The sequence below is a fragment of the Nuphar pumila genome, chromosome 13 (genome assembly GCF_984573655.1).
Source record: "Nuphar pumila chromosome 13, dmNupPumi1.hap1.1, whole genome shotgun sequence".
Classification (NCBI taxonomy): Eukaryota; Viridiplantae; Streptophyta; class Magnoliopsida; order Nymphaeales; family Nymphaeaceae; genus Nuphar; species Nuphar pumila.
In genome coordinates this window covers 48,603,393-48,711,003 of record NC_143261.1, presented here as the reverse complement: position 1 = coordinate 48,711,003, position 107,611 = coordinate 48,603,393, and the positions used below count along the sequence as shown (strand labels likewise).

At 39.3% G+C, this 107,611-nt stretch overlaps 2 protein-coding genes across 2 annotated transcripts; both read right to left on the bottom strand.

The window, feature by feature from the left end:
• Positions 1–17,701: 17,701 nt before the first annotated feature.
• Positions 17,702–21,674, bottom strand: LOC149818300 (uncharacterized). The gene has a single exon (XM_089985509.1). The coding sequence runs from the start codon at positions 20,738–20,740 to the stop codon at positions 17,702–17,704; it is 3,039 nt and encodes a 1,012-aa protein (XP_089841635.1). The 5' UTR covers positions 20,741–21,674.
• Positions 21,675–30,316: 8,642 nt separating this feature from the next.
• On the bottom strand, positions 30,317–100,441 carry LOC149818299 (RNA-binding CRS1 / YhbY (CRM) domain protein). Its single transcript, XM_089984539.1, has 6 exons — positions 100,332–100,441; positions 99,783–99,884; positions 97,942–98,365; positions 96,405–96,806; positions 33,229–33,377; positions 30,317–30,769 (listed from the first exon to the last, which is right to left on the bottom strand). Exons 2-5 carry the CDS (start codon positions 99,860–99,862, stop codon positions 33,231–33,233), a joined length of 1,053 nt encoding a protein of 350 aa, XP_089840665.1. The 5' UTR covers positions 99,863–99,884; positions 100,332–100,441; the 3' UTR covers positions 30,317–30,769; positions 33,229–33,230.
• Between the last annotated feature and the right edge of the window lie 7,170 nt (positions 100,442–107,611).

Below are 107,611 nucleotides of genomic sequence, written 5' to 3'. Positions count from 1 at the left end.
CCTGGTAGCATACTCATATAGATGTGCAACATGCTATACAATGATCATAAAAAGAAATATAAATAACATTAGCATATCAAATCTTACAAATACCCATAGATTTTACATGTTTAACATAAGAATCCCTATTTATTGGCTTAGTAAAAGGATCTGCCACCATATCTTGGGTATTAACATATGCCAAGGCAACATTGCCTTTAGATACAATATCACGCATATACTTGCATCTCATATCAATATGTTTGGTTCTATTATGAAACTTGGGATCCTTAGCAAACGCAATTGCCTCTTGATTATCACATAATAAAGTCACTGGTAGTTTTGCTTCAGAAGAGAGTCTCAAATGTTTGATAAATCTTCTTAACCAAACATATTCTTGCACTGCGAACGAGCCTGCAACAAATTCAGCTTTCATTGTGGACAAGGCTACACATGTCTGCTTCTTGCTACACCAAGATATAGCATCATTGTTCATCAAAAACACATAGCCAGACGTAGACTTACGCTCATTAGGGTCTCCGCCCTAATCTGTGTCAATATAGCCTACCGCACACATGTTACCACTATGGTAACAAAGAACTGAATCTGATGTGCCTTTAAGATATCTCATAATCCTCTTGACAACCTTCCAATGGGCTTGTCCTGGATTAGCTTGATATCTACTCATCAACCCTACTGCATAACATATGTCAGGTCGGGTGCACATTATAAGGTACATAAGGCTGTCTACTGCACTAGAGTAAGGGACTTTGGACATAGTTTCTATTTCTTTAGATTCCTTTGGACACATCTTAAGACTTAAATCATTCTCTTTTGTAACAGGAGTATCTATGGGTTTACAATCTTGCATATGAAATTGTTCTCAGTCCTTCTTTATATATGACTCTTGTGAAAGAGAAAGAAGTATTTTTGAACGATCTCTTTTAATCTCTATGCCCAGCATAAAGCATGCTTCACCCATGTCTTTCATTTCAAAATGAATAAACAATCATTCTTTAATGGTTTTTAGAAACTCTAAATGATTACTAGCCAATAAAATATCATTCACATATAGAGTTAGAATCATAAATTTTGGACCTTGACGCTTAAGATAAATACAGTGGTCCTCATCAATCATAGCAAAGTTATTGCTCATGATGGTCTCATGAAACCATAAATACCACTCTCTGGATGACTGCTTTAATCCATAAATAGATCGTTTGAGCTTGCACACTTTGCGCTCAAAGCCAGCAGTAACAAACCCCTCGGGTTGTTCCATATATATTTCTTCAACCAGTTTTTCATTAAAGAATGCAATATTAACGTCCATCTGATGTAATTCCAAATCCATATGTGACATTATGGCTAACAAAAGGCAAATAGAGATCAATTTGACCATAGGTGAGAATGTTTCATCATAGTTTATCTCTGTCATCTGTGTATATCCTTTAGCAACCAAACGAGCTTTATATCGCTCGATAGATCCATCGGCATTCCTCTTAATATTGAGAACCCATTTGCTCCCAATAGGTTTTCTTCCTTTTGGAAGATTAACAAGATCCCACACCTTGTTGAATGCCATGGATTTCATTTTCTCTTCCATTGCATTGCGTCATTCATCCCTTTTAGAACAAGATAGAGCATCTCTAACACTCTTAGGTATCTTATCATCTTGGGAGAAAACCACAAAGGCTTCTCCTTCGATTTGGAATCTCCGACGAGGAATTCTCTTCCTCAAACTCTTTCGAGTTGTCAGATCTTCATCAAAATCAATATCCACTTGAGTGTTACTCCCACTATCCAATAGTGGTATAGACACATCCTCTTGTGTCTCTAAAATATGATGATCAATCTCTTTAGATTGTTCTTCATTATCCAAATCATAGAACTAGAAGTGACGCTCTATCTCTCTTCTTTTAGGAAAGTCACTTTCAATAAACGTGGCATCTCTAGAATCTATCTCAGAAATACTCTCATCTGTATTCTCTCCTAAGAACATATATCATTTTGAATGTTCACAGTATCTTATAAAGATACACTTCTTTCCCCTCACACCCAATTTTCCATATTGATGGGAAAGATTATGGACATATGCAGCAAACCACCAGGGTCTGAGATAAGCCAAATTTGGCTTTCTGCCTTTCTACAATTCATAGGGAGTTGAAAAAATAGATTTAAATGGTACACGATTTAATACATGAGCAAAAATCAACAAGCAATCACCCCAAAAGGAAATGGGTAAATTTGCTTGCGCCATCATGAACCTGACCATCTCTAAGAGGGTCCTATTCGTCCTTTCTGCAACATCATTTTGTTGCGAAGTTCAAGGAGTAGTTAATTGTCTATCTATCCCTTTATCATCACAGAATTCCTTGAATTGTTCGGATAGATATTCACGTCCACAATTTGTTCTCAAGGCCTTGATCCTACGATCAAGTTGATTCTCCACCATGTTCATAAAGGATCTAAAGCAATCAAATGCTTCAGATTTATGTGAAATTAAATACGCATGGCTAAATCGTGTATAATCATCAATAAAAGTAATGAAATAAGAAGCTTCATGCCTCGTTGCCACATTCATTAGCCCACATATATCTTAATTAATTAATTAAAGAGGATAGGTTGCTCTAATTGCCTTTTCAAAAGGCAATCGAGTTGCCTTTTCAGCAAGGCAATGCTCACATATAGGCATTTCAATCTTTGCAAGGGATCCCAAAAGACCCTCTCGTGCGAGCCTATCCATTCTCTTTTGCCCTATATGTCCAAGTCGAGCATGCCATACAGATACATCCACATTCATATTATTAGCAGTTGAAACAAGTGAAAAACATTCATCATTAACATTCAAACTTATAAGTTCTGTGTCCAACACATAGAAAATAGAAGCAACTAAAGTTTGTCCATAAATGATGTCAACATTGACATCCCCAAACACAAGTTTATAGTTTAACATAGACAAAGTAGAAACTGAAATCAAATTTCATCGAATCTCTGGAACATGCAGAACATCCTATAATAATAAAGATTGTCCTCCTCTCAAATCCAATTTGCAAGTCCTGATCCCTTTGACTTCTATTCTAGTGTTGTTCCCCAGGAACAACCACTTCGAACCAGATGGCATCTTCCTATATTCGACGAAGTTTGTGCGATCTTTGGTCACATGGTCAGTGGCTCCTGAGTCTATAATCCACATAGGATTAGATTCAATAATTAATGCACAACTACAAACATTTGCACATAAAACCAGAGTCATAAAAAAATATACCTTCTTCTGCTCATGACATTCATGAGCATAGTGACTCAAATTGCCACACTTAAAGCATTTCGCATTTGCCTTATTTTTCTTGCTTCCACGCTTTCCAGAGCGCTGATAAGGCTTCTTTTTTTTCTCTTTATCTTGTCCTTTCTTGTCACCCTTCTTGAACTTCCTTGGTCTATAAAATTTCTTCTTAAAAGAATTTGGCTTTTTAGAGCTTTCTACCATATATGCTCTCATGCTAGATGATTGAGTCACCTCAAGGCGATCATTTTCCAGCTCTACATGACGGACAATATCATCGAAAGTCTTAATACTTTCGTTATGAGTCATATTAATTTTCATATGCTCCCAACTATGTGGTAGAGATCGAATCACAGCCTGGACCTGTTGTTCATCTGTAAGGGTATGCCCTGCACTATTGAGCTCTCTAATCATGTTTGTCATCTCCCTGAAATGTTGGCTCATAGTGTGTTGAGGGGACTTTCTGTATGAATCGAACCTGATGGTCAGCCTCCTTAGCTTTGTGGTTGATATTCTCCTAAACTTATCTTTAAGGGCCATCCACATCTGTTGAGCAATCTTATAATGCTCAAATTGGCACATTATGTCATCCTGCAACATAGCATGGTGACACACGCAACAGCATTCATGCGCTTCCATTCACTACAACAAAGCAGTAGATTAGCGACGACCACATTCCGTCGCTAACAAGCGTAGCGATGGATTAGCGACGACGAGGCGACGGTATGCTTATGTCGCAAATTTTTCGACGCTAACTGGCGACAAATTTATTCTATCGCCAGGTCCGTCGCTAATTGCGATGGACTAACAAGCGTTGTATTCCGTCCCCAATCCACCGGTACTAAACGGCGACCATGACTTGGCGACTGATTTACGTCTGTCGCTAGGCCGTCGCTAGATTTATATGAATAGCGATGGATGGTTCCGTCGCTAATCCGTCGCAAACACGAAAAAAAATTTTAAAAAAATTATTTGAAAATTAAATACCGAGAATGGTACAATTTATATTTCCTGTACAATTTATATTTCCTGTAAATAAAAAACAAACCACACAAAAAATCCATATAAAAAGAATCTACAACAATTAATCGTTCCACCTTAAAATTAACAAGTTTAATTATTTACAATTCAACAATTACAATTAGGAAACATAAAAAAATAGAACTTCTTCAACACAGTTCTCTAATCATCGCCAAGATTTTGTGTGTCTTCTTGTTTATTGCCTTTATCTGTCCCTTCAGCTCCGCTACGCTGATTTTCGCTAGCAACCTACACAAGAAAAGAACAGTCAGTATTGATAAACAAAATATAATGAAATAAATTACACACTATATGTGATTCTATCATGTGCTCATGTGTGTTCTAAGGAAATAAAAAAACTCTATATGTGATTCTATCATGCTCATATGTGCTCTAAGGCAGGCAAAAAGTTATATATGTGATTCTATCATGCTCATATGTGTGCTAAGGCAGTCAAAAAATTAAATATGTGATTATAGCATGTTCATATGTGTTCTAAGGCAGCTAGAAAAACTCTATATGTGATTCTACCATGCTCAGATGTGCTTTAAGGCAGACAAAAAACTATATATGTGATTCGATCATGCTCGTATGTATGCTAAGGCAGTCAAAAAATTGAATATGTGATTATAGCATCCTCATATGTGCTCTAAGGCAGGCAAAGAAAAAAAAATTATATGTGATTCTATCATAAATGATATATGTTCTAAGGCAGTAAAAAAACTCTATATGTGATTTGTGCATGCTCATATGTGTTTTAAGGTAGTAAAAAAAATGAATATGTGATTATAACATGCTCATATGTGTTCTTAGGCAGTCAAAAAGCTGAATATGTGATTATAGCATGCTCATATGTGCTCTAAGGCAGACAAACAAAAATTATATGTGATTATAGCATGCTCATATGTGCTCTAAGGCAATAAAAAAACTCTATATGTTATTATAGCATGCTCATATGTGCTCTAAGGCAGGCAAAAAACTCTATATGTGATTCTATCATGCTCATATGTGCTCTAAGGCAGATAAAAAGTTATATATGTGATTCGATTATGCTCATATGTGTTCTAAGGCAGACAAAAAACTGAATATGTGAATATACCTGAGAGGGACCTGGAATCGAAGATCCCCTATTCGGAACAAGATTGTTGATCTCATTTCGGAGAAAGGGGAAGGCGGTGTCATGGAAGTAGTTATTCAGTGATTCCATAACGATCTGGCGTACATCATCACCGAAAAGAATAGTCTGCTGCTTGGAGCTTATGTCGGCGCAAAAAGTCAGTGAGCCGTAACTGGAAGAAGCAATAACTGGTGAAGTATTCATATTACTCCCAAACCCCAACACGCGACCTTTTTTGGGTTCACCTGCTGCAGTCACCCATGCTGTAGGATCAAATGATGGATGATGAGTAGCGTCATCACCATATCGCTCTACCATTTATTGCTCATATGCCTCCTACAAAATATTGTTTAAAGTATTCATTAATAATTAATGATAACATTATGATAACTTGCATATATATTGCAATGATTATTAATAGAATAAATACATATCGTTGTCATTCTCGCCTTCTCAGATACGAAGACTCCCGTGGTCTTCCGTTTATGTGTTTCAGCAAACACATCCTTATATGGTACACTGCCTCCTTTTCTGCTTCCTGCGAAGTTAAATGACAAAATATTTAGTACACAAGTTTACAACAATACTTATAAAATTAATATTATATATTGATGAGTTACCATTTTCTTCAGGTGGATCCCAAATGTCTTAGATCCACCTGTGTGTAGATGGGCTTCGGACATCTTCAATCAATTTTGTGCAGCCTTCGCAGAGCGATTTCTAAATGCATCTTCTGCCCACTTATCACACATTTCATCCCAGTAATCTCTCCTGATAGTAATAGGGTCATGGCCCTTCCACAGTAATGGATCATCTACTACGCCAGATGCTTTTTTTGCTGCAGTCTTCATAGTGTGCAGCATGTCTGCAAATCGATTGACAGTCACCTTCTGCCACACCTTCCTTACATCATTTTCTTCTACCGTAGTTGCGAAGTGATTCAAAGCCTATAAATATTTTCAGAAAGTTAGTAGACATTACTTAAATAAATTAAATATGAAACACATTAACTATGATAAACAACTGTATACCATGAATGAAGACCACAATCTGTCTAACACCTCCTTTGGGTACTCTTTCCATTGAGCAACCGGTCCTGGTAGATGTTGAAGAAGTGAATTCCTAATCTCCCGTACTACTTCTTGTGGCTCAAACCTCGTGGTGCACATGAATTGTTACACAGTAAATATCAATATAAAATATTTATAAGATATGCAATAATTGAAAACAAAATACTTACGGTCGATTATCGATATACACTATTCGAATGAGTCTTCTTGTGCCAGACTGAGAAAACCCTACTTCCTGTGTTGGCTCCTGACTTGTGTGATCAACTGGTGTAGGTGGGTCGTCTATAGGCGAAACATCATCTATAAAAAAATACGTTAGAAGTTCTCAGAATGCGCATTTGAACTAATCAAGCATCCAATTAGTTAATCAATATACCTATCACAGGAGCCCGTGAAGATGAAGGTTGGGCCTGGCTACTACTGGATGAGCGACCACTGTAACCTCCAGGAACCATATTCTAACAAATAACATATGTCATACAATACATTCAAATAATTCACATCAAGTATTATAATACATTCAAGTCATTCACATCAAGTATTACAATAATTCGAATCATTCATATCAGGTACTGCAATGCATTCAAGTCATTCACATCAAGCATTGCAATGCATTCAAATCATTCGCATCAAGTATTACAATGCATTCAAATAATTCGTATCAAGTATCACAATACATTCAAATAAAATTTTTAATCATTCACATCAAGTGTTGCAATACAACTCATGCATTCGCATCAAGTATTACAATACATTCAAATAATTCAAATCATTCACATCAAGTATTGCAATGCATTCGAATCATTCGTATCAAGTATTACAATACATTCAAATAAATTTTTTAATCATTCACACCAAGTATTGTGATACAACTCATATCAAGTACTGCAATGCATTTAAATAGAGGTTTGTAGTATAAGATTTTGCTCACTAGCTTGAGAATTCTTCCTCGTTACTAGTTTGACTTTCTTCTTCTTCTTCTTCATTGTTTGCCATCCACTTGGTACATCATTTGGATCACATTCCTCTATGAATGTTTCATCGGCCAATGGAGATATGACATGCATATCATGTGCAACATCATGACCATAAGCGAAGTCATAGACATCATCTGATTGATAGTAATTGTTGTCTTCAGCTAACTCATCTTCCTGTAACTGATCATACTCGGGGTATAGTTTGGACTTCACCTTGTAAACTGCTCACCATTCATTTCTATCTGACTTTTTTATACTCGGATATGAAGTATAATAAACTTGTTGAGCTTGCGAGGCTAATATGAATGGTTCATATGTTCCAAACCTGGATTTACGATTCACCTCCACAATGCCTGAAGCTTTGTCGAGTCTTGTTGCAGTTGGATCAAACCAATGACATTTGAATAAAGTTACCCTGTTATTCATGCCTAAGTAAGTCAACTCCATTATTTCCTCTATAACACCATAGTAATCATGTTCATTTTCACCGTAGCTGCTACCTTTGACACACACACCACTATTTATCGTTGATTTGTTTATACCGTAATCTTTTGTATGGAATCGATAACCATTTATGATATACTCGTTGTAGCATTGCACAACTTTGGTCAGACCATTTTCTAAATCACATATTCCTTGATCTTTAACATCACCATGGCGAACCTACGCACAGACATAAACAATGATTGTGATCATGATCAATTAAGTAACTTAGTGTTGTTTATAAGTACAAAATTTATGTTAGCATCTTTACCAACTGTTTCAACCACTCCACAAACTTAGTTTCACGTTCTTTTTGTACTTCTGCATCAGTGAGATGTGAAACTTCACTTTGCAACTCCAAATCAAATCGTCCGCAAACCAAAAATACTTATATTACCGAGCCATGTATCCACATATAGAACATAAAAGGATTTATAATTGAGTTGCATATACATATACTTACTCGATGTATGGGTCGATCGCTGAGCAATTAAAAAGAATATAGATGTGTGATGCATCTTGCTCTCGATCTGTCAATAGCCTTGGTCGTCAACTACCAAATGCATGCCCAAGTGATTGAAATATCGACAGCTTGTCAGCTACAGTTACTTGTTCTCCATCTTCGTTACGGGGCGGGCATGTGTAACGTGTTGGAATATGAGGTTCGAAGTACATAGATGAGAAATTTGAAATCTTTTCTAAAGTGTACGCCTCACAAATAGAACCTTCTACTCTTGCTTTATTACGAACCTTTTTTTTTAGGTCGAGCATGCATCTGACAAGAATATATATTTCAAATTTTAAATATCTGTCATTAAAGAGACAAATATAAAAAAACATATACCTTTCAAATGGGTACATCCATCGATATTGCACAGGGCCACCAACCCTTAGTTCATATGGTAGATGTATGATCAAATGTTCCATAACATCAAAAAATGCTGGCAGAAATATCTTTTCTAGCAGACAAACAATGGTGATGACAGAGTCCTCGAGATTCTTTACATTTGATACTACGACTTCCGATGCGCACAATGTTTTGAAAAATCCGCTTAACTCAGACAATACCCCCCATATAGGTTTGTCTAACATATCATGGAATGCTAGGGGTATCAATCGTTGCATAAAGATATGACAATCATGGCTCTTCAACCCATATAACTGTCCATCGTCAATCTTCACAGCCTGAGCAATGTTAGAGACACATCCATCTGGAAATCTCAGTTGTCTCAACCATTGACATACATGTTTTATTTGATCAAGTCCGAGTATGTACTTTGCCTTTGGTTTCAGTACTTTGCCATTATACTCTTTGAGTTCCAATTTTGGTCTTTTACATATTAATTTTAAATCCATACGGGCCTTCAGATTATCCTTCATTTTTCCTTTAATATTCATTACTGTATTGAACACATTATCAAACACATTTTTCTCTACATGCATCACATCCAAATTATGTCGTATCAATAGGGTAGGCCAATACGGTAGTTCCTAAAAAATAGATTTCTTCGTCCAATTGTGATCCTTCCCAAATCCACGGAAGGGTGTAGGACTGCGGGCATCTGTTAATACATCTGGAAAGTATCGCAATCTTCTTAGAATCTCTATGCCAGACAATCTTGAGGATGGACCTTCTGTTTTAGTTGTGCCTGCTTTAAACGCATTCTTTTGTCGTCGGAACGGATGATCGCTGGGTAGAAATCGACGATGGCACTCAAACCAGCAAAGCTTCCTTCCATGCCTCAATCTAAAAGTTTTGGAATCCTCCATGCAGTATGGACAAGCCAACCTCCCATGTGTGCTCCAACCAGATAGCATACCATATGCAGGGAAGTCACTGATTGTCCATAGAACAACGACCTTCATGTTGAAATTTTGTTTTTTGTGGGCATCATACGTGGTAACATCGTCATCCCACAGTACTTTTAGTTCATCAATCAATGGCCTTAAATATACATCAAGATTTTGGCTAGGTGAGGTCGAACCAGGGATCAACAAAGACAAGAAAAGATTTGGACGTTTCATACACAAGCTTGGTGAAAGGTTGTATGGAGTTACAAATACTAGCCAACATGAGTATGGAGTTGATCTACCCCCAAATGGATTAAATCCATCTGTACATAGACCGAGTCTAACATTTCGCACTTCCATTGGACTTCAAATTCATTAGTTGAAGAACTGCAAACAAGATAGTGTGACTCTCACAACCGTTCCAAAGTGGCTCATCAGCATCTCTAAGTAAATCATAAAATCTACTAGCTGCATCATTTGGTGATTCTTCATCTACGACAGTTCTTACATCACTAGAACTCATAGCAGAATCCAGTTCTGTTCCTGCGGCATCAAATATCAAATTCGTATATGGATTATCGTGCACCACATTCACCCGTGCATCAAAATCGTTTTTAAATTCTTCTCCATAAAACATCCAGTTTTGATAATCACTCACAAAACCCTTCCTGTATAGGTGATGTCTAACGCTATGAGGTTCTACAAATCGATTATTCTTACAAATCTTGCAGGGACACCTAATCTGACCCGTAGGATCCACTGTACTGACACTTGTCATTGCAAATTCAATAAAATTGTCAACACTATCCATATATTCATGCGATAACTCATTGTCCACTATCCTACGGTACATCCATTCACGGTTTGCAGTCATTTTTTAATGAAGTTACGAATAATAGCCTAACGAATTAAAAGAGAACAATCAGAATGCTACGATGAAGAACATATCAAATTTATCATGCAATATATGATGTCATACAATAACAAGAATTTTGATGCATACATTGATAACTTAATATTTTCATGTGCAAACTATTAATGACACGATACAATCATTTGAAGCATGCTTTCATTATGCAATTTCACATGGAAGTCATAATCAAATTGAAAGTAACTACATGCAAGCATGGATACAATTACATCAAACATTGCAATACATTGTAATCATTCATATCAAACAAATGGCAAACATGTACCTACAACAAACACACTTCAATATCTCACTAACTACTACCATGCCTAGCATGGACTCCGTACTCCAAAAATAAGAACACTTCAATATTCATACATTAAAATCATGCTCAACATGATCTCTGAACTCCAACAAAGCAACCCTAAATATTAACAACTAAGTGAGTGTGTGAACAATAAAGTGTTACATCTAATAAATTAAATAACATATGATACGCTTGCATCACTTACTCACCACGGGTATTTACCCGATTTGTATTGTTTTTGTCCCTTACCACAAGTGGCTGAGCACGAGCTGGTTCCGTTGAAAAATCTGCAAAAAAAAAATGCTGTTTTAAAATGAAGTCACCACGAAAAAAAACCCGAAGCAAATAAAAACATCTTGCATAGGGCTTGAGAAGCCTAGTACCTAATGACCTACCGAAACCGCAGGGGGTCGACCCTCTGCCGGAACATAGGGGTTAACCCCCTGTCGGAATAGCAGGGGGTCGACCCCCTGCCGGAAACCCCAGGGGGTCGACCCGCTGTCGAAAACCGTTTCCGACAGTGGGTCGACCCCCTACAGAACACGACAGCGGGTCAACCCTCTGCCGGGGTCGACCCCCTGCCATACACGGTAGGTGGTCGACCCCCTGCCATACACGGCTATAAGGATGGAGTGAGCCCATACAACCTTCAGATGTGAATTCTACCTCATTCCAATGGTCAGGTTGTCATCACCAAATATTATCTTTCATAACACTCTAAAATACAGGTCAGCTGAGGTTGAAAAGAGTTTCAACTAGGGATTCTTTATCCAATAGCGCATGAGGATAACAAATACTTTTCCTATATATATATATATATATATATATATATATATATATATATATATATATATATATATATATATATAAAGAGAGATCCGTGATAATATACCTGACCCATACCCGATGTTTTTTTTTTTTTGAAAATCCAACCTTACGGATGTGTTCTTCATGTTCGATTCACTAGAAATTGACTCGTGGATCATGCATTTTTTATGAAAAAAATGGTTCTTGGAGCTTCAAAAGTTTTAAAAAAAATTTGTAGACCATTGATTTTGGAACCTTATAAAAATCCACCTAGAACACATTTGTAAGGTTAAAATTTTGAAAAAATACCATTTTTTTTGAAAAAACTCCATCTCTTAAGGGTCGGGCATGGATGAAGTCTAGTAGATTCTCATTTTCACACACACACACACACACACACACACACACACACATATATATATATATATATATATATATATATATATATATATATATAGAGAGAGAGAGAGAGAGAGAGAGAGAGAGAGAGAGAGAAAGAAAGAGAGAGAGAGAAGCCCATCAGTGGCTGCCAAAACCGCAGGGGGTCGACCCCTTGCCGGGGTCGACCCCTTGCCGGGGCGTACCGGACACGGCAAGGGGTCGACCCCCTGCCGGAACCGTAAGGGGTCGAGCGCCTGCCGGGGTCGACCCCCTGCCGGACATGACAAGGGGTTGACCCCCGATCGGACACGGCAGAGGGTCGACCCCCTACCGGGGTCGACCGCCTGGTGGAGTCGACCCTTTGCCGGAAAACGCAGCGGGTCGACCCCCAATCCATTTAACGGTGGGGCCCGGAAATACCTGCGCTTCCTTCGGGCGGCAGAAGGTTGACGGAGATCGACTTCCGGCGAACGGTGGGGGCCGGCAGAGAGGTCGACGGGATGGATAGGGCGGCTGAAGGAAGAGGGCGGCAGGAGGGAGAGAGCGGCGGGCGGGAGCGAGAGCAGCGAAAGAAGAAAGGAAAAAGAGGGCTGTGATTAGGGGTAATGCGACATTTCGTGATGGCTTAGCGACAGATTAATTCTGTCGCTAAGCCATCGTAATTCAAAAAATGAAAAAGGCGACAGAATATATTCCGTCGCCTAGGCCTCGCTATTTCGCGACGGAATTTTATCCGTCGCAATTCCATCGCTAACTGCCGTATTTATTGCGACAAAATATTCTCTCGCAAAATCCATCGCTACTTAGCGACGGATTTTGCGAGGAAATATAATATGTCGCTAGTTTCGTAAAATTCTCTAATTATAGCGACGGATGCATTTCTCTCGTTAATCCGTCGCTAAGTAGCGACGACATAATGCCGTCGCTAAATTCCGTCGCTAATCAACTGTTTTTTTGTAGTGATTTCTTATAGGTCTCCATGTCCCTACGAGATTGTGCCCCATTACCAATTTCAGGTCGATCCATAGTATGGTTGAGAGCCTCCAAGGCCTTGGCCTCCAGTGTAAACTGAATCTTTTTATGCCATATCATAGTTATCACCATTCAGTTTTTCAATTCGTGCAAAGTCCATTATTGATTTACTTGGTGCAGCCATGTCCTTATAAAAATAAGAGTAAAGCAATGCGCAAAAATGTTATTCAAGCATGCTATGATCTAATCATTAGCACATCTACATGCAGTCATAATCACACGATTAGATAACATATAATTTTTCACAGGGCGTAGAATCAAAAGATCACTACGTTCACAATCATCTCTCACTTTCCCTAAGATGATTATATTTACCTAAATTATATTATGACAGTTTGAATCAGATATCAACTTATGGAATAAGTACTTAAAAAAATCCATCGTATAATCAATATGATTATATCATATTCATACACATTCATGAATAAAATATATAATAAAACAGATTCATGAATCCCCGACTCATCCGTGGCTCCAACCATTAGCTAAAATGCCTCGACCCACATGGACCCTGGCTCTTCCAGGGTTCAATTTTTTTTCAGCCCGCGTCGCAGTTCCAAGAACTCGGCCTGCGGCCTGTGCCGCAAGGCCGGTCAGACCTGGCTAGGCCTGCGGCCTATGCCGCAGGGCCGGGAGCAAACAAGCCTGCCACTCGAGCCGCAGAACCGGGTCAGGCTGGATGAGAAAGCCTACGGCCTATGCCGCAAGGCTAGAAGCATAAGAGCCTGTGGCTTGTGCTGCAGGCTGGGAGCAAAAAAAAATTTGCGGTCATTGTCGCCGCAGGCCTGCAGCCTGTGCCGTAGGGCCAAGGGTAAGGCTGCCTGCGGCCTGTGCCGCAGGGCCAAGGCATGACCTGCGGCCTGTGCCACAACATTTGGTCCAAAACCAGGCTTGAGTTTTAGCAGCCCTTCTGGCTGCAGGTCAGACCCATCATGCCGGGCTGGCTCATGCCCAGCCCACGCCCTGGCCTAAAAACGTTAGCCCTAACCCGTCCCATGGCAAGCCAAGTAGGCTTGGCCCATCAGGTTGCCCTCGGCACTAGGGATGTAGACAAGCCCCCATAGCATGCGTCCACCATGAACCTCTTTTGTTCCGGCCATGAATCAACAATGGGATATAACCGCAAGCAAAAACAACATCAAAATAAACTTTGCTCTGATACCAATGTAGGATAACAATACATACCTTTTTATCGTTATTGCGGAAGCGGAAATAAAGATCTTTGATGCTTGCTTTGCTCAACGGGTTCATGCTCTCACTTGGAGAGAACGATGATTCCACAAATCCAAATGCCCTCTTATTCTTAAACGTCACCTTCTTTTTCTTCTTTCACACTGTGCATACACTGAGCACACTACTCCTGTTTGATGATGGAGTCTTTCTTTCTTCAAAGAAAAGAACTCCTACGCAGTCCAGTTCTTTCTATTTTTTGTTCTATGTATTTCCCCCTTTTTTTCTTCCTTTTTTTGTGCATCTCTTGGACTCACCTCTTTTTGCCTCTCTTATCTGTACGCATATTAGAGGGAGTCCTCAAAAAATGGGAAGGTGGGCGGTTTCCAAACGGCCCTCTCCTCAAATGGTGGGACGGGTCCGGATCTCGCCCATCATGGGCGGACCCGGTACCCAACCCAACAAGCACCAAACTAGTGCCTGTGAATGAATACAAATACTGTTAATGTTATATGTGATTATGTACGTAGTCAAATTGCTATAGTTGCATATGAGAGCTCAAAGATTAAATTACTTGAAAGCTTTGCCAATAAAGTAAGACCTTAAAAAATAATTAATGATCTCTAAATTCTTTGTGATAATGTTGTTCTGAGAAATTATGTTATTTTCATAAAATCATGAAGACATAACTTTGGTATGAATTTATCAAGTTTCACTATTATATATGAAGCTATTTTAGTTCTTTTAATATTTTGCTTTGACGTTGTGATGTATTGAAATTGCTAAAAATTACCACTGATGGAATGTCAAATATCGTGGTGTGTAGTAACTTAAAAGAGGTTATTTTTTTCCAAATACAGTGTGAGGTTACGGAACTGGCTCATTTTTTGGCAGATTTCCAAAAGGGGTAATCGTGGTTAAGGAAAAACCATATTTAAAAAACAATATATTGTATCCCAATCTTTGGTTAATGTGAGCCACAAGGGTTCCACACACGTGCCTAGGATCCTGGATGTGATTAGCAATCTCACCAGGCATTTACAACCACAACAAACCCCAGTAGCTCAGTACAAATGGGACCCACATAGGGGTGGGTCGGCTTAAAGAATCCAAGTTGAAGGATGCTGCCCATTTGCCGCAAGGTTAAAGCTGACAAATACTCTCGGCCATATGGTTGTTCTCAAGGGTTTTATTAGTGGAGACTTGCACAAACGGTTCTGATATGGGATGGTGATTTTGCAAATTTTGGCTGTCCTGCATGTGAACCAAACCAACTCTCCAGTGTAAATTCTGATCTAAAATCCGAACTATTTGTAATCTGTGCTAGAAGGCTTTCGCATGTCACGGAATGGGGATTCCACTGCCGCGGAAATGAAATCGGATTCCCCACACACATGGAAACCGTTTTCGCGGAAAAGGGGGTTGCGCGTGCTTTTTGGCACGCCCATCGAGGTAAATCCACCCACCCACATTTGTTTCAAAATTTTGGACACTGCAAAAATGCATGCCGGATGCTTTTTTACGAAAAAATGCCCATTTTTTTCGTGATATGCAAACGCCCCCTAGCTGGGTTCACAGCTATCCTGATTGTGGCCAATGAGAATTGGGTTTCCTCTTTACTTAGCCAAAAAAAGAAGATGCTTTGGTTAATGTGGGGGTTAGCTAATCGGTTCGGAATGGTTGTCCATCCGTGGTACTATGGGGCTGATCCACTCTGGTAGTGCATGGTTGTCACTTGTGTTCATGTGCCGTCCTTTTGTTTTGGAGGATGTGCACCTTTGTCTCATGTGACCAATAATCAAAGGTTGAATTCAAATGTTTTGAATGTGGTGGCAGAATAATGGTAAGTGTGCCCCCATTCTTAAGCAAAGGGATCTTGGTTCAAATATTCAAATCATTGCTGCAAATACTATTAAACTTGTGTCCATATCTGCTGTGCAAGATGGTGGTTAACTTGGAACATGAACTCTATTAGGAAGGCCATTATGCTTTAGATAGCATCATAGCAGGAGGAAGAGAAAAATGGCATCTCACTTATTGAAGCAAAGCCAAGTGATTAACTGAGTGCATCAATGTGCAAGATTGAGACACAGAATGTTAGCTTGAGGCTCTGTTGGGGAACCGGTAGTTGGGATGAGATGAGAGTTCATGCATCTGGTAAAAACATCTTGGCGGTGGATGTTTGAAACAGCATGAGAGTTTATGCATTTGGGAAAGGAGCAAGATTATATTGGTTTTTGAAAACCTTGCTATAAAATTGGGAACTTTTCTAAAAACGGCCGATATTTTGTGACTGATAAGTTTTGCATTTGGTAACTACAACTTCCTAGAGGTGGTAGCTGCCGAATCTAAGATTTAGCAGCAGCCACTTTTCCAAATTGCATAAACGCCCTCCAACTACCAGTTTCCAAATAGAGCCTTAGTCCTTGATACAAAGCTCCCCATTGCTGCACTCCAGTGGACCATTCATCTCAACATGGGCATATCTGTGCATCCTGAAGTGGATGGTTCACTGCACTGCAGTCGATGCAGCAATTAGTGTATTAGTAATAGTGTTGACCCGCATAGAGGAGATTTTCCTACGAGAAGAATAAAAGAAATAGTCTCACTAACTTCCTTGCCTTTTATTACTTTGCGGTTCAAATATAAGTGGCAGCTTTAGTTAATACTTTGCTTGCTTTGCTGGTGAATGCAAAAAAACTTGTTTTGCATGTCTTTCGAGGACATTATTATGAAATCAAGTCATAAAAGATTGTTGTTTTCAAGAATATGTTGGCCTTCTCTTATTTTCTAGCTTCCTGTTGATTCTTTGTAGGTAAACCCGTTTGAAACACTTTGCATTAGCAATTTGGAATGGCTTGCTCAAATCTCAGTCTAAAACTTTTGATTTTGGAGAATGACGAACAAACAAGGATTTTTTATTACCATTTTCAGATCCATTCAGTATCAGCCATATTCAATGATCTTTGCTTTCCTAACCATGCCTTTGGTTCATTGAAAAAGTCTTAGTTTGCTGCATTTTCTTTTTGAATTTGAAATCTAAAACCAATTATTATGTGCTCGACCTGGCTTTCTTGTACTCCACAGATGGTTTCATCTTTAATGTGTTATCTTAGGCTGCAGAAAAGAATGACTAGTGATGGTGTTTGTCTCTGAGGAGTGAGACTGCATATTTGTAAACTATTTCTTTTCTCTGAAGTCAAAGGAAATGAAAGGATACAATAGTAATCAAGGAAAGTAAAGGAAAGGGAAAAACATCGACAGAAATAGATTCCCTCTTTGAATTGTAATAAGTTCTACAAGATTTACAGTGTCAAGTATCCTCTTGAAAAGGAAAAATGGAAAGAGGAAAAAAAAAATGGCAGTAAGGTTTCAGATCAAATCTTACTTCTGAACCTGACCAATTTTGCAAGAGTTTCTTGTGCAGCCAAGGTCTGAACATGGTGATGGCCCAGCATCACAGTTCTTATACTGATACAGGTCCTGCATAGCTCCTCACCATGGTCAAACTGCCCCCCTCTCAGTAATAACTTAGCTCTGGTTTCTAACAATGTAGCCTTCACAAGTGTAACATCTTGCCACACATATTCGTCCACTCTATGTTTCGATTGGTTTTTCTTCCTCCAGCACAGTGATCCGTGGCACCAATCCTGAATCTGCGACACAAATGATTTCTCAATGTCTTCAAGCATGTTGGTGCATAATTTTAGAAGCTCCAATGAAGCATTGCACCGAGAAAACAATGTAAATGAACGAAGAGCTAGCGGTATCGCCACTCTTCTAATAAAAACAACCAGATCGATTGCATTAAGCTGGACTAGCACAGGTTCTGATTTAAAACCAAGAACCAGAAAAGCAGCAGTCCAGAGATGATTTGAATTGAGCACTGGGTTTCCTGTTTTCCTCACACCTTGCACCATTGCTTTTGCAGCAGTCAGGCCACCTTTTCTTCTTGCAAACAGTTGGGTGATATCATGGAACTGGATTGAGCATCCCGGTTGTTCGTTGCATCTTCTTGCTAGGCCTAGCTTTGCGATCAAAAGGGCAGACTCAGCTTCACATTTTCGGGTTTGTGGCCCTATTAAGCAATTAGAGCAGGAACAGACGGCCATTTTCAAACATTTCTTCCAATGTTGAAACCTGTTTCTGGTTTCAGGAATGCTCTTTGCAGATGCAGCTAAAAGATTTGCAGAAATTGGCGCAGGAGCAAACCAAGCACCAGCAAGAACCATTCTAGAAGCAAGGTTCCTTCCTCCGTTGAATTGACACAATATGGTAAAACAAAAATACAGGGTTTTCATCAAAAACTGATTGTTTTTGAAGAACTGGTCATCACTAGCAATCGGAGAACAAGCAGAATCTGCAGCAGACTCACCCAAAGGGACTCTGCTGATGGCTTCAAACAGCGAGGATGGAGACATGGCAAGTTCAAACAGCAAACATGCCACAATTCCCAACCCAAAACTTGACTGCCCAAGTCTGTCATAAAATTTCCTTATAATATCCAATTCTTCACTTGGGTAATCCTTCTTCCGCTTCCCTTTCATCAAAACCATGACATCTGCCATCAGTAACGGTGGGACTTGTAGATATTCAAAGCTCAAAACCTTTGAAAGCCTAGTTGTGATTATCACATGGGTAGATCCAGTAGTTCTGGGAATCAAATCCTGCAGATCTTTCCCATCCCACCATTCCTTCTCTGATTCAAGATTATCAATTACCAGCAAGTATGGGATATCCCTAAACAATTCCCTCCTTACCCTTTGAAAGACATCCAGTTCTTGTTCCTCAAAGCTCCTGATCCTTCCTCTCTCATGCTGTGTCTCTGCACTCACATCCAAACCCAATTTTGATGACAGATTCAATATGTTCTGCCTAAAGTACCTTGCATCTCCTCCTACCCAGAGAACCATTTTATACCTCTGAGCGTATCTGCAAGCGAACTCCAATGCAAGCTCAGTCTTACCTGCACCAGTGCCACCTGTTAAACAGACCACATTACCAGTACCACATTGGTGGAATCCAGACTCTAATTTGCCACAGTTCTTGCTTCCATGTCTGGATTTCTTCTGTTTATGCCTCTGCTTCTGTGGGCTTCTACCTCTGTTTGTCAATTCAATGACTGGTTCAATCCATGCCTCTAAAGTTGGTTCCTTGCATTTCCTCATCTCCAAGTTAATAAACCTCCCTCTCGTTTTTATGGTATCGCCTTCCTCATCTGCAAATCCATCAAGTAAACCTTCCGAACCTCCTCTAAATCCCATCCTCACATACTTGCTGTCATCGCACTCTGTGCTTCCGAAGAAGGATAATTCCATCTCCTGCAATTCTTTCTCTCTTCCCACAAAACTCTGATTTCTTGGATATGGGAACTCCAACAAATCAACCTCCTTGTCTGCTACACTCTTCCTACCCAGCTTTGATTTCAAGATCCCCACTGTCCTTGACACGCAATTCCTCCAGGCACTGTCATAAGCTTCGAGCTTGAATTCATGAGACCTCAGCAACCCTTCTATCATTTCCCTCCATTCCTTCTCCTGCACTTTGCACAGTCTTTGCTTCTCATCAAATCGCTGATCAAGAAGACTTGCCACTTCCCCAACTTCAGTTTCGAAGAGCAGTGGGATCAAATTCTTTTTCTGATTGAAAATTCTAATTTCTTCCATGCTAAAAGGATTCAAGAAAGTGCTTCCCGTGACAACCACAACGCCAAAGGTTGCAGAACATATAATTCTGTCAGTGATTTCAAGACTTTGTGTGTCTGAATATCTTGCTCGGTCCGCAATGAAACAAGCAATGCCCTGGAGCTCGAGCTCCGATTTCAACCATTTGCAGAAGCGAACAAGATTGATGTTTTGGCCGTGATAGCCAATATAAACATCGCAGCTCCTGAGTTTTGCGCATTGAGGAGGAGAAACAGAGCCTCTCGTGAACGAAATGCGAGGGACAGGGAAGGAGAATGAAATCCGGGGTGGCATTGGATCTGAAACACATGTTGGAAATTTAGGCTTCTGGTCTGTATCATAAAAATCGGTTCTTTCTGGTGGGGGAGTGTAAGAGGAGCTCGGTACGTCATCCGAATGCGAACCAGAGTGAGATACAGGCGACTGCTGATGATTTTCGGTCGGGGTGTGCGCTCGCGGAGATATGTATGGGGACTGCAATGCAGAGACAAAGGCAGAGGATGGTGGGGAAACGAGGGAAGGAGAGTTCAAGTGAGAGGAATCTGGAGAGATTTTGAGGGATGGGGAGAGCAGTATGGACGGTGAAATTGGAGGAGATTTCTCACTGTAGCCCTCTGGATTCTTCAATCTAATTGTCAAGGGCTTATCGCCTGTGCCAGAAGTAGCTATCGAATTGGTGGGCAAGGTGAGAGCAGGGAGGTCTAGAGGAACTTCAGGTGGTGTTAAGTCCATCTATCAGAAAGGGGAAGAACAACAAAAATTTCAGAGAAGAAGGGCCGATTTGTTAATCAAAGGTCACATATAAACGTTTGAGCTAGAGCAAACTTGGACCAAACTGAAGAAGGTTTTCTAATGAAAAAGGAAACTCCAGCACCAAGAAAACACTGGTTTACCTCTTAAAATTTCGCCAATCGATTCAGTCCACCTGCTCATCAGAACGGCAGTTGAGCTCATGCATCGAACAGGCCGTTCCTGAATATAGGAAAAAAGAACCAAAGTGGGATTTCTCTCATATTTTGGCCTCCTTGTTTGGCAAAAGAGGCGACCTGATCAGATTCTTCTCTTTCCCGCTAGTGTATCTAATGAACAGCTAGGCCACAGTGAGCCACCAATGAAGCAGAACCGCATCTGGACTGAATTGTTTCCCCTATTGTAAATTCCCCCGTCCTTTACAGAGCCTCCTCTGCAGCACGTGCTGCTGTATTCCACGTTAGGAAAAAGAGGAAGTTACTGCACAGCGGTGTATTCATGGTAACGCAGAAGGCTCCTTCACAGACATGGTGGGAAAGGGAAATCAATTGAGAGATGGGATAAAACTCCTTGCATCTCGGTGCCCCTGAAAAACCTCTTCTTCTCCTCCTCCAAAAGGGACCACGGAAGAAGAGCAATTAAGACGAAGATGTCATTTTTTTCTCTCTTCCAGGAGCACCATCAATGCGCTTCTTTCTCTTCTTCTATAAAAGCGAGCACCCACTATCCGAGACCTCAATGAGGAGCAATTAAGACCAAGCTCGCATTTTTTTGACGTGGGCATTCCAAAAAAATCCATTGGTGTGCCTCTTCTTCTTCTTCGGTAATGGAGACCAACGCAGAGGAAATGCGACCCTCGCTACCATGGCCCACGTCGTGAATCTCCAAAAAAGGGAATCTGATGCATGGGTTTGATCTGCAATAGTTGATAGTTTATTCTGTCAATGTTTCAAAAGGTGAACCGGAGTGTAAATGGTATTGAATTTTTTAAAGATTTTTTTCAGTCTTTTTGTATTTACTGGCTTAACATATGTCAAAGCTTGGTCAGATCACAAGGAGAGAGAAACCAGACATTGGGAGGGTAACGAGGCTCGGATCCTTCAGTTTGGAGGTTTCAAATCCCCAGTTGAAAACAGAGTGAAACATTGGAGGTTTCCTCTGCATTTGTACCAAATGTCCGTAGACCAGCTCTGGAAATTGGACCAAGACCAGTCCAAAGATTCACCGTTTTTGAAAGCCTCCATCTCTTATCAATTTTTTTCTTGGTTTTACCCTCCCCCCCTCCATCTTGCCTTTCTGAGATGGTATTTCTAAAGCCATTCCAAGACATTTTGCACCTCATGATGCTACATATCTTTTGTTTGGCTACTGACGGTGAGTCAACTGCAGGGTCGGTACAGGACCCCACATACATAAGTTTGAAGCATATGCCAGATGGATGCTCAGTCAGCTCGGTTTGCCTTGTGATCCTATTCCTGAATCAACTGGTTAATGAAATGACACTTCTTTTGCTGAAGAGACTCAATCAACTGGTCTCTTGAGTGAATCAAATGGCCTGCATTCCATGCTTTACTTTGACAAAAATAAATGTACCATTCTTTTACTTTTGGTTTTTTCTAAAACAAAATCACCAAGAAAAATCAGAACAATGATTGAACGTTTATAAAGCTTTACATGGCCTAATGACCATTTTGAAAGTTTTTTTTTTTATAATCTAGCTGGAGTTAGGCAGACCCTACCAGAACAACAGCCGCCCCACGTGGCAGAGGGGTTCGATCCTAATCATTCAGCTTGACACAGGACCCCGCTTATCACATGAGAATGTTAAGGGCAAGGATTGAACTGCACAAAAGTTGGGGTGCTTTTGTTCTGTTTCCTTTTCTTCCTCTTTTCATATCTCGCTAGGGATTTTGCCTTTCCTTTTCATCTGTTTCCCTTAAAAATCTATGCAATAATTTTACTCTGGTGAAGCTGTCATGATCACATGGGGCAGGACATGGTATACCTTTGGATGGCCCAAGATGCTTGAATTGACTTTTTTAACCTCTTTTTATAACAGTTATACCCTCTGAATTCAATATTATTTAATGAAGTGAATAACGGATTAATATAGCAAGTACTGATTATGATCAAGGTTTGGTGAAACTCTTTTTAAAGTGCTGAGGTTGGTATCTGACCATTAAGCATTTTAGTGCTTAACATGAAATTGAATGTTCTCTTTTGTTTTGACTTATCTAGAAATAGACAATCCTTTCTTATCCTCATTTGTAATGAAAACTTTGATAATTGAAAGTGCAAGAAAGTAAAAGAATAAAGAGAAAAAGAAATCACAATTACAATAATGGTGAACAAAAGAAAACTGTTTGTATTTACATTCATTCACATTTTTGCCTGAAAGCTTGTTAGAGTTCAGATCTATGGGTTGACCCTTCAGGGTATTTTTTCAACCTGAACAAAAAACATGGATAACTAAAAAAAAATTACAGGTGACTCGATAATTTACATCAATACTCAACCAAAGCAAAATAGACTATAGACATAACTCTGCAAAGTAGGTCGCAGGGAAACAGTCTCTCCCTTTCAAGTCATTCGCCGCCCTTGGTGTCATCTGCTTCATGGTAAGTCCTGACTTCGTCCGGATAACGGCTCTTCATTCAGAATGCTAATTCTCACGTTGACTTCGTTATTTTCTCCCATTGCACCAGATACTTCTTCGCTTCGCCTAAGTAATTGACCTTGTGACAAAGGATCTTGTTGAGATGCTTCTCGGCCTGTTGTACTGCAGGGGCCCTCTGTAGGATATAAGCACATTGTGACACGCTACGTTTTGGATCCTCCTCGTCTTCATGAAATGATTTTAAGTTGTATACGTAGAACATTGGTTGCACCTTGAAGTTTGAGGACAGTCCAGCTTGTACGCTAGGTTCCTCCCTTTCTTGGTGATGGTGAATGGTCCCTCAAACTTTTTGATCAGTCCACGGTGTTGTCCATGAAAGATGTATGTGCGACCTGAGTAGAGTTTCACCAACACCTGGTCCCCAACACGGAACCCAAAAAAATGACGGTGATTGTCCGCCCACTTTTTTATCATTTTGGTTGCTTTGTACATACACGCTTTCGCCAGCTCGGTCTGCTCATGTCAATCTTGAACAAACTGATAGGCAAAGCGTGGCCTTTCCTTCTCTTGCGTGGTTAGAGTATGCGGGGTCAGTTACTGCTGTCTCGTAGCTATCTGGAACGGGCTATGGCTTGAAGACTCTCTCTTCTAAAGATTATAGCAGAATTGAGCCACGTCTAGGAGCTTTACCTAGTCTTTCTGATTGACGCTAACAAAGTGCTTGAGGTATTGCTCCAATAATTCGTTGATGTGCTCCGTCTGCCCATCGGTCTGTAGGTGAAAACTTATTGAAAATAACAAATCGGAGTCGAGTAACCAAAATACTTTACGTCAAAATTTGCTCATGAAACGAGCATCGCTATCGCTCATAATGCTTCTTGCTACACCCTAGTGCTTTACCACATGCTTAACAAATAGCTCTGATGTCTTCTCTGCAGGGCATACTTTGAAAGTTGAGATGAAGGTGGTGTATTTAGAGAAACGATCCACCACCACCAGGATGGAGCTGAAGCCATCTACCTTTGGTAAGCTAACAATGAAGTCCATGAAAATGCTTTTTCAACGACATTTTGGGATAGGTAGAGGCTCAAAGAGGTCGACAATCTTCTGGTTGGTCCTCTTATCTTGTTGGCAGATGAGTCACGTTCTCACATATCCCTCTACATCGTCTCTCATTTGCAGCCAATAATAACTGCGCTCAAGAAGTGCTAAGGTTTGCTCCTGACCTAGATGACCTGTCCATAAAGTATCATGACACTCCTTAAGTAATTTGCGACGAAGGCTTCTCCATCACAACATGAAGACGCGTACTCCTTTAGTCATGATGAGGTCATCCTGTTGCCAGAATCATCGAGTCTTTTTTGGCTACACCAGAGAGACAAAGTGTTGTGATGTTGTGTCCTGTTGCATTTCTTCGCACATGCGGTCCAGTAATGTGCTCTCTAAGTGAACTTCGGAAGGCTCCGCCCGCACAACTGTCAATTCTGCCTTACAACTCAAGGCATTAGCAACAACGTTGATCTTTCCTACCATATACTCCAAAACGAAGTCGAACTCAACTAGAAAGATTTGTCATCAAACTTGCTTGGGTGTCAGCTTCTTTTGTGTCTGAAAATAACTCATGGTGACATTGTTCGTCTTGACGATAAACTGGGCACCCAGAAGATAGTACCACCAGGTCTTGAGGCAGTGCATGATGACCATCATTTCACACTTGTACATTGTGTAGTGCATCTCTGCATCCTTTCGCTTTTGGCTTTCATAGGCAATTGGATGGTCCTCTTGGAAGAGTATTGGGGCGCCAAAGAGTGCTTTAAAAGGATGAATAATGCATGCCTCCAATATATCATCCATCTACCTACGCAGCTCCTTCAATTCAGTCGACTCCATGCGATAAGGGACCATGGCAGGGGTTTTTTCTCAAGGGATCAACTCTAACTTATGGTCGATCTCGCATCTTGGTGGCAGACGCTTCGACAGTTTCAAGGGCATCACTCCTCGAAACTCAAACAATAGTGAGGCAAGGGTTGACGATACTGTTGCGTCTACCTTTCCTTCTTCAGTGCGCACGATGACTAGAAATGTCTGATCTTCACGCTTGACACCCCTCTTCAATTGCATAGCAGATAGCATTGAATACTTACCTCCAAGAGTAAGGCACTGCACCATGTGTAAAAAGTTTGGCCCCATGATTATCAACGAGTTAAACTTTCGCAACAACATCACTCTAGCTGCAAAGAAACTCTATGCCCAAAATAATTCTAAAGTCGTCTAAGGACACCATTGAGGAGTTGGTTTTACTGACCTAACTCCCAATTTAGATAGCCACATCCTTTGCTTCACTAAGAATTGGATTTGCCTCAGAGTTCACTGTCTTGACGATCCTCTGCTTTGGCCTAGGATTCAAGCTCAACCACTCTGCCTCTTTCCACGAGATAAAATTATGCGTGGCCCCGAAGTCTACCATTGTCGCAATAGACTTCTCATTCGCAATGACTCTTAGATACACGAGCTCTTTGCTAATCGGTATGCTTTCGGTTGTGCAACTTCTAACTACATTGATCGTCTACATGGCTCCCATCTTTGGTTGCATGACCTCGGCGTCACTATTTTTATCTTACACTGCATTAGCCTGCTCGTTGTACTTTACGAGGCACTTTAGACATTGCCTGACAATATGTCTCTCGCCATAGAACCAACAAGTCACAACCGACAATTTTTTGTTATTATTGTTATGCTTTCTATAATTCTGCTTTTTGTTAGAATGGTGTTGGGTCGACGACTCACCTTTATTATCGCGTTGATCCTCCTTCTTGCCTCTGTGGTCCTGCTTCCTCCCAACTTTAGTCGATAGAGTGAAGGACTTACGTTGTGTATCCATTAGTCACTCGGCCGTCCTATACGCATCTTCCAAAGTCTGGAGATTGCTCCTTTTCATTTTAAACTATGCCCAAGGTTATAGTCCCACAATAAACCAGTTGAGTTTGTCTTTATCCGACATATTAGGTACGTCTAGCATGAGCTTCTGAAATGTCCTGTTGTAGTCTTGCAAGGCTCCAGTATGCTTGAGGTCTTCCACCATCTGGTAAGCTTGGTGTTGTGCATTCCTTGTCTCACTTTTGAAGACTTCAAAGGTATTAATAACGCAGTGGCCCCTTTCCTTATCGCTATGCTTCCGTCTTCACTAAGCTATAGCATCTCTGTCGAGTAAAGTTGCTACTGCCTTCACCCTGAAATCTTCGACCAATACATTTTGAATATCCAAGTAGTCTTCCACCTGGAAAAGAAAGTTTTCTATGGACTTGTTATCCCTAGAATCATTGAATTTGGCTGGCCTCGGTACATCTATCTTTGATGGCCTATTGTCATTTTTGCTATTGAGGGTAATTGTCTGCTGCAGAGTGCAGTTCTTCAACTGATGCTTCTCAACTTCAGTCTGCAGGGTGGTCACTGTCGTAGTCAGTGAAGTAACATGTCACATCAGCATATTTATCTACACTTGCAGACTCATCACCTCGTCGTACAGTCTTCCGAATGACTCAACTGCGCGTGAAATCGCTTCCTCGTGAAAAGTTACATCAACCATCAGTCTTTTGACCATCGCGGCCATCTGCTCATGGCCCCGAGGTAAACCCATCTCCTTGGCCTCGACAATTGCCTTTTCTTTGATGCTCTGCAAGTTGTAACGGTGAGCCACGATGTCTTGCTCACAAATCGTGGCTTATCAGCACGTCTCTCGACACCAATTTTTAAGTCCCTTCTTCAGCTCAAGAATGGACTTTGGTACCACTTGTCACGGTCCTACTTCTTCAATAGGCCAACGCAGTGCGATGATCATTCCTTACCATCGCAAGCTTACCGATCGCTCACTTATAATAGTGAAAACTTTGATAATTGAGAGTGTAAGAAAGCGAAAGAATAAAGAGGAAGAGAAATTGCAATCAAAATGAGGGTGAACAAAATAAAGCTCTTCGCATTTACATTCATTCACAGTTTTGCTCGAAGGCTCGTTACAATTTAGATCTACGATCTGACCTTTCAGGATATTTTTTCAACCTGAACCAAAGCACATGAGTAACCCGATGAAAGTTACAAGTGACTCGACACTTTAGATCAAGCAAAACAAAACAGACTATAGACACAAACAAAATAAGTTGAGGAAAACAATTGGAGGGTTAGACATTTATTTGTTTCAAGTTTTTCAGAGTGTGTTATATGAACGTGATTCATTTCATATTACTTTTGGTTGCTATCGCCACGCAAGTGAAGCTTACCCTATGGGATGGCGATACATGGCTGTTTTTTTAAGCCGTGTATTCACTTGCTGTGCATATTGGGCGGGTGAAAAGGTAGCAGGATAAGTGTGACTAAAGTAATATAAATAAGACCCATTGGGTTTGGCGTAGTGGACGAGGACTAGACAGTTTGACGGGTTCAAATATCATGGGCGGCACCCCCTTGCACAAGTCAAGCTTGGTGACTTCTCGGGGTCGAGGTGCTAGCGCTCGGAGTTTTACGGTGACAGAACAATGACCGTAAGTATAGCAGGCTAAGCTAGGACGGCCAGGTCTGTGCGCTTGGGACAATTTTTTAAGTAAAAATAAAAAAATAATATGAATATGTGATAGTGCCTCTGATAGATCCAGTTGCACCACCTTTGTAAGTAGGCATGTGGGTCGGATTTGGTTCGAACCTAGGTAAGATCAGACCCAAACCTTGATTGAGATTATGGTATCGGGTCCGGACTCGGGTCTAATTGAACCTACCATAAGAGATACCATACCTGGATCCTATAAGAATTGCATGAACCTGACCCAGACCATACTCGGTAAAATAATAATATTTTATCATTTTTATATTGAAAAAATATGGATCTTAATCGAAACTCGAGCCTGAGTCTGATATGAAATTTCATAACCCAGCTCTATACATTAAATGGACCCTTTGGGTCCGACCCGGATTATAATTTATAATTGGGCCTTCTTATTTATCACCAAACCCTGACCCTATAGGGTTTGGTACAGGTTGAGTTCAGGTCAAACCTTACCCATTGACACCCCTACTAGTAAGAGGGGAAGAGTTCTAAGGCTTTGCATTGATGTCTTCTCTAATAATGTAATAATCCTCTAATAGTTCGCCAATTACTCTCAACTTCAACTCGTGGTCTTATAATGGTTGACATATACAATAGATGGTTATTAAAAAAAAAAAAAGGGCAGATGTACCAATTCCATTTCAAAGTTTCCAATTGTGTGTACCTGTGGCAACAACAATCATTACCTTTGTTGAGAAAAGTAGACGGAACTGCCTCATGTAACAAGAGAGGTTTTCAGGCCCTATGAGCTTACGTATAAAAAGAAATGAAAAGGTGTTTTTTTAATGTTTAATAAAAAAGATGTCTTACAGTATGGCTCACCTCCCACGAGGTTAAAACCCCACACTCATTCCTCAGTAAAGGTGTCAATGGGTTGGGTTTGACCCAGACCCAGACTCAGACCCGACCCATACCTTATAGGGTCAGGGTTTGGTGATAAAGAAGGTGGTCCAATTAGAATCTGAGTCGAAAAAGGGTTCCATTAATATATAGAACCGAGTATGGTTTATGAAATTTCATATCAGACTCAGGTCCGACCTGAGTTCCGATTAAGATCCATAATTTTTAATGTTAAAAAGATAAAAATATTATTTTACCAAGTACGATGCGGGTCTGGTTCATGTAATCCCTATAGGACCCAGGTATGGTTTCTCTTATGGTGGGTCCGATTGAACCCGAAACCGGACCTGGTAATAGCACCTTAAATCAGATCCTGGTTTAGTTCTTCTACCTGAATCCGAACCAGATCCAACCCGTTGACAACCCTAATCACCAGCCACCACTTTTGTTTACACCAGGGAGACTACGGCTTCTGCTTGTTGCAAGGGACATGCATCTTAGGCATTGAAGCTGGGAATGCCTTAGGGGTCGTTTGTTTCGCGCCCCCACTTTCATGTTAAAGGCATCCAGGTGGCGTATATGAAAATGGTACTATTTCCCGCTTGGGTTGAAACAAACACCCAAGTGGGGCCCACAATTTTTTTTTAACTCTAACCATGTCACACCTCTCTCTCTCTCTCTCTGCAGAAGCATTTTCCGCCCAAGGGGAGGCTTCAGGGGATTTCAGGTTCCGCTGATTTCCCTTTCTACAGGGTGAAACAAACGGGGCTTTAGGCTTGACCCAGCCCACCTAACAGGTGTGCAGAGCCCTTGTAGTCTCAACATATGATAACTCACGAAACCTTTTCTTATTGGGCAATTAGCCAGCTAAAAGAACAGTAAAACAAATGAAATGGGATCAGGTCAGAGTTTAGTATTCCGTCAGAGCACTTGTGGATGCCGTTGATCTCAATATGAACCGCTTCCAAAACCTGTACGAATGAGATGCCCATCACTTGGATGGGCCCCACTTTCTTTTTACCATGTCGCTCATCTTTCGGATGGACGGCATCAGAATGGTTTAAAATGAACGGCTCACAGTGAGCTTATTCACTGTTTTGGTGGGCATCGAAGGCTGGTAGGGTCAGACTAACCCCAGCTTGATTATCATCATCAACCCCCCCTCAACCCAGAAAAAGGTTAATACTGCATATTTTTGGAACGAAGGGCATTTTGGACATTGTTTCAAGTCAATGCCCCCAAATATTTGCTAGAGATACATTGACACTGGCAATTTAAAATGACGACAAGCGGGGCAAGGGTCCCTATTCTGATTAGAGTGGCCAGCATGATGGCAAATCCTTTTCAAAGGACAAGTTTTTTTTTTTTTTTTGCTAAGAGTTCTGTGAATGCATTAGTGGTACACCCTGGTGCATGTGCAGGGGGAGAATTGGGGAATACTGAGAGAGAGAGAGAGAGAGAGAGAGAGAGAGAGTTATGTAATAATGCTTTATAAAGACGAAGCTCATAGTAAATAAAAGAACAATCTTTAAACAAGAGTACTTTAATCAACTTACAGGTATGTTCATACCACGAAAGAATTTAGAATTTCTACAAAGGCAAGGAGTTAGATAAAATACAATGAATTGAGTTGAATGTATAAGCCAATCACCTAACTGCATGTAAGATGCTACTTAATTCAGCATCACAGGCACGTATGTAACTGCACAAGGAGTAGGCGATGCAACAGAACAAGGCCCACATGTTTACAACCGTCTCTAAACATACAGGCTCATAGCCAGAGGTGCACACAGAGGACCCATTTCAGCACCAAAAGCATCTCAAGGGCAGAACCAATCAAAACTGCCACAATGTTGGGTATGTACCAGCTAAGTTAGTGACTCATAAGATTCCATTCGGAAATACATCTACAATAAGGCATCAGATGCCATCACATTCTCTAATATGAACCACCCATAAACTGCAGACAAAAAGGTAGAACTTAGTGTCAAAACTTTAACGAAGACTGGAAAAACATACAAGCAGCAAGAGGACCAAATGTTGCGATCTCTGATAGAATGTAACAAGAGCAGCAAATGTGGCAAATTGGAACAGAAAAAGGATCGGAACAGAATAGAAAGCAAGAAAAGTAATTGTGGGAATTTTTTACCAGGAAAGTAAATTACAAATGTTTATATCAATGTCACCTATATCGGCGATATTTTGAAAATATTGCTTTAGTATCGGCTATTCCAAGGTAGCCAATATTGAAGGAAATATCTTGCGATATTTTCAAAATATCTCCAGGAACAAAATTACCATGATATTATAGCGATATTTTTTAAAACAACTTATTTTAGATATTTTAAGCCCAATTTTTGTAGTTTTTGGTTTCTTGTATTTTAAAAGATTTTCACAATTATTTCCTTCTATTTAACAAGAATACCTATTATTTTTATATATTTCTTATAATTTTTCATATTTTTTGTACTTTAATAACTCCCGATATTTTTTCCGAGATTTTCTAACTCGTCAAAATCTCTCAGAGAAATACCCTCACCGAGAAAATTCTTCGAACGATATAGGTGACTAGTTTATATATAGTATTATATACAGCATGGTGCAAGTAGAAAGGCAAAATACAAAACATGATCAAACTTCCTGTACAGCTATGTCACATGGACACTTCATTTAGCATGTGTATCCTGTATCGACATGATATGACACTCGCACACTTCATGGACACAAAACTACAGTCACTGACATAGTCAAACAAGTTTCATGCACAGTCAACATCGTGTCATAACTTTTTTCATATTCACTTGATTTTTTTTTTCATTTAAAATTTGTCATCAATTACATTACATTTCAATTTCATCGTAGTTTCATCATTATTTGATGTTCCTAATTGTAGTGATTTAAAATTGTTGTTTTATACACATACTTACACATACATACATCTAGGTGGGTGTATGGCAGTATCCCCATGTCCTAATTTTTGAAAATTATAGTAGCGTACTACGCGTAAATGCATCATGTCCCGCTCCCACATCCGTATCCATGTGACAGCTGTACAATGGAATGTGCAGACATAATCTTCAAGCTGCTGTTTTCTAGTGATTCTATCAACTGGTGGTGCGCTTAAGGGACTTCTCCAAATCGAATCAATCCAAGAACATCAATCAATTTGATGTGGATAAATAAAAGTTTTGAACTTACCACCAAAAAGAACAAACCCCTAGGTCCACAAACCTTTTATCATTAAAGTTATTAATATCAAATAAAATTAGCTTTGTAAGTTGGATAAGAGATGTTTAGCCAGTAAGCCAGATTTTTCTTTTTATCTTGCCATGGTCTATTCTTGTCTTAACTACCATTAGTTAGTATAACACAACTAAAAAATGCTAGATAAGTCCTAAGAATTCAGCAAGACCAATGGAAATCATAAAAAAATAAAAGAAGTTCCAAAAAGATGACTGTTGACATTCATAAACACTGTAAATTGCAGTTAGTCCACGAACCTTGGAAAAAAGGAAGAAAAACTCCCATCATTTTTGGTGAGCTATCGGACATGTATAATATGGCACCCTATTCCATATTATTTCCTCCTCTACTTCTGTTCAAAGTTCTTCTACAGTCTCTTGGTGAATTCATTAATGGGGCTCCTTAGTAATGCGTTTTATATAAAAATGCAGTCTCATGACTTAGAGGAAAGCAAAGTGCATCTTAACCAAGTTCAAGAATCATCTTTCATGTAACGTTCCTGAACAGATTCATTTTATGCTTACCTTTTCAGAAGATAGCTATATATCAAAATGAACAAACCAACGACACCTACTAGCAGGAGAGACCATAAAGCCGAAAAAAGAAGAAAAAGATCCAGTTTGAGTTAAGATGGTAACTCAATTTCTACATACAAATACATAGAGTGCAGACAATGTAGCTGAGAACAACCAAAGGCCATAATGATAATGTTTTCGGTATATGAAATTATAAGTGGGCCTGTATCTGTAGAACACACTTGTTAAATAAATAAGCTTGAAAGAGCATTTAATGTAGTGATTCACATAATAAGCACCAAGACAATGCAAAGAGAGCAAAGCATTATACACAATTTATAAATTGAAGCACTAGCAAGATGCATGGAGAAGGTTTCTCTAAGCATCCAACTTCAGATAACAAATGGAGAACATCCATATTTACTTAAGTCACATATAAAACATACAGGAAGCAAACTACAAACAGTTGATATGAAACTTGATAATATTCATGGAGGGTGAGAGCACAAATTTGGCAAGGTCAAACAGGACGCACCTATGAATACGCATCAAAGGTCATTGCAGGGGGTTCTGCCTGTGCCTCACAGACTACAAACAGGTTCACTGCACAGTGCATGTTGGAATGATATCTAAGACAAAAGGTATCGCTAGAATTGAGTACCTTTAGCTCATAGTGGAATTCTCAGCAACTTGTTCACCCTTTTTGTAAAGTGCAATGTGTCTGTGATACTCTTCTAGCTCCTTCTCCAGCTTTTCAATGAATTGGCTTGTGTGTTCAAGAGATTGCTCAAACTTGTACCTCTCCAAGGCCTATGGTGAAAATTCAACATATTCAGCGGACCATAAATAACAATGTCCCATAACCAGTTGTGGTCATAGGAGTCAACATTGCCATTTATGCATTATAGGATCATTAAAAAGATAAAAAGAACTTCAAAAATATCAAGGCATAGTGACAATAGACCTAAGAATGAAGGGTTACAAGTAGTCTGGCTTTGAGGTAGAAAATGTATATATATATATATATATATATATATATATATATATATATATATATATATATATATATATGCCCAACAAGAACATTTTGGTCATTTCACATTATGTAACTAGGTTAGTTCAATAGGAAAAGGTTAGTTAGATAGTTTTTTACCTTTTTAAATAAATGTAATTTATATAGCCATAAGGGGCTCTATGGCGATTACCCATAGAGACGTTGGGGCTGCTCCCCAACGTCTCTATGGGAGCTCCCAAGGCTCCCTCTCTCTTGAGTTGTGTATAAATAGGGACACGTCCACATTTATTTTATGCTTCTCACTAAGCATTTTATCAATAAAATCTGTATTTTTACATTGTGTTGCAAGCCCTAATTGGCTTACTGTGTTATCCTTAAGTGGATTTGTGGTTGTGCACATTGTATTGTGTGTTTGTATGCCCTTAGTTGGCTTGTATTTAATTTTTCGCTCATTTCATTACATGGTATTAGAGCTATAGGGCTCTCGATCTTGAGGAAAGTGTTCGGGTTCGTGTTCGTGAAGAAGCATCCAAAAGTGTTCGTGTGATTGTGGTACTTGCAAGTGATCATACTCTTCTAAATTTCTTTCCTTCTCTTTTTATATCATTCAAATGAGGCATGAACAAAAGATGGACCTTTCCTTTAAACTCAATGATACCAACTACATGATGTGGGCCTCCGCTATGGAGAACAACCTCAAAGGAAAGAAGCTTTGTGGATACGTGATGGGCACGATTCCCGAACTTCAACTTAAGCTCACCAAACTTAAAGGAGGTCAAGAAAAGGTTCTTAAAAGAGATGCTCGATCCAAAGCCATTGAAGATCATCAATCAAAAATAGAAGATTGAGAGAATAATCATGCTAAGATTCCTGCATGGTTCATGAATAAATATTGAAATGAAAATTTTGTAATGAAATGATGGTCTTCCACAAAAGCACTTGGATCCACCAAAAGAATGTCTAAAAGACACTTCAAGCAAAACCCATGAAAGGGTATAAAGGGAAGAACACAATAATAAAAAAAAAATCTTTATTAATAAGAAAAATGCTTAAGAAGCATTGAATTACATTATTGAGGGGGAACACCCCTATTTATACAAAATGGAAAGAGAAGAAGAGAGCTCATTTTGAGCTCTCCTTAGAGTCGTTGGACTCTTAAAATATGTTGTACATATATATATTTATATATATAGATCACGACACATACACATATATATTAATTATATATATGTCTATGTGTCTATCTACATATATAAATATATATATATATATATATATATTTATATCTTTTGTAAATAGACCCATAGGGGTAAAACAGTCTTTTTACTTCTTATCGCATATTGTAACTTTTCTTCTTTTCTTTTATTTCCTTTTTTTCTTTCTTTTTTTATTTTCTTTATTCTTTTCTTTTCCACCTTGGAATGGGCCCCACCTAGGAGGACGTTGGAGCATCCAACGGTCATATTTATGACCGTTGGAAGGGCTCCAACGTCCCTCTAGGAGCCCTTCCAAGGCCTCCTCTTTTGTCTATAAATAAAGGGGTTTCTCCCCATTGTAATGCATGCTTCTTTGAAGCCTTTTGAGTGGAATATATATTTTTCCTCTTCTTTTGGGTGCCTTACCACTTTAAGTGGTTGTGTTGTTCTTTTGCCTATTAGTGGCTATTTGTGTATGTGCGTGCTCTCTTGTTTTGCTCTTGGAGACTTCATCCGGCACTTCATTACATGGTATCAGAGCCTTGGTTGATAAAGCTTCATCGGATCTTCTTTTGACAAGTAATATCCTTCTCTTTCGTGCATTTATATTCCTCTTCTACAAATGGCCAACAAGGATGCAAAAATCGACCTCTCATTCAAATTGGATGGGACCAATTATCGCATGTGGGCGGCCGCTATGAAAAACAATCTCAAAGGTAAAAAACTTTGGGGTTATGTATGTGGAACCATTCCGGAACCACAATTGAAGTTGACTAAGTTTGAAGGTAATGAAGAAAAAGCTTTGAACGAAGAGGAAAAAGAGAAGGCTATTCTTGATTACTCTTCTAAATTAGAAGATTGGGAAAGTGAGCATGCTAAAATTTTAGCATGGTTCATGAACAATGTTGAATTAAAAATTTGTGCAAATCTCGCCAAATTCAAGAAGGCTAATGAAGCTTGGTTCTTTATGAAAGGCATGTACACTCAAAGAGACCTTGCTAGGCATTTCTTTCTACAAGAAAAGGTAAGAGCTACCAAACAAGGTGATATGAGTATTAGGGACTACTATAGTGCCCTATCTTCTTTATGGGATGAACTTGTCCTTCTCGAACCCCAATGGGAAGGTAGTGCTATTGCTATGAGGCAAGAGCAAATGGAAAAAGAAAGATTTTTCCAATTTATTCATGGGCTTCGCCCCGAATTTGAGCAACTTAGAGGATCTCTTCTCCATAGGGCCTCTACTCCTCTAAGTGATATTTTGGCCGACTTATGTCAAGAAGAGACTCGTTTGGCATTAAAACGAGATGTTGATGAAGTTCATGCCGTATCTAGACCCGGCAACAATGTAAGGCCATACAAACCACCTCATTTTTTCAAAAATAATGGTGGTGGAGGAAGGAAAATCATTTGCCATAATTGTAATGAACCGGGCCATATTCGTCCGGATTGCCCAAGATTTAAAAAGAAGGTGGCCTCCGTTGGTGAAGCTCCTCCAAATGAAGACTCAAAGAAAGATGGTGACATAAAAGAGTCCCTTGCTCATCTTACCGAAACTCTTCAACAATTCATGAAGATGAGCTCCTCTCAGTTTTCCTCTACACCATCCACTTCCGGCGCCGCTATCTCCTCCTTCCCAGGTATGACCTCTTGGATTCTTGATTCGGGTGTCTCCTTTCATATGACTCCGAATGCATCACTCTTATCAAAAACAAGTCTCAACAAATTTAAATCTTTTGTCTCCACTGCCGATGGAACATCCTTGGATGTTGAAGGCATTGGGAATCTTGAGAAAACTTATAATGAAAACAAAGAATTTTTTGTTCCCAAAATTCGAATTATTCCAAAACTTAATTTAAATCTATTTTCCGTTTCCCAAATTACCGATTTTGAATGTAATGTCACTTTTTCACCTACCCATTGCTATGTGCAGGATCTCCGGTCCGGGAAGCGGATTGGGCAAGGCCATAGAAGAGGGGATCTTTATTATATGGATTTTTTGTCATTGCCAAACAAATCATTTTGTAATCATGTTCAATCCAAAGATATTGAGACTTGGCATAAAAGACTTGGACATCCTAGTGTTTCTAAATTGTATCTCTTTCCTTTTTTGGAAAAATTTTGTAATACAAATACATTCACATGCAATGATTGTATCCTTGGAAAAATTCATTCGCTTCCGTATTCTCATAGTAATTTTGTGTCAAAAAGACCTTTTGAACTTGTGCATTCCGATGTATGGGGACCGGCACCCGTTCTGTCCAAGGGAGGCTACTCCTACTATGTTAGTTTTGTTGATGACTTTACTAGATATACATGGGTATACATTATTAAAAACAAATCCGATGTCTTTAATAATTTTAAAGAATTTCATATTCTTATTCAAAACCAATTTCAAAACAATATAGCTATATTTAGATCCGACTCTGGAGGAGAATACATGTCTAAAGATTTTCAAAATTATTTCAAAACAAATGGAATTTTACATCAACGATCTTGTCCTAAAACCCCGCAACAAAATGGTCTTGCGAAAAGAAAACATAGACATTTAATTGAAACTACAAGAACACTTCTTGTTTCTAAAAATGTTCCTAAAAACTTTTAGGCCGAAGCTCTTCTTACCGCAACATATTTAATCAATCGTATGCCCTCTGCTTCTTTAAAAAATGTATCACCTTTTGAAAAATTATTCAAAATTACTCTAGATTTTAATAGATTAAGGATATTCAGATGTAAATGTTTTGTGCTTGTTCAAGGACAAGATAAACTATCACCTAAAGCTATTGAATGTGCATTCATTGGATATGGTGAAAATCAAAAAGGTTATAGATGTTATGATACTCGAAATAATAAACTCTATATATCAAGAAATGTAAACTTTCTTGAAGAACAAAATGGATTTGATGTTCACACATCTAGAGAAAACTTTGACTATTCCTTCCTATTTGATCTTGCTCCTAGAATTGAAACACCAGATGCAATTACTTGCGATAATACTTGTGATGGTATCTCCCATCATAATGATATACTCCAACATGGTAATGATTCTCAAATTGAGAATCTTAATGAAATAAATGTATATACCCGGCGGTCAGGAAATGAACATCAACCTGCTCTTGAAAGATATTCTCAAGATCTCTCATTAGAAGAACCTATTAATGCACCTAGGAGATCTTCTCGTAATAGTAGACCTCCACAAAAATTTGTATCTTATGAATCTTTCTCACCTAATTATAGGGCTTGTCTCATGTTAATTCATTCATATCATGAGCCTACTTCCTTTAAAGAAGCTAAAGATCATCCACATTAGATTGAAGCAATGAAAGTTGAATTAGAGGCTCTTAACAAAGCTCAAACTTGGAGTATTATTCCCCAACCATTAGGAAAAAAGGCAATTGGGTGTAGATGGGTATATAAAGTTAAAACCAAGTGTGATGGATCTCTTGAGAGATACAAAGCTCGTTTGGTTGCAAAAGGCTATGCCCAAGAATATGAAATTGATTATGAGGAAACCTTTGCTCCCGTAGCTAGGATGACTAGTGTGCGAAGTTTAATTGCCTTAGCCTCCATTAGACAATGGCCTATATATCAACTTGACGTTAAAAACGCCTTTTTAAATGAAAATTTATATGAAGAAGTGCTTATGGATCCTCCGCCAGGTCTTGAAATTGGTAAAGGAAATATTCTAAAGTTAAATAAAGCTCTCTATGGTCTTAAACAAGCACCTAAAGCTTGGTATGATCTTTTTAGCAAAGTAGTTCTTGATAATGGTTTCTCCTCATGTTATACTGATACTGCTTTGTTTGTTAAAAATTCTAATGGTCACATTACAATTCTGTTATTATATGTTGATGACATGATTATCACAGGTAATGATAAGAGAGGTATTAACCTTATTAAGAATATTCTCAAAGAAAATTTTGATATGTCTGATCTTGGTTATCTAAGATATTTTTTAGGTATTGAAGTTGCATACTCTCCCAAAGGGTATGTCCTCTCTCAGATGAAGCTTGCCTCCGACATTATTGATAGGTCTGGACTGACTGATGACAAGAAGGTGGAAACGCCAGAAATAATCAATGCCAAGATGAGAGCCAGTGATGGCACTCCTTTAGCTGATCACACACCTTATCGTCAATTGATTGGGTCGCTCACATACTTATCCATCACTAGGCCCGATATTTCTCATGCAGTTCATAGTGCAAGTCAATTTCAGACTGCTCCCTCCACCATTCACATGGCTGCTGTCATGAGAATTATCAGATATTTGAAAGGCACCATAACAAAAGGATTATTCTTACCCTCTTCTTCACCTCTTACTTTACTTGCTTATACTGACTCTGATTGGGGTGGTAACCTCGATGATCGTATTTCTACCACAGGGTATTGCGTGTTTCTTTGAGAGTCACTTATCTCTTGGAGGTGTAAGAAGCAACAAAAAGTTTCACTCTCTTCTACTGAAGCAGAGTATCGTGCGATGGCCACTACCACCACGGAGATCGTATGGTTAAGAAGTTTGCTTAAAGATATGGGAGTCTCATTCTCAACTCCCTCAAAGCTGTGCTGCGACAACAAGAGCTCTATCTACATTGCCAGCAATCACACCTTTCATAAAAGAACAAAGCACATTGAGATGGATTGCCATTATGTTCGTGATGAGTTCCTACGAGGCACCATTCAATTGCCTTATGTTCCAACCGAGTACCAGTTGGCGGACTTCTTCACCAAAGCTTTGCCATCGCCTCGTTTCTTCTTTCTCCTTAGCAAACTCTCGGTGATCTCACCGTGTGTTTGAGGGGGGGTGTTAAAATATGTTGTACATATATATATTTATATATATAGATCACGACACATACACATATATATATTAATTATATATATGTCTATGTGTCTATCTACATATATAAATATATATATATTTATATCTTTTGTAAATAGACCCATAGGGGTAAAACAGTCTTTTTACTTCTTATCGCATATTGTAACTTTTCTTCTTTTCTTTTATTTCCTTTTTTTCTTTCTTTTTTTATTTTCTTTATTCTTTTCTTTTCCACCTTGGAATGGGCCCCACCTAGGAGGACGTTGGAGCATCCAACGGTCATATTTATGACCGTTGGAAGGGCTCCAACGTCCCTCTAGGAGCCCTTCCAAGGCCTCCTCTTTTGTCTATAAATAAAGGGGTTTCTCCCCATTGTAATGCATGCTTCTTTGAAGCCTTTTGAGTGGAATATATATTTTTCCTCTTCTTTTGGGTGCCTTACCACTTTAAGTGGTTGTGTTGTTCTTTTGCCTATTAGTGGCTATTTGTGTATGTGTGTGCTCTCTTGTTTTGCTCTTGGAGACTTCATCCGACACTTCATTACATGGACCCTTGTCCAACGGCTCTAAATATAGTTGTTGGACAAGGGTCCAACAACTATACTATAGTCAAGTTTCAACTAGGAACTTGATTAAACAGTATATCCATCTCAAGTTGAACTAGATATTTAAGAAATAGAAAATAAAGAAAAAGAAAAAATAATAAAGAGGAAATATATATATATATATATATATATATAATATATATAATATATATATATATATAATATATATATATATCACTTTATTCTTAAAACTCTCCCTCAAACTTACGGTACAATAAGCAAAAGCTTGTCTAAGAGGAAGTGAAATCTGAGAGCAGCGAGAGGCTTGGTGAAGAAGTCTGCTAATTGATAATCTGATGTAACATATGGCACATCAATGGTCCCATGTAAGTACTCATCTCTGACATAGTGAGAGTTTATCTCAATGTGTTTAGTGTGCTCATAGAACGTTCGATTGCTTGCCATGTAGATGACACTTTTGTTGTCAGAACACATTTTTGATGCTTGCATCGCTTCAACTCCCATATCTGCTAGCAATCGTCTGAGCCAAACAACTTCCATAGTGGTGGTTGTCATGACTCTGTATTCAGCTTCGGTGGAGGAAAGAGATCATTTTTGCTGCTTCTTGCACCTTCACGAAAGCAAGGATTCACCTAAAAACACACAAAAACCAGTAGTTGAGTGTCTATTATAGGGTCACCTCCCTAGTCAGCATCAATATATGCAATTAAATTTAAAGATGATAAAGCAGACAAGAAGAGTCATCGTGAAAAAGAGGACTTTAAGTATCTAATAATACGCAAAAATGCTCCCATATGCATAGAGGTGGGAGCATGTTGAAACTGACTAGCAATGTGAATAACATGTGCTATATTTGGCATACTAATGGAAAGATAAGAAAAAGCTCCAATGAGTTGTCTTTAAGGAGTAGGATCGTCAAGAAGTTCTCCATCATCAATTTTCATTTTAACATTGACAACTTCTGGAGTATCCACTTTCTTATCATTTGTAATTTCATACCTAAAAACAATATTAAAAGCAAATTTAGATTGAGATATCAACTACCCTCGAGGGGAATAAGCAACTTCAATGCCTAAAAAATATATCAATAACCCTAAGTCAGTCATTTCAAAGTGAGTTTAAAGAAGAGTTTTGATATTTGCAACTCCCTGTTTGTCGCCTCCGATGATAATCATATCATCCACACACAGAAGGAGAATAATGATACTTGTATCGGATTTCTTAATAAACAAAGCAGTGTCAGTTAAACAAGGTTGAAAACCAATATCAAGCATAACATGACTAAATTTATCATACCAGGCTATTGGAGCTTGTTTAAGACCATAAAGAGTTTTTTCTAAACGAAGAGCTTTATTTTTAGGGATACTAATACCAGGTGGGGCTTCCATGTATACGTCTTCAATGAGATGCCAATTCAGAAACCCGTTTTTGACATCCAATTGAAAGATAGGCCATTTTTAATGGAGGCCAAGCTTATTAAGGTTCTAACAGTGGTCATACGGGCCACAAGAGCGAATGTTTCTTCATAATCGATGTCATACTCTTGGACATATCCTTTTACCACTAGACGGCCTTATACCTTTCCAATGTTCCATCACTTTTGGTTTTGACTTTGTATACTCACCTACAGCCTATAGGTTTCTTATCCGGAGGAATATCTTGGATAGTCCAGGTGTTGGCCTTTTCTAATGCATCCAATTCTGTTTTCATGGCTTCTATCCATTCTATATGATTTTTGGCTTGAGAATAGGATGACGGTTCAACATATGATTGTATTAATACAATGACTGCCCTATATGTGGGTGAAAAGGATTCATAAGACACAATTTTTTCAGGAGGTCTAGAAATTCTAAACGTCCTTCTGGGTGGAACTTCGAAGTATTTTTCTAATGCATATGGAAGATTTTGCTCTCTACGTCTTGAATATTGTAGACTAACATCTCTATGGATTTTCTCTTCATTATCATCATTTTAAAAAACAATAGGACTTTAATCATTGTCAAAGTCACATTCAAAATCCACTCACATTCATTGGATTTTGAAGTTAGATCAATTAAAAAGGAATATTTAGTGACATCCTTAGATTTTTCGAATTCAAAGAAGCTTTCTTTTTCCAAAAAAAGATACATTTCTTGACAAATAATTTTTCATTTTGAAAATTGAAACACCTGTAGCTTTTCTTATCATCAGCATATCCCAAAAAGGCACATGAGATTGCAAGGAGGAGAGAGTTTGTCATTTTTGTTTGTAAAAACAAAATATTTGCATCCAAAGACTCTTAATCTAGAATACTCAGAAGATAAATTGACAAGTTTTTCTATTAGAATTATATTCTTTAATGAAGAAGACTGCATTCTATTAATAAAATAGGTGGCAGTTAGGGCGGCTTAAGCCCAAAAACCTTTTGAAACTTGATTTGAAATTAGCAAGGTCCTAATAGTTTTCATAATGTGTTGATGTTTATATTCGGCTAAGTCATTATGTCGTGGAGTGTATGAACATGATCTTTGATGTGTAATGCTATGTAAATTGAGATAGTCTTTGAATTCTTTAGACATAAACTCTCCTCTTGAATCAGTGCGAAAGATAGAAATATCATTTTGAAATTTATTTTTAACCATTCTATGAAAAATTTGAAGAGTAAAAACTTCATACTTATGTTTAAGAAAATAAATCCAAGTATGTCTAGAAAAGTCATCAACAAAAATGACATAATATGCATAACCGCCTTTAGAAATAACTGGTGTAGGTCCCCAAACATTTGAATGTACTAACTCAAGTGGTCTTGAAGAAACAAAAGTTCTACTATGAAACAGTAATCTTTTCATTTTGCCAAGAATGCAGTCTTTACAAGAGAAATTTTCAGAATTACAAAATTTTCCCAAACTTGGGAAATGTTGAATTTTAGACATTTGAGGATGGCCAAGTCTATTGTTGTTGTTAAAATATATGTAATATATATATTTATATATATATATATATCTATATATATATCTATCTATATATATAAATATATTTATCATACACTACCCGATAAGGGGTAGTTCTGTAAACTCGCCCAATAGGGGCATTTTAGTCTTTTTCTTCTATTTTTCCTTTTTCTTTTTTTCTTTTCCTTATTTCTTTTTTCTGTTTTTTTTTATTGTACTTTTTGTGCATTTAATGCACAGCCATTGGGGGCCCCAACAAAGAGTCGTTGGGCCCCCAACGGTCACAATTGTGACCGTTGGGAGCCCATCGACTCCTTGTTGGGACTCCCAATGGTCCCTCTCTCTTGCTTTTCTCTAACTCTCCCTCACTCCTCTCTTGCCTATAAATAAGTGGGGTCTCCCCCTTTGTAATGTGTGGCTTCTTCAAGCCCTTTAGTGCATTTATAAGATTTTATGTTTTCTAGCCATTCTTGGCTTTTGTGTATGTCCTCTTTTGGACTTGTTCTTTGATTTCTATGTGTGAATGTCCATTGTAGGACATACTTTTCTTTTCCGCATATTTCATTACATGGTATCAGAGCCTTGGTTGTGCTCTTGATTTATATAGCTAGTTGTCTTGTTTTATCTCTCTCTTTGTTTGTCCTCCATTCTTGATTACATAATGGAAGGAGAACAAAAGATTGATCTCTCCTTCAAGCTTAATGGTACTAACTACATGATGTGGGCCGCCGTCATGGAGAACAACCTCAAAGGTAAAAAGCTTTGGGGATATGTTATGGGCACCATTAGGGAACCTCAACTTCAACTTACAAAAATTGATGGTGATCAAGAAAAAGCTCTAGAAGGAAATGCTCGCATGAAGGCTATTGAAGATCACCAATCCAAGGTAGAAGATTGGGAAAGTAAGCATGCAAAAATTCTTGCATGGTTCATGAACAACGTGGAGCTAAAGATTTGCGCCAACATTGCTAAATTCCGCCTAGCAAATGAAGCATGGTTCTTTATGAAAGGTATGTATACCCAAAAAGACCTTGCTCGTCAATTTTTTATCCAAGAAAAAATCTGTACCATTAAGCAAGGTGAAATGAGTGTAAGAGATTACTATAGCACTCTTGGACCTTTATGGGATGAGCTATCCCTTCTTGAACCCAAATGGGTATCTAGTGAAGACGTGGAGATGCGAAGAGAACAAATGGAAAAAGAACACTTTTTCCAATTTTTACATGGGCTTAGGCCCGAATATGAACAAGTTAGGTCCTCCCTTCTTCATAGGTCAAAACCGCTTCCATTGGAAGATTCCATAGCCGAAATATGCCAAGAAGAAACACGTCTTGGCATGATTAAAGGAGGAGATGAAGTTCTTGCCATATCTAAACCCGGCAATCATATGAAAGCATATAAGCCTCCACACTTTGGGAGGCAAAACAACTATAATGGCAATTATAGGAAAGCCATTTGCCATCATTGTCAAGAACCGGGTCATATAAGACCTAATTGTCCAAAGATAAATGAACCTCCAAAAGGGAAAGTTGCTATCATTGAAGAAATCCCACAAAAGGAGGAGCCAATGAAAGGAAAAGAGTCATTTTCTCTTGCTCAACTATCCGAAGCACTTCAAATTCTACTCAAATCGCCATCAACTTCGGGAGCCACCATTGCCTCTTCTTCTCCTCCAGGTACGCCCTCTTGGATTCTTGATTCTGGAACATCTTTTCATATGACCCCTATTGAAAATGGACTATCCAATGTATGTAGCAATTCCAAAAATTCTTTTGTTTCAACTGCCGATGGTACCTCTTTACAAGTTAAAAGTTTTGGAACCTTAGACTTTTCAAAAGATTTTTTTGTGCCAAATGTAAGAGTAGTACCTAAACTTAATTTAAATCTTTTATCCGTCTCTCAAATATGTGATCATGGATGTGAAATCTCCTTCTCAACCAAGGGTTGCTCTATATAGGATCTCCAGTCTGGGAAGCGGATTGGGCAAGGCCATAGGAGGGGAGATCTCTACTATATGAACCATTTGAAACTTCCCATCAACTCATTTTGTAATCATGTCCAAGATAAAAATATAGAAACTTGGCATCAAAGACTTGGACATCCATGCTTCTAAAAAATGTACTCCTTTCCTTTTGGAAAGAAATTTTGTAATGAGAAACATTTTGTTTGCAAGAGTTGTATTTTTGGAAAAATGAAATCCACCCCTTTTCCAAAGAGAACATTTGTGTCCAAAAGACCCTTTGAATTAGTTCATTCGGATGTTTGGGGTCCTTCTCCGGTCATATCAAAAGGAGGATATTCTTACTATGTTACGTTCATTGATGATTTCACTCGATATGTGGATCTATTTTCTCAACCTAAAATCCGAAGTTTTTAATTTCTTTAAGAAATTTCATATGATTGTCAAAAATCAATTTTCAACTAATATTTTTATTCTTCGATCCGATTCCGGTGGAGAATATCTATCAAATGAATTTCAAGAATACTTAGAAACCAATGGCATTTGTCATCAAAGGTCATGTCCTAGGACTCCCCAACAAAACGGTCTAGCCGAAAGGAAGCATAGACACATCTTAGAAACCACTAGGACTCTTCTCATTTCCAATCATTCTATTTGATAAATAGAATGATATCCTCATCCTTACAAAATATATCTCCATATGAAAAACTCTTTGAAAGAACACCTGATTTTAATAGATAAAGAATTTTTGGGTGTAAGTGTTTTGTCCTCACACATAAAAGAGATAAGTTGTCTCCCAAAGCTATCGAATGTGTGTTTTTAGGATACGGAGAAAATAAAAAAGGTTTTAGGTGCTTCGACCCTAAAAGCAACAAACTATATGTATCCAAAGATGTTACCTTTTTAGAAAATGAGAATGGTTTTGAGAAAAATAAAGATATTGATGAAAGCGAATATGCTTTCTTATTTGATCTTCTCCCTCAAGAAGATGTGACTCCTCACGTAGAGGATGTTCCTAATGATTTAGAGGATACTCCTCTTAATGTTGAAAATGAAAGTAATTGCTTTGAAAATAGGTCAATTCAAACCTATGCTAGGCGTGGTCAAGAAACTCCCATAAGCGCTTTAGAAAAATATTCTCAAAATTCCAACATAGAAGAAACCTCTTTAAGGAGATCTAGCCGAATCTCCAATCCTCCTAATAGGTTTGCTTTCTATGAGTCACTAACACCTAAATATAGGGCATGCCTAATTGCATTACACTCTTATCATGAACCATCACACTATAATGAAGCCAAAAACATTCCTCAATGGGTTGAGGCCATGAAACTAGAACTTAGTGCCCTTGAAAAGGCTAAAACTTGGGAAATAACTTCATTACCCACTGGGAAGAAGTCTATTGGATGTAGATGGGTCTTCAAGATTAAAACTAAAAGTGATGGGTCATTAGAACTTTATAAAGCTAGGTTGGTAGCCAAAGGATATGCTCAAGAGTACGGAATAGACTATGAAGAAATCTTTGCTCCCGTAGCCAGAATGACTAGTGTTAGGACTCTTATTGCGGTTGCATCTGTTAAAAAATGACCTATCTATCAATTGGATGTTAAAAATGCATTTCTTAATGGCGAACTAAGTGAAGAGGTCTATATGGATCCTCCGCCAAGAGTATCTATTGGAGAAAACAAAATTCTTAAACTAAAAAAGGCTCTATATGGGTTAAAACAAGCTCCAAAGGCTTGGCATGACAGATTTAGCAATGTAATGACTAGCTTAAATTTTCGTTCATGTTATACTGACACTGCGTTATTTGTGAAAAGTGCAGGGTCTTCTGTAGTTATTCTACTACTATATGTTGATGATATGATCATCACTGGAAGTGATGAGCAAGGAATCCATGATATTAAGAAAATTTTAAAAGAAAATTTTGACATGTCTGACCTTGGTTTCTTAAGATATTTTCTAGGTATTGAAGTTGCATATTCTCCCCGAGGATATATTCTCTCTCAGATGAAACTTGTGAAATGAAATGGGGATCTTCGAAACACGAGCTTAGATTAACAAGAGCAAGTGTCAAGAATGACACTAAAGCATAACCCTTAAAAAGGGTATAACTGGAAACAAAATAAAAATAAAAATGTATTCTTTATTGATATGAAAAACCAATTGCTTAAGAAGCATTGGAGTAAAATACAAGAGGGGCTGCACCCCTTTATATACACAGCTGAAAGAGGACTCAATAGAGCTGTTGGGCACAGTCCAACAGCTCTATTTAGAGCTGTTGGAATGTGTCAGTCCAACAGCTCTATTAAGAGCTGTTGGACTGTGTCAGTCCAACATCTCTATTGCTAGTCAAGTCTGGACAGGACTTGACTAGCAACAGTCATTCTAGTTCAAACTGAACTAGATGACATAAAGACAAAAAATAAAAATAAAGGAAAAAAAATTACAGAAATGAAAGAAATGAAAAATGTATTTATATATATAATATAATATTATTATATATACATATATGTACAATTTTACATTTTAACACTCCCCCTCAAACTTACGGTACAATGAGCGAAAGTTTGTCTAAGAGAAAGTGAAATCGGGGAGCAGCAAGAGGCTTTGTAAAGAAGTCTGCTAACTGATATTCTGAAGTGACATATGGCAGATCAATTATCCCGTGTAGATATTCCTCTCTGACGTAGTGACAATCCATTTCGATGTGTTTGGTGCGTTCGTGGAATGTTCTGTTACTGGCAATGTAGATCGCACTTTTGTTGTCACAACACATTTGTGAAGCCTTTGTTGCTTCAACTCCCATGTCAGCAAGCAGTCGTCGGAGCCAAACTACTTTCATGGTCGTGGTTGCCATGGCTCTGTATTCAGCTTCGGTGGATGAGAGAGATACCTTCTGCTGCTTTTTACACCTCCACGAGATTAATGATTCCCCTAAAAAGACACAAAAGCCAGTGGTTGAGTGTCTGTTATTGGGATCACCTCCCCAATCAGCATCAGTATATGCAATTAAATCAAGAGAAGAGGAGGAAGATAAGAAAAGTCCTCGTGAAAGAGAGGACTTGATGTATCTGATAATACGCATGACTACTCCCATATGAACAGAAGTAGGAGCATGTTGAAATTGACTTGCTGTATGAACAGCATGTGCTATATCTGGTCTGGTAATGGATAGATAGGAAAGTGCCCCGACAAGCTGTCTGTAAGGAGTAGGGTCTGCAAGAAGTTCTCCATCATCAATCTTCATTTTAACATTAACAACTTCTGGAGTGTCGACTTTCTTATCATCAGTAATACCAGACCTGAAAACAATATCAAAAGCAAATTTAGTCTGAGATAATAAATATCCTCTAGGAGAATAAGCAACTTCAATGCCTAAAAAATATCTCAACAAGCCCAAATCAGTCATTTCAAAATGAGATTTAAGAAGTGTTTTGATTGTTTCAACTCCCTGTTTATCGCTTCCGGTGATAATCATATCATCCACATAAAGAAGAAGCACAATGATCCCTGCATCAGAATTCTTAATAAACAAAGCAGTGTCAGTTAAACAGAATTGAAAACCAATATCAATCATAACACGACTAAACCTATCATACAAAGCTTTTGGTGCTTGTTTAAGTCCATAAAGTGTTTTTTCTAAGCGAAGGACTTTACCCTTAGGAATACTTAGACCAGGAGGGGGTTCCATATATAATTCTTCAACTAGCTTTCCATTTAAAAAAGCACTTTTGACATCCATTTGAAAAATAGACCATTTTTTGATAGAAGCTAAGGCAATTAAGGTTCAGACAGTAGTCATACGAGCCACCGGAGCAAAGGTTTCTTCATAATCAATCCCATATTCTTGGGCATAACCTTTGGCTACTAAACGGGCTTTATATCTTTCAAGAGTACCATCACTCTTGGTTTTAATTTTATAAACCCATCGACATCCTATAGTTTTCTTCCCTGGAGGAAGATCTTGAATATTCCATGTAGAAGCCTTTTCAAGTGCATCTAATTCAGCTTTCATGGCTTCTATCCATTTGATATCATTTTTTGCTTGAAAATATGTGGATGGTTCTTCATATGAGTGAATTAATGCAATAACTGCCCTATATGTGGGTGAGAAAGACTCGTATGATACAAACTTTCCTGGAGGCCTCGAGATTCGGGTTGATTGTCTAGTTGGAATGTTAGAATATTTCTCAAGTGCACATGGAGGATTAGACTCTTGTCGCCTGGAATATTGAATACTAGTATCTCTATGAACTTCTTCATTTTCAACATTAAGATCAATAATTCTTTGATCATCATCAAAGTTACAGTCAAGGTCATATTCATCAGATGTTGATGTTAGATCTAGCAAAAAGGAGTACTCAGTGACGTCTTTTAATTTTCTAAAATCAAAGAAGCTCTCCTTTTCAAGAAAAGAAACATTTCTAGACACATATAGTTTATTATTTTTGAAGTCAAAACATCTATAACCTTTCTGGTTTTCAGCATATCCTAAAAAGGCACAGGGAATCGTACGAGGGGAAAGTTTATCATTTTTGTCAGTAAATATGAAACATTTGCACCCAAATATTCTTAGTCTAGAGTAGTCTGGAGAAATGTTCATAAGTTTTTCAATGGGAGTGATATTTTGTAACGAAGAAGATGGCATCCTATTAATGAGATAGGTGGCAGTTAAGGCAGCTTCTGCCCAAAAGTCTTTCGGGACTTGATTTGCTATTAATAAAGTCCTAGTGGTTTCTATAATATGTCGATGTTTTCGTTCTGCCAGTCCATTTTGTTGAGGTGTATAAGGACAAGATCTTTGATGTGTGATGCCATGCAATTTAAGATAATTTTGAAAATCTGTGGATAAAAACTCTCCCCCTAAATCTGTGCGAAAAATAGTAATATCATTTTGAAACTTGTTTTTAACCATATTATGAAAAGTTTGAAAGTATGAAAATACTTCAGACTTATGTTTGAGAAAGTACATCCACGTATGTCGGGAGAAATCATCGACAAAAATAACATAGTAAACAAATCCTCCTTTAGAAATTACTGGTGCAGGACCCCAAACATCCGAGTGTATTAATTCAAGTGGTCTTGAAGAGAAAAAGGTTCTGTTCTGAAATGGTAATCTTTTCATTTTGCCGAGAATACAATCTTTACAATCAAATGATTCAGAGTTACAAAATTTCCCTAGATTTGGAAAATGTTGGATTTTGGCTATATGTGGGTGACCAAGTCTCTTATGCCACAGTTCCAACTCTATTTTTTGAATATTATAACAAAAAGCTTTCTTCGGCATTTCCAAAAAATCCATGTAATAGAGTCCTCCTTCTCTATGGCCTTCCCCAATCAGCTTGCCTGACTGGCGATCATGTACCCAACAACCATGAGAAGAAAAAGAAATATTACACCCATAATCAGAAATTTGAGATACAGATAAAAGATTTAAATTTAATTTGGGAACATGTCTAATTTCTGGAATAAATTTTTTTTTTGTTTTATAAATTTTTTCAAAATTTCCTATTCCTTCTATTTCAAGAGAAGTCCCATCAGCAATAAAGACCTTTGACACACTTGTTTTATTTTTAACACATTTGGATAGACTTTGATTATTTGGGGTCATATGAAAAGATGCACCAGAGTCAAGAAGCCAAGAAATTTTACCTAGATCAGAAAAAGATGAGGCTGTTGCGCCGGTTGAAGCTTCAGATGAGGAAGAGGCACCTTTGATGAGAGGCTGAAGAATCTCCATTAGTTGGGCCAGGGAAACTGGTGCATCCTGATCTTTAGGCTCCGATCCAGCAATTGCAGCTCTTTTTTCTCTCAGCTCCTTAAGTTTGGGACATTGTGGCCTATAGTGTCCCGGTTCATGACAGTGATGACAAATAACTTTCTTCTTATCATAGTCACCATTTTGTCGGTTAAAGTGAGGAGGCCTATATGATCGAACATGATTCCCTGGTCTAGACACGGCTAAAACGGAATCATCTTCAATTTTTAAAGAACCTTTCCGGAGACGATTTTCTTCCATTGTTAACTCTTCAATAGTTTCAACAATAGAAGGAATTTTTCCCCGGTGAAGTAGGGCCGATTTAGTTGTTTCAAATTCCGGCCTTAATCCAGTGATAAACTGGTAAAAATGTTCAGCATCGAGTTGTTTCTGACGAAGCTCGATGTCTTCGGCACAATGCCACTTTGGTTCTAAAAGGGAAAGTTCTTCCCAAAGTTCGGACAACCCATTGTAATATTCACGAATAGTTTTGTCTCCTTGTGTCATCATTCGAACTTTTTCTTGGAGGTTGCACACGTGTGCAATATCTTTAAGGGAATACATATTCTTAAGGTATTCCCATGCCTTATCAGCATGATCAAATTTGGCAAGACTTGAGCATTTTTTAATGTCAACGCTATTGATAAGCCATGACATTATCTTCGCATGAGATATTCTCCATTCTTTCCATTTCTTCTCGTATGAGGCAATAGCCTTGATTTTCTCTTCTTCCGATAGAGGGACCTCTTTATCTCTCTCCTTTTTAGTAAGAGATAGCTTAGGTTCCGAATCGGAACCATCCACAATCCCCCATAAGCCCTTTCCCCATATATGGTGCTTCATGATTGAAGCCCATGTTACATAGTTCGTATCACTTAGTTTCATAGGCATGATAGTGACTTTATCATTGTCATCCATCGATTACAAGGAGAGAAAGAATAGGGATAGAAGAGAAACAAGAAGGAAAATGAAAAAGAAAAAAAAAAACAATACAACAAGATGTGAAATCCTCTCCAATGAAGTGATAAAACACTTCTCTTCAAGTGGCGAACACTTTTGCAAACGGGCACGGAAACCGAGGCAGTTTTTCCTCAAGATTTAGTACTTCTGCGGCTCTGATACCATGAAATGAAATGGGGATCTTCGAAACACGAGCTTAGATTAACAAGAGCAAGTGTCAAGAATGACACTAAAGCATAACCCTTAAAAAGGGTATAACTGGAAACAAAATAAAAATAAAAATGTATTCTTTATTGATATGAAAAACCAATTGCTTAAAAAGCATTGGAGTAAAATACAAGAGGGGCTGCACCCCTTTATATACACAGCTGAAAGAGGACTCAATAGAGTTGTTGGGCACAGTCCAACAGCTCTATTAAGAGCTGTTGGAATGTGTCAGTCCAACAGCTCTATTGCTAGTCAAGTCTGGACAGGACTTGACTAGCAACAGTCATTCTAGTTCAAACTGAACTAGATGACATAAAGACAAAAAATAAAAATAAAGGAAAAAAAATTACAGAAATGAAAGAAATGAAAAATGTATTTATATATATATATATATATAATATAATATTATTATATATACATATATGTACAATTTTACATTTTAACAACTTGCTGCTGACATTTGCTCCAAGTCTAGAATTTCGAATGATAAGAAGACAGAAACCCCTGAGGTTATCAATGCAAAGCTAAGGCTGGAAGATGGGACACTTCTCGAGAACCCAACTCCCTATCGTCAACTCGTTGGGTCTCTGACATACTTATCCATCACTCGGCCAGACATAGCTCATGCAGTTCACTCCGTCAGTCAATTTCAACATGCACCTACAACTGTGCACATGAGTGCAGTCTGCAGTCTTAAGGATTGTCAGATATATTAAAAACACCATAACTAAGGGAGTTTTTCTTTCATATTCATCATCCCTTGATTTAATTGCTTATACAAATGCTGATTGGGGAGGAAATCTCAATGATAGAGTCTCAACTACTGGTTTTTGTGTTTTCTTAGGTGACTATGATTTCTTGGAGATGCAAGAAGCAACATAAAGTATCATTATCCTCAACTGAAGCGGAATATCGTGCAATGGCCACTACAACCATGGAGCTTGTGTGGCTTAGAAGTCTCCTTTGTGATATGGGCATCGTCATCTCAAATCCTTCGAAGATGTGTTGCGATAACAAGAGTGCTATCTATATTGCAAGCAACCACACCTTCCATAAGCGTACTAAACACATTGAGATGGATTGTCACTATGTTCGAGATGAGTACCTAAAAGGAACCATAGCACTGCCCTATGTCACATCCGAGTACCAGTTGGCAGATTTCTTCACCAAAGCTCTTGCTGCTCCTCGCTTCATGTTTCTTCTCAACAAGCTTTCCGTTGTATCCCCGTAAAGCTTGAGGGAGGGTGTTAAAATATATGTAATATATATATTTATATATATATATATATTTATCATACACTACCCGATAAGGGGTAGTTCTGTAAACTCGCCCAATAGGGGCATTTTAGTCTTTTTCTTTTTCTTATATTTTTCCTTTTTCTTTTTTTCTTTTCCTTATTTCTTTTTTCTGTTTTTTTTATTGTACTTTTTTTGCATTTAATGCACAGCCATTGGGGGCCCCAACAAAGAGTCGTTGGGCCCCCAACGGTCACAATTGTGACCGTTGGGAGCCCAACGACTCCTTGTTGGGACTCTCAATGGTCCCTCTCTCTTGCTTTTCTCTAACTCTCCCTCACTCCTCTCTTGCCTATAAATAAGTGGGGTCTCCCTCTTTGTAATGTGTGGCTTCTTCAAGCCCTTTAGTGCATTTATAAGATTTTATGCTTTCTATCCATTCTTGGCTTTTGTGTATGTCCTCTTTTGGACTTGTTCTTTGATTTCTATTTGTGAATGTCCATTGTAGGACATACTTTTCTTTTCCGCATATTTCATTACAGTTGTAACGCCCCAAAAGTTCAACTTGTAATTAGGAAAATATTTAGTAAAATCCTTTTAAAATTTAGAGTTTGTAAAGCAAAAACTTTTAGCGATAACAGACTTTCTTTTAAAAGGAAACAAGTTGATACTTCTGAGCGTGTTAGCACAAAAACCCAGCGAAACAATTTATAGCAAAGCAGTTAGTGAATAAAAAGGTATATTTTACTGATAAACATTTCAGCTTATACAAGATTTGGGGTCTTTTTCCCCAACCCAAAACAAGCAGCCAAGACACCAGAAAGAAGAGTGAGGCCTTGATCCATGTTGCACTGCGCCACCGACTGTATGAAGAGCTTACTCGTCACCTGCACCCATAAAATGGGTCAGTTTCACATAAAACTGGTAGGTGCGTAAAAGAACAACTAATATAAAGCATGCTCATAATTGTGCAATCATATGTCCATGATAAAATTGATTTCGGGCAAATACTAGCCACAAGCAGTTATAACATAATTAACTATAACCAATTATAACCAAGCTAATCATACAATTACCACAAGGCCAACCATGCATTTCATCAACTATCAAAAGTAGTAAGATAAAGCAGATAACCAAACTCAAAAGCAAATTAACTATCGTAACTCTACCAAAGTGCAAGTCTAACAGTGGTGTGAGCCAATCATATTTCTGTTATAATTATTAGATGGCCATTATGAGTACGCATAAGGCACGAAACGTAGAAACAACCGAAATCAATTCAGGGGTCCATTATGCCATGTATTTTATGCTACCCCGAATGACTGACTAAGTCTACTCCTAAGAGGACGGCCAGCCACCAAGAGAGTAAGTCCCCAAAGGCAAAAATAAGGCCCATGAATACATCCAACTTCTATAAAAGTGTCAGACGACTACCACCTAGGATAATTATGGTAGCCCCTTTTCCCCTAACTCCGATGATTGGGGAAGCCGAGTCATTTTCCCGTAATAGCCATGAATGGTCTGTCCATCGAAGTTTTTGTATCATTCATCATCTCTCTTGATAAACTATTTCGAACAAGTACGATGGGGGTTTCTTTAACCGTCGCCCCGTTCTACATGCTCTGGTCCATTAAACCCACTCGAGCATCTTGCCTGTGAAGGCGCTTAATTACCATTTTTGGGAATTCCAACAATTGTGTCATATTGCACACCATGAGGTTTAACAACCTCTCGTGCTAGTATAACACAACGCCATTGTTAAAGGACACAATTATGATGGTAAGCAAGGGTTACTCAAAAGCACCCGAAACAAGTCCAATCATGTAAGCATTCTTGAAAGAAAAACAGAGTCCCAGTAGGGCACGTGCACTCGCATCTTGCAAGGTTTTATCCTGTAAGCAATCATAAGAGGCAGAATCCTCGCATCTTGAGTGGCCAGAGCCCAAAAGTAGCCAAGGCAAAGATGGAAATAACAATATACAACGAAAGCAAGATGTATAACAATAATTAGAAACATGAGCGTAAATGTAAGCAACTAAGACAGAAAGCAAAGCCTAGGCACATAAAGCGTGGGGCAACAACAAAGAAGTGTCAAAATTAAAAGCAGAAAGCAAAAAGCAAGGGCGCATAAAGCACGGAGCAATAGAAAGAAAAGTGCTGAAATAATAGCAGGAAGTAAATAGCCATGACGCATAAAGCGCGGGGCAACAGAAAGAAAAGTGCTGAAAAAATAGCGGGAAGTAAATAGTCATGACGCATGAAGCGCGAGACAACAGAAAAAAAAGTGTTGAAATAATAGCGGAAAGTAAATACCCATGGCGCATAAAGCGCAGGGCAACATAAAGGAGAGTACTAGAAAAGTAAAAATAGAAATTAAAAGCCTGGGCACATAAAGCGTGGCGGCAACAGAAAAGAAAGTGCAAGACAAGTAAAAACAGAAATTAAAAGCCTGGGCACATAAAGGGCGGCAACAAAAAGGTAAAGGACATAAAAATAAAGGAGGACAAGGATCGTGAAACCGCGTCCTTGAGTTAAAAGACATACGTACATATATATACGTATACATATATAATTGCCCTTTAGTTATCTTTTCTTTATTTTAGTTATGTTCATTCATAGTCCTTTTCACGCAGCTTTCCCCTACCTTGGGGGTTCCGGCTTTTCATACGCCTGCGGGCGTAGGTGCAAATGACCTCGGGCCACGGGGCATGAGCGCGCTCCATCGTGCAACCTGCAAGCGTAAAGCCATAAGTATGAAAAAACAAGAAGCGGGTCCAGTAAGAATTGCAGTATCATCAGACCCCGATTCGAGGGTAGGTAGGGAGCTCAGCTCCCTGCAAACAACAGAGGCAGCAAGGCAAGGAGTCTTACTGCCTGCCTGCCCGCCCAAACATAAGAGAGGGTTAGGGGGCTCAACCCCCCACTAACCTTGCAGAAGGTGCAGAGGCAGGGCTCTACCCCGGCCTGCAAGAAACGCAGAGATAGAGGCTCGGCCTCTGACTGCCAGGCAAAACAGAAAAAAGTGAAGAAAAAGGAGAAGAAGGGCCCGACCCCTCTTCCACAAGGGAAGAACACAGGAAGGGGCTCGGCCCCTTCCCTGCGACAGGGGGGAAATAGGGATGGCTCAACCCTTCCCTCGCAAGAATAGGGCGACAGGGAGGGTCCCAGCCCTCTCTCTGTGCCCAAAGGGCGAAACGATAAAGACAGCGCCCCTACCGGCCAAAAGAAAACACAATGGCAGGGGGCGAAGCCCCCTACTGGCCAAAGAAAAAGACACAGGCAGGGGGCTCTGCCCCGCCCTACCTGACGAAGGAGGAACACGACAGTGGGCGGAGCCCCCCCTGTTGGTAGAAGAAACACTCAGGCACGAGCTTCGCCCTCCCTGCCTGACGAGAAGAGACAACAGCAAGGGGTGAATCCCCCTGTCGAAAAAAACAAAAATAGGGGGCTCTGCCCCCAAGTTGAAAGGAAACAACGACAGGGAGCTGATGTTAAAAATAAAATTGTATTCAAATACCCGATAAGGGTATTTTTGTCTTTTATCATATAGTATAGTCCACTAAGGACTGAAATGCAATTTAGCATTGTAATAAATAAACTGCCCAACAACCATATTATGACTGTTAGGCACAACAGTCATATTTATGACTGTTGGGCACAACAGTCAAAATATGATTGTTGGAAGGCAGTCCAAAGAGCTGGACTGCCTCCCATGTGCTGGAGTGAGGCTTTATAAACTCCCTTTTTATTCCTTAATGCTCTTAGAAGCATTTGAGGGTTTTCTCTAGAGTTTTTTTCCCATCTTATAGGCTTGTATGCCTCTTGTGTTGTTTGATATTTTTATCTCTTTTGAGATTGTATTTGGTCCATTAGTGACCAACCTTAAGTGAGTTTATTAAAGCCCTTTGTTGGCATTGTGTTTGTTTCATTATTGCTTCATTGTACCTTGTTTCATTACATGGTATCAAAGCTAGGCTCTTGAAAGAAGGAGAATCTTCTGAAGGAAGTGTTTTTCGATCATTGATCATTCCCTATCTCCTCTATTCTAAACTCAAGTATTCATTATGGGAGAAAGAGAGTTCGCCACCGTCATCACCTACAAACTCAATAAAAACAACTACTTGATGTGGGTGACGGCTATGGAGAATCATATCAAAGGAAAAAATTTGTGGGGTTTTGTTAGTGGTTCTACTAGTGAACCACAACTCAAATTGACTAGAAGAGAAGGAGATCAAGTCAAAGCCTTGTCCGAAGAAGAAAAAGAAAAAGCTTTGGAAGAATACCAAAATAAATTGGAAGATTGGGAGGCAAGCAATGTACAAATACTCTCATTGTTTATGAATACCATGGAGTTCAAGATCGCCACCAATATCATCAAATTCAAGAAGACATGTGACACATGGAGCTTTCTAAGAAGTATCTTTATCCAAAAGGATATGGCTAGACTTTATTATCTCCAAGACAAGGTATGTAATTCAAAACAAGGACATAAAAGTGTAAGAGATTTTTACGGTATTTTATCTCCTATTTGGGATGAATTAGCCATGTTGGAACCAAAATGGGAAGGTTCGGCTATTGATATGAGAAGGACCCAAATCGAAAGAGAAAATCTTTTCTCCTTTCTTTATGGCCTTCGACCGGAATTTGAGCAAGTAAGATCTTCCTTACTTCATAGGACCACTTCTCCTTCTATAAGTGAGGCCCTTGCTCAAATTTGTCAAGGGACAAGACTTGGAACGCACAAGTCTAATGATGAGGTCCTTGCCATGGCAAGACCCGAAAATTTTGTGAAAACATATAAACCACCTTACTTTGAGAAGAAGTTCAATGGGGAAGGACACAATGGAGGAGGATACAAAGGAAGATGCAAAGAAAAAATTATTTGTCAGCATTGTAAGGAACCCGAACATATAAGACTGGAATGTCCCAAATTTAAAAAGGTGGCCGCCTTAAGTGAAGAACCTCAAGAATCAAGAAAAGGGGGCAACTTCAATGAATTAAATCTTGCTCAAATAGCAAAAGTCGTCTCACAACTTCTCAAGGCTACACCTTCTACATCCGAGGTTGCCATCTCTTCCTCGTCTCCTCCAGGTAAGACCTCTTGGATTCTAGACTCGGGTGCTTCTTTCCACATGACTCATAATGAGTCTCTATTATCCGATTGCACTAAATCATATTTCTCACGTGTGTCAACTGCCGATGGTACCTCTTTAAAAGTCAAAAGCTTAGGAAACCTTGATGATATTTCAAAGAAATTCTTTGTTCCAAAAGTGAGAGTCATTCCCAAACTGGATTTAAATCTTTTTTTGGTCTCTCAAATTGCTGACTATGGTTGTAAAGTATTCTTCTCATCTAAGGCGTGTTGGGTGCAGGATCTCCAGTCAGAGAAGCTGATTGGGCAAGGCCATAGACGAGGAGACCTTCACTACATGGATTTCCTATGTTTACCAAAATACTCGTTTTGTAATCATGTCAAATACATTAATATAGATCTTTAGCATAAAAGATTAGCACACCCAAGTATATCCAAATTATCTCTTTTTCCATTTTTGGAAAAATTTTGTAAAGATAAAAAATTTGTATGTGAAGATTGAATACTTGGAAAAATGCAAATGATACCTTTTGGGTCTAAAACCTCTGTGACACATAAAATTTTTGAATTAGTGCATTCGGGTGTGTGGGGTCCTGCTCCTATTATGTCAAAAGGTGGTTATTCATACTATGTTACATTTATAGATGATTTTAGTAGACATACTTGGATTTACTTTCTAAAACTCAAATCTGAAGTTTTTTCATGTTTTAAAAACTTTCATAATCTAGTAAAAAATCAATTTAAAACAAATATTAAAGTCTTCTGCTCTGACTCTGGGGGAGAGTTTCTTTCAAATGAATTTCAATTATATCTAAAAAAACATGAAATTGTGCATAAAAAATCATGCCCTAGGATACCTCAACAAAATGGGATTTCTGAAAGAAAACATCGTCATATCATTGAAACTACTAGAACCTTGCTTATTTCAAAAGAAATTTCAAAGCAATTTTGGGTTGAAGCTACTCTAACTGCAGTCTATCTAATAAATAGAATGTCTTCTCAAACTTTAGAAAACAAGTCTCCTATTGAAAAACTTTTTAAAAATTCTCTTGATTTAAAAAGGCTAAGGGTATTTGGTTGTAAATGCTTCGTGCTTCTTGAAAAATATAGCAAACTCTCTCCTAAAGCTATAAAATGTGTCTTTATTGGTTATGCTGATAATAAAAAAGGATATCGATGTTATGATAAAACAAATGATAAACTCTATATTTCTAGAAATGTTACCTTTCTAGAAAATGACAATGGATTTGATTTTGAAGTTCCTAAGGAAGAATCTGAGTATGCTTTCTTATTTGATTTGTTACCCAATAAAGGTATTAGTAATGATATTGAAACCTTTGAGTCTATTAATGACTCAAGTAGCAAACCATCTTAAGATCTTCTTTAATACTCTAGACGAAATACTGGGGAGCATCCATGTGCCCTTGACAGATATAATCAGCTAACAAATATTGAAGAAACTAGTATTAGAAGGTCAGAACGAACACATAGGCCTCCAAGTAGGTTTGTCTCATACGAATCCTTCTTACCAAACTACAGGGCATGTCTTCTAGCCATTCATTTCTATCTTGAACCATCAAACTATAATGAGGCCAAAAATATAAATGAATGGGTTGAAGCCATGAAAATTGAATTAGATGCATTACACAAGACTCACACTTGGGCAATTCAACCTCTTCCTATCGGAAAGAAGACAATAGGGTGTAGATGAGTGTTTAAAATTAAAACAAAAAGTGACGGGTCTCTTGAGAGATATAAAGTAAGACTTGTTGCAAAAGGATATTCTCAAGAATACGGTATAGATTATGAAGACCTTTGCCCCAGTAGCTCGTATGACTACTCTTAGAACTCTAGTTGCTATAGCATCCATTCGAAAATGGACGATATATCAGTTAGATGTTAAAAATCCATTCTTGAATAAAAACTTAAATGAAGAAGTATACATGGATCCTCCCCCTGGTCTGTTTATTGAAAAAGGCATGGTCCTTCATCTTCAAAAAGCCCTATGCGGGCTTAAACAAGCGCATAAAGCATGGTATGATCGGTTCAGTGGTACGATATTGAAACTTGGATTTAAATCTTGTTACACTGACACTGCTCTTTTTGTGAGATCTACATGTACCTCATTGATCATTCTTCTTTTGTATGTTGATGATATGATCATCACAGAGAATGATCAAAAGAAAATTGAAGATATTAAAATTTTGCTTAAAAAATCCTTTGATATGACTGATCTTGGTTTTAGGAGATATTTTTTAGGAATTGAAGTAGCAGGCACTCACCAAGAGGATACATTTTATTTCAAATCAAGTTTTCAGCTGATATTGTTGAGCGTTCAGGAATCACTGACACAAAATATGCTAATACTCCTGAAGTAATAAATGCGAGTTGAAGATGGAGTATTATTAGATAATCCAACCCCTTATCGACAACTTATTGGATCGTTGATGTACTTGTCCATTACAAGGCCAAATATTGCGCATGTCGTACATTCTGCAAGTCAATTTCAACATGCGCCCACAACCGTCCACATGAATGCAGTATTAAGAATAGTTTGATACATCAAGAAAACTATATCTAAAGGATTATTCTTATCCTCTTTCTTATCCTTAAGTCTTATTTCTTACACTGATTCTGACTGAGGAGGAGATCCCAATAACTGTCACTCAACTACTGGCTTTTGTGTGTTTTTAGGTGATTCTCTCATTTCTTGGCGATGTAAAAAACAACATAAAGTGTCTTTATCCTCTACGAAAGCTGAGTATAGGGCAATGACTACCATAACCACTGAAGTTGTGTGGATGAGAGCACTACTTTCCGATATGGGTGTTGATGTCTCAGAACCTTCAAAGATATGTTGTGATAATAAAAATGTCATCTATATAGCCAGCAATCACACATTTCACGAGTGAATAATACACATTGAGATGGATTGTCACTATGTTCGCGAAGAATATTTGAAGGGGACTATTACATTGCCATATGTCTAGTCCGAATTTCAGATTGCAAACTTCACCAAAGCTCCTCCACTGCCTCAATTTTTGTATCTTTTTAGCAAACTTTCGATGATTTCTCCATAAGTTTGAGGAGTGTTAAAAATAAAATTGTATTCAAATACCCGATAAGGGTATTTTTGTCTTTTATCATATAGTACAGTCCACTAGGGACTGAAATGTAATTTAGCATTATAATAAATAAAGACGCAGGCTCTCCAATGTTCGAGAACCCAAGTCCGGGTCGGGCTCGAATTCGGGCTTGGATCAGGCTCGGGTCCGACACGACGGACTAACTACGACACTTGTCTGACATGTTTTTTTTTAAGTGAACTTTACATCCTTCCCTCCTTATAAGAATTTCGTCCGCGAAATTTTATTGTAATCAAAGTTCGGAATACAAGTCAGGGTATTTCTCTCTGACAACAGCCTCAGGCTCCCAAGTACATTCGTTGATGCCATGATGTTTCCATCAAACCTTTACAAAAGATATCGTCTTCGATCTCGTGACTCGATCGCGACGATCGACAATCTCTATTGGTTGTTTCTCGAATGTCAGGTCATCGTGAATATCAACGTCGTCTAAACAAATGACGTGCGATGGGTCATAAACGTACTTTCTCAACATGGACATATGGAAGACGTGAATCTGGGCGTAATGAGGGGGTAATGCCACACGATAAGCTACCTCGCCAATCCGATCTAGGATTTTGAATGGCCCAACGTATTTGGGACTCAACTTTGTCTTTTTCCCAAATCGAAATACGCTCTTCGTCGGTAATACCTTAATAAACATCATATCTCCAACTGCGAATGCAAGCTCACGGCGACGATGATCAACATAACTTTTCTGCCGACTCTGTGTATTACGAAGTCGTTCTCGAATCATTTGCACTTACTGCGTGTAATGCTGAAGCACGATAGGTGACTCTAGCTTCCTCTCGCCTACCTCATCCTAGTATACCGATGATCGACAAGGTCTCCCATATAAAGCTTTATAAGGAGTCATGTCAATACTAGCGTGATAGCTATTGTTGTATGCGAATTCTGCTAAACTGACATGGGAATCCCATTCTCCTTTCCCGTCTATCATGCAGGCTCGCAACATGTCTTCTAGAGTCTGGATAGTGCGCTCAGACTGTCCATCAGTCTAAGGATTGAAGGTAGTGTTAAACCTTAACTTGGTGCCCAACGCTTGCTGAAGTTGTCCCCCAAACCTCAAGGTGAACCTTGGATCACGATCGGATATAATAGAGGTCGGCACACCGTGCAATCTCACGATCTCCCAAACATATAAATCTGCCAGGCTGTTCAGTGACTGACCGAGATGAAAAGGCAAAAAATGCGCCGATTTGGTGAGTCAATCGACGATCAACCAAATCGCATCATGCTTTCTCTTTGTCCTAGGCAAGCCAACGATGAAATCTATGATAATATCCTCCTATTTTCATAGCGGGATATCTATCTGCTGCATGACTCCACCCGGTCGTTGGTGCTCAATCTTGACCTGTTGGCAAGTCAAACATCTCGAAACGTATCCAACCACATCTCGCTTCATGTCGCTCCACCAGTAAATCCATTGCAGATCCTTGAACATCTTGGTGCTCCCAGGATGGATGGTATATTTGGACCTATGCTCTTCGGACAAAATTTCATCCTTCAAGACAGGGTCATTAGGGACCCAAAGGCGATCCCTGAGCCATATACTACCATCTTCCCCAAGACGGAAGGGAGTATCAACACGCATCGCTCTTGTCTTCAGCCTTTCGTAAAGTTGATCACTTTTCTGTCCAACGATAGGCCTTGTGGACATATCCGGGCGAACCACGAGATTCGACAAACATATCAAGCCTGATAAAGAGGCGAAAAGTTTCCATGAGACAAAATCCTCAATCAACTTCTACCCGGCAAATAATACACTGACTAAATCCTCAAAAGACTTGCGACTGAGGGCATCAACCACAACGTTTGCCTTCCCTGGGTGGTAGGAGAGGGTGAAATCATAGTCCTTAAGGAACTCGAGCCATGGACGTTGACGCATATTTAGTTATTTCTGGGAGAAAAGGTATTTGAGACTCTGATGGTCAGTGAAGGCCTCGAACTGAACTCCGTACAAATAGTGTTGCCACATCTTTAATGCGAAGACTATAGCGGCTAACTCTAAATCGTGCAACTTGAGCTGACGAGAGGCGTAAGCTATCACCCTACCATTTTGCATAAGGACGCCACCGAGACCCAATCCCAAGGCATCGATATAAATCATGAACCCGTCTTGGCCAGAAGGCAAGGCTAGAATAGGAGCAGTGGTAAGACGCTCCTTCAATAACTGAAAACTGGCCTCGCAACTATCGTCTCAAACGAACTTGATCTCCTTTTTCAGCAACTTCTTCATAGGCAATGCAATTTTGAAAAAGTCCTGGATAAACCTTCGGTAATATCCAGCTAATCCAAGAAAATTTTGAATGTCGCGCACGTTCCTCAGTTACTGCCAATTCAGCATGGCCTCAACCTTCGCAGGGTCTACGGACACTCCTTTCTTCGAAATGACATGGCCCAGAAACATTACTTCTTCAAGCCAGAACTCACATTTAGAAAACTTGGCGAACAAGTGTTCCCTTCGGAGGGTCTCTAAGACAGTGCTCAAATGATCTCGATGTTGCTCCCAACTTTCTGAGTATACCAGGATGTCGTCAATAAAAACGATCACAAAAGTATCCAAGAAGGGCCTGAATACCATGTTCATAAGATCCATAAAAGTTGTGGAGGCGTTTGTGAGTCCAAAAGGCATGGCAGTGAACTCATAATACTCATATCGGGTTCGAAAAGATCCACGATACGTGGTAGCGGGTATTTATTCTTGATTATGGCTTGGTTGAGCATCCGGTAATCGATGCACAACCTTAAGGATCCATCCTTCTTTTTAACGAATAAAACAGGGGCTCCCTAGGGTGATACACTGAGGCGAATGAACCCCTGATCCAGAAGCTCCTGAAGTTGTTTCTTGAGCTCCTCGAGTTCTGTGGGTGCCATACGGTATGGGGATTTAGAGATGGGCGTGGTATCAGACAACAATTCAATACAAAACTCCACCTCCCGAGGCGGAGGAAGACCTGGCAGTTCCTAGGGAAAGACATTCGGATAATCATGTACCACGTCCAACTCACAAATGGGAGTTGGTGACGAATCTGATTGGATAACGCTGACTAAGAAAGCAGCACATCCCTTACGCAAGAAATTTTGCACCTTCAATGATGAAATCATCTTGGTCTTACGCACTGGTCTAAGAATCTGGAATTCCACCTTTGGAAAGTCTGGAGGGGACAACACAATCTTGCCTTCACGGCAAAAGACCTTAGCATGGTATTTGTGCAACCAATTCATGCCTAGGATAACGTCAAACTTCGTCATCTCAAGTAGGATGGCACAAGCAGGTAAGTGTCGATCCACCACGACTACATCTAATTCTGGCAAGTAGGTGGCATACACCGTGTTCTTCCCAATCGGGTTATGCACGTCTAAGGCAGAGTTCAACCGCGATACAGGTAAATGCAATTGTGCAGCAAACCTTGCGAAAATAAACGTATAGGTGGCACCATAGTAAAAAAAAAAATGAAAGTTGCTCGGTCCGCGACTAGAAAAGTATCTTGCACGAGATCCCCTTTTGTCAATTGTTCAATCGTAGCAGCATATACTCGTCCTGGTGCTTTCTTCACACCACTGGTCTGCGGTTGTTGTTGTTGTTGCATCAGTTGTGGTGTCTGCTACTGCTGCTGTCGGGGAGGCTGGGGTGCACCGCCAGCTCACCTGAGGTAGTCTGCCGCCTTCTTGCGGCAGTCTCAAACAAAGTGGCCCATCTTGCCACAATATAAGCAGCCACCCGTGTCGCAGGGATAGGGTTGGCCGCCATGCAATATCCCACATCTGGCGCAGGTGTCTCTGAAGGGCTGTCGGGGTGGTGAACGACTCTGGTACCGTTGTCTCTTTTCCGAAGGGCCCTGTTGCTTCCCTCCCTCGATCTTGACGGGTAAAAGTGACCGCCGAACCTGGCCGCGAGGCTGGGCCTTCTGTGAAAGTATCCTTAACAAGATACTATGATCAAGACTCAATGTTCTTGATGAAAGACAAGTGCACACATGCACAATAATAACACTTATAACACTTGTGCACAAAGGCAGAACCCAATCAATCTCACAAATGCACTTAAGGAATGAAAAAAGCTTTATTGAATACTTAGGCTTTGACCCAAAGCCCTGAATGAAATACAAGGGGAGGACCCATTTATATAGAGGTGGAGACCTTGGAGGGACTCCACTTCTAGTCGTTAGAGCCCCTCCAACGATCACAAATGTGACCGTTGGAGGGGCCCAACGACTATATGTTGGGCTCCCCAAGGTACACACTAACCTAGGTTTATAAAAAAGAAAATAAGAAATAAAAGGAAAATAAAAAATAAAATAAAAAGAAATTACAACAACAACTACGCCTTCGTCCCAAAACAATTGGGGTCGGCGATATGAACCAAAAAAGAAAATCATTCTGGGTCTTCCACATGAATTCTTCTCCTCCAATCATTTCTATCCAATGCCATGTTCATGGTGAGGTTCAAAGCATTCATATCCTTTCCTATCATCTTCATCCAAGTCTTCCTAGGCCTACCCCGACCTCTTTTAACTAATATATTTTCCCATTTCTCCATCCTTCTAACTGGAGCATCATTAGGCCTTCGCCGAATATGTCCAAACCACCGTAAACGATTCTCTCTCATCTTATTTTCAATGGGTGCAACGCCTACCTTCTTACGTATCTCCTCGTTCCGAATCTTATCTTTTATTGTATTTCCACACATCCATCTAAGCATACGCATCTCAGCTACACTCATTTTTTGAATATCCAAAAAATGGATATACGCAAAATGACTAAACTACCCATCCGACTATTACGAGAAATATATATATATATATATAAAATATATACAATTACATTGATTCGGTATTACAATTTAACACCCCCCTCAAACTTAGGGCATGATGACTGAAAGTTTGCCAAGAAGGAAGTTGAACCGCGGAGAACACAGTGCTTTAGTGAAGAAATTTGTCAACTGATATTCTGAAGTTACATATGGAAGATCTATGACTCCTTTCAGATAGGCTTCTCGAACATAGTGACAGTCCATCTCAATGTGTTTAGTCCGCTCATGAAAGTTCATCTCAATGTGTTTAGTCTACTCATGAAACGCATGATTTTTGGCAATATAGATTGCGCTTTTGTTATCACAACATACCTTGGTGGGCCCTTCTACATTAATCCTCATGTCTTCTAATAGCTGATGAATTCATACAATCTCTATGGTAGTAATTGTCATGACTCGATATTCAGCTTTAGTTGAGGAAAGAGACACTTTTTGTTGCTTCTTACATCTTCATGAGATTAGCGAGTCTCCTAAAAACACACAAAAACCAGTAGTGAAGTGACGGTTATTTGGGTTAACTCCCCAATTAGAGTCGGTATAAGCAATTAATTTAATTTTGAAGAAGACAATAAGAATACTCTCTTATTTAGTATACCCTTTATGTATCTTATGATCCGCAAGATGACACTCATGTGAACCGATGTTGGTGCATGTTGGAACTGACTTGCAGTATAAACTACATGAGAGATATCTGGTCTAGTAATACTCAGATACATCAATGATCCCACAAGCTGCCTGTAGGGGTGGGATCTAAAAGAGAAATGTCATCATCAATCTTCATTTTGGCTCCTACTATAGCAAGAGTTTCACAAACCTTATCATCTGTAATACCTGACCTGTCAATAATTTCAGAGGCAAGCTTAGTTTGAGATAAAAAATACCCTCTATGAGAGTGCTACTTCAATACCTAAAAAATAAGTTAGAAATCTCAAATCAGACATCTCAAATCTATTCTTTAAAATTGATTTTACGCTTCTAACACCTTTAGTATCACTTTCAATTATTAACATATCATCCACATACAAGAGAAGAATAACAATCCTTGTATTGGTCTTTCTGACAAATAAAGCAGTGTTAGTGAAATAGGATGAAAAACCATTTTCTAACATTACCAAATTAAATCTATCATACCAAGTCTTAGGAGTTTGCTTTAAACCATAAAGTGCTTTTTGAAGACGAAGCATTTTTCCTTTAAGAGTCCCCATTACTGGCGGAGCATCCATGTATACCTCTTCATTTAAATCATCATTTAAGAAGGCGTTTTTAACATCCATTTGATAGATGTTCCATTTGTTAATGGAGGCAACAGTGATGAGGCATCGGACTGTGACCATGCGGGTCGCAGAAGCAAACGTTTCTTCATAGTCAATCTCATGTTTTTTACTATATCCCTTTGCAACTAACCGAGTTTTATATCTCTAAGAGATCTATTGCTCTTAGTTTTCACCTTGAATACCCATCTACACCCTATTGTTTTCTTACCCTTAGGGAGATCTTGGAATTCCCAAGTTTTTGCCTTGTTGAGAGCTGAAATCTCACATTCCATTCATCATTCTTTTTGGCTTTTTCGAAGTTTCTAGGTTCTACATAGGAGTGAATGGCGCTAACGCAGACTCTATGTTTAAGTGTAAAGGAATCATAAGAGATGAACCTAGAAGGCAACTTTCTACTTCTCTCAGTTCTCTGTAGGTTTTTATCATTTGTTGAATTGGAGCTACTAGGTTCTCTATATTTTTCAATTGCACTCCTAAAATTGTTTCTATTTCTATGGGTATATGTTATAGGATCTCTCAATGCCCCTTCATCACTATGTTGGAAGATAGGTGGATGGGAGGAAATATTTTCTTCTTATCATTAGCATCATTATGAATGAGTTCATCATCACTATCATCATCTTGTGCTAACAACTCAAATAAAAAGGAGAAATCCATGTTTTCTTTATAAGGTTCACTTCTCTCAAAACCGTTAACATTTTTTAGAAAACTCATATTTCTAGAAACATATAACTTATCATTCTTGACATCATAACACCGAAACCCTTTTTGGGTTTCAGAATATCCAAGAAAGGCACATGCAATGGCTTTTGGTGAAAGCTTGTCGTTCTTATCAATAAGAACAAAGCATTTGCAACCGAAAATTCTCAACCGACTATAGTCGGGTTCTTTGGTATACAACATTTCAAAGGGCGAGATATTGTTCAAATTTTTAGAAGGTAGCCGATTTATCAGGTAGACAGATGCTAAGGCAGCTTCGGCTCAAAAACCTTTTGGAATGTTTTGAGAAATAAGTAGAGTTCGGGTTGTCTCTATTATGTGTCTATGCTTTCTTTTGGCTAATCCATTTTGTGGAGGGGTCTTCGGGCAAGATCTTTGGTGGAGAATATCATGACTTTCAAGATAATTTTTTAATTCACTTAAAAGCTATTCTCCACCAGAATCGGTTCTAAAATTTTTTAGGTTTCAATTAAATTGATTTTTAATCATATGATAGGTTTTAAAAGTCAAAAAAACTTCATATTTGTGCTTAAGAAAAATTATCCAACAATATCTCGTGTAGCCGTCAACAAAAATGACATAATATGTAAAAAACCCTTTTGATAAAACAGGTGCCTGTCCCTATACATCAGAATGGACAATTTCAAAAGGTCTTGTTGTAAACATAGATCTTTGACAAAAAGGTAATTTTTTTATTTTTCCAAGAATACAATCATTACAAGTGAAATCACTTTTACATACATTTTTAACAAAAGGTAAATGAGAAATTTTTACAACATTTGGATGTCCAAGTCTCTTGTGCCATACATTAATATCATTTTGTTGGGCAACATTACAAAACAGATTCTTTGGAATTTGAAAGGAATCAACATTAGTATAAATCGCCTTTCCTAGAGCCTTCCCCAATCAACCTCCCGGATCGGCGATCCTGTATCCAATATTTATTAGAAAAAAAATTTATATCACACTCATGGTCCAAGAGTTAAGAAACCGAAAACAAAACAAGTTTAATTTGAGTATAAATTTATTTTTTGGAATAAAGAACCCTTGTTTTTCAAAATTTCCAATTCCTTTAACTTCAAGAGATGTTCCATCCGCGGTTGACACAAAGGATGGAGAAAGATTGTTTGAGTATTCAGAAAAAGAACTAATACTTGGAAACATGTGAAATGAAGCACCCGGATCTAAAAGCCATGAGGTCTTACCGGGAGGAGAAGAGGTTGACATAGCGGCTCCGGAAATAACCCCTTTGAGAAGAGGTTAAAGTGCATCCACAATTTGTTGAAGTGAGAGCTTCATTTGAAGATGACGAGCACTCTTCCTTTTGAGGTTGGGATATGGTAGTCATAGCCAGCAACTTCTTCCACTTTGGGCAAATCGGCTTGATGTGCCCCGGTTCCTTACAAAAGTGGCACACGAGCTTGCTATAATCCATCTTTCCACCTTAACCACTTGAACTTTGGTTTTGATTCTTGAAGTGGGGAGGCTTATAGGTCCTTAAGTTGTTCTCCGGTCTTGAGACAACATTAACACCTTCATTTTCTTTATTATTAGAAGGTGTTGCTAGAACACTTGGGTTATTCTTGCTTATACCCATACGAGTCTCTTCCCCATTTAGTTTAGTAATTACATCTTCAAGAGAGGGGGAAGTGAAAGCGGATAGAAGAGAAGACCGAATTTGTTCAAATTCGGGCCTATGCACATTCAAAAAATTAAAAAAATGATCTTCCTCTAATTGTTTATGCCTAAGATCAATAGCCTCTCCGCTCCATTTGGGCTAAAGCATGGCAAGCTCATCCCAAATGGAAGATAACTCGGCGAAATACTCTCTAATAGTGATTTCGTTTTGTTGAAGGGTCAAGGCCCTTTTTTGAAGGTAATATTTGTGAGTCAGATCCCTTGAAGTGTACATTTTTTCAAGGTATTCCCACGCTTGAGAGGCTTTCTTGAACTTTATAATGTTGGCATTAATTTTTGTCTCAATGGATGAGAAAATCCATGAGAGGATTTTAAAGTTTCTCATCTCCCATTCTGCATGCTTCTTACTATAGTCTTCAAGTGCCTTGGCTCTTTCTTCTCCTTCAAGGATCTTTATTTCTCCTCTCTCCATCAAAATAATTTTAGGCTCCGATTATGGAATTGAGCCTTGGACATAACCCCAAAGCCTTTTTCCTTTAATATGAGCCTCCATGTTTCCGGCCCATACGTGATAATTGGAGCTATTAAGTTTGAAACCGAGAGAGAAATGATAGTCTTTTTCACCCATTAGAGACGAGAAATAAGGAAAAAAGTTACGTACCACAAGAGTGTTTAAGATATTTTTAGGCTTCTAAAATATTGGTTGAATAAGAGAATCCATGCCAATCGCCAAAAATTTGAGGGCACGGTTTTTGATGCACCGAAAAGTCCACTTGATCTTCTTTCTCTAGCCTTGCTTTGATTCCATGTAAAAGTATCTTCAACAAGATACTATGATCAAGACCCAATGTTCTTGATGAAAGACAAGTGCACACATGCACAATAAGAACACTTGGGAACAAAGGCACAACCCAATCAATCTCACAAATGCACTTAAGGAATTAAAAAAGCTTTATTGAACACTTGGGCTTTGACCCAAAGCCCTGAATGAAATACAAGGGAAGACCCCCATTTATAGAGAGGTGGAGACCTTGGAGGGGCTCCACTTCTAGTCGTTGGAGCCCCTCCAACGATCACAAATGTGACCGTTGGAGGGGCCCAACGACTAGATGTTGGGCCCCCCAAGGTACACACTAACCTAGGTTTACAAAAAAGAAATAAAAGAAAAATAAAAAATAAAAGAAAAGGAAATTACAATATATCCAATAAATGGATATGCGCAAAATGACTAAGCTACCCCTTTGACTATTATGAGAAATAAATATTATATATATATATATATACACACGTAGGTAGATATATGTACATATATATGAAATATATATGTGCATATATCTTCCTATATATAAAATATATATACAATTACATTGATTCGGTATTACAATTTAACACCTTCTGTTCGCCACCTGTCACAGGTGGCTTCCTGGTCGGAGTGCTCTGCGAACGCTCCCAGTCTTCACTGAGAAGAGTGGTTGTTGCAACAGCCGTAGAGGTCGCAGGCATACTCATAAGGACCCTGTGCCGAGCCCTTCCTTCAGGCCTCTAATGAACTTTCCTGCCCGCTCACGCTCATCCCCAAAAAGGTTGGGATAATGGTGTTCCAACCGCTGAAATTTGGCAATGTACTCACCCAAAGGTAGGTTGCCCTGGCACAACTCCAAAAACTCAATCTTCTTTTTCTCCCTCGCATGAGGGGGAAAGTAGTTCTCGAAGAACGCCTTTTTGAAGGCATCCCAGGGAACCACCTCGATACTCGGAAATTGTACCTCCTGAGTGGGATCTCATCATTCTCGCGCCTTGTCCTTTAACCGAAAGGACCTGAACAAAGTCTTCCTCTCGTCAGAGACCGAGGACCTGAAAAACTCTTTCAATCTCCTTAACCCAATGCTCAGCTGCATCAGGGTCCACCTTGCCAGTGAAAATTGGAGGGTCCATCTTCAAAAATTTCTCAAAAGTGGCCCTCTGCTATGTGGAAGGAGCCATATTCCCTTGGGCAGCGACCTGACTCCTTATCGCTTCGGCTAACGTATTAAGGGAATCTATTACAAATCTTCTTTGCACTGACCAGTCGTCGGTCGAATCCCTGCTCGAACTCCGCCTTAAAAATAACCATAAGGTACAGTCAAAATGCATCAAACTTGATAGAAAAAGCATAATACTTTATAACTCTTAGGTCATTACAGGTGTATCTAATACAAAATTCCAGCGATGCTAGTGCACAAACCAAAAAGAAAAGATTTATCCGCAATGGAGTTTGCAGACTCCCATACAAAAACTAGACAAACGCTAACTCCCTCTAGGGACGGCCAATGAATTGCCGAAGGTACTCCCTCTTATTACCTGTGTGCCTAAACCTGCACCGAGGGGTGAAAGGGAGTGACTCGTCGCAGGAAGTCTCTTCCCTATAAAGCGGCGTTGCAGGCATGTATTGTGGTGATCCCAAGCCGCTCACAGTCGAATCTGAAATGTTTATCAGGGAGTCAACAATATCTATTGGGGATACGTGCCCCTCAGGGGCTACTGGGGGCAATGGCTGCTCGACGAATGTTAGTGGTAGATCCGGCATGTTCGGGTCTGGAAAGGTAGTTTTCGCAAATCTCTGAGCCGCAAAAGCCTCATCACGCTCAGCCTTGAGGAAACAAGAGTCTAGGCTGTACCCTAAAGCACCATAGAAGACACACTCAACCTGGACTTCTAGAGGATTGTCTCCTCCCGACGCTTCTGGCGTAGCATGTCGGTTCAACCGAACATGGGAAGGCACACACTCATCCGTCCTGGCATATACCAAAGCCCAAGTTGCTGCCAACGGTATCTGAAAATCTAACGGTAGTGGAATGCCCAACTCGTCCGTAAAGGTCGGTGGGGGTGGGTGGTTAGCCCATTAATCCGTCCAGAACATTCTATGTCCTTCTCTTTCTACGAAGAGCCCCCCTCTAACAGAACGGGCACGCATTTTACGTGTGCCCCTGCCGTGACAACCACTAGGACCAGCCGACGGATAGATCAAACAAAAGCACTGACAAAGCAAAAACAACATTTTAGTTTACAAACATTAAATACTAAACAATAATAGAGGCCTACTTACAATGCGATGGGATGCTCGATGGTCAAGGCTCAACTCTTCATGTCCTGGCTCTGATACAAAAGTTGTAACGCCCCAAAAGTTCAACTTGTAATTAAGAAAATATTTAGTAAAATCCTTTCGAAATTCAGAGTTTGTAAAGCAAAAACTTTTAGCGATAGCAGACTTTCTTTTAAAAGGAAACAAGTTGATACTTCTGAGCGCGTTAGCACAAAAACCCAGCGAAACAATTTATAGCAAAGCAGTTAGTGAACAAAAAGGTATATTTTACTGATAAACATTTCAGCTTGTACAAGATTTGGGGTCTTCCTCCCCTGGGAGCAAAAGTACAAAATCCAAAACCAGCAGCCAGGAGGCCAGAAAGAAGAGTGAGGCCATGATCCATGTTTGCACCACGCCACCGACTGTATGAAGAGCCTACTCGTCACCTGCACCCATAAAATAGGTTAGTTTCACATAAAACTGGTAGGTGCGTAAAAGAACAAAAAAAACAACTAATATAAAGCATGCTCATAATTGTGCAAGCATATGTCCATGATAAAATTGATTTCATTTCACAGGAATGAGGGCAAATATTAGCCACAAGCTAATCATACAGTTACCACAAGGCCAACCATGCATTTCATTAACTATCAAAAGTAGTAAGGTAAAGCAGATAACCAAGCTCAAAAGCAAATTAACTATCGTAACTCTACCAAAGTGCAAGTCTAATAGTGGTGAGAGCCAATCATATTTATGTTCTAATTATTAGTTGGCCATTATGGGTACGCATAAGGTACAAAACGTAGAAACAACCGAAATCAATTCGAGGGTCCATTATGCCATGCATTTTATGCTACCCCGAATGACTGACTGAGTCTACTCCTAAGGGGACGACCAGCGACCAAGAGAATAAGTCCCCAAAGGAAAAAATAAGGCTCATGAATGCATCCAACTTCTGCAGAAGTGTTAGGCGACTACCACCTAAGATAATTATGGTAGCCCCTTTTCCCCTAATTCCGATGATTGGGGAAGCCAAGTCATTTGCCCATAATAGACATGAATGGTCTGTCAATCAGAGTTTTTGTACCATCCATCATCTCTCTTGATGAACTATTTTGAACGAGTACAACAGGGGTTTCTTTAACCGTCGTCGTCCATTAGACCCACTCGAGCATCTTGCCTGTAAAGGCACTTAATTACCATTTTTGAGAATTCCAACAATTGTGCCCTATTGCACACCATGAGGTTTAACAACTTCTCGTGCTAGTATCACACGTCACTGTCAAAGGACGCGATTACGATGGTAGGCAAGGGTTACTCAAAAGCACCCGAAACAAGTCCAATCATGTAAGCATTCTCAAGAGAAAAACAGAGTCTCTGTAGGGCACGTTTTTTCGAGACCAAAGCATTAGTACCCAATTTCGCATCGCCCGAAAAGGAGCTAACCTTGGTAGGCATGCACTCTCATCTTGCGAGGTTTTATCCCGTAAGCAATCATAAGAGGCAGAATCCTCGCATCTTGAGTGGCCAAAGACCAAAAGTAGTCAAGGCAGAGATGGAAATAACAATATACAACGAAAGCAAGAAGTACAACAGTAATTAGAAGCATGAGTGTAAATATAAGCAACTAAGACAGAAAGCAAAGACTAGGCGCATAAAGCACGAGGCAACAACAAAGAAGTGCCAAAATTAAAAACAGAAAGTAAAAAGCCAAGGCGCATAAAGCGCGGGGCAATAGAAAAAAAAGTGTTGAAATAATAGTGGGAAGTAAATAACCATGGCGCAAAAAGCACGGGGCAACAGAAAGAAAAGTGTTGAAATAATAGCGAAAAGTAAATAACCATGGCGTATAAAGCGCGAGCAATAGAAAGAAAAGTGTCGAAATAATAGCGGGAAGTAAATAGCCATGGCACATAAAGCGCGAGGAAACATAAAGGAAAGTACTAGAAAAGTAAAGACAAAAATAAAAGCATGGGCACATAAAGCATGGCAACAATAAAAATGAAAGTGCAAGAAAAGTAAAGACAGAAATTAAAAGCCTGGGCACATAAAGCGCGGCGGCAACAAAAAGGTAAAGGATAGAAAAATAAAGGATGCGTACATATATATATGTATACATATATAATAGTCCTTTACTTTAGTTATCTTTTCTTTATTTTAGTTATGTTCATTCATAGTTCTTTTCACGCAACTTTCCCCTACCTTGGGGGGTTGCGGATTCTCATATGTCTGCGGGCGTAGGTGCGAATGACCTCGGGCCACGGGCCACGAGCGCGCTCCGTCGTGAAACCTGCAAGCATAAAGCCATAAGTATGCAAAAACACGAAGCGGGTCCGGTAAGAACTACAGTATCATCGGACCCCGATTCGAGGGTAGGCAGGGAGCTCAGCTCCCTGCAAAAAAACAGCAGAGGCAGCAAGGCAAGGAGTCTTGCTGCCTGCCTGCCCAAACAAAAGAGAGGGTTAGGGGGCTCACCCCCCCCCCCCCCCCCCCCCGCCCCCCACCAACCCTGCAGAAGGTGCAGAGGCAGGGCTTCACCCCGGCCTGCAAGAAACGCAGAGAAAGGGGCTCGGCCTTTGTCTGCAAGGCAAAACAGAAAAAAGGGAAGAAAAAGGAGAAGAGGGGCCCGACCCCTCTTCCACAAGGGCAGAACACAGGGAGGGGTTCGGCCCCTTCCCTGCGACAGGGGGGAAACAGGGAAGGCTCAACCCTTCCCTCGCAAGAATAGGGCGATAGGGAGGGTCCCAGCCCTCCCTCTGCGCCCACAGGGAGAAACAATAAAGACAGGCAAGGGGTGGAACCCGCCCCTACCGGCCAAAAGAAAACATAATGACAGGGGGTGAAGCCCCCTGCCAGCCAAAGAAAAAGACACAGGCAGGGGGCTCCGCCCCGCCCTGCCTGACGAAGGAGGAACACAACAGGGGGTAGAGACCCCCCTGTCGCCAGAAGAAACACTCAAGCAGGGGCTTCACCCTCCCTGCTTGACAAGAAGAGACAACAGCAGGGGGCAAAGCCCCCTGCCGGCCAGAAAAAACAAAGACAGGGGGCTCTGCCCCCAAGCCGAAAGGAAACAACGGCATGGATAGGCTATCGACATTTGGGGTCATGTGAAAAGAAGCATCAGAATCTAAAAGCCAAGGAAAGTTACCTGGATCAGAGAGAGATACAACAGTCACTCTAGTTGAGGCTTCAATTGAGGAGGATACCCCTTTGAGAAGATGAAGAATTTTCATCAATTGAACCATAAAAACAAGTGCATCTTGATCTTTTGACTAAGATCAACCGATGCAACTTTTTTTTGTGTCTTCTTTTTAACTTTGGACATTGAGGCCTATAGTGCCCCCGGTTCATGACAGTGGTGACAAATGACTGACTTTTCTTTTGTCAAAGTCACTATTTGTTTTACAAAAAGAGGCGGCCTATAAGTACGTGTATGATTTCCAGGTCTAGACACTGCTAGAACAGAATAATCATCAACTTTAGAAGTATTTTTTTTAGCCTATTCTCCTCTATGGTAAACTCAAACTCTAGCCTCAAACCATTCACAAACTGATAGAAATGTTCTATATCGAGTTGCTTTTGGCGAAGCTCGATATCTTCGGCACAATGCCATTTGGCCTTAAGAAGAGTCAACTCTTCCCAAAAGTTCAAACAACTCATTGTAATATTCTCGAATAGTTTTGTCTTTTTGAGTCATTGTTCGAACTTTGTCTTGTAAATTGCACACATGCAATGTCTTTAAGGAAATACATATTTTTAAGATATTCTTATGCTTTATCGGCATGCTCGAATTTGGCAAGACTAGAGCATTTTTTCATGTCTACGCTATTTATTAGCCATGACATAATTTTTACATGCCCTATCCTGCATTCTTTCCATTTCTTTTCATAAGTGGCTAATGCCTTGCTCTTCTCCTCTTCTGTTAGAGGAACCTCTTTATCACCCTCTTTATTAGTAAGAGATAATTTAGGTTCCGAATCAGAACCATCCACTATACCCCATAATCCTTTTCCCCAAATGTGGTGCTTCATAATCGAAGCCCACATTACATAATTAGTATTGTTTAGCTTCATGGGTACGATGGCGATCTTATCATTGTCATCCATCTTTTACAAGGGTAAGAAAGGAATAGATGAGAGAAGAGGGAGAGAAAAGAGTAGATGAGAGAGTAAGAGAGAGGAACCAAACAAATTTTTGTAGCGCAAGTCCTCCTTTCTTCAAACAAATCTTCTTGAGTCGAGAACAAGGTGATGAAACACCTTTTGCAAATGAGGCACAAAAATTGAGGTGGAAGTACTTCAAGATCTACGGTCTTCGTTGCTCTGATACCATATAATGAAATGGTGGTCCTCCACAAAAGCACTTGGATCCACCAAAAGAATGTCTAAAAGACACTTCAAGCAAAACCCGTGAAAGAGTATAAAGGAAAGAACACAATAATAAAATAAAAAATCTTTATTAATAAACAAAATGCTTAAAAAGCATTGAATTACATTATTGGGAGGGGGGGGGACACCCCTATTTATATAATATGGAAGGAGAGGAGGAGAGCTCATTTTGAGCTCTCCTTAGAGTCATTGGACCCTTGTCCAACAGCTCTAAATATAGTCATTGGACAAGGGTCCAACAACTATAACTAGGAACTTGACTAAACAGTATGTCCAGTTCAAGTTGAACTAGATATTTAAGAAATAAAAAATAAAACAAAAGAAAAAATAATAAAGAGTTGCAAGAGAAAATTAGAACCAAGCAAGGGAACATGAGTGTCCGTCTATGTCACATGGGTGCGGGTGCGACACTTTCAAAAAACTTGGGTGCAGGGGTGCCACAAATATATATATATATAGTCCAAAAGTTGGACATAAATGACCCTGAGTGTGTTGACCACACCGGGTGTCGCATGGTGGGACCATATTTTTTGGATCCATTTTCGGAAGGCAAGGACCTTGCTCAAGGTATCTATAGTCACTTAGCAGAGAAGTTTGGAGTTGTTGAGCTATTCTTTTTAGCTCCTCTCGCTTTTTCGACCTTGTACTCGGTGCCACTTGTGAGTGTGTGCTGAGTTGTGATTTCCACTAATCACTCTACGCTATTACAAGGCGAATCGGGGGCTTCATCTAGCTCAATGCTAGCTTACAAGGCTTAGCAAAAATCTATCAAAATTGCACTTAGGAGCTTTCTCAAATTTTAGCTCAAAATTCAGGCCACAATCGGTCGGGCTACATTCAGCCAATTTAGTCTCAATGTCACACAGGACAGTTCACTGTTTTGTACGTCTAGGTGCAGGGAGGTTCTCCGCTCAAGTCTGGTGCGTGTTGCGCATGCTGCACTGGTGCACAATGCGGCAGGATGCTGTACGCGGCAGACAATGTGCGTGAAAGGAGCTCGCGCGGTGAAGCGAGGTGCGCGGGCTGAAGGGCGCGTGCGGCTGTGCACACACGGAAGGTATGTGCAGCAGGGCGAATGAGCGTGCGGCAGGGCGGATGGATGTGTGGTAGGGCGATCAGTTGCGCGGCAGGGCGGATGAGTGTGCACAGGAGTTGTGTGCTCTGGGAGGTTTGCACAACAGAGCGGGCAAACGCGCGGCAAGCGCTCGCGCGGTGGCATGGAGGGCGCATGCAAGTTATGTGTGTTGCATTGTTGTTATGCGCGTGAGGGATGCGTGGCTGACAGCGTGCACGGTCTCTTGTGCGCCGAGTCTTGCACAGTCGCGACGGCAACTGTCGCGGCACAGGGCCTTGACACTCAGACCGGGTGTGTGTCCAAGGCTGCGGATGGCAGGATCCTGGGCCTGTGACCTCCTTACTGTAGCATCACCGACTAGGAGGCGTTAAACCTCCTATGCTCAAGGCAATCGACGATTACTTGCTGGAAAACCTCCCTATGTTTGAGAACATAGTGAAAGGTCTCACACAGCGGCAAATTGCTCGTCAATAGGCAGGTTGAAGTCCTCGTTGATCCGGTAAGTGAATACACATGCAAAAGGATACGCAGTGAATGCACTTGCCGAATGAAGCTGAAACCGAATGAGAAAAGGTCAGGCACTCACCGATTGTTCGGGTGAGGAAAAACGCTCTTGACATCTTTTCACCAACGTGTAGCTTCAAAGAATCCGCAAAAACGCCAGATGTATGTTGAATCAGGTCTAGGCTCGAAGCACTGGACCAAATTCGATTTCAATTCCACTAGCTTCAGACTAGTGAGGATTGGCCCAAGGACTGATGCATACGCCAAATCCCAAATTTCCCTAACCGGGAACCGAATGCACAAGGCACCAAAGAGAATAAACTCTTTCCATAGACCGAAGTCTACTTTCATTCAAAATTTTCCAAAAGATACAAATGCTTGTATAAGAGCCTTATTTATATGCTGAGAAATACCAGAAACCGGCCAAGGAATACCACAGCAGTTTTCTAACTGCTTAAGTGGTCCCAGCCTACCCACAGGCGCACATGCATTGAACCCGCCCAACTGAGGTGGCACTCAGCTCCCATACATTGAACTTGTTCATCTGGAAGGCGCCCTTGGATCTCATTCATTGTACTTAGATAATCTGATGTGAAGCATTCTCAACCGTCCACTAACTGGCTTGCTGAATACTCAGTTGAAGTGGCAAAACCGGCTGGCATTGCTTATTGAAAAAAATGCATTTACATCCCACACTGGCGAGTGTGGCCTTCCGTCGTGGCGGCGCTTGCGTGGCAGCGCTGACTAACGCAACCGATTGTGTTGTGCATCTATGCGTTTATTGTGGGTCGCATCAGTCCACCATGCTCCGTCTATCCTTTGTCCTCAAAGCCATATTTATTTTCACAATGGTTGTCATCACCCATGCGCGACAATGCATCGGCTACCTTGTTACATGACCATTTTTTGTATTCTATTTAAAAATCATAGCTTTGTAGCTTTACAATCCACCTTTGTTGACTGACTGTAGTTATTCGTTGTTCTATCAAGTATCTGAGACTGTGGTGGTCAGTTCTTACTTTGAATCTTCTTCCAAGAATGTACGGTCTTCATTTCTCAATTGCCAATACGATAGCAAGCATTTCCCTATCATAGGCACTCATGGTGTTCACCTTTTTTGGTATAGCTTTACTCAGTAATGCAATAGGATGTTCATTTTGTAAGAGGACTGCCCTAATTCTATAGTCACTTGCATCGGTTTCGATTATAAACTCATTTGAAAAATCTGGTAATGACAAGACTGGAGCACTAGACATGGCTTCTTTCAGCGATTTAAATGCTTGATTGGCTTTTTCGTTCCACTCAAATGCATTCTTCTTTAGTAACTGTGTAAGGGGGGCGACAATAGTTCCATAACCCTTGATGAACCTTTTGTAATACTCTGTCAACCCGAGGAAACCTCTTAACATTTTTACTGTCTTTGGTATAGGTCATTCTATCATATTCTTGATTTTATCGGGATTTGGCATCACCCCTTCCTTTGAAACAATATGTCCAAGATACATAACTTGAGGTAACCCAAACTCACATTTAGACATCTTGGCATATAGGGTATTTTCCTTAAGGATCCTTAATGCCTCTTTTACGTGAAGTAGATGCTCCTCCCAGCTTTTGCTGTAGATGAGAATATCAAAAAATACCAAAATGAGCTTCCTTAGGAATGGTCTGAAGATATCATTCATTGTTCTTTGGAATGTCGCAGGAGCATTTGTAAGACCAAAAGGCATAACAAGGAACTTATATTGTCCGTCATGAGTTCGAAAAGCGGTTTTGCAGATGTCATTTTCGGCCATTCTAATTTAATGAAACCCAGCCCTTAAATCTAACTTGGAGAAATATTTTGCTCCATGCAATTCTTCAATAACCAGTATGGGATGTTTATCCTTAACCGTGATATTGTTGAGTGCTCGGTAATCAATACAAAATCTCCATGTATTATCTTTCTTTTTTACTAATAACACTAGAGACGAAAATGGACTGGAACTTAGCCTGATAATTCCACTCTCAAGCATTTCTTTTACCATTTCTTCCATTGCTTCTTTTTGAGTAACCACATAACGATATGGTCGAATGTTCACCGGTTTGGAATTCTCATCTAACACAATATGATGATCTTGGGACCTTGGTGGAGGCAATTCCTTAAGTTCCTTGAATACCATTTGGAACTCTTCTAATACTTGAGCCAAATCACTCGGAATGTTAGTTTGGTCTTCTTTTGTTTCAATCTTTTTAACCAAACACAAAATGGCCCTCTTGGTTGACCTCAATGTTTGAAGTACTTCTCTAGTTTCACTATCTTTCGAATTACTTGTTTTTGTAATGAAATAAGCGGAAGTAACCAAGAATGCTAAAGCATTCACTATGTCCCACACGGACAAGTGCAACAAGCACAAGAGAGAAAATCCACTAAGGGATATACAAAGGGCCTTATAAAAAGGCTACACACATGAAAAATAATATCACTATTATTGAAGAGGAGCTCTCAAGAGCAATACAACATACATGGGGGGTTCCCCCTATTTATAAGAAGAGGAGACCAAAGGGGCTCCCAATAGAGTCGTTGGGAGCCCCCAACGGTCACATATGTGACCGTTGGGGGGCCCAACGACTCCATTGTGGGGCCCCTTTTCGGTATCCAAAAAATACAAAAATAAAATTAAAAAGAAAAATAAAAAATAGTGAAATACGAGAAACAAAATAAGTACCCCTATGGGGTACTTTGTGAAATGACCGGGTATTATGGTATTATTACATATGTTTTAACACCCCCCCTCAAACTTTACGAGGGAATGACCGAAAGTTTGCCAAGGAGGAACAAGAAGCGAGGAGCAGGCAGGGCTTTGGTGAAGAAATCGGCAAGTTGATATTCTGAAGTGACATATGGCAGTGTTACTGTCCCACGAAGATATTCATCACGTACATAATGACAGTCCATTTCAATATGTTTCGTCCTCTCATGGAAAGTGTGGTTGCTGGCAATGTAGATAGCACTTTTGTTGTCGCAACAAAGCTTCGAAGCCCCGGTAATTTCGACTCTCATATCTTGAAGAAGACTTCGAAGCCACACCAGTTCCATTGTAGTGGTTGTCATAGCCCTGTATTCTGCTTCAGTAGAAGACAATGAGACTTTCTGCTGTTTCTTGCACCTCCAAGCAATTAGCGAATCTCCTAGGAACACACAAAAGCCAGTAGTTGAGATTCGATCATTTGGGTTTCCTCCCCAGTCAGCATCAGTATAAGCTAGTAAATCTAAGGAAGAGATTGAGGATAGGAATAGCCCTTTAGTCAAAGTATTTTTAATATATCGAATGATCCGGAGCACAGCACTCATATGCACAGATGTAGGAGCATGCTGAAATTGGCTTGCAGAGTGCACAGCATGAGCAATATCGGGCCTGGTGATAGTCAGATAGGTGAGGGAGCCTATGAGTTGCCTGTAGGGCGTAGGATCGTCCAGCAGAACTCCATCCTCCAGTCGTAGTTTAGCATTGATAACCTCGGGAGTCTCCACCTTTTTATCATCTGAAATCCCAGATTTGGAACATATGTCGGCAGCAAGCTTCATCTGTGACAGTATATACCCTCGAGGAGAGTATGCAACTTCTATACCAAGAAAGTACCTGAGAAAACCCAGATCAGACATATCAAAATTATGTTTTAACATATTTTTAACTTTAAGAATACCGCTTTCATCATTGCCAGTGATGATCATATCATCAACATAAAGCAGAAGGATGATGATACTATTACCTGCATTTTTAACAAAAAGAGCAGTGTCAGTATAACATGAGCGAAATCCCAATTGTAACATGATAGCACTAAATCTATCATACCAAGCCTTAGGGGCTTGTTTAAGACCATATAAGGCTTTTAATAACCGAAGGGTTTGACCTTGGTTAACACTGATTCCCGGCGGAGGGTCCATATATACTTCTTCATTCAACTGACCATTAAGAAAGGCATTTTTAACATCTAATTGGAATATAGGCCATTTCTTGGATGATGCTACCGCAATTAAAGTTCTAACGCTTGTCATGCGAGCCACGGGAGCAAAAGTCTCCTCATAATCGATGCCATATTCTTGTGAGTATCCCTTAGCAACTAATCTAGCTTTATAGCGCTCTAGGGAACCATCACTTTTTGTTTTGACTTTGTAGACCCATCGACATCCTATAGCTTTCTTATTTGGAGGAAGGTGAACTATTTCCCAAGTTTTAGCTTTATTTAAAGCATCTAGTTCAACTTTCATTGCTTCAACCCAATGAGGTATACTTTTTGCTTGATTATAATGGGAGGGTTCATAGTAAGAATGCAAGGCTATTAGACAAGCTCTATATTTAGGTGAAAGAGTTTCATATGAGACAAACCTATTAGGTGGAATTGATTCTCTAGAAGAACGCCTAAGGGAGGTTTCTTCTAGGGGTTCATTAAGCCGCAAGAATTTTTCTAAAGCACTAATAGGTTGGGCTTCCTCACGCCGAGTGTATACTTGGAGATTGTCACCATTAGTTGGTGATACATCATCATCATGAGAATCATGAGTATTTTCTAAAATTTCCGGATGACTCAAAGAGTCATCATTTGAATCTTCTAAAAGATCATTGATAAACATATAATCAATTTCATTTGATTTTTCCAATATGTCAAATCCATTTTCATCTTCTAAAAAGGTTACATCTTTGGAGACAAATAACTTATTGTTTTTATGATCAAAGCATCTATAGCCTTTTTGATTTTCACCATATCCTAAAAATACACATTTTATTGCTTTAGGTGACAATTTATCTCTTTTATGTAAAAGAACAAAGCATTTACACCCAAAAATCCGAAGACGATTGTAGTCGGGTGTCATATTAAAAAGTTTTTCATAAGGAGAGATATTATTCAATTTTGAAGATGGCATCCTATTGATTAAATAGGTGGAGGTTAACACGGCTTCGGCCCAAAAATTTTTAGGAATATTTTTAGAAATGAGTAAGGATCTAGTGGTTTCCAAAATATGCCTATGTTTTCTTTCCGCTAGACCGTTTTGTTGAGGAGTTCTTGGGCAAGATTTTTGATGACAAATGCCATGTTGTTTTAGATATGCTTGAAAATCATTTGATAAGTACTCTCCACCCGAATCGGATCTAAGAATGGATATTTGACTTTGAAATTGATTTTGAATTTTTGCATGGAATTCTTTAAAGAAGTTAAAAACTTCCGATTTAAAGTTAAGAAAATAAATCCATACATATCTAGTATAATCATCAATAAAAGTAACATAATATGAATAACCACCTTTAGATAGAACCGGAGATGGCCCCCAAACATCGGAATGCACCAATTCAAAAGGTCTTGTTGTCACAAAGGATCTAATAGGAAAAGGAGTAGACTTCATTTTACCAAAAATGCAATCTTTGCAATTGATATCTTTTTCTTTACAAAACTTGTGTCCAAAAGGAAAAAGATACATTTTAGAGTAACTTGGATGTCCAAGCCTTTTATGCCAAGTTTCAATATTTTTGTCTTGGACATAAGTACAAAATGAGGTATTTGGAAGTATTAAATTATCCATAAAATAAAGGTCTCCCTTCCTATGGCCTTGCCCAATCCGCTTCCCGGACCGGAGATCCTGCACAAAGCACCCTTGGGATGAGAAAGATATTTCACATCCATGGTCGGCTATTTGAGAAACGGAAAAGAGGTTAAGATTTAATTTTGGAACTATTCTAACTTTTGGAACAAGGAAATTTTGAACATTTTTAGAATCAAGAGTTCCAACACCATTTATTTTGAGAAAAGTTCCATCGGCCGTAGAGACACAAGACATTTTTGAATTGGTGTGCACATTGGTTAATGCATTTTCATGAGGGGTCATGTGAAAAGAAGCTCCGGAATCTAAAATCCAAGAGTACGTACCGGGAGGTGATGATGAGGCAATGGCGGCACCGGAGGTGGAAGAAGTGACCTTTAAAATTTGTTGAAAAGCCAAGGAGATTTGTCCAAGAGTGTCTTTGAGATCCCCGTTCTTGCCGTCATCTTCTTTGGTGGTGGATTCTTCAACGGAAGCCACCTTTGGCTTGAATGCCCCATTTAGCTTTGGGTAAACGGGTTTAATATGTCCCGGCTCATAACAATGGTGACATATAATCATTTTTCTTCCACCACTCCCTTGCTTACCAAAATGAGGTGGTTTGTATGTTTTAACATGATTGCCGGGTTTAGATACGGCAAGAACTTCCTCTATGCTTTTTCCCATGCTATGCCTAGTCTCTTCTTGAGTAATCTCGGCAATAGCTTCTTCTAAGGGAGGAAGCATGGATCTATGGAGAAGTGAGGATCTCACTTGTTCAAATTCGGGACGAAGCCCAAATAAAAATTGAAACAATCTATCTTGTTCCATTTGTTTTTGTCTTAGAACCACATCCTCCATAGATACCCATTTAGGCTCTAAAAGAGCCAATTCATCCCACAAAGGATTTAGAGCACTATAGTAATCTTGTATGCTCATGTCACCTTGTTTTGTGGTTCTTACTTTTTCTTGCAAGAAATAAGCTCTTGCAAGATCCTTTTGGGTAAACATACCCTTCATAAAAAACCAAGCTTCATTTGCCCGGCGGAATTTTGCAATATTTGCACATACCTTAAGTTCGACATTATTCATAAACCATGCTAGGATTTTTGCATGGTTGCTCTCCCAATCTTCCATTTGATGATTATAATCTTCAATGGCCTTGAGACGAGCATCGCCTTCAAGTGCTTTCTCTTGATCTCCTTCCATCTTTGTGAGCTTAAGTTGGGGTTCCGGAACGGTTCCCATTACATAACCCCAAAGCTTCTTGCCTTTGAGATTATTCTCCATTGCGGATGCCCACATCATGTAATTTTTTCCATTGAGTTTGAATGATAGATCGATCTTGACTTCCATTGCTACACAAGGAAGATGTGAGAAAGAAAGGAAGTAGAGAGAGACAAGATTTTACCTTTAGAAGATCTTATGGCTCTGATACCATGTAATGAAATAAGCGGAAGTAACCAAGAATGCTAAAGCATTCACTATGTCCCACACGGACAAGTGCAACAAGCACAAGAGAGAAAATCCACTAAGGGATATATAAAGGGCCTTATAAAAAGGCTACACACATGAAAAATAATATCACTATTATTGAAGAGGAGCTCTCAAGAGCAATACAACATACATGGGGGGTTCCCCCTATTTATAAGAAGAGGAGACCAAAGGGGCTCCCAATAGAGTCGTTGGGAGCCCCCAACGGTCACATATGTGACCGTTGGGGGCCCCAACGACTCCATTGTGGGGCCCCTTTTCGGTATCCAAAAAATACAAAAATAAAATTAAAAAGAAAAATAAAAAATAGTGAAATACGAGAAACAAAATAAGTACCCCTATGGGGTACTTTGTGAAATGACCATAATACCCCTATCGGGTATTATGGTATTATTACATATGTTTTAACAGTTTTTAGAATGCCATATTCATTCCCCTTTTTATAACTCATTTCCATGTTACTGAAATCCCATGAGACTTTTCCCAACTGTTTAAGCCATGTGATTCCTAAGACCACATCTATCCCTTGTATTGGATGTAGATAGAGATCTACCAAGAACTTGGTTTGATTGAACATGAGTGGAGCATCTTGGCAAACATGAGTACATTGTAGACTTCCACTATCACCAATGAAAACCTGGAACATCGGATGTTCCTTAATTTGGCAACCCGTTTTTAAGGCCATTCCTTCCTCGATAAAACTGTGTGTTGCCCCGTGTCTACCAATACTTGAACTTTGTGCCCATTAAGCTTGCCTTCAAGCTTCATCGAATTAGGACTAGCATTCCTTGATAATGCATGATAATTCTCATTTTCTAGTGTTTCCTCTTCGGATCCTTCGCTTTCCTCCTCCTCTTGGATTTGAAGAATTTTCAAGTTTTTGCATTTATGACTTGGGTTCCACAACTCTCCGCATCGAAAACACTTACCTTTTCTTCTTCTTTCATCGATTTGTGACTGAGTCACATACTCAGTTTTAGGCTTAACCAAGCCTCCTCTTTTGTCATCTCTTCGATTTGTTTGTTTTTTATCAAGTTGTGACTGAGTCACATACTCGATTTTAGGCTTAACCAAGCCTCCTCTTTTGCCATCTTCTCTTCGATTTGTTTTGACAAACTTGGGATTGACTTTACCTTTCCACTTGTGAATCGAAGCACTTAGCTTGATTTTCTCTCCAAAGAGTTTGCCAACTTTGTAAGCTTCGCGTGTAGTATGCACATTAGCAGCAAGCACTTCTATTCTCAACTCGTCTTTTAGACCCCCTACATAATAACCAAACAAGGCCCCTTGGTCCATAGGTGGAAGCATTGAACATACTTCTTCAAATTCGCTTTGATATTCATCTAGCGTTCCCTTTTGCTTAAGTTGCTTTAAGCTATGATTGACCATAAGTGTAGGGCCAAATCTTTCTACTAGTTCTTTTTGGAAGGTTGGCCAATCCAGCTTTCCAAACATGATTTCATACCAAGAATACCAACGTAAAGCATTTCCCTCCAACCGTGATATAGCTTCGTCAATCTTCCGATCATTGGGAGTTTGATGGCAAGTGAAGTAATGAATGGCTTTAAACAACCATTTTTTCAGGGTTTTCCCTTTGAAATTAGGTAGCTCTACCTTGATTTTTGCTTTTTGAATGAAATTCCTAGGAGGAACCTCATTATCCCCTTCTTCATTTCTAAACCGATCCTCACGGTTTTGCCTTGGAGTCATTTGCTCTTTTCCTCTCACCATAGCATTCACGTTTTGAGTGAGTTGAAGCATGAGCAACTCAAGTTTCTCCATTCTCGAATTAGACTCCTCAGCCTTATAAGAGAGCTTCTTCATGAATTTGGCTTGTGTCTCAACATAGAAAGATCTTGTCAATCTTTCTTCTCCAAAATGAGAACTAGAACACTCATCCGTTCTCGGGCCTTCGTTGGCTTTGATACCACTTAGTGGGACCATATTTTTCGGATCCATTTTCGGAATGCAAGGACCTTGCTCATGGTCTCTATAGTCTCTTAGCGTGGAAGTTTGGAGTTGTTGAGCTATTCTTTTTAGCTCCTCTCGCTTTTTCGACCTTGTACTCGATGCCACTTGTGAGTGTGTGCGTGAGTTGTGATTTCCACTAATCACTCTACACTATTACAAGGCGAATCGGGGGCTTCGTCTAGCTCAATGCTAGCTTACAAGGCTTAGCAAAAATATATCAAAATTGCACTTAGGAGCTTTCTCAAATTTTAGCTCGAAATTCAGGCCACAATCGGTCGGGCTACATTCAGCCAATTTAGTCTCATTGTCACACAGGCCAGTTCACTCTTCTGCACGTCCAGGTGCAGGGAGGTTCTCCGCTCAAGTCTGGTGCGTGTTGCGCATGCTCCACTGGTGCGCAGTGCAGTAGACAGTGCGGCAGGATGTTGTACGCGGCAGACAATCCGCGTGAAAGGAGCTCGCGCAGTGAAGCGAGGTGCGCAGGCTGAAGGGCGCGTGCGGCGGTGCGACTGTGCACACATGGAAGGTATGTGCAACACGGCGGATGAGCGTGCGGCAGGGCGGATAGATGAGCGGCAAGGTGGATGAGCGCACGGCAGGGCGATCAGTTGCACGGCAGGGTGATCAGTTGAGCGGCAGGGTAGATGAGCGCGCACAGGAGTTGTGCGCTCGAGGAGGTTTGCACGACAGAGCGGGAAAACGCGCGGCAAGCGCTCGCGCGGTGGCGTGCGGGGCACGTGCAAGTTACGTGCGCTGCGTTGTTGCTATGCGCGTGAGGGATGCTCAGCTAACAACGTGTGCGGTCTCTTGTGCACCGAGTGTTGCACAGTCACGGCGGCAGCTGTCGCAGCACAAGGCCTTGACACTCAGACCAAGTGTGTGTCCAAGGCTGCAAATGGCACGATCCTGGGCCTGTGACCTCCTTACTGTAGCATCACCGACTAGGAGGCATTAAACCTCCTATGCTCAAGGCAATCGACGATTACTTGCCGAAAAGCCTCCTTATGTTTGAGAACATAGTGAAAGGTCTCACACAACGGCAAATTTCTCGTCAATAGGCAGGTTGAAGTCCTCGTTGATCCGGTAAGTGAATACACATGCAAAAGGATACGCAGTGAATGCGCTTGCCGAATCAAGCTGAAACCGAATGAGAAAAGGTCAGGCACTCACCGATTGTTCGGGTGAGGAAGAACGCTCTTGACATATTTTCATCAACGTGTCGCTTCAAAGAATTTGCAGAAATGCCAGATGTACGTTGAATCAGGTCTAGGCTCGAAGCATTGGACCAAATTCGATTCCAATTCCACTAGTTTCAGATTAGTGAGGATTGGCCCAAGGACTGACGCATACGCCAAATCCCAGATTTCCCTAACCGGGAACCGAATGCACAAGGCACCAAAGAGAATAAACTCTTTCCAAAGACCGAAGTCTACTTTCATTCAAAATTTTCCAAAAGATACAAATGTTTGTACAAGAGCCTTATTTATAGGCTGAGAAATACCAAAAACCGGCCAAGGAATACCACAACAGTTTTCTAACTGCTTAAGTGGTCCCAGCCTACCCACATGCGCACATGCATTGAACCCGCCCAACTGAGGTGGCACTCAGCTCCCATACATTGAACATGTTCATTTGGAAGGCGCCCTTGGATCTCGTTCATTGTACTTAGATAATCTGATGTGAAGCATTCTCAACCGTCCACTAACTGGCCTGTTGAATACTCAGCTGAAGTGGCAAAACCGGCTGGCATTGCTTATTGAAAAAAATGCATTTACATCCCACGCTGGCGAGTGCGGCCTTCCGCCGTGGCTGCGCTTCCGTGGCAGCGCTGACTAATGCAACCGACTGTGTTGTGCATGTATGCGTTTACTGTGGGTCGCATCACGCACCCGCGTCGCATCGCATCGACGCGGATGCATCACCTAGTTGGTCGAGTCCCTGTGACATAGGTGTATGTGACTTCTTTAGTGTATTATCCCCTCTTTGAGATGAATTGGCACTATTAGAGCCTAAGTGGGTGGCCATCAATGACATGGAACTTAGGCGGGAACAAATGAAAAAGAACAATTTTTTCAATTTTTATATGGATTACGTCCAGAGTTTGAACAAGATATTTTCTCCTTCATAAGACATCTTTACTTCCCTTAGAAGATATTGCTGAAATATGCCAAGAAGAAACTTGTCTTGGCATGGCTAAAAGACAAGATGAAGTAATGGTTAAGGATGGCAGTGGACAGGGGCGGGGGCGGGGGCAGGGTCTCCACCCCCACCCCGTCTCAAAAATTCAACCTCCATCCCCGGTCCATCCCCGTGGCGGGGGGGACTTTGGACCTCCACCCCTGCCCCGTCTCAAAATACTAATCCCCGCCTCGTCCCCTGTCCCCGCCCCATCCCCGCCCCGTCCCCGTCCTCGTCCTTGTCCTCATCCCCGTCCCCGTCCCCCAAGAGACCTCGAAGTAGATGAGGAAGACGGGAGGGCCTGATCTTGGGGACGGAGATGAAGAGGAGGACGAAGGGGGCGAGGGTGACGGTCGTGCAGCCGACGATGGTGAGGTCGGTGTAGTTGAGGAAGGCAAGGGAGAGGTTGAAGAGGGAGATGGCGAGGTAGGGGAAGCCGGAGAAGACGGGGAAGACGAGCTTGAGGTAGTCGATGCAGAGGGCGGGGTAGGCAGCGTTGTTGATGGCGCCGCTCATCCACTTACACCAGCCCATCATGAAGCCCCAGAAGAGGTCGAAGGCCTGGGTGGCCCAGATCACCTAGCCGTTGTTGCCCGGGTAGGCTGTGGAGAGATCTGCCATGATGAGTGCCTCTGGGATGTTCCATATCAAGGGGAACACGAGGAAGCCCACGATGGCGAACAGGGGACCCACGGCCTGGACAGCGGGCTCCTCGCCGAAGGGGCCGCCGGAGACCTCGAAGTAGATGAGGAAGATGAGGGGGATGAGGGTGAGCTTCTTGCGGGAGTAGGTGGTGGCGTCGATGTCGGTCGGTAGCAGTATATGGTGGTTCTGCCGGTCCTCTTCGCCGTTGGTGGCCGGAAGTCGGTGGGCCGACGGGGAAGTGCCCATTGATGACCCCTTTATGGGTCCGGCTGCCTTGTGATCTTGAATCTCGTTGGTGCTCATTATCATTATTGTGTTGCTACACTGGTGGTTCTCTCTCTCTCTCTCTCTCTCTCTCTCTCTCTCTCTCTCTCTCTCTCTCTCTAAAAATTGAGAGAGCGAGAGAGGGGAAGAAGAGAATCAAAGATGGGAGATAAAGAGTAGATTCGTAAGAATCGATGATCGTAAGAGGCAATAATGAAGCCTAATCTCCACCACCAAAACCTCCACAAGCTCCAATGCTAACCCTAGCCGAGGCTCACGACAGCGGCACAGGGTGGCGACAGAGATGGAGTGAGGGAAGAAGGAAGGAGGGAGAGATGGCGTCGGCCAACGGTGGTCGGCGACGGCCCAGCTCCAGCGAGAAATTTAGGGAAAGAGGCGACGGCGAGAATGCAGATGGGGAAGGGAAAGATGCGACGGCTCGGACGGATAAAACATAGGGTTAGGGTTTTTTTTTAATTCAGGGTCTTTTAGTAATATGGGGCGGTGCGGGGAGGGGGCGGGGCAAGGATGGGTAGGGCGGGGAGGGAGAAAGTGTCAATCCATCCCCGCACGGGGATGAATTTTAACCTTCATCCCCGCCTCCATCCCCGTTTCATGCCCTCCATCCTCGGTCCAAACGAGGCGAGGCGGGGCCCCGCTTTCCCCCGGTCCACTGCCATCCCTAGTAATGGTTGTATCTAGGCTCAGAAATAATGTTAGAGCATATAGACCTCCACAATTTGGGAGGTAAAATGGCTCATGGAACAACAACTATGGAGGATCAAAAAACCCTATTTGTCACTTTTGCAATCAGCCAGATCACATTAGACCTCTTTGTCCAAAGCTTAGAAACAAGGTGGCTTCCGTAGAAGAATCCACACCAAAGAAAGAGAAGGAAGGCAAAAGTAGAGGAGAACTAAAAGACATGCTTTATCAATTAACTATGGTGATTCACAAATGCTCAAATCCGCATCCTCTACATCGGGTGCCGGCATTGCCTCCTCTTCATATCCCGATGAGTGCTCATAGATTCTTGACTCGGAAGCTTCCTTTCATGACTCCACATGAGATTACTTTATCTGACGTATGCACTAACCCAAATTTTCTCTGTGTTTCCACCGTCGATGGAACATCTTTAAAAATTAAAAGTATTGAAAATTTAGATTCTCAAAACTTTTTTGTTCCAAAAATTAGGATTGTTCTAAAGTTGAATTTAAATCTCTTTTTTGTTTCTCAAATTACCAACCATGGATGTGAAATCTCCTTTTCATCTAAAAGTTGCTTTCTGCAAGATCTCCGATCCGAGAAATGGATTGGGCAAAGCCATAGGAGGGGAGATTTCTATTTCATGGACTCTTTATCTCTTCCACCAAAATATTTTTGTAATTATGTCCAAGATAATGATATTGAAACTTGACACAAAATACTTGAACATCCAAGCTATTAAAAAACGTATCCTTTTTCTTTTAAGGAAAAAATTTGTAAAGAAAAATATGTGTGCAAAGATTGTATACTTGGCAAAATGAAATCTATCCTTTTTACAAATAGAACTTTCATCTCTAAAAGACCATTTGAGTTAGTGCATTTGGATGTTTAGGGTCCTTCGGTTATATCAAAAGAAGGTTATTCATATTATGTCACATTTGTAGATGACTTTACTATATATGTATGGGTCTACTTTCTCAATTTAAAATCTGATGTAATTTTTTTTAAAAGAATTTCATATGATAGTCAAAAATCAATTTCAAAGTAACATTGCCATACTTAGATCCGATTTGGGTTAAAAATATTTGTCAAAAGAATTTCAAAACTACTTGAAACAAAATGAAATTTTCTATCAAAGGTCATGCCCTAGAACTCTCCAACAAAATGGGCTAGCAGAAAGAAAACATAGACATATTATGGAAAACGTTAGGACCGTCCTTATTTCAAAGAATATTCCAAAATCTTTTTGGGCGGATACCGTATTGACTTCAACATATTTAATAAATCGAATGCCATCATCATCCTTGCAAAATATTTCTCCTTGTGAAAAGTTATTTAAAATAACACCCGACTTCAAAAGATTATGGATTTTTTGTTGTAAATGTTTTGTACTCCTATACAAAAGAGATAAATTATCCTCAAAAGCCATTGAATGTGTCTTCATTGAATATGGGGAAAATCAAAAGGGATATAAATGTCTTAACTTTAAAAACAACAAACTTTATGTTTCTAAAGATGTGATTTAATCTCGCTCCAAAGAATGATAATGAGACTTTGAATAATGCTAATGTTGATGATAAACATCCTAGTAACGAGAGTATAGAACCTTGTGATCATCATACTATGGATAGTGATATAGTAGATGAGAGATTTACTGAAGGCATACGTGTTTATACTCGGCGTGAGGAAAATATCCCTCAAAATGCTTTAGCAAAGTATTCTTCTCCCAAAAAAGAATCTTTAGATAAAAATTTAGAGATTGACAGTAATCCTTCTATAGAAGAATCCAACCTTAGAAGATCTAGTCGTCCTTCCATTCCACCTAATAAGCTTGTGTCTTATGACTCCTTTTCCCCACACTATAGAGCATGCCTAATAACATTACATTCTTATTATGAACCATCTAATTATAATGATGGTCAAAAACTTCTCCCATTTGAATGAAGCTATGAAGGTGGAATTAGATGCCCTTATGAAAGCCAAAACATGAAAAATAACTACTTTACCTTTAGGAAAGAAAACCATAGGTTGTAGATGGGTGTTCAAAGTTAAAACTAAGAGTGATGAAAGTCTAGAAAGATATAAGCAAGACTAGTTGTCAAAGGTTATTCTTAAGAATACAGAATTGACTATGAAGAAACTTTTACCCCGTAGCTAGGATGACTACTGTTAGAACCCTAATAGCCATAGCTTCCATATAAAAATGGACTATCTATCAACTAGATGTCAAAAATGCTTTTCTCAATGAAGAATTAAATGAAGAAGTTTATATGGACCTGTGTGTGTAGCATCAGGCTTTAGTATTTGTTAAAATGTAAAACTGTACATATATGTATATATAATAATATTATATTATATATATATATACATTTTTCATTTCTTTCTTTTCTGTAATTTTTTTCCTTTATTTTTTATTTTTTGTCTTTATGTCATCTAGTTCAGTTTGAACTAGAATGACTGTTGCTAGTCAAGTCCTGTCCAGACTTGACTAGCAATAGAGCTGTTGGACTGTGCCCAACAGCTCTATTGAGTCCTCTTTCAGCTGTGTATATAAAGGGGTGCAGCCCCTCTTGTATTTTACTCTAATGCTTCTTAAGCAATTGGTTTTTCATATCAATAAAGAATACATTTTTATTTTTATTTTGTTTCCAGTTATACCCTTTTTAAGGGTTATGCTTTAGTGTCATTCTTGACACTTGCTCTTGTTAATCTAAGCTCGTGTTTCGAAGATCCCCATTTCATTTCAGTATTGACAAAGGAAAATTTCTTAGATTAAGAAAGGCATTATAGGGTCTCAAACAGGCTCCACAAGCCTGGTATGTTAGATTTAGTAGTGTCATGATTCATTTGGGTTTTCATTCTTGTTACATTGACATTGCACTTTTTGTTTAAAGTACAAGTAGCAATATTGTCATTCTTTTGCTATACGTGGATGACATGATAATAAAGGGAATGATGAACAAGGAGTTAATGAAATTAAAAATGTTTTAAAAGAAAATTTTGATATATCTGACTTGTGATTTTTAAGATAATTTTTAGGTATTGAAGTCGCCTACTCTCCCAAGGCTATATTCATTCGCAGATGAAGCTTTCTGTTGATATTTGTGCTAAGTCTGGGATTACAGATGACAAGAAAGTGGAGACATCTGAAGTTGTCAATGCAAAGCTGAGACTTGAAGATGGGACACTTCTGGACGATCCTACTCCATATAGACAGTTGATTGGGTCACTTATTTAACAATCACTAGATCAAACATAGGTTATGTTGTTTACTCTAGTAGCTATGTCACACGGACTCGGCTAGGGAGGCGTCGCACCCGAGTCGACACGCCCCGACACGGGTGTGGCTTCGGACACGGCCCGGACTAGGTCAACGTCGAGTCGGACTCAGTCAATGAGTCGAGGCCGAGTTCGTCCTTGTTTTGGACTTGGTCAACGTTGACTGAGCCCAAAAATATCCATTTTTAGGGTAAAAAACAAAAAAAAATGATCTTTTTATATATTATATATATAGCATGAGTCTTAAACATAAGCCCCAGGAAAAAAATTTCTGGGGGGCGCTACCCCCCTACGGCCCCCCCTGGACCCCCGCCCGCTGACCGCGCAACGGGACCCGCACCGGGGGGAGCCCCCGGACCCCCCTTTCTACAAGGGCAAAAGTATAATTTGCAAAGTTTATAAAAACACTCATGTTGGTGCCAAACTTTAGAGGACAATATCCACATACATGCACACAGGATATATTATTATTTTATATATATATTTTAAAATATATATATATATATATATAGCCGAGTCCCCGTGTCCAAAATTTTTAAAATTGCGCCGCACCTGTGTCGCACCTGCACCCGTACCCATGTGACATAGTCTGGCAGTCAATTTCAGCATGCTCCAACCACCATACACAAAAGTGTTGCGTTGCGGATTGTGAGATATATAAATAATTCTATAAATAAAGAGCATTTTTTATCCTCATCCTCATCTTTAGATTTGCTTGCTTATACAGATTGAGGAGAAAATCCAAATGATAGGGTCCCGACATCTCTATGGGAGCTCCCAAGGCTCCCTCTCTCTTGTGTTGTTGTGTATAAAGAGGGACACATTGTCCCCATTTATTTTTATGCTTCTCACTAAGTATTTTATCAATAAAATTTATATATTTACATTGTGTTGCAAGCCCTAGTTGGCTTATTGTGTTATCCTTAAGTGGATTTGTGATTGTGCACATTGTATTGTGTGTTTGTATGCCCTTAGTTGGCTTGTATTTATTTTTCGCTCATTTCATTACAGAAAACATCTTCCTGCATTACAACCATGATCTTCAACTATAACTACAGCCACATATTGAAGACAACCATTTTTTTTCAGGCCAGCTGGACATTTGTCCCAAAAAGAATTTTGCCGCTCAATTTCTGAAAAGATGCAAGTTGTGACCTGTGTGTGTAGCATCACCAATAGTGATGATGGCAATTAAAAAAGGAACCTGGAGTAGATGCTTGGTTTGATGGTTTCTAAAAAATAAATTTTTAAATATCAATGACTTTTCATTCTTAAAAATAAAGAAGAATTTTACCATTGGCAGAAGTCCCATCAATACATCTTAAATATTTATAACACTACAAAAAATGGATCTAGCAAGAAATCAAGAATGAATAAAGAATATCACCTTCGCCTTGGATATGGTATCTGGTGGGGACATAATCTTTGGCTGCACATAATTCTTTCCTCGGTAGAAAATTATAGTGTTGTTACCTTTAATGTCAATTGCAATCCCTTTGCTAAGTCGTGCTAGTTCTTCTGCATATTCATGCACCTGCCCAGGTTTACAAGGCTTGCAAACAACCTTCACAGTTTCATGTTTTTTCCAGTGGAGATGCATGTTCAGAACAACACCACCAAAGACTCCCCGCCTACCAACTGGGACATAGTTCTTCTTCTTCTCCCCAGTCCTTTTGAGGTAAAATCTCTCTTCCTCTGTCAGACTTTCAGGGTCATAGACTTGCTCAGGAGCCTTAGAAATCTCAAGTTTTCTCAGCTTTTCGATCAGCCATAATTCCTTTCTTTTAGCCTGAAAGAAGAAAACACAAATTTGATATTAAAATTGATTTTCAACAACACCAAAGCCAACAATTAAATGGAAATAAGTAGTATTTGAGTTGAGAGTTTTCTTTTTCAAGTGTTTTCATTAGATATAAAAAAATAATTTTCAACATAGGAATAAAGGTTTTGTCATATGCCCATATTTTTTATTTCTAGGTCTTGATCTTATAAATAATAATTAATATTGCTCAAGACAGAACAACCGGATAGCAACTACGCAAGAAATCCATGAGATTCCTCAAAATATATATCATCAAAGTTTTAGCTAAAGAGCATTGGCAGCAGAATTAAGCCTTTTTAATCACAATGTTCTGTTGTAACAACTCAAGCTCTTATTTTATACAACTACCTGCAACTAATTAACTTATGTTGAACAAGGGATTCCATCAGGAGAATTGTTGACTAGATTATGCAACGCTGGGGCTAGCTGAATTTTGCCAACTTATTTCTATCATGAACAAAGAAAGCATAATGATGCCAGCCAAAAAGCTAGCATGATTGTAAAAGTGCCTCAATTTTCAACAGAACAGAAAACCGCAAAACCATCAAGTCGCTATCTTGTGACTTCGTGTAGAGTTGAAGCATGTTAGACACTTGGACCAACGTACAAAGAATTAATTTCTAATTGTTCATACATTTAGCATACGGTTGTCAATTTTTGCATGCACAATAGCCTTCAGTAATTCTTCCTTTTCTTTTTGTTCATCATTCCCTATAAGCCAATTATCCACAGTTTTTTTTTCCCTCTCCAGTCAATGAGAAGAATATATTCTCACTTCCCACTTGACTCAAAATCCAACATCTGGCATATTGCAGAACAGGAGATGCTTCTACCCTCATTCCATTTTCTGTGTTCATTTTCAATTAGGCCACCTTTGATGGTCCCATTCTACTCATGAACAAAGTGATCCAATAGATACTTATGCTGTTTATGACCATGATGTTTCAGATGTGCATGTATGCATGAATGAGAGAGAGGTATAAGTAAAATAATGCAACAAGTAGTGGTATTGATAATGAGTAAAAAAACCGATGTGGAAAGTCTGCATGTAAAAAGAAAACACAGAGCTCTACTATATAACAGAGAGATGCAACTGACACACCTTTTCAAGTTTGTACCTAATTCTAACTTCTGGATTTGGAGATGTCATCTTCTTCTTAGCCTTGAGCCGATAAAATCTTAGTTCACTTAGTTTTGCCTTTCTTGACATCTTAAGCCGTTTTGGCATTTTCTTCCCTTTCTTCTTATCCTCAACTTTGACACCTTGATTATCCACAGAAAATTTAGCCACATCATTCTCCATGGTTAATAGAACTCTTTCACCACTTAAAAATCTAACTTGTTCCCACTTTTCAGAAACTTGACATGGTCCTCCAAAGAAATATGATCTTTGTAATGCAGAAAAAGAACGCATAACAGGTCGTCTTGTCATACAATTTCTCTCATCTTGAGAAGGTGGGGAAAGCTCAGAAACATGAAATTCGTTCGGTACCATTAAGCACCTCTGAAAGAAATAAAATGCACCACTGCCAAAATGTAAACAAGAAATCAGGAAAGAGAAAACATTCATTGAATCATGAAGATTATGAAGTGAAGCCCTACAATACAAGTGGGTTACTGTAGAACACCTCTGTGCAATCCATGATAAATCAGTGGATGGACAAAACACAGGGTACTCTCTCTCTCTCTCATCATTGACTGCACATTGGCAGGCCTCCTGTTGGTAAAAGCTGAGGTTCCCCCTGCTCACTGGAAAGTACACCCATCTTTGACCTCGCGGCAAGGGACACCCAACATGGGTTTTGAACTCATGACATCCCATCAACTTGGTGACATTCACAAGTTGATCCTACTAGATCAGCAAAACCCTTGTGGGCAAACATTGGGGTACCAAGAGACTGACGCTTGTACACATTTCCTAAAACACCTTTTTCAGCTGAAATAATAATTAGCTCTACAAAAACCAAGGTGGTGACACTGCAGCAGCTCATATATAAAATTGATGCCACAGAATTTCAAAACAGTGGGACTAGCTGCATTTTCATGGATCGCATAATGAAATGTTTATCATCCAATGTGCATTAGTAGTCCCTCTTAGAGAGACAGGGATGGAATTTTTCCTGTTAAAAAAACTGTGGCAAAATGTCATTTTCCTAACCACAATGTTCGAAGCCTCCATAAGGTAAGAAAACCCAAGAATGAAACTCCATTAGAGCTCTTCCACCCAAAAAAAGAATCTATGACAGCAGATCATGTAGCAAAACATCTCATGCTTTCTTCAATGAAGGCAAAATATGGTGATGAAAAGGTCTTCAAGTATTTTCAATCATTTCCGCTGATGTTAAAATTGGTTCACTAAATGATTTAAAAAGGAAATGATAGAATCAGTCTAAATCCGACTGTACTGAATTGAATTAATCAATGCTTGATATTATACTAAAATTTGATGATAAAATATTTATATTTTTACATCAAATCAATTTAAAAGAAAGCTTGTTTCTAAGTAAATAAGCAATGATAAATATATTTAACAGTTCAGTTCAAGCAAAAACTACTTGAAAGTACGGTTTTTTGAAGGTTCTAACAAGACCTAAAGAAAAAAGGGGCAGGACCATCCCCCCTCTCTCTCTCGATATATATATATATATATATATATATATATATATATATATATATATATATATATATATATATCGATTCAGGGCAGGCTTGGCCCAATTCTGCTGATTCTACCAAAAATTGGTTGAGTTCAGGGGTTCCCTTACATCGATTCAAGTGATGTGTTGATTCTTACAACATCGATTTCCATCAAATCTTTTATTCTTATTTTGCATTGCCAGCAATAAAATCATGATTGCTATGAACATAAATTCAAGAAAAAATCATCATTTTATTCTATACACAGGAAACTATACATGAAAGTTTTAAGTCACCAAATGTTACCGCATTGAAGGATGAAGCTGTGAATCTATCGCTTTGGTAATGCGAATTACATGGTGGATACATTTCTCGATACGAGCCATAAATTCAAAATTCCATGTAAATCTGCCAAGAAAACAAGAATTGTAACTTTTAAGCCATTTTGAGAGAGAGAGAGAGAGAGTTTTAATCTAACGATTGCATGAAAGCACAATTTCATTTTTGTCCATGTTCAACTTAATGGCGAGACACTCAACAGACTGTAATTCCCAAGTACGTGTACACGGGTCTTTGAGGCAAATCGTCGAACGGTTGGCGTGCATGTACTTGAATCAAGACCGAATGAAGGCATGGAACTAAAGTTTGTCACTACAAGCTAACGTTCCAAATATTTGCTGCAACCCAACAGAAAATCCACCAAAAAAAAAACTCGACAACTCCAACGGATTTTTTCACCAACACGAAGACGGCAGGACGTGCTTGACCCCCCCATATCCTTCACACATAATTGGAACTCAATGGCAGGAGAGAAATTTCATTATTAAGAAAAAGGAAGCATCACAGAAAACCAACCTCTCTTTGGAGGCTATCAGGTCTGAATTTTTCACCGATCTCCGGAAGTTCGCTTGTCGCCTGAAGCTTGCTGCTCGCCACACCAATGCGATGGAACGGACCTGGGGGCAGTCGATGCCTTCAAGATACCCGACCCAAAACGGGTCGGATCTGAGCAGCCTGTGTAGTCCAAAACCGGAATAGCCTAAGTGGACTCTGTCCAGGCCAAAGTTCCATAGTTACAGGAAACGCGCTTCCGAAGAGAGAAGCGCCATGCTTCCCTCAAAAGGAAAGCGTGGGGGGGAAACTTGTTGGAATTTCCGTACGATTTGAAGGCGCATGCTATAATGCTCTCTTAAAAGCTATGTATTCAAGGGCGTTGACTAGGTGCCTAGTCAGGCTAATCGAGAGGGAACCTAAGAATCGGTACGATTCCTAGTTCACCCCATTAGGGATACCAAATTTTCTGCCTAGGTACCTAGTCAGCGCTTAATTTGTCCTCATCTACGTGTAGGCAACATTGACATATGAATTATCGCAGGTCCCAAGATATTCCTCCGTACACACATGAACATGTGAATTTGTGTTTCGGGGAGAACACACACCACCCTCCTTGGTACCCTTGATGTGATACCTTTTTTTTTAATGATAGCCAAGGGGGCAAAGGTTTATAAACCCCCCATCCCTCTATATATGCCCTTGCTGACGAAGAAGAATCCTCAACCCAGGACCCCGTCCCAGGTACCTTTCTCTCTCTCTATCTTTTTCTTTTCCTCTCATCTCTTCTTCTTTTTCTTCTTTTTTTTTCTTCTTGTCATTTTCCTTTTCTTGTTATTCTCTTTTTCTTCCTCTAGTCTACCATTTTCTTCTTCCTCGTCTTCTTTTTCTTTTCTTCTTATTATTATTATCCTTTTCTTCTTCTTTTCCTTCCCTCTCATCTTCTTCTTCCTTTAGTCTCTTCTTTTCTTCTTTCTCTTCTTCATCTTTTTCTTTTCCTCATGCCTCTTTTCCTCCCCTTCTTCTTCTTCTTCTTCTTCTTCTTCTCCTCCTCCTCCTCCTCTTCTTTTCCTTTTCTTCCTCTTCTTCTTTTCCTCCCGACTTCCCTCTTCTCCTTCATTTCCTCCCTTATCTTCTTTTCTGTTTTTTCAGCTGAATGGGAGTCCTTTTTTCTATATTTTTCTTTTGATTTTATGGTGTGGTAATTTTTTTTCTTGGCATATGATTTTATTTATTTATTTTATGAAGCATACTTTTTTTTATTTTATGATTCTACCAAAGCATGTTATGTATTTTTTCTAATTTTCTAATTTTATGAAGCATTAGTTGCTTGCCTGAATGAAAGCATGTTTACTTAATTTTATGTTGGATACATGTTTGTTGTTAGTTTTAACACTTTATTTTAAGAATTTAGATTATTTTTAAATTATTTGGCATTTGTTGATAGTTGTTTGTTTTGCTTGTTCAATTGTTTTTAATATTTGGGTAAGTTTTGTAATGTTTCATGTTCGGCATATTTTTTTTGGTCTATTGCTTATTGTTGATTGGTTTTATATTTCCTACATATTGGTTGTTAATTTTAGCAGTTTATTTGCATAATTTTTATATTTTTTATTTTTTAATTAAGGTACCGACTAGTCCACCTAGTCTCTGACTAGGCTTTTTCGGGATCCACCGACTAAGCACCGCCTAGTGCTTTTGACTACATAGCTTAAAAGCAATAATTTTTCCTTTAGGTAAAATCTGGTGCAAAAGTGAAAAGAAGAAGGGAGTTTACCAACCAAGTTTAGGATACAACCATCCATGCTTACACCTCTTGTGCTTTCCTCAACCACCTTTCGCGTTAAGATAATCAACTAGCATGACACGTTTACCCTGAGCATTCTCACAGAGAAAAAAAAACAACTTTGATATAAGAGTAAAAAGAAGAAGAAAGTCTACACTAGCCAAGCCGCACCAAGTCATACAAGACTAAGGGACTTTCCAGGATATATATATATATATATATATATATATATATATATATATATATATATAGAGAGAGAGAGAGAGAGAGAGAGAGAGAGAGAGACCTAGGTTAACAGGTCATTAGAGGTCTCTTACTACAACATTTAACAGGACCCACTATGGCTCTTAAAGCCCCACTATGGCTCTTAAAGCCATGCATGCATCTACTAATAGCTCTTAAAGACTTGCATGCACCCACTAATGACTTCTAAAGCCTTGTATGCACCCACTAACATCCAAAACGTTGAGCTAGCGGTTAAGGCTAAGTGACACATCCAATTATGGTCTAGAATGACTTTAGACTGGTTGGTCAACCTCCTAAACCATTTTTGGCATTAAATCTTCTTTAAGAATGTATTAAATACCTCTTAAAGAGGTTTTATGAGGTCCAAAATAGTTTAAAAATTAGTGATAAAAAGATTGGTCAAGACCAAGACTGGACGAGCCAAATTCGAATGTAAATCCAAGTCCAAAGTTTAAAGTTCAATTGATAAGCCTCTTGAGGGCCTTTCCCTCTAAGTCAACTCTATACATTTTAAATCCACTGTGTTTCTCAAAAAAGTTTAATATGAGACTAAACATATTTGATAAAGTGAACTTTCCTTCCAAAACTTATTTTCCAAAAACTTAGGCAAAGAGAGTTATTTGGCCAAGGTTCAACAAATGTTGTAATTTTGAACCAAATACTAACAAAACTTGCTTTTCATTTGGGGAAAGCAGGCTTGCCACTCGCTTCTCAAATCGCTTCCCTCTTTCATCATTTTTGTTTCTCAATATTCATTTTCCTTTTCACTTGCTTTCCCCTCACTTTTCTTTTGTTTTTTTGTGTTATTATTTAGTTTTTTGCTTCTTCCTCGGTTCCCACTCATTTTCTTCATTTTTTTTTGCTTTTCGTATGCCCCACAATGGAACTGAATCCCACTTCAAGCTTCATACTACTTTTTAACACTTGCTTCCTCGCTTCTGCTTCACACATCACTTCCTATATTCATTTCAATTCCTAGTAACTATAGTATGTCACTATCAAAATAACATGTCCTTATGACATAAGGGGATGAATCATGAGTGCCGATACTTTTGCTTGTTGTGTCATTGTAGAGTGTTGTGTCCTCAAAAACGTGACCTTGTTATCCCACCTAGTTTACTGGTTGGCCCATAGTTACCGAAAGCATGGGGGAAACTCGCTTCCCATTTGAGGGGAAGTGCCCTTCCCAAATTACTTATCTTTTGCATTTTTTTTTTGTTTTCCATTTATTTTACTTTCACTTTCCACTTATTTTCCACTCGTTTTCCTCTCACTTTCCTTTCATTTCTCCCTCTATTTCTTAATGTTTTTCATGTTATTATTTTATTATTTTGCTTCTCCCTTGCCTTTCCCTTGCTTCTCACTCATTTCCCCTTTGTTTTTCTCTCATTTTCTTTATGTTTCATTTGTCTCTTCTCACTCACTTTCACTTTTCTAAGTGACCCACTTTTTAAAACTCACTTTTTTAATGGGTCTCTTCTCACTTTTTTAATGGATCTTGATTCACACTTCATACTACATTTTAAAACTCACGTTTTGTATCTATTTTGTTTTCTGGTAACTATGGTTTTACATGCGGTGAGTTTAAGTGAGAAACTATCCACAAGAATCCCGCAATTTTAATTCCTTACAATTAATAACACGTTACATTCTAAAAGCAAGTTATAAAGCTTATGGTCTCTGCCACTTAACTACTAGAGAGATGTGTATTGCATCAGTTAGTGATAAAAACATTAAGAATTAAGAAATAACCAACAAACCACACCTTGTCATTTTGTAAATGTTTACATAGCACCACATTTTTTGACAAGCCTATCCTCAATCGCATCAGCACCATTCGAGTGCATAATTATTAACATACCAACAATGATAAAGATGAAGAGAGTGAACCAGTTTACATGATTATTATAAAGCATTAACACCAATCAAGTGCATAATTATCAATATAAATATGACAACCATATATACATTGCATGAAAATTAAGTTATGTAAACCCTTGCACAATAAAAAACAAGTTGGGATCCTTAATATACACATATCAAGCACATAATCTATCAAAGATATCAACATCAAATGCAACCATATAATGTTGAAAAATCATCTCAAAGGAAATGATAATTGTGTTTTAACCAAGTATTATGAAAGACACGTATTAACACGCACAATCTTTAAAGTGATAGTTGCCCCACTTAAGACCAAGTCCTTGGTGCAATGAGTATTTGTGAAACTTCGTTCCAAGGATACAATCGAGCTTTTGCTAATTCACAAAGGTTAACCTACATTATGCACTTGATGAGACCGAACAACTTGACACAAATCACTTTGAATAGCCACTTGACTTGGTTAGAATTGGTTTCACCCTTGTCTCTACAAGTTGACTCTTGACTAAGTCAAGGCATAAAACACCTCACTAGAGAGAAGAAACATTAGAGTGAGAAAGAGAGAGAGAATGGGAGATGAATAGGGTATATATAGGCCCTAACCCAACAACTAGCAATAATAGGCTTGGGCTGCCCAATTAACTAGCCATAAAGGGCTCAATGGCTATAGGGGGGGGGTTACAAGTTGGGCTAGGTCCAAGAACAAAAAGGGTAGTCAATGGGTCAAAAATGACCTTGAAAGGTCCAAAAAGATCCAAAATATGAGGCAAAGTCAACGATCAAATGGACTGGATTAAAGAGAACAATTTAATAATGTTGGACTATTAAATGGTGTACGCAGGATGTTGGATTGGATTAAAGGCGGCTCCAACGATAGGTTGACCGAATCTTGGTCTAAAACAATTTAGTCAAGTCTCATGAATGGGTCAATCAAAGATTAAAGAAGGTTGATCTTGGTTTTTAAGGATAAAACCATCCCATGTACCAAAAAGAATGGTCAAGGTCCAAGAATAACCATGACCAAGCCAAACGAAACCAAATCAGGCCAAACCAAACCCGAACCCAAAGTTCAATTGACATGCTCACAGTGAGCCTTTCTCAACACTACACTGTATAAACCCAAAGAAAGTTCTCACACTACTAAACATATGAAAAAAGAAATAAACCAACTAACTTGGATAAATATAAGGTAATAGGTAGGTAAACCTAGGTTGTAACTCAATAGTTTTGAGACAAAACCCCAACATATAAGATTTAATGTACGTTCAAGACGGTGCAAGTGGGGAGGCAATTGAAAACTTTGTGTTAAGCAGCTAGTCTACTTCAAGGACTTTTCCTTTTGCAAGTCTTGAGCATCTTGATTCTTGCAAGCATTTGAACATGTTGAAAAGAGACCACTGCTTGCTAATTCAATGAAATGCATGAAATTCTATTGTCAACAGTAAAAAGATTTGTTTGAAACTAAATTTTATGAACACCGCTGGTCCTTCTTTTTAAGAATCATAATGGCAAATATTGGTGGATAATGAATCTTAATTATTACTTTTTTCTGCTCTAAATTCCTGATTAAAAGATAATATTCAATTATATAGACGGTGATATGTTTGATGTATCATCTTTCTTAATATGCCACAATTAAATTTGATTTCATTATGATTTTACTAGAATTATTATTTTCTTTCCTTTTTATATTTTAATCTAGAAATAATTTATTTCTTTTTTACTCTAGGATTTTACCTTTTAAAAAAAATCATGAAAGACAAATTTGATTTCTAAATTTTTTGAGAACGATATTTGTGACAATGGTGACTGATAAAAGTAATGCCATGAGAAATTCAAAACATTACATTAAGATGCAGAGAAAATTGTTTTCAAAGGAATATAGATCTGTTTTTTATATCAAACAAGCACAATATGTGGCAATTGGGAAAGCAATTGCTCTATTAAATTAAAACTCTCAATGAAATACACCCTGAGTTTTTCAGTTTTCAATTCTCCAATCATGCATCCTTGGACTGAACACATTCTTCATGACTAATCACACCACATTGTTAACAAGTTTAGGCCTTTAGAAAAGTTACCAGTTACAACATTATTAATATATATTAGGCCTTTAGAAAAGTTTAGTGGGAAAGGAACATCTTATTCATGAGGGAAGCCAAAAGCAAATGAGAAGGCCTAACTTGACAACAATCTCATTTTCAGCCATCAATGCCACAATTAATAACTAATTACATATTTCATACTATTTAAAAAAATAAATAAAAAAACACCAATCCCGGCAAACATGAGGCTAATTTGAAAAAAAATAAAACAAAACCTTTAAAGTTCTATCTAAAATTAAGTATAATCATGTTTAATGTTGAAAAACAGGGAAATACCTAATTAAATAGTCACCTTATTTAAAAACCAAAGAAAAAAACTAAATGCTAATTGAAAATAAATAAATAAAACCCTAAAACCTAATTAAATATTCATTCTATTTAGAAAACTAAATAAAAAATCTCAATCCTATAAAAAATCATTTATATGGAGGTTAATTGAAAAAAAATGAAACCCCAAAATCTCTAACTAAAATCAAGCATGTGGAATCATGTTTAGTGATGATTGAAAAAAAAATGAAATACCTAATGAAATATTGATCTTATTAAAAAATAAAATAAAATCAAAGACCTAATGCTAATTGAAAAAAAACACAAAAAAACCTAAAACCTAATTCAATATTCATGCTATTAAAAAAAACTAATGAAAACCTAAATCCTAATTCCTAACCGACATCATTCATATATATGCTAATGCTAATTGAAGAAAAAAAACTTCTAAAATTTTAAGTTTCTAACTAAAATCAAGCACTTGAAATTATATTTAATGTTGATTGAAAAGAAAGAAACACTTAAATACCTAACTAAACATTCATCTCATTTGGAAAACCAAAATCAAAACCTAAATGGTAATTAAAAAAAAAAACGCAAAAAACCCTAAACCCTTAAAAATATAAGAAGAAGACCAACAGTGGCATGCTGCCTTGCTGGGGAATCCGCTTGATAGTGGACAACTGGATGCATGGTGTAGGCGGCAAGCCTAAAGCCCTGACCCGGGCATCAGAAGAGAGAGAGAGAGAGAGAGAGAGAGAGAGAGAGAGAGAGAGAGAGGACCTGCCAAGGATGCACGGTGTGTGTCGAAAGCCGCCTCCGATCAGTGAAAGGCTAGATCGTTAAAGGTGCAACCGTGCAAGTCTGGCAGCATTTTGGTGAGAGAGAGAGAGTCGAGAGAGAGAGAGAGAGGTGGGTCGGGGAGGAGTGGAGCTTATATATATATATATAGGGGTGGCAATCGGGTCGGGTTGGCGGGTCGACCCGGTGGGTTGGCGGGTTAGCATACCAAAACCCGA

Coding starts and splice junctions, on each gene's coding strand:
- LOC149818300 (XM_089985509.1), bottom strand. CDS start 20,740: ATGGACTTAACACCACCTGAAGTTCCTCTAGACCTCCCTGCTCTCACC.
- LOC149818299 (XM_089984539.1), bottom strand. CDS start 99,862: ATGGCTCGTATCGAGAAATGTATCCACCATGTAATTCGCATTACCAAA. Junction 96,807..97,941: donor TTAGGTACAAACTTGAAAAG/GTGTGTCAGTTG, acceptor TTCTTCTTTCAG/GCTAAAAGAAAGGAATTATG. Junction 33,378..96,404: donor ATACCATATCCAAGGCGAAG/GTGATATTCTTT, acceptor TTTTCACCATAG/GCCTTGGAGAGGTACAAGTT.